At 40.9% G+C, this 144,179-nt stretch overlaps 2 protein-coding genes across 3 annotated transcripts; both read right to left on the minus strand.

Annotated features, from left to right (window-relative positions):
- Window positions 1-52,488: 52,488 nt before the first annotated feature.
- LOC310848559 (chloride channel protein C-like) lies at window positions 52,489-119,048 on the minus strand. The gene is made up of 16 exons (XM_083747751.1): window positions 118,123-119,048; window positions 115,099-115,228; window positions 110,170-110,250; window positions 108,928-109,103; window positions 108,448-108,540; window positions 105,750-105,993; window positions 97,905-98,099; window positions 95,833-95,930; window positions 92,364-92,467; window positions 91,451-91,622; window positions 89,662-89,833; window positions 82,587-82,753; window positions 77,485-77,664; window positions 56,829-56,925; window positions 55,219-55,314; window positions 52,489-53,251 (listed from the first exon to the last, which is right to left on the minus strand). The coding sequence occupies exons 1-16, from the start codon at window positions 118,365-118,367 to the stop codon at window positions 53,021-53,023; spliced, it is 2,481 nt and encodes an 826-aa protein (XP_083603877.1). The 5' UTR covers window positions 118,368-119,048; the 3' UTR covers window positions 52,489-53,020.
- A 5,416-nt stretch (window positions 119,049-124,464) lies between these two features.
- On the minus strand, window positions 124,465-139,809 carry UBE2V2 (ubiquitin conjugating enzyme E2 V2). Of its 2 annotated transcripts, none has more exons than XM_083748820.1 (4): window positions 139,682-139,809; window positions 132,799-132,944; window positions 127,502-127,627; window positions 124,465-125,341 (listed from the first exon to the last, which is right to left on the minus strand). In XM_083748820.1, the coding sequence occupies exons 1-4, from the start codon at window positions 139,695-139,697 to the stop codon at window positions 125,195-125,197; spliced, it is 435 nt and encodes a 144-aa protein (XP_083604946.1). In that variant the 5' UTR covers window positions 139,698-139,809; the 3' UTR covers window positions 124,465-125,194. The 2 variants fall into 2 exon arrangements, with proteins under 2 accessions (XP_083604946.1, XP_083604947.1); XM_083748821.1 differs by lacking the exon at window positions 139,682-139,809 and adding an exon at window positions 133,342-133,450.
- Window positions 139,810-144,179: the final 4,370 nt, after the last annotated feature.

Consider the following 144,179-nt stretch of genomic DNA (forward strand, 5'->3'; position numbering starts at 1 on the left):
TAGTATTGGTAGGTTGCCATTATGCATAAATAAGGTGGCAGAAGTGATTGCCAAGTGCTCCCTTTTCAGATTTGAGGGTCAAGTACCATGCATGTGTTTTAGTATTTTGGAGGTTGGTCCAATGTTAACGGAAGCAAATATCTGCAGCTTTTGAGTTGTTCAGAATCTAACTTGCAATACATAAATAGGAAGGGGAAAAGAAAGCAATGCCCAACCTAGTGTTAACATAAAATATGATGTAAGGAGGGAACTGCGGCCCAAGATAGGAAAAGAGGCTATAAGGGAACACTTAGCTACTTTAAACAAATTCCAATCTCCAGGGTTTGATCAACTGTGCCCAAGGGTACTAAAGGAGCTTGCAGATGTAATCTCAGAGTCTCTGACTATAATCTTATAAAATTCTTGGAGAACAGGTGAGGTTCCTAAAGATTGGAGGTGGGCAGTCTCCGCCCTCCCTTCCCTACAGGTGGATGGGGTTTGCGGCACTGAGCGGGGGTTCACCTGGACAGGTGCCTCCCACCTGCTTGGGTTGGCCTTTGACCCACCCTTGGCCAGGGAGGACAATGGATGGCCAGCTGAGGGTGGGGCTAAGGCCAAAGAAAAGAGGCTGACCCTTTCAACCAAGCCTCACTTGGTTTTCTTCCTTCCAGGATCATCTTCCAGGATGCTGGATGTGTTCCGTTGAGCAACCAGGTTGAGGTAAGTCTTTTGCGTTGTTTGTTTACAGGCTGCTTGCCAGCCTTCTTTGATTGTTTTTCAGCGGCTGTGGTGCTGGGGAGGGGGCATAAGGCCCCTCCGCTGCTTCCGCTTGCAGGGGGGGTGCCTCGCCAGGCCCGAGAGGGTGGCAGGCGCCCTGGCAGTAGGCTTCATGGTGCCTTTTTTATTTCGGCGGTGGCGCTGGGGAGGGGGTTCAAGGCTTGCAGATGTAATCTCAGAGTCTCTGACTATAATATTTGAGAATTCTTGGAAAACAGGTGAGGTTCCTAAAGATTGGAGGTGGGAAAATGTCCCTATCTTCAAAGGGGGGGGGGAGAAGACCAAGGTAACTACCAACTCATCTTAGAACAAATCATTAAGCAGTCAATCTCTGAGCACTTAGAAAAGGATGCTGTGATTACTAAGACCCAGCATGGGTTTCTCAAAAATAAGTCATGCTAGACAAATCAGGGGAGTGCTCTGGATTTGTAGCTGGTTGACTGACCGAACCCAGAGTTCTCATTGATGGTTCCTCCTCATCCTGGACAAAAGTTACAAGTGGGGTGCTGCAGGGTTCTGTCCTGGGCCTGTTGTTGTTCAACATCTTCATAAATGACTTGGATGAAGGAATTGAAGGGATGCTCATCAAATTTTCTCTTGACACTGAACTGAGATTCTTATAGTGGCTCCTAACCCATTTCCAAGCACAATTTCAACCTAGGGAGCATTAAACCAGGGGGCGGTGAACTTTTGGTCCTCAAGATTATGCTGAATCCCTGCTCCCATCATCTCTGACTATTGGACATGCTCATTAGGGCAGATGGGAGTTGGAATCCAACAAACCTGGGGAGCCACAGGTTAGCTACCCTTGCCCTAACACACTGTCTTTTCCCACAATAACTTGCCCAAATACCAACATCAACCCCTGGTGCCCTACCCTGAATCCCCCATCACCTGAAGCTAGGGGCATGGTAACACTTTTAGAATTATCTAAATAATTTAAATGAATGAATAAGTAATGAAATCACATATTTTCTTTTTATTATTTTTATCACCACCACCATCATGACATCACTATTCTTTCTTTCTGCTGGGAGTGCATAGAATTGTGATTACACTTTGCTGGTGTGGTTATGGCACAGCTGCTGCTGGTGGTGTAGTGGGAGCATATGATTGATCTGCCTGTCTTAATGAACTTGACTTGGATTGGGGCCACTGTCTAAGTGCTTTGCACAAGTCTCAGTACTCATTCTCCAAGGCATAACATCAAGCTAGCTTTACAATTAATGTAAAGTGGGTTTGGGGGGGGTGTTTTTTAAATAAAAATAACAAAGCATGTATCTCCCAAAGAAACTATAACATACATTACATTATTGGTTTGATATATCACTTGTGTTTTAAAGGATAAATCTATGTCTGAATACTTTACTTAAACTAATAAGCTAGAATAAAAGACAAAGTTTATGCTCCTTGGTTTAGATGTCTTTTTTTCAACCTGTTGTTCCATAAGCTGTGTCCAGCTGAATCAGCTTACACTAAGTTTCAACAGTAGTCAGCAACATGGTGGTGGGATGCCATATGGCACATAGTATAATTCTCTATACTACAAAGCTAGCATCTTATACAGGATAGTACTCAAATACCTGGAAATAATAATTAAAAAAAAAAACCCGCCCATCTGACTGGGTTTCTATGTACAGTGGGTGGGATTCTGTAACACTGGTTCATGCATTAATATCCACAGATTATTGGTTGTTGGTGTTTAATAATTGCCTTCTCAGTCACTAGCCACCTCACATACGCAAAGTGCTTAAGTAATTCACAATTGTCATATATTATCAGAGTTCATCTTTCAGCCATGGGGAGGGGAAGAAATAAAACAAGGAAAAGCTCGCATCAGTGAACTTAGCCTCATTAAGTCTGAGCACACATGACATGGCAATGCAAATGTCCTTGTATAATTCACAGACCCCTGAGTTCACAGGAATGGCAGCAGCAGAGGAAAATTATTCCACATCCTGCAGAGAGGAAATTAAAGGTATCAGAGAAAAAAGAATTTGCTGCATGGTGCAAAATGCAAGTTTTTTGCCTCCTGATGCTGAACATCTGCCACATTTGTGTGTTGACTCACTCAGTTGAGTGAGAGAGTATAAGCATCTTCAGGCTTACATGAAGCCTATTCCAGACGCAAGCTGTCTATGCTGGCAGCTGTGGGAAGACCCACAGGAAGCAGGGACCCTGGAAGAAAGAGTGTGGGAGTATATCCTGTGAAGACAGATAACAAGTCATAACAGTACTATGGGAACTTCTTCAGCACCCGTATGAGAATGAAATTTCACAAGTCAAGGCCCTGGTTATTTGTTCAAGGAGTGTGTGTGTGTGTGTGTGTGTGTGTGTGTGTGTGTTTAATAGTCTGTTTTACATTTGACTGAATTAATGAAAATGTATTCTTTTTATATTAAAAAATCCATTTTTTGCAGTTTTTCTTTTCCTTTATCAAGCAGAATTAAACTAGCCAACACCCTGGCTGAGATATTTGCCATGAAGCATAGAAAAAAGGCTCATCAACTTTAATATGTTACCTTCAAGACTGATAAATTCAGCAATGAGATTTCATTATTCTTCATAGGGCAGATGAAACTTTGCATGAATATTAGGGGTGTATACAGACCACAAAATTTGGTTTAGATCATGATCTAACACTTTGGGAAACAGCCCACCTTGATCTAAAGTGCTTTCATCATTTCTTCCAAGAGAATGAAGCTTGCCAAATTTTAAAAAGATAGCCACAGTGATTTTCCTGTAACAGCAGCTCATAAAATTTAGGGCCCACTTCATTTCCATACCCCTCACTCCATTTACTATTGGTAAATTTATAAAACAGCTATCATGTTTTCCCGCCTTTTTGACAGAAGTGGATGGAATTTGCAGGGGAGAGAACTAAAAAGGATTAACTTTCTAGGTAAAATTATTCCCTTGGATTACAGTGTTGACCTGCACGCCATAACAGATCTCTCCCTCCCCTGTCTGGTATTTGCAATAGTGGAGGGCACGGATGGGGTGGCACTGCTCACCTGACCTGCAGTCACTTCTGTCACTGCTGCTTACTGGGACATAGAGGGGGAGGGGCAAGGGCAAGGTGGGACTGAGGTCAGTGTAGATGCACCAGTGGGATCACCACTGGCTATCCCAGTGCATTTGCAGCATGCCAACCTCACAGCTGCCTTGCCCCTTCCACTCTACCTCCTAGTAAGCTACAGTGACACAGCTGACCAGAGGTCAGGTGAGTGGCAACACCCCACTACTGGATATTTGTTACCCCTTATCTCATCGCTTGACTTAGGTGTTTGTCCTTATATGGTAAGCTTAGAGCCATTTAATTTTTCTTTGCTAGTTGCCTCTCTTCAACATTTTCTTATGTCAGAATCACCAAGTAACCAGAAATAATTTGACTTATGCTGCCTTGTACAGATGCTCCTTTACTTCCAGCAAGCCCCAAGTCCTTATGAATCACCCTGCTTCAGCTCAAGATTCATCCATCACAAATTAACATCCCTGTGGTATATTAATTGGTGTCATTCTTTAGCATTTCACAGTATATTCTTTTATTCAGACTCCATCTTACATTATAGTTTTGTGGCTGGATCTCCCAGTGCACTTTTCTTCTCCAAAAACTAGTCACACATGTCCATCTGCATCATGGACCCAAGACAAATCACTCTTCCCTGAGCTGCGCTCAAGTGCAGAAGGAAAAACATGCAACCACAAAGTTGTGCTTGTATAGTTTCTCCTCTGTGAAATAGAGCAGATTAAAGGAACAATTTAAGTCACACACAATGATCCAAATCACACAAACACCACACACAACTTTTTAGAAGAAATTTCACGAGGCACTCCAATTGCAGAACTCCCCACCTAACATGTAGTGTGGCCTTTATTATCACTTCTTAATAAAACCTGATATATCACTCCTTCCTTGAACATCCTGAGCAGATGTGTTTTCCTTGGTGACAGCTTTTCCTTAGTGACAACTAAAAAATGTATCTGAAAGATTAATCAGTAGAACCTATTAAGACATCTACAAATAGCAGGTCAATAAAAGGATTCCTTTCATTATGAAGGACCATAGGTTTGTAATGTTTGGTCTACAGCAATCACATGCCTTAAGTAAACCAGCTTAAAAGAGCAAGCTCTCTTGCAAATTACAGTGAAGCATGAAGAATTGGTGAGCATCTTTCAAAGCATCTTTTGATTCCCCTAAAGCTGATGGGAAGTACTCTGGAGGCATAAATAGAACGCAGATGTTCAAAAATGCATTTTAGTGTTCTGCTGAACATATTACCCTACTGGGAGGCTGTTTCTCCTCTCTGGGGACATTCCAAAGAGAGCTCAGCTGATTGTCTCATATTGAAACAACATGTCCAAGATAAATTCCAAGAGGGAAAAAATAAAGCAGGACTACGCTTGGACCAAACATAAATCATGAAGCTAAAAGGCAGTTTATCTCTCTCTCTCTCTCTTTCTATCTTTCCTTCCCTTGTCCTGCGTCATCTCTTCCCCCTTTCCTCCAAATTCACTAAAGAGCTGCCCAAAGGGAACAGAGTGGTGGGTAAATGGCTGCCAAACTTGATGATTCAGGCACTCACCACTGTTCCCAAGTGCTGCACAGATGGCTGTTTGATGGGAAGTCTACAGCTTTCAGTGCTGGAGCCTTTTCTTGCAAAGAGGAAGTGAAAGAAATTTCCATGCAGCGTCACTTCAGATCTCCTGTACAGCTCTTACAACACTTATTTCTCCAAAAGCTTGGATCTTGACCCTATAAACAAAACTCCACAAACACATTTTTAATAATGAAGATGGGGGGGGGGGCAGGGGAGTCTAACACAGCTGGGGCTAAGGAGCAAAGCTCAAACATCATTATTGCATATGCAGTAATGAAAATGTACTAAAACATTAGAAGAACAAGGCATTATGTCACAGGATGGCCCAGCCCACCCCTATGTTCCAATGAGATATTCAAATCTACTGAGAATATGCTGCTAATTATTTTATGCATGTTGTGTCGGGAAGGTAAACGGTGTTTCCATGCGCTCTGGCACTTATCACGGTGTCCTGTTGCGCCAGAAGTGGTTTAGTCATACTGGCCACATGACCTGGAAAGATGTTTGTGGACAAATACCGGCTCCCTTGGCCTGAAGCGAGATGAGAGCCACCCCCATAGTCGCCTTTGACTGGACTTAACCATCCAGGGGTCCTTTACCTTACCATATAGAGCTGTTATTGGTGGCAGCCCCAAAATCAGGAGTCTCTTTCAGGAATGCAGACTTTATGTGTTTGCTATTATTTGTGTTATGCAAGAAGTTAAGAGCATCATATATACCCACCCATTCTACTTTGCCAGCATTTGTATGGGCTAAGCTTTAATTGACATGAGTTGTTAAAAATTGGCTAGGCAAATTATAATTTATTTGCACATTTCATTATATACTTCCCCATCCTTGAGAAGCTGCCTTATACCAAAATAGTCCATTAGTCCATCTAACACAGTCTTGTCTGCATTGACTGGCTGTGGCTCTCCAGAATTTTAGACAGAGATCTCTCCCAGTCCTAGCTGGAGATGCCAGGAATTGAACCCGGGACCTTCTGTATGCAAAGCAGATGCTCTGCCATTGAGCTATGGCCCTTACTGATGTATGGAGAGAAGGAAATGGATACATATTGACAGTGCTTTTTCTGGGGGGACGCAAGGGGATGCACACCCCTAAACATTTTTTGAATCTAGATTTGGCCTCACTGAGGGGCAGTATTTCAATATGAGTAGGAAAATGAGAGTACCCCTAAACATTTTTTTAGGGGGGAAAGCACTGCATATTGAGAGAAAGGAGGAAACTGGAACAATGAGAGCCTGAATGAAAATGGTAAACTAGATCCAAGCAAGACATTACAATAAACACACAACTGTTAAAAAGAAAAGGAAAAATGCCTGTCTTCCTCCAATATACAGTGGTACCTTGGTTCCTGAATGGCTTAGTTGTCGAACATATCAGCTCCCGAACGCCGCAAACCCAGAAGTAAGTGTTCCGGTTTTTCGGAAGCTGAACATCTGATGCAGCTTACGTGGCCTCCGATTGAGTGCAGGAAGCTCCTGCAGCCAATCAGAAACCGTGCCCTGGTTTTCGAATGGTTTTGGGAGTCGAACAGACTCCCGGAATGGATTATGTTTGAGAACCAAGGTACCACTGTACATAGTAAAGCTTATCCATGCCCTGATGTCATAATATTCTGTATTTCACTGCTTCCACTTGACACTGTCAGCTACTGCTGGCCTGAGGATCAGGATATGTGAGCTTTGCACTAGAGATTACAAAGAAGGAAGGAAATTAAACATGCAGCTGCTGCCTTTTTTGGTGGCAGCTACTATATGCCCTAATGCAGTTTCTAGTTTGGCTGTCAAACAGCTTAAGAAAACTAGAAGCCAGTGATGATGGCAGATTTCCTTCTTAGAATAAAGACATAACTATTTATTTATTTTTTACTTACTTACTTACTTTCTTACTTACTTACTTACTTACTTACTTACTTACTTATCTACTTACAACAACAGTAACAACAATAACGATTTATTTATATGCCACCCATCTGACTGGGTTGCTTGGGCACCTTCCAGCAAATTAAAACATCATTTGTATCCCACCTTTTTCTCCAAGGAGCACATGGTTCTCCCCCTCCTCATTTAATCCCCACAACAACCCTGTGAGGCGGGTTAGCCTGAGAGGCATTAAATGGCCCTAAGTCACCCCTTGAACTTCATGACTCAATGGAGATTTCAAACATGGCCTCCCTGGTCCTAGTCTGACATGCTAACCACTTCATCACACCATCTCTGCTTTTAAAACAATTAATAGAACATTCTTTTAAAGGACTTGCAGCCTTTACCTCCCAGACCCTTGTGCTGTTATTCCCTTTTTAGAGTGGTGGAGTGAAGGATGAAAGATAATTGCTTGCCCAGGGATACCAAGGGAGGCTGTGATCTGAAGCAAATTTCAAAACTGGGTCACAAGCTTCCATTCTATCTCCTGAACCACACTGACCTCCACCCCCACCTTCTCTCACACACACTTAAGTTGATGTTCATATTCCCAGAAGTGTGATAGTCCTTGGGATCCACATATTCATGTGAAGCAGCTTGGGTGGGAAGAGTGTAAGCTGTTTACTTCCCTAACACTCACTGTTTACACTTCACACTGGGAAAGTCTGTGGAAAAGGAACACAGATATTTCTCTCTCTCACACACACACCAGAACCTAGGCTTAGGAAAAGCTCTGTGGGGACCAATAGATCATACACTATAAATCAAGCCATTACAACTATAAACATATATATACCATGAGAAATGGGAACTGGCCATTGCTTACTAATACACAGACACAGGTCCAGCTGCGGGGGATAGAAGTGGTGGGATAAATCACCAGCTGAGAAGAGCCAGGGTCTCCCCAGCTCCACCCCGCTTGCCTTTTAGGAGCTATCAGCCATTTTGTGCAAAATGATTATAGCTCTGTGTGACAGCTATATTACTGCCAATTCATGGGACACAGTGACGCATGGTAACTGCATGCAAACATGACATGAAAGCATTGTCAAATGCCTCACAGTGATACAGCTTCCTTGTGACAGGAAGGCAGAACCCATCAGCGGAGGCAAGCTTTGAAAGTGATAGATTTACTGCTACTCAGCTAACGTTCATCGGCCCTAAATTCAGGGAGATGCAGAACTGCTTGTCCCTATTTCCACACTGACTTTAGACAAGGCACGTAATGATTCATTGAACTATAATTATCTGTTCTAAATATACACTTCACCTGGTGTGCCTTCCAAAATTATCTCCATAACTGCTAATATACTGACTTGCCTAAAGTGCCGGGATGGAAAACTTGTTCTCCAAATGTAATTGGACTCCAGCTTCCCATCAGCCCCAGCCAGCATGGCCAATGGTCATGGATTGTGGGAACTGTAGTCCAGTAATTTCTAGAAAGCTGCAGGTTCTCCATCGCTGCTGCATCTGTTCAAAGTGGCATGCATTGTTTTACCAGCATTTCATGGATTACAATAACAATAAATAACAATGCAGGTTAGTTGGTTGTTCAGCAGAAATGCACTTAAGTACATCAAACTAAAAGCAATGGTTTAAAAAACCACTAACCCTAACATCAGCTAAACATTTGAAACATTACTTCAAAAACCTTCATAAATAAGCATCTGCATTCTCTGTCCAAGGCAAGAAGGCTTGGACAAAAGAAAATTTCTGTAGTCAATATATTCCACAAGACGGGGCTGCCTAGTGCAGGATTGTCCCGTATTTCTATGTAAAATGCTGTGTCCTGTATTGATACAGTTTTGTCCTGTATTTCAGGTCGGTCTCTCTCTCTCTCTCTCTCTCTCTCTCTGCCAAGTTAGGGATCCTCTCCAAGTGCATGTGTTTGAAAGGGTGTGTGAAAGGTCATGTATTTAAGCTCTGGGTAGCCAAACACAGACAGATTTACAAATTTGTGTGTGTGTGTGTGTGTGTGTGTGCCTTACCATAGAAGGCAGCCAACAATGTATGTTTTTCTTCTTTGTATTGGAAAATTTCAATAAATACTACAGTATTTCTAAAGAAAACATACTTGGAATTTTAAAATTCTGAGCCCAGAAACTCTCAAAACTGTACTGAGCTTACAGTCCTTTGACACAAAAAGCCACCTCAGGTTAAACACATGCAATAATCACACACAGCTTTCTTTGCTGCAACAGTATCATTTTGGGTGTATTTTTTATTGTTGTTAAACAACTGAGAGTCAGAACATTTTGGTGATCTACTTCCATTACTGCCAGAAGATCCTGGTCTACCTTTTCTCCATCCCTTCCATAAGAGATTCGCCTGACACCAAATGGCAATTTTGCTGCAGTGACAAATTTAAGCTCTAGGCCTTCTGTACACTTGGCAACAAATCCACTTCTTAGATCCAAAGTGTTTCTCAATCAATGTGCAGGTGTATTAGACTACCCATGAATGCAAGAATGAGTTAAGGGGCCCAACAGAAAGATGTGTGTGCGCGCACGCATGTAATCTTTGCAAGCTTATATATCTATGTCTCTAAACTCTACAAGCTTTGAAGGAGGGAGTTTCCACTGTAGGCTGACAAGAACAATGCACTAGGCAGAACCAAGGTGGCACTGTGCTCGTATGTGGACCCTCCCATTTAGGCCTTTCCTTTCCTAATAAAGGATCTGAAGTCATGCTATTGTCACCGGAGTTTGGCATGCGCTCAGCCACCGATACCGTGGCAGCAAGTGTGCCTGGTGCCAGTCCTTATTGTCACAGCAGCTATTGCACTGTATGAAGAAGGGCCCTCCAGGATGCAGGACAATACTGGGAAGGAAAAGGAGGGAATCCTCGACCTTGAGGCAGGGCCTGGTGGCAGACTATTGAACCTGGTGTCTCGACAAGCTGCTAGGAGTGAAAAATAAAGTAAAATATTGGAAGCTGCAGAGGTTGCAGATGAAAACAAAGGATTCTATCAAGTAGGAAATAGAACAAAACACTACAAAATTTGCTTTGTTTTCAGAGATAAAATAAGCACAGAGCATTCCAGGAGGGTCAGGAGAGATCTGCTTCCTTCAGAGAAACTGATGAGCGCAGGGGAGAAGGGGGGAAAACACGCATGCATTTCTCAAATAAAGAAGGGGTTTATTTAAAAAAAAAATCCTTGCAAGCTCACTTTTCAAGAAGCACATAGTATGGAGGGAAAATAGCAAGGCATTTCATCCAGACTGAGAAGCGCTATAAATCATAGATGGGGAACCATCATTAATTTCTATATTGGCATCTGTACATATAAATCAGCATATGCAAATTCTATGCAGATCTTTCATGGTGGTATCTTCTTTCTTGTTGATGCATAAGTTGACCACCCTCATACCAAATTCAGACACAGAAGAACAAACAGGTGAGAAAAATTCAGAGATGATAAGCAGACCCTGGAGTATATTTGCCGTAGAAACTGCCAATGAGTTCTTTGAACAACTTTCGTTTCATTTCTCCACTAAGACATGCACTGTGGACACTTGATTGACCATACTTATATGGAGCTGTCAACCTTATTTTGGTTTAATCAGAGTTGTTGTGCAACCAGGTGATGTAACTGAGGTCAATGAAAGAGTGTTTGCTGCAGTTGCTTCATACCACAAATAATGCAACTCACTGCTGATGACCTTCCTAGATTTTTTGTCTGAGCAGCTTTGTAGATTTCGAAATACATGTGAAGCACCTTTAAATTATGTCATTCAAAAACAGCCATTGAACTCAGATATATAGTTGTAGCTGTAGTCCAAGCTGTCTACTTCCACCTTGACTACCTAGCTCAGACTAGAAGGGAATGTCAGTTGCTCCAAGACACCACTAAAACTTGTATTTCCTGCTTCAGGTGCAGTACCATTGATTAACTGCTGCAAGACAGACTTGCCCAAGGTCCTGGGTTTGCCATAACTACCATTTGTTACAGAACTCTGGGCCTGTTTATCTGGGCAGCACCCCATCATAGAGAAATACCTGCAATTTTATCTACCCTTAGTCCCATGTGTCCTCAACCAGTCACACCACTGGCCTTGTTTAGCCAACACAAAGCGAAGAACAAAATAGTGGCTACTCTATCCGAAATATGACTGCAAACTTTTACCCACTTTCCATGGAATAAGCCCCATTGAATTCAATGGTGCTTACTTCTTAGGAGACATTTATGTGGAGTGGTCACGTCAACCACTAATTCTATCATGGAAGGGCAGCCACTTGTTATTTAATGTATTACTATTGTATATCTTACTGCTAAGAGAGGCCCTTGTAGAATTTTATGCCTCAGGCACCAAAGTAACTTGACCAGTCATGAGTACTATGAATCTTCACTTGAGAGGTGAGAGATTCAGGGAATGGACACCACTTGATGCTTTGCCTAAAGCAGGAAGATGTCTTGGACTAGCCCTACTTTAAGCTGAATAAGAGTACAATGACATATACATGTGATCCACATTCAAACAACTTTTCCACTTTGTGTGTGTGTGGCCCAGATTCTTCTCTCCATGCCTTCGGCAGAAGTTCATTCGACACATACAAAATGGCCTCCTCCTTCCACGCTCTCACATCCTGTCCTGCCTAATGTATGGCAAACTCCATTCTTTTTTTACCTCCCTGGTACTGAAATAAGAACAACTTATTTTCTTGACTACTCATCACATCTTCTGTGAACTTATTCTAGTCATTTTTTAAAAAGGCAGTGAGGAGGGGGAATGGATGTGGCATTGGCTTTTCAACTGTGGTTTTCATTTCCATAAACCTTACAGCACAAGAATGCATGAGATATTTACACAAATCTTTCCACAATTCCTGTGGCCTTGAGGGGCATTGCATTTGCATGAGTTCACCACTGCGGCTCATTTGTGCTTTCTCAGCATCATTGCCTGAGACAAGGAACCACCAGACCCATTCCTAAGAGTTTTCTCCCTCCTTCCCTTTCTCACAAAGCAGATGGCACAAAATGCTTTAATGCTCCCAGAAGAAATTGTTCAAAAAAATTATTGGCCACCCTCAAAGAGTTAATTTGATATGTTTTGTTTGTTTATCAGATTTCTGTAGCATCTCCAAGGTACACAGCGTGGTACACATGGGGGTTATCCCATTTTATTCTCACAATCTTCATGTGAAGTAAGTGAGACTGAGGGACTGTGACTGGCTCAAGGTTACCCCATGAGTTCCAGGGCTCTGCAGGATTCTTAATCCTTGTAGTCATTCCTCCACTGATGTATATGTGGTGTTCTTAGTCCATCGCTGGAAGAAATTAAGAAAGAGTGACTTCCAGGTCAAAGGTCATGTCTACATCAAGCTCAAGATACTGGCGGGGTGTGTGCCTCTTCTTTAACACAACAGGATGAACATAATTCAGATAACATGCAAAGAATGTGTGTGATTCTCAAAGGTCCATTGCTCTGAAAAGCAAAACCTTCACCTTTTCAATTGTTCTCTCTTCTTCTATAAAATCTAATTGCTTTGCCCATTAAGAACCATTCACATTGGCCCAGTTTGCAATGTTGAGAATTTATCAATTTCCAGACTTGTTTAATCTTCAGACAGTGGTGAATTCTTTGTCAGATTTGAAAATCCTTTTCACACAAAGGATTAGTAACTGTTCTGCTGAGGAAAGTTTAGGTGCCTTTAAGAACTGAACATTCAGGAGTATCATTACTCTAGGTGTCATATACTATTATAATAATATATTAATCATGTCTATAAAGCTGGTAATGTATTATGTGCTGTACCAGCCATGAGGCAGGTGAGGCCGCTGCTTCAGGCGGCAGAAACCCCCATGGCAGCATGCCCAAAGGTGCCCTGCCATGTCCACCACCTGCCATTGGTGTTGATTTTGTGGCCATTTGGGGGGGTAATCTCACATGATTTGGGGCAAGATCACACCAAAATTGGTGTGATCTTGCCCAAAATTGGCACCGGTGCTGGTGGTGCTTCTCCACCAGCAGAGGATGGAGCAGGGCGCATGGTAGCAGCAGAGCAGATGGCGGGAGCAGGAGCAGATAGGTTGTGCCAGGAGCAGTGGTGGCAGCAGGGCAAAGTAGCACTCCCCATTTCACCTCAAGCAGTGAAACAGGACACACCATCCCGGCTATATAGAACACAGAAGTGAAACATCCTCTGTCCATAGGGCTAATAACGGACATATAACTGTATAATAGTGTGCTAAGAATAAAGTTTGCTCTTGTGCAATTCCCCTTCGTTTCCATTGGGGACTTGTGCAGGAGACATTTCTGGTCTGCCAGAACAATATTACATTTCTGAAAGCTTACCAAAATGAGCTGCTAAAATTATCCTGGAAAGTAGCATGGCTATGTCAAATCTGGCCTCAGCTAAATCAACAACTCAGCTCATTCTATAGATACTTTTGCTAACCTCCTGAAGAAGTGCATGAATGGTTTCCCGAAAGACTCTTTCACAGCCTTCCTCTTAAAGTGATTGTTGGTATGATCCTTGTGTGTGAGTCACAATTTGGAGACAACATAACAGAAGGGACTAAAACAGAAACTAACATCCAAGTGAAGGAATATTCCAAAGAGAGTGTTAGTTAACACAGCCCTTGAGCAAAAAAACCAAAAAACAACCCTTCAGCAATTACTTTTATCCGTGTCCCAAATTTTTTCACCAGGCTAAGGGCTCATTCACACTTCCTTTGTCACACTGCTTTTCCTCAGGAAAACTGCTCTTTAATTGGAGCATTCAGGTTTTCTCCAGATTGACATTTGCTCCAATTTAGCACTAAAAGGCAGATTTTCCCTGGGAAAGGAGTGAGACATGTGGAAAACAGTTGAGATCCGTGACTGGAAAGTGCAGGGCACAGGACAAACAGAAGTGTTAATAAGCCCTAAATTTTTATATGCCCGCAGTAAAGCGGTCATTGGAATCTTTCACCATGGATGTCAAAAAGGATTCAACAGACTTCCACTTCAGTGTTTGCAGTGAGATTGCAGTTTATACCACTGCACCTTTTGCAACAGGTGCAAAAGAAGCAAGGGGGAGTGGGATCAGCATTGACCAAAAAGAAATGGCTGGCTATCCACCTAAGACAGGGATAGCTACCACAGTGTCCTCCAGATGTTAGACTTAAACTCCCATCATGCCTGGCCATTGGCCAAGCTGAATGGGACTGCCAGGAGTTACAACATCTGGAGGGCACGAAGTGGCTACCCCTGATCTAGGACATGCCAACTACATTCCCATCTTAGGGTGCATTCTGCAAATTCCCTGCTATAAAACCTAGATTAAAGGGCTGGAATGCATTCAGCTCCCAAAATTCCTCAGAAATGAATAGCCTGAACCTTCTTACATTTCCCAGTCACATCCTATGCCAATACTGACTGCATGTTGGACCAAATTCTATGTGTGGTATTACAAATCCATTCTAAGTGCTGCACCAACAGGTAGATCCCAAAATCCATTCCATTCTGAATATTCCTTTCAACAATTTAGCCCACAAGGCAAGGAGGAGCCATGAAAAGAATAACATACTGCAGTTGGAAACATCAGCATACTATATGTGAAGTGAAGCAAATAAAAAACTATAGCTGCTATAGAAAATCAAAAACAATTCACACATATCTGACACCATATTCATTTGTCTTGTGACCAATTTAAGAAAGCTGTTCTTAAGGGGCCAATCCAGACTGGTCTTTTATTGCAGGCATATTCTGCAGCATATTATTTTAACAAAATAACTAAGTAATAGTGCATTACTGGTGGAGTTTTTCTGCTTTATTGGCTGTTCTGTAGTGATTCCCCAATGCTACCACATCATTGCTGTCCAGTAGGGCACAACAAAAAACACAGAACATTTGTGGTATGGAAAGTGACAGAATTTCAGCAGGAAGTTACACGTTACATACTTTTGGAAAGGATTACCCTGAAATTTTTGCAATATTGAAAGCGAAATCACATATGGGTGCCCCTATAGCATCATAAGCACAAATAATTATGAATGCACAATAAAAAGGCCATCTGGAGAGGCCCTGAGTCTGTTTTTTTAAAAAGAAAAAGACTAGCAACTTTGTCTAAACACATATTTGTTTTTTAACACTTAGTATTTTCTGTATGTGAATATGTTCAGCAAGGCGCAGTTCATTATAGTTCATCTTGAAAGACTCTAGTGACTGCAAGAAAATGTCAAAATTACAGGCTTATGAGGTACAAAGTGTTGAAATACCATCCTAATGCAACATTTGGTATGACTTGACCTTGCTATTTCAACACCTCTGAGGTCTTTCAAAAAGCACCAGGATTGATTGGAATGAAAGCCAGTACCCTAGTGTATAAGAAGAATGTGGTGGATGATGGATTTCACTGTTTGGCATCATACAGTTGTACTTGACTTTGTTGCTAATGTTAGATTAGTATTCTCAAAGGAAAGGTGAAAAAATGGGTTGGATGTCAGAAATGTAAAGAGTCCAGGGACAGGGCTTCCCCCTTAAATCTGTTCTTAGCATTGATCCCTTGTGATATGCACAGGGAGAACAACAGGTTGAAAGGTTAATAGTTTCAATTGACAATAGCCTGGAAAGAAGCTTAGATCTCCTATCTTAAAATGTAAGGTCCACCCTACAGCTCATGCATATTGAGGAAAAGGCTGCTGAAGGACAGAAGAACAGTCTGCAGGATCAAGTCAATGGCCCATCTAGTTCTGCATCTGTTCTCATTATGGCCAACCAGATGCCTGTGGGAAGCCCTGCAAGGTGGACATGAGTGCAACTCCTTCACTTGGAAGCAGCCACTGTCCTCGGCTCCTGACTTTTAAACAGCTTAAACTTCAACACTGCACATGCCTTTTTTAGCATAATATTTGTTTCTCTCCCCAGGAGGCATTGGAAAAACTCCCTCTTTCTCCTGGAAAAAATGGCTGCTATCCTAAAAGATCTGGGACAAAAGCAACAGTGCAGTAGAACAGTCATTGATAAATCTGTTTCTTAGTACATATGATTATATTATTTGGCTCTGGTTAGATCCAATTCATTCCTTTAAAAACAAAAGGCTTTCAGAAAGGAAGATTTTCAGTTGTGCTGTGGGGGGACTGATTTATGATTGTCTAGTTTCTGGTGATTGCTCCCCAGATGGCAGAGGGTGTGATCTTTATTGTAATCCCTTCTCCCTCCACTCTTGTTCAGACGTCAGAGATTTTTATTGCAAATCCCTGCTGGTATTGACCTTCATGTTCCAAGTCTTGTTTCCCACTAAATTTCCCTCCTACGGCTGGCCACAATTTTAGCATCTGACTCTCACCCTCTTCAGCAAGGACATGTGGTGTTACCCATGACTGACATTAATGCCATTGTGTGAGTCATGAGTGCATGTAGCCCCATAATTCCCAAAGAACCAAATTATATGCTTTGCAAACCAGTTAGAGGTATGCCATTAATCATTCTTGGGGAGGAATTAGTAATATTAGGGGAAGATCACTGGTTGAGACATAGGGAGTGTGAGGTTTATTGCTTAGCATCAACAGCAAGCCTTTGGTGGTTCTGCTGAAAGAATACCCCATATAACTTTCTTGCCATTTCCCCTCCAAAATTTCCCAACCAGCTTGTTAAGGTTATTTAGAAGCTTGTGCAATAGGTTCCTACCAAATATGGCAAAAGCACTGAAATACATTATTCTAAAATTTTCCACTAAAGTTGCATTCCTCCAATGAGACAAGGCAGATTTTGTAGTGCCTCACAAGTGTATCATTGGCATAGATTTCTTTGCTAGCAGTGAACATGTGAGGGATCAGTTCCACCACATGGCCAAATCACCGCCATTTTATTGTATTGCTTTCTGAACCAAAGCTCTCCAGTGGCCTGACACTATAATTTGATGTGCTGAGGTTCCTGAGGCTGGTATGAGGTGAGCAGTGCTGGTGCAATGGGACAATTTATACTTCCAAGAAATGTTGTAATATTGGTGCTGTTATCAATCCATCCTCAAGCATGGTAAACCTGTATTTAGTGATGGTATTTTGGGTGTATTATAGAGACGAGACAGGGATAGAGATATGCTGATGAAGTTCCCCTGTGTCAGAGAAGTGGTTAACACCTGTTGTTTTTTTAAGGTTGAGGGCCACAATAGTTATTGGCCACCCATCCAAATGCTGCATACTGGCAGAAGGCATCTCCAAAGTGCTTGTTGCCACCCCATACACTCTTAACATGTACACACAGGATGCACACACACACATACCTCTCACACACATACAGACCACATGTATATCTCTCTCACACTGTAGACAGGTCACATACAAACCATACAAATGGAGCACAGCAATGATGTTGGCAGGAATTTAAAGTGCTGCCCGAGCTTTCTGTTCTTTCTATTCAAAAAAGCAGAGCTAAAAGCACCACACACATATACATACTAACACTCCCATCAAATGCTGGCTGTGTTCTCCTCTAGGCTGATGTTATCCAGCTCCAAACACAATGACAGAGAGATACCATCTATCCCAACTGATGCCTAGAAGAGTCAAAGGAAAATGAAGGTTTCCTGAGTACTGCTGAAGCACTCATACGGCAGTTTATTCCGTTTCCCCCTAAGTATTAATTTCCACATTATATTTGAACTTTCACATGATGTAAAAGCTACTTTCAGAAATATAATGAAATATAGCACAAGCCTGGATAGCTCAGTTGGCTAGAGAGTGGTGCTGATAATACCAAGGTTGCAGATTTGATCCCCGTATGGGACAGCTGCATATTCCTTCATTGCAGGGGGTTGGGCTAGATGATCCTCAGGGTCCCTTCCAACTATGATTCTATGAGTCTAAGTTTAGTGTTCGTTTCTGTGTTATTTATTTCCATAAAAAAATCACACAGAAATGAATGCTATTCTGCTATATTTCTGGAAGTAGCTTTTATGTCATGTGAAATTTCAAATGTAATGCAGAAATTAAGTTAGGAAAACATGAGGAAACTATAACAAACTTCTTCTAGCTCAGTATTATCCACACTGACTGTCAACAGGTTTAAGATAGGGGACGTTCCCACTCCTACCCGGAGATACCGGAAGTTGAAACTGGGAAGTTATCCATGCAAAACAGATGCTCTACCACTGGGATATTACTCTTTCATACTGGGTGTTGAAGCGCAATTTTCATGGGGACCACAGCATGTGGGGAGGGGAGGTTTAACCCTTCCCTCTCCAGCCATGATCCCGATTAAAAAAAAACCCTCATACACCACTGAAATTAGCCTCAAGAAAAAGCTCCTATTGGCACTTTAAAAAAATAGATGTGAAAAGTTGACTGCATATACACTTATGGAATTGATTAGTGGGTTTCACATGCATGCATGAAGGTTAGATTTTAATAATATTTAAACAAACAAACAAAAATCCTCAACGTTCAAAGTTATTGGTGTCATTTCTTAGAGAAGGCCTCATTAAACCTGCCAAATGTTTCCCATTTAAAGCCCCTCCCTTCAGTTATTTTTAAGCTAGCCAAACATTAATTGTCAAGGCAGAATTCTCTGATGCTGGCTTACTAATTCCAAACACCTTCTTTATATGTTGTTCTGCCCCCATCCCAACAAAAAAGGATGCAGTGAATTTGCTGAAGCTGCTCCAGCTTTTCTGCAGGATGAGGTTCCTGGGGGTTGTGGGGGATTGATAGCTTGTTTAACCGCAGCCCAATTCTTAAAGAGTTCTAGCATTACTAACACTTCTGGTAGGGGCCTAAAATTTGGCAGGGACTGAAACTGGATTTAGAAGGATCCTTCTCTCTGCCCCGGGCTTAGCTTGGATCATAGTTACCACTTTGGCAGCAGTAGCTCCCTGGAAAAGAAATAAATAAGCAACACCTTTCTCACTTGTAGGGGAGAGATTCTTAGAGGCTTGCACATTCTACAGCACTGCCTTGATTGCCCAAACCAGGCCACAAGACTTTTTGATATGGTGTGCAGGACAGAGAAGGGGAAGCGGGAATAAACTGGAGTTGTGTTTTGTAAGTTTCTCAGAACAAAAGTAATAAAGCAGTTCTTCATTACCAGCTAGTACCACTTTAACAGTCAAAGAATCCAGAAAACTTTAGTTTGTTAAGGATGTTGGAAACTGTGAAGTTGCACCCTTGAGAAACTACAGTTTCCATGATTATTTGGGAAAGCCCTAACTGTTAATATGGTATAAGGGTGCATTAAATGTATGGTTTGGAGTGATGCAACTGTGTTGAGCTATCAAGAGGAAGATTTAGGTTAAACATTAAGAACTCTATGGATATAAGAACATGTTAGCAATCGAAGAAGCTGTTTGTGGAAACTGGGAGGTATCCTCATATTGGGGTGGTTAGGGTGGGAATGTGGACAGTCATGCTGAACCTGGAAGCTGAGTTCTCTTGTTCAGTGTACCTACAGTTAGTGCATAAAGCTAACAGATAAAACCTCATGTGCAGCAAGCAGCTGATACTGCTCTGTTGACAAGGCAAAAGAAGAAACCTGATATTGTGCTCTACCACTGAACTACAGTACCAAATTCTATGTGTGGTATTACAAATCCATTCTAAGTGCTGCACCAACAGGTAGATCCCAAAATCCATTCCATTCTGAATATTCCTTTCAACAATTTAGCCCACAAGGCAAGGAGGAGCCATGAAAAGAATAACATACTGCAGTTGGAAACATCAGCATACTATATGTGAAGTGAAGCAAATAAAAAACTATAGCTGCTATAGAAAATCAAAAACAATTCACACATATCTGACACCATATTCATTTGTCTTGTGACCAATTTAAGAAAGCTGTTCTTAAGGGGCCAATCCAGACTGGTCTTTTATTGCAGGCATATTCTGCAGCATATTATTTTAACAAAATAACTAAGTAATAGTGCATTACTGGTGGAGTTTTTCTGCTTTATTGGCTGTTCTGTAGTGATTCCCCAATGCTACCACATCATTGCTGTCCAGTAGGGCACAACAAAAAACACAGAACATTTGTGGTATGGAAAGTGACAGAATTTCAGCAGGAAGTTACACGTTACATACTTTTGGAAAGGATTACCCTGAAATTTTTGCAATATTGAAAGCGAAATCACATATGGGTGCCCCTATAGCATCATAAGCACAAATAATTATGAATGCACAATAAAAAGGCCATCTGGAGAGGCCCTGAGTCTGTTTTTTTAAAAAGAAAAAGACTAGCAACTTTGTCTAAACACATATTTGTTTTTTAACACTTAGTATTTTCTGTATGTGAATATGTTCAGCAAGGCGCAGTTCATTATAGTTCATCTTGAAAGACTCTAGTGACTGCAAGAAAATGTCAAAATTACAGGCTTATGAGGTACAAAGTGTTGAAATACCATCCTAATGCAACATTTGGTATGACTTGACCTTGCTATTTCAACACCTCTGAGGTCTTTCAAAAAGCACCAGGATTGATTGGAATGAAAGCCAGTACCCTAGTGTATAAGAAGAATGTGGTGGATGATGGATTTCACTGTTTGGCATCATACAGTTGTACTTGACTTTGTTGCTAATGTTAGATTAGTATTCTCAAAGGAAAGGTGAAAAAATGGGTTGGATGTCAGAAATGTAAAGAGTCCAGGGACAGGGCTTCCCCCTTAAATCTGTTCTTAGCATTGATCCCTTGTGATATGCACAGGGAGAACAACAGGTTGAAAGGTTAATAGTTTCAATTGACAATAGCCTGGAAAGAAGCTTAGATCTCCTATCTTAAAATGTAAGGTCCACCCTACAGCTCATGCATATTGAGGAAAAGGCTGCTGAAGGACAGAAGAACAGTCTGCAGGATCAAGTCAATGGCCCATCTAGTTCTGCATCTGTTCTCATTATGGCCAACCAGATGCCTGTGGGAAGCCCTGCAAGGTGGACATGAGTGCAACTCCTTCACTTGGAAGCAGCCACTGTCCTCGGCTCCTGACTTTTAAACAGCTTAAACTTCAACACTGCACATGCCTTTTTTAGCATAATATTTGTTTCTCTCCCCAGGAGGCATTGGAAAAACTCCCTCTTTCTCCTGGAAAAAATGGCTGCTATCCTAAAAGATCTGGGACAAAAGCAACAGTGCAGTAGAACAGTCATTGATAAATCTGTTTCTTAGTACATATGATTATATTATTTGGCTCTGGTTAGATCCAATTCATTCCTTTAAAAACAAAAGGCTTTCAGAAAGGAAGATTTTCAGTTGTGCTGTGGGGGGACTGATTTATGATTGTCTAGTTTCTGGTGATTGCTCCCCAGATGGCAGAGGGTGTGATCTTTATTGTAATCCCTTCTCCCTCCACTCTTGTTCAGACGTCAGAGATTTTTATTGCAAATCCCTGCTGGTATTGACCTTCATGTTCCAAGTCTTGTTTCCCACTAAATTTCCCTCCTACGGCTGGCCACAATTTTAGCATCTGACTCTCACCCTCTTCAGCAAGGACATGTGGTGTTACCCATGACTGACATTAATGCCATTGTGTGAGTCATGAGTGCATGTAGCCCCATAATTCCCAAAGAACCAAATTATATGCTTTGCAAACCAGTTAGAGGTATGCCATTAATCATTCTTGGGGAGGAATTAGTAATATTAGGGGAAGATCACTGGTTGAGACATAGGGAGTGTGAGGTTTATTGCTTAGCATCAACAGCAAGCCTTTGGTGGTTCTGCTGAAAGAATACCCCATATAACTTTCTTGCCATTTCCCCTCCAAAATTTCCCAACCAGCTTGTTAAGGTTATTTAGAAGCTTGTGCAATAGGTTCCTACCAAATATGGCAAAAGCACTGAAATACATTATTCTAAAATTTTCCACTAAAGTTGCATTCCTCCAATGAGACAAGGCAGATTTTGTAGTGCCTCACAAGTGTATCATTGGCATAGATTTCTTTGCTAGCAGTGAACATGTGAGGGATCAGTTCCACCACATGGCCAAATCACCGCCATTTTATTGTATTGCTTTCTGAACCAAAGCTCTCCAGTGGCCTGACACTATAATTTGATGTGCTGAGGTTCCTGAGGCTGGTATGAGGTGAGCAGTGCTGGTGCAATGGGACAATTTATACTTCCAAGAAATGTTGTAATATTGGTGCTGTTATCAATCCATCCTCAAGCATGGTAAACCTGTATTTAGTGATGGTATTTTGGGTGTATTATAGAGACGAGACAGGGATAGAGATATGCTGATGAAGTTCCCCTGTGTCAGAGAAGTGGTTAACACCTGTTGTTTTTTTAAGGTTGAGGGCCACAATAGTTATTGGCCACCCATCCAAATGCTGCATACTGGCAGAAGGCATCTCCAAAGTGCTTGTTGCCACCCCATACACTCTTAACATGTACACACAGGATGCACACACACACATACCTCTCACACACATACAGACCACATGTATATCTCTCTCACACTGTAGACAGGTCACATACAAACCATACAAATGGAGCACAGCAATGATGTTGGCAGGAATTTAAAGTGCTGCCCGAGCTTTCTGTTCTTTCTATTCAAAAAAGCAGAGCTAAAAGCACCACACACATATACATACTAACACTCCCATCAAATGCTGGCTGTGTTCTCCTCTAGGCTGATGTTATCCAGCTCCAAACACAATGACAGAGAGATACCATCTATCCCAACTGATGCCTAGAAGAGTCAAAGGAAAATGAAGGTTTCCTGAGTACTGCTGAAGCACTCATACGGCAGTTTATTCCGTTTCCCCCTAAGTATTAATTTCCACATTATATTTGAACTTTCACATGATGTAAAAGCTACTTTCAGAAATATAATGAAATATAGCACAAGCCTGGATAGCTCAGTTGGCTAGAGAGTGGTGCTGATAATACCAAGGTTGCAGATTTGATCCCCGTATGGGACAGCTGCATATTCCTTCATTGCAGGGGGTTGGGCTAGATGATCCTCAGGGTCCCTTCCAACTATGATTCTATGAGTCTAAGTTTAGTGTTCGTTTCTGTGTTATTTATTTCCATAAAAAAATCACACAGAAATGAATGCTATTCTGCTATATTTCTGGAAGTAGCTTTTATGTCATGTGAAATTTCAAATGTAATGCAGAAATTAAGTTAGGAAAACATGAGGAAACTATAACAAACTGCTGTGTGAATGCAGCCTGAGAAGGACAGCTGAGAATAAACAACAACATTTCTTCAAAAATCAACTGCTGCCATGAAATTTTGGGTGGATTTTGTGGGGTCCACATGAAACCATTTGAGGGGGATACAAATCATCTCTGTACCGTCCATTCACAGCAGGTGTGGAGAAGCCCTGGCTCTCCAGGTGTTGCTGAATCAGCAGTGGAGGAAACTGCTCAGGCATCTGGGGCGGCGTGCCCAGGGGCGGGGAAAGCCACCCATAGAGGTGGGGCGCACCACAGGGCCTCTGGAGTCTGCCTGCCTCCTCCCATTCAGCCACCCTACAGCTGGGGGGGAGGCAGTGGGTGGACCGTTTGGGGCAGCGCAGAGCCTGTGTGCGCCCAAGCCACCACATCACTCCCAGGAAAGATGCGTGGTTCGGATGCGCTGCAGGCCCTGCGGTGAGTGCCGCCTGGCATTTTGTCACACACCCCAGTGGTGACACCCAGGGTGGCCTGCACCCATCGCAACCCCCTTTACTCCGCCCTTGTGCTGAATTAAATTCCCATCACCCTCAGCTATTGACTATGCTTGCTGGGGCTGATAGGAGTTGTAATTCAGCAACATCTGGAGAGCCAAAGCATCCTCACCCCTTATTTACAGTATGGAACCAAAACTCACTCCATTGGATCAGGTTTCCCTACACAAGCTAAAAGTCACATAGAGCAATTTAGAAAAATCCAGTTTCTACCATTTTCTTCATTAAGATTTTTTTAAAGTAAAAGAAAAGAGAAAAGAAAAAGAAGGAACAATTCTAAAAACGGCAAATGCAGTTTAAAATCAGACTGGCTCACTATTCTGAACAATAGCAGGTTGAACTCACATTTCAATACTTCTTCATTTCAACATCTGGAAATAGAAATTGCACATAGCTTTTGAAGCTTGTTACGGTGTTTAAGCTGCTAACTTTCTCGTAACTCAGGGTCATGCCACTACTGATGCTGGATTTAGAATGTAAAGCTTTTTCTAAATTAAAAAAAGACAGACAAGATAAAAGGTTTCTTTTAACTTTATGGAAGTTTTTGGTTTGAAGTTTCTGGAACTTTATGAGGCTTACTCACAGACATTTGTTGAAGGGAACAGAATCTCTTAGGTGGCATAACAGCAATTTAATTTAATTTTTTAAAATTAAAAAAGTCTAAAGAGACAAAGAAGACATGCCTATTTTGTGTTTAGAATTATTAAGGTACTTTCAGATTTACTTGCAAAAACTCAACATTAGGTTAGGCTAACATGAAGAGGGATTTGCTTAGATCAAAAAACCAATGATTAAGAAATCCCTCTTTCTATCAGATTAGGCCAGTCTCTTATCATTTTTCTCACCCCTTGCCCTTGGAAGCCTTATAAAAAGCTGCTGTAGAAGAAGGAGGTGTTTCTAGCACAGGCACAGGCAAACTCGGCCCTCCAGATGTTTTGAGACTACAACTCCCATCATCCCTAGCTAACAGGACCAGTGGTCAGGGATGATGGGACTTGTAGTCCCGAAACATCTGGGAGGGCTGAGTTTGCCTATGCCTGTTCTAGCACCAGCTGCTCACTTTATTTCCAAATTGTCAGGACACATGACTGCACATAATGCCCAATAATACTTTGGCTTGGAAGGTTCAACGCAGAATAGCATCCCTAACAGAGCTGAGGGCAACTGACAGTCAAATTTGATGTTAAGAAATATCAAGACCACTGATTCTTCTAGCTCAGTATTATCCACACTGACTGTCAACAGGTTTAAGATAGGGGACGTTCCCACTCCTACCCGGAGATACCGGAAGTTGAAACTGGGAAGTTATCCATGCAAAACAGATGCTCTACCACTGGGATATTACTCTTTCATACTGGGTGTTGAAGCGCAATTTTCATGGGGACCACAGCATGTGGGGAGGGGAGGTTTAACCCTTCCCTCTCCAGCCATGATCCCGATTAAAAAAAAACCCTCATACACCACTGAAATTAGCCTCAAGAAAAAGCTCCTATTGGCACTTTAAAAAAATAGATGTGAAAAGTTGACTGCATATACACTTATGGAATTGATTAGTGGGTTTCACATGCATGCATGAAGGTTAGATTTTAATAATATTTAAACAAACAAACAAAAATCCTCAACGTTCAAAGTTATTGGTGTCATTTCTTAGAGAAGGCCTCATTAAACCTGCCAAATGTTTCCCATTTAAAGCCCCTCCCTTCAGTTATTTTTAAGCTAGCCAAACATTAATTGTCAAGGCAGAATTCTCTGATGCTGGCTTACTAATTCCAAACACCTTCTTTATATGTTGTTCTGCCCCCATCCCAACAAAAAAGGATGCAGTGAATTTGCTGAAGCTGCTCCAGCTTTTCTGCAGGATGAGGTTCCTGGGGGTTGTGGGGGATTGATAGCTTGTTTAACCGCAGCCCAATTCTTAAAGAGTTCTAGCATTACTAACACTTCTGGTAGGGGCCTAAAATTTGGCAGGGACTGAAACTGGATTTAGAAGGATCCTTCTCTCTGCCCCGGGCTTAGCTTGGATCATAGTTACCACTTTGGCAGCAGTAGCTCCCTGGAAAAGAAATAAATAAGCAACACCTTTCTCACTTGTAGGGGAGAGATTCTTAGAGGCTTGCACATTCTACAGCACTGCCTTGATTGCCCAAACCAGGCCACAAGACTTTTTGATATGGTGTGCAGGACAGAGAAGGGGAAGCGGGAATAAACTGGAGTTGTGTTTTGTAAGTTTCTCAGAACAAAAGTAATAAAGCAGTTCTTCATTACCAGCTAGTACCACTTTAACAGTCAAAGAATCCAGAAAACTTTAGTTTGTTAAGGATGTTGGAAACTGTGAAGTTGCACCCTTGAGAAACTACAGTTTCCATGATTATTTGGGAAAGCCCTAACTGTTAATATGGTATAAGGGTGCATTAAATGTATGGTTTGGAGTGATGCAACTGTGTTGAGCTATCAAGAGGAAGATTTAGGTTAAACATTAAGAACTCTATGGATATAAGAACATGTTAGCAATCGAAGAAGCTGTTTGTGGAAACTGGGAGGTATCCTCATATTGGGGTGGTTAGGGTGGGAATGTGGACAGTCATGCTGAACCTGGAAGCTGAGTTCTCTTGTTCAGTGTACCTACAGTTAGTGCATAAAGCTAACAGATAAAACCTCATGTGCAGCAAGCAGCTGATACTGCTCTGTTGACAAGGCAAAAGAAGAAACCTGATATTGTGCTCTACCACTGAACTACAGCCCTTCTCCTAGTAGACAGATTTTCTAGAACACCTACACAGTCCTGCATTGTGGAAGCCTCTGACAAGCTAAGCTGGTCTGGTGGTTCAAAGTGTTTGGTTGTTCAGGAAACAAAGCAGTATAAGTCACCTTCTGTGAGAGAGGGAAAGTTGTCAGTCCATGTGAGGTTAAAAACCTCATACAAGGGATGTTTGAGGACTGGGAAGAATTCTCAGGAGGTGGGGTGGGACAGAGAAAACTGCTGAAATGGCTGAAGAAAATGGTTCAGAGCAAGCAATGGGCAGAGCAACAGAAGCCATTTTGTGTCATAACGTTACGCCCATGTCTCAGTAGTACAGCCCTACCAACAATGCACCTGATGGCAAGGTGAAAATAAATCAGAACTCAACAACAGACAATAAAAGGAAATGAACAAGCGAATGAAGAAAACCCACTGCATTGCAAGCTGAGGTGAAACAGATAACCAGATATAATAGTTATTTCAAGCCCTCTTGAATTAACTGGACATTTTTGCTTATTTTGATGCAACTAGGTCATGTCAGGGCATATACAAAAAGAACATGAACAGACACAGAACAGTGGGTCTTGTTAACCGAAACAGAAGCCTTGGCAGTTGTAGGGATGTGAGCACTTTCCTTTGGATCTTTACAGAATAAGTCTTATTCCAATCAGTGACCTCAGACCACCAGATCCAGCAATCCAAATTCAAAAACACAAGCTATTAAGAAATGGAGACACTGTGTAACTCTATATCACCACCATGAAATACAAATCAAGCAAAGACGGTTCAGTTGACTACTTGTTCTGTGCTGTGTGGCTAGTGAGACAAACCCACCATTACAAACTAAACAAGTCAGAAGTTTGTGTCAATAGTCTTGTGACTGATGCTTCACCCAGATTTGTATCATTCGCTGAAGCATAAGGAGAAGAAGTGCACCAGAAGTAATCTTTCAGAAATAATTGAAGGTGGTAGACAATGGAAAATGAATTAGAATTGAGGGAACTATTTGCTAAGGAAGGAGAAAAAAAGATGCCCAACACCAACAATAGACAAAGAAAACCATACCATCAGCACAAATGACAACATCCATTTCCCAGGTTATGACATGGAAACTGCTTTGACTGCCTTGGTAGATGACTTACTTCAGGAGCTTGTTTGTTTTGCTGGACATCTCAGCAGCTTTCAATACCACTGACTCTGGTATCTTTCTGGGCCACCTCCCTGGAATGGGATTTGAAACCAATGTTCTTCTTGGACAGGAGAGCCCAGAAGGTGGTGCTAGGGGACTCCTGTTTGATTCCATGGCCATTGGCTTGTGACATCCCTCAGGGTTCTGTCCTGTGCCTCATGCTATTAAATATCTACATTAAAGCACTGTGAGAGGTTGCCCAGAATTTGGGGGTTCTCATCATTTAAATCTGAGGGAACTTTTTTGTTCTCTGGTGTCAGTGACGGACTGAATGAGGGAGAACAAATGAAGCTTGATCCAGATAAGACAAAGCTTATCCTGGTCAATTGAAAAGCAGATCAGCAAACAGCGATTCAACTTGTGCTGGGTGAGTTATAGTCCCCATGAAAACTCAGGTTCACAGTTTGAGTGTACTCCTAGATTCAACCCTGAGCTTAGATGCCATGGGGTTGGTAGTGACTGGGAGAGCATCTGCACATTCATTTAACAATGGTGTGCCAGTTGTGCCCATTCCAGGAGATCTGGTCATTAGTTACGTCCTGTTTGGATTACTGCAACATCATGCTCTATGCGGGGCTGTATTTGGGAAGTGCTTGAAAGTTCAGCAAGTCAAAGATGCTATGGGCAGATTGCTGACTTGTTACAACAGTTCCACTGGCTAATGGTTGATTGCCAGGCACAATTAAAAGTGCCCTATAAAACTTGGGTACAGGCAAATTGAAGGCCTGTATCGCCCTTTAAGAGCCTGCCCAGACCTTGAAATCTTCTGGAGAGGCCTTTCTCTCGGTCCTGCCACCTTGACAAGCACATTTGGTGAGGACAAAAGACAGGGCCTTCTCGGTGGCTTCTCCAAATTGTGCTTTCTTATCACTGGCATTGACCATTGTGGCAGGGTCTTCTGAAGGTGGGTGCTGTACATTCTCCCATTTGCTATGATTTTAAATGGTTTTAAGCATTTTCAATGCTATTTTTAATAGGGTTACTTAATTCATTCCGGAGGTCCGTTCTTAACCTGAAACTGTTCTTAACCTGAAGCACCACTTTAGCTAATGGGGCCTCCTGCTGCCGCCGTGTTGCCAGTGCACGATTTCTGTTCTCATCCTGAAGCAAAGTTCTTAACCTGAAGCACTATTTCTGGGTTAGCAGAGGCTGTAACCTGAAGCATATGTAACCTGAAGCGTATGTAACCTGAGGTACCACTGTTTGTTTTAATTCATGGTGGGAGCTTCCTTGGGTTCTGTACTGGGAGAAAAGCGGGATATAAATAAACAAACAAATTAGGAATCCTATCATCATCCAAACAGTTTACTATGACAATACAATTGTCCTGAGGGTGTGATTCCTCATTTCTGCGCTCAGATAATTCTGTTTCCCAAGGCTGAGCCATCTGAAAAAATCCAGGGTGGTGCTTGAGTGTTGTTAGTGCTTTTTTAAAATAGAAATAAAAATGTAGGAACACACCCTCCAGCTATGGCATATATTGTTTTTCGAATCCTATTTCTGTAAAGCATTTGTTCTTTTCAAAGGGAAGCTTTTGGGTTGATTAGCTCTTTTGCGACCTTTGATAACTCTTGGCTTTGTTTTTTGTTCAGCTGCTTGGCTGATGCCAATGCCAAATATGGACTGAGCATTCCAGCTTTTGACTTAAGCAACTTGTTGGGGGTGGGGGTGGAATTAAGTAAGTCAGTCAAAGGAGGAGAAGGGGGGGGGAGGAATAAAAACACACACCAAACACTCGCCGCACACAATAGCTGGAAAGTGGGAGTGGAGTGGCGTTTTCCTCTGTCAGTGGATCAATGTGTTCTCTAAGCACTTCCATCCTGTCAAGTCCCCTCGCACAGTCTCCACCTGCTAGCTGGCTGGCTCTGGAGGGAGCGTTGACCTGGCCACTCCCTCGTTCTGCTGGCGCCAGCGGCTTGATGGGCCTTGCACTTTGATTATTTGTGTTAACAGCTAATTTAGCACCGTGGACACGTGTGCCAGAGCTGCCTCCACTTCCTCCAGCCTTCCAACAAATGAGACTTTTATGAGATGCCTTTCACAGCTCTCCTGCCTCCTCTGGTTTGATTCCACTCCACCCCCACCCCCGCTCTGCCGCCACTGCCACCCCCACCCTCCCTTCAGTCGCGGCTGTAATCTTTTCTACATCTTGCAGGAAAAGAGCTATTTCTGGCAGCTCTCTCTCTTAACACTCACCCCGGTCAAACTGATTTAATGGAGATTTATAGATGCAGGGCTAACACAGCTCTGAGGCACTTTCCCAAAAGGTTGTGCCAACGTTATGTATGGAATGTATTTTTATGTTTGGTGTCGGAGTTACACCATTGGCTTATTAGTGCAGCATAGTATGGAGGTTTGTTTAGCTTTCTTTGTACAAGAATGCCAGCAAAGCCTTGTGACACAGGCCCATTCACAGTCTGCCTCATCCTTGCTGCTTGAGGCGAAAAACAAGATGGCACTCGCCCCACCCCTACCCTCACCCATTCACATACAGAAGGCGGCCAGATAGGCAGTTGGATTTTACCTCAGCACAGACAACAGGACAATATTCTCCAGGGCAGCTGAGGCCATGGGCAGGAAACATTAGGCAGGGCAAGCATTATGGCCCATACAGTTCTTCCCCCCTTCCAAAAAAACAACAACAGCCACCTCATGGCTACCCCTCATGCCCAGCAAGCTACCTGAGGCCACTGCCTCACTCTGTCTCATTGTTGGGTTGGCCCCGCATCCTAGCTGGCAGAATGGCAAAACTGATGCAGAAAAGCAGGCCTAGGTTCACAAAAACTAAGTCTGTTCAGTGCTCTGTGTTAAAACAACACTGGTCATCAGCAATGCAAGTTCTTTGCCTCAAATCTTCCCTTGGCTTGGGACTCCAGATGCAAACTCCACTCCAACAACTGGGGGCAACAGAGCAAAGCATCTCATACAGCTAAGCAACTACTGCAACTATCTTCCCTACCTCCATGTCACCCCATTCACTATACGTGGTATGTCTTATCTGAACTTGATTCCTCTAAAGCAGGCATAGGCAAACTCAGCCCTCCAGATGTTTTGGGACTACAACTCCCATCATCCCTAGCTAACAGGACAAGTGGTCAGGGATGATGGGAATTGTAGTCTCAAAACATCTGGAGGGCCGAGTTTGCCTATGCCTGCTCTAAAGCTCTTTCCCTTCCCACACCCCAACAGCGGAGATCATTGTGGAGGTATTTATCTTCACAAGCAAGTAAACCCACTGTTGGTAAAGGCCAGGAACTTGGTTCCAGTCTTTGCTTACCAAACATTCGTGAAAGTTGATTTTATTTTATTTTTGCTTTGCAGTATCACAGCCACTTTTGGGGTGAGGTTGAGGTGAAAGCAGTGGCTCTGCAACCTGGTGGCACCCCTCTGCCTTCTTCCCCACAAGCATCTATTGTGCAGCCAGGTTCAGCCACCTATTGTGTGCCAGCTGCTATCTATTGTTTGTTCTACTCTCCCCACGTACAGGATGCATCCCACATGCTTTTCCATGCAGCCTAGAGGAGGCGGCCCAAGCCATGACCAGCAGCAGTGACCAAGATGTTCCTGGCAGTTCCTTCATTAATTTATTATATTTAATATATTCCACCATTCCTCCAAGCAGCTCAAGGCAGCATATACAGTTCTCCCCCTCCCCATTTTATCCTCACAACAATCCTGTGAGGTAGGTTAGGCTGAGAGATTATGAGTGCCCCTAGGTAGGTCACCCAGTGAGCTTCATAGCTGAGGAGGGAATCGAACCCTGTTCTCCCAGGTCCAACACTTTATCTCCAACACCACACTGGCTGTTAATCTACTTGGTCCAGGCCATCTGCTGTACCCTTTCATGCTATGGCAGGCAGTTATTTTTTTAAGGTGTTCCTAGGATAGAGCTGGTGGAAGGCTGCTGCTCTGAGTGTGCGTCTGTGGTTGCATCTCCTCTTGGCTGCTCGTAAAAAGAGTATTTTCCTCTCTGGGTGGATCTTGAACCTTCTTGCTATGTACTATTGTCAGGGACTGGTTGGATGCAGAGGAATGCTGGGAGGAACCAGCTAGGGAACCAAGCAAAAAAGGCTCAGAACCCAGGGATGGGTGGTGGGGTGAAAATGAGTGGTCAGAGGGAGAAGACTGGGAGGAGGTGTTGGAAGCTAAAGAGGGTTTAGTGAGCAGAGAGAGTCTGTGGCAGAGAAGAAAGGAGGGAGGTCAAGAGGCAGAGAGGAGTCCACCTGGTAAAGAGACTTGGGTGTCTCCCCCTCCTGTTGTGATAAGGTCCCCTCCACCCAGGTCTCCCAGAACCAGAGGAAGCAGGAAGAAGTGGAAGGAGAAAAGACAAGCGTGCAGCTGCAATCTCAGATTGCTTGGGAGAAACCCTGAAGAGGAGGGGACAGCTATAGGGAAGCAGTGACCTTTATTCTCCACAGCTTCTTCATAGGGGCAAGACCTACCAAAGAAGACTTGCTAGGCTTATTAGGCCTGACACTCCAGTGCAAATCCTGTTGTTGTTGCTGTTGTTGTTGTTGTTGTTGTTGTTGTTGTTGTTTAATAAAGAGTTAACTCCACTTACGTGTGGTTTACTGCTGGCTTGCTCACTCCTGAAAACTGCCTAGAAGCAGGCTGAATCCAGAGAGCCAGAGCCATGCTTGACTTCTGCTGGAATCCAAGGCTGTGGCTGTGGGAGAAGCAAAACCTTCTTGGGGTGTTAATGCTGTGAGCACTTCCATTGTAGGCTCTGATGGATAAACCATATATCATAAAGACACCTCAGTCTCCACTGTCCCTCATTCTGAGGAAAACCGAACCCTGGGTAAGTACATGGAACCCGTGAAATTTCTCACTTCTCAGATTGTGGTGGTGTGCAACAGTATTTTCTGGTTGTGTGTTGTTCCTCACCCACCCACGACCATGTTCCTTGGCTGAGGAAGATACGACAGCTGTTCCACTCTGGGGTTGTAACATTCAGGATTTTTCTTTTTTGTGGTAATGCATTCAGATACACTGTTCTTTACCCTACAGCCTATGGCCTCAGCATGGATGTAACAATCAGCTGTCAGGCATCAGCTCAGTGTAAGGTCCCTGGCAAGGTTCCTGCGTAAGAAAACAGAATGAATAACCATCCATGTCCAGGAGGATCAGGAGGTGAGGAGAAGGAGTTGCCCCCCCCCTTACCGGACACCACAAGGCAAAATGTTAGGAATAAAGAAATCAGACTGAGTAAAGCAAGTAGCAGGCAGAAAAAACAGTGCCTAATGCTTAGCTTAGCCCCCTTCGAGTGACTGTTCTGTGATGTGGAAGAGCCTTTGGAAGAAATAAGACACATGGCTGTGGGTAAAATGGGGGAGGAGGAGGAGGAATTAGAAACTGTAATTCAATCTAATATTTGAGGCTTGGCAAGTGCACCTATGGGATTTCATGAAAAATCCTGAATCTTTTTCATTTTTGAGCAATTAACCAGATCCCCAGTATTGCTGGCTCCAGTGAGCCGCTTAGCTCTCGGTTTTATTACCCATTTCCTTTCCCCTTTTGCCAGCATGAGCTCCCATCCTCCAACTTGAAAAGGAAAAGGACAAATCCCAGGCTGCTAAGGTGCCACAAAGGGGCCACCACAGACAAGTGCCAGGCAAGTGCATTGCAGAGCTAATGCAGAGCACACGTCAATGAGGCTCACATTTGGATCCAAATGCTGTTGTGTGGAGCCATTTATGTGTGGCATAATTAAAAACATCCCACAGTAATTTAATAGATCCCACCAAGTACAGACATAAAGTCTAGCTTGCTTTCCCCCCTCCTGCTTTCCCCTTCTGCAGATTTAACTCTTAGGGAAAAAGAGCTGCAGAGAAAATAGAGGAAACTTGAGGTTCTCACTGGAGATACAGACAACTCTTTTGTTCATATTCTTTTTATTTCAGGAGAGAGAGAGAGAACAAATGGCTTTCGGAGAACGGGGTGTGTATAAATAGCGATCACATTTAAATTGCTCTTAAGCCCCCCAAGCAACAATGGTAGGAAATGATTCTTCGGGTTTGCACAGTGCATTGTTTGTGGTTACATGGAAAGATTAATGATCTGTGAAGATGCTGGGATTTTTTTTAAAGCATGTGCTTGCCTATTCTACAGAAAATCTGTGCAGTGTGTTTCCTTTTCTATGTCTTTCAGCATGCATGGATTGCTGTCCTTATTCATATTTTGAGAGAGCTGCTAGAGTTTACAAGTCAAAAGCATATGCTACACTATAACTTTCAAGCACATTCAAACCACATTTTCTCCCTCCCTGGGAAGTGTAGTTTGTTAAGGGATGCTGGGAATTGACACTCCATGAGGGGTAAACTACATTTCCCAGGATTCTTGGAGAGGCATCTTTAAATGCACTTTAAAGGTAAAGAGCAAATGCAGCCAAAGTCTCCAGTTCAAAGCCCAGTTCATTGGGTGAACTTAAGCATCTGCTCTCTAGTAGGCAATGTGAAGTAAAGAGACTCAGCCCGCCTTGCATGGTGGTTGTAAAGATTGCTGGCAACAGTCTTTTAACACTTATGGAACATCCATTAATAAACTTTATTTAACACTTCATCCTGTCACTGAAATAGCCCCCATTCATTTCAGAAAAGCTGCCCCAAGAACAAGAAATAGTCATTATTAATGCTATTATAATTCATTCATTCATTCATTCATTCATTCATTCATTCTAAGGTCCCATGGCAAGTCACAACATTAAAACACAATATGAAAAACAGTTTATAACAATTTGCATGGGAATCTTGCCCATTAATATGCTTCACTTCTAATGTTGTTGTTGTTGTTTAGTCGTTTAGTCGTGTCCGACTCTTCGTGACCCCATGGACCAGAGAACGCCAGGCACCTCTGTCCTCCACTGCCTCCCGCAGTTTGGTCAAACTCATGCTGGTAACCTCGAAAACACTATCCAACTATCTCGTCCTCTGCCGTCCCCTTCTCCTTGTGCCCTCCATCTTTCCCAACATCAGGGTCTTCTCCAGGGAGTCTTCTCTTCTCATGAGGTGGCCAAAGTACTGGAGCCTCAGCTTCACAATCTGTCCTTCCAGTGAGCACTCAGGGTTGATTTCCTTCAGTATGGAGAGGTTTGATCTTCTTGCAGTCCACGGGACTCTCAAGAGTCTCCTCCAGCACCATAATTCAAAAGCATCAATTCTTCAGCGATCAGCCTTCTTTATGGTCCAGCTCTCACTTCCATACATCACTACTGGGAAAACCATAGCTTTAACTATACGAACCTTTGTTGGCAAGGTGATGTCTCTACTTCTCAAGATGCTGTCTAGGCCTAATGTTACTACTTCTAATGTTACTACAGTCCTAACCATGTGATGTAAACCCCTGGTTTGTCTAACGACTGACCACAATATGAGTTTCCCTGACTGAAAAGTGCTGAGTCAAGTCAACAAGAGCAGAAGTGAGAGATATGCCTTTTTCAACAACAAAAATAAAACAATCAAATTTTGGACTGAATAAGAAATCCAGTCTTGGCCCCTTGAGCCTTGTCAGTTGCTTATATTCCATTGACTTTGGGCTCTGAGTCCAATACCCCCTCCTCTCTCACAGATCAGATTACCTGCCAGTTTAGGAAATTGCCTTACTGCCTGTTTTTTTTTTTTAAAGAGTAAATGGTACTCTCCCCCACCAAGATCATGAGCAACCCACAGAGGGAGAGAGCTAAGAAAATAATAGCTGGAGGTTTCCCCCCAATAAATTCACATTTCACTGGCATGGTTATGTTCCAGAACTGAATTTCATTATCTGCCTCTGTGAATGAAATGGAAAATGCTGCTGTGCAGGGATAGGGTCATAACCTCGGACATACAGTTCAGCCCCCTAGTGGTGTTGGCCACTTCCGGACAACCTGTATATTGAGTATTGTTTTGGATTTGTTCGCAGGGAGGATATACAGTGCTGCATCAAGCAAGTGTTATCTCCACACCTTCCAGAGCATTTCCCCATCTTTCTCCTTATCACAAAAGTCTCCTGTTATAAGAATTCTAAGGTCCCAAATATAAAATAAACGTTCATAAATGTACAAGGCACACACACACATAAGTATATAAACCACGTGTCTGAAATAGTACAGGAGAGCAATCCTGAAGTCATTTTGACTCTCCCAAACTGACCTCAAATATTTCACTGCAAGGAGGTGAGGGGGTGGAGTAGAGGATGGACATGATACTATTAATACTTATATCTCATGCATTTCACATCCACATACACATTTCAGTACCCATAGTTGTATTTAAAAAACAAGAAAAAATGAAAAACGGAGTCAAGAATTTGTAAGAACCTAGTAAAATCTGATATTGCAAGTTCACTTTATTTTAGATAGTTTGTAAGTTTTCATGGCACTCTCTAATTGTCTCTTTCTCACATATTTGATAAATGGTGTAAAATTATTTTTGAACAACGTGCTGTACGAGTCGCACTATCTTTATTAACGGCACAGGTTGCATTTTTTCTAGCACCCAAGTGAAGTTAGGCTTCTCTTAGTAGCTAGCTGGAATGTGTGTGCTATTTTAGAGTACCTAATAGTTCACCTTGTTGTGTTATCATATACAACCACAAAGGCAGCCACGTATCTGCCTCTGTATTTGGTAGGGTATGTAACTGCCTACAAATAATTACAAGGCATGTAGTCTGCAAACTGTGCTTCTGAAACTGTGCATCTGCATGCACTAAAGTGAGAGTATATCCCATAGATTTAACTTGGAGGCATTCCTTGATGCATGCATTAGAAATGGACCACACAGAGGACATGCTTATTTAATTAGATAGCTCCAACCCTGATTTTACCTTCCTGTGGATTCACGCAATCAGCATAGTTCATAAAGGGTGTTTAAACAAAGAACAGGGTGTTTCTTACTATGAAATTCCGCTTGCTGCTCTCCAGTACTGCAGCAACAGCAGCGATTATTTCATTTCAGTTATTACTTTATTGCTGCTTTTATTGTTTCTTGAACAGAATCTGGAGCGAGAGCACGAGCACGAGCACAAGCAGAAAAAAGCAAGGCCTCCCCCAACTAGTGAAATTGTGGTTTTCTTCCAACTGGAATCCTGATAAAGATCTCTTCCATGTATAAATAAAAGCAGAGCACTTTTTGTACTGCAGTATTTCTGCAATGCTACAGTTTCTCACCATGTCGTTTTGAAAGGGTGCTTGGCTGCAAACCTTCCCACAGATGAAAATAATCTGTCTCCCCCAATGAACATACAACACTATGCACCATATAACCCTTCAGAAGAGGCACAAAGGAGAGATGGCACAAAACTGAAGACTACAGAATCAGACAGACAGGTCCTAACAGCATCTTGCCCAATGTCTTCTGGAGTACAGGATTCTCTGTACATTCACACCACATACCAAACCTCCTGTTGATTAATCCACATAAGAAGGAATACAGTGCGCATTTCACATCCCACAGCTATGTTACATCAGTGAAGAAATTTGATACCAAGCCCAGCACATGAGATCTTCAGCTATGTTAAAACAAACATTTTGCTGGCGGTGAAAATCTGAGCCCCCTCTTTCACATACACGCTGAACCTATACCATTCCAGATACTTTAAATACTGTGTAGGAAGGTTCCTTATTTGCCCTGAAAGATATGGTTTGCTTTGAACTTACTGTTTCTTTCTCCATCTCTTCGAACAGATGGCACGGTTTTACTTGAGACAAGTTATGCCCATGTCAAGAGCACCTGCAATTTACCAAAGCAATATGATTAACAGATAGATTAACTACAGATAGGTAGCCGTGTTGGTCTGCCATAGTCAAAACAAAAAAAGAAAACAAAAATTCCTTCCAGTAGCACCTTAAAGACCAACTAAGTTAGTTCTTGGTATGAGCTTTCGTGTGCATGCACACTTCTTCAGAAGATTAACTGTAAGTGAGAATCAGTGCAATACAGGTTCAGCTTCTAAGGCAGAGGTGGAGAATGTGTGTTCTCCAGATGTTGTTGAACTCCCACCTACCATCAGTCCCAGCCAGTGTGGCCAATGGTCAAGGAGGAAGGGAGGATGGGAGCTGTAGTGCAGCAACATCTGGGTGGCCACAGGTTCCCCACCTCGGTGCTAGGATCTAGAAAGTCTCATGCAGCATGCAGCTCCCACCAAGCCAAACTGAGTTTTTGTCAGAATGAAGACTCCTTCAGACTTTGCTTTGGTGTAGAATGTTCAGTGTCTTGATGGAAATGAGGCTGAAATCAATGCATGAGAAAGAAACAAATCGGTAAAATATGGCAAGCAAACCTGAGTTTACTACATAACCATATTCATTTACTTAGTGAGTGTTTGGTATGAAAAAAAGGTTTTTTAAAGTCAACCATCTGTCTTCAGATCTGAGTCTATTATAATGAGCAATAATCAGGTTAAGCCTAAAAAAAATCAGTAAACTCAAGTTGTACTTCAGGAGCACTAATTATTGCTGTAAAGGGCAACTGATCTTGTTTTACTGCACCTATCAGCATTTGGTTATTATCTTTGCTGTTCAGTCACAGTGGTGCAGCACTGTGTGGTGGCTAATGCAAAATTGCCTCTCATTCACCACGGCAACCCTCGCACAGAAAGGACCCTGCAGCTGATTTTCCCTCAGGGCCTGGCCTGCAGTTTCTTTGTATCCTAAATCTGTCTCCATAGGTCTTGAGGAGTGCTGTGTATTTTTAGGATACACAGACACTTGTGTTGGCAAGCCCGGCAGGCCTAATGAGCCTATTATTCACACTTTCCCCCATCATCTTATCCCAGCAGAAATGAACTGAAATGCTGAGTCGTATACACTGTTCGTATTTCTTTATTTCAAAACTGCCTATTCATGGCTGTTTTATTTTGTATTGCAATATTAATGCATTTTTTTACGCTACCCCTGTGATCTCAAATGAAAGGCAGTATATAAATATTTTACATACATAATTTGTTCTTAAGGGTCATAGACTATGTGATGCCATTAAATAAATGGCAATTTGTTTTTTTATTTAAAAAAACACAATTACGGCATTTCTTACTCTACGTATTTGGAACTTTTCCAACCCCTAACCACTTTAAAAACCTTGCTATCAGGGCCTTTAAAATTCCAAAATGTGGGCAGGTAGGTTGCGGGAGAGGACACAATCATAGCCAAAGCAAGAATAATGTCAAATATGACATTTTCCAAAGTTGGGGGGGAGGGAGAGAGAGAAAGAAAAATCTGTGGTGGTACTCTGCAGTGAGGAGTCTATCAATCTGGCAAATATCATCTTCTTGATGTACACAGGAGGTCTACAAGTAGACAGGCTGGTTTGTATAAAGGAAATGGAGAAAAGGGGGCAGTCTATAGGAAGTTGGTTTAATGCTATCATGGAAATTGCTTTAATAATACCTGCAATGTTTCAGTGGGAAACATATTCATAATCTTCAGTGGGCTCACCAGGTGCCAATGCCAACACTGCAATAGTCTCTCTTTTTTCTTGATGAGTCAACAAATTCCACCAAAGTTCTTCTGTGGTGGTTGCTGGCAAAATATTAGCTTGAGACTGAGGGTCAAAATCAAAACCATATGGATGGCTGCTTTAATACTATTATTATGACCAATCATTTATGTGGTGCCCTTAAATGTATGGTGTATGTCTCCAGAAAAGTGTAAGGCACATTTCTTCTACTTCTGGATTGCTGCGTTAGACAAACGCCTGGCAAACAGATAGGCTGCCAAAGAAATAACAGAACAGAGTTCAGAACATCAAAAGAAAGGCATCTTGGGAGACTCAAACTGGGTCACATTACTGTGACCCAAACTGGGCCACCTGTTTCCATGTGCTATGCGTGATGTGCCTTGTTTTCAGTGTCATGATTTGCCCTGAGCCTAAAGGGATAAGGCAAAGTAAAATCTATAAAATCTGATTTACTAATGCACACTTACTAAGGACCTGTTAATAGCTATACCAGTATATCACCACTACCCCAAACATGCTGTTGCATCGACATCAGAGGGTCAGAAAGCCAGCGCAAATATTAGGATTGTGTGTAATCAGTAAAGTCTCTTTAGGGGGCAGGAAAAAAACAGAATGCTGAAAGAGGGAAGTGCAGAACAGAAGATAAGTAATGGCCTAGTTCACACATAACTCTTAACGATGACTAGATTTCATGAGGTCTATGGTGACAAGCAGGGAAGGGCAGTCCTGGCAGGCTCTGTCAGAAGAGGAGTAGGAATAGGAGGAGATGGGTGAAACTGTTGGCAGAGAGAGTTTGAGTAGTCCACTAGGAGACATCCATAACCAGCTGCTGCCAGCCATCCCAGCAGAGGAGGGAGAGTCATGTGAGCCAGCCATCACCCCACCTCCTGACAGCAAGGTTTCCCCAGAAACCAAGGCAGTGTGTGAATCAGACAATGAGCCAGCTGAGCAGACCCAGGTTCTTTTTCCAAGGATGCAGCATTGGATTTTACCAGTGGGGTCAGCCCCCCCCCCCCCCGACTACTCCCTTGCTTACCCAGTCACATTGCTTGGGACAAGAACCATGCAAATGACTGTGCCCTCCTGCTTCACTTCAAGGAGCGCAAAGGAAGTGTTTCGGGTGTTGAGGCAATGTATTAGCTTGTGCTTAAGCATGCATCTTAAAGCCCTGATTCTGAACTAATGACTATAAAACCTGTATCTTGATCTATGTTTACTGTGTCTGAGAGTAGGAGCCATTACAGTTAATAAATTATTATTATTATTTTATTTATTTATTTATTCATTCATTCATACATACATACATACATGCCCATCTGGCTGAGTTTCCCCAGCCACTCTGGGTGGCTTCCAATCAAGTGTTTAAAACAATACAGCATACAATACATATTAATGTTAATCATAACTAAAGATGAGGTATCTGCAAGACAATCACCTAAACCATAGGTTGTTTTTTTTTCTGCACAGAAGAGCTAAAAACACCAGCAAGAGCAGTTGAGCCTTGACAGCAGTTTGAATGTTTTTGGCCACTTTTCACTCACAAATCTGAAGCTTTTGAGTTCTGGTTACTCCTACCTTATCCATAGTTAAGGAGGTGGTTCAGGTTTCCACATATCACTAAGCTATGGTTAAAATTAACTACGGTTTATAAACCAGATATAAACCTTCATTAATGAGTAATCTCTAACCATAGCTATACTGCTGAACTAGATTCACATATAGCACTATGCCACAGTTCGGCATGATATGAAAACCAGGCCATTGTGTCAAGCACTGCAAGAAGGAAATGGGACATATTATACCACAAACTTATACTGGCTACCACTTGTGCAGCACAAACCAAGAAAATGTGTTTAGAAGTGCATCCTAAATTTCATTACTTCCTCCAAAGAATCAAAAGAATTGCCATTTGCTGAGAACACAAGAGACACACTCTAAAAGAATAAACTCATATCCATTTGTAATTGCAGAGACAAAACTAAATATTTGAAATCTATGGTCTAGTAGTTCTTTGCCTTATAGAAACTGAAGGTAAGTTCAGAAACAAAACAAATTTAACATGTATACTAAATGGTAAGTCCCATTGAATTCAACAGGACCTCTGAGTAAACACACTTAGAACTCCCTATTAATCTGTCTTTTCCATATAATCATAGCGTGCTAGGGCACAATAGAGAACTTTAATGATATGTTATTCTCATGATCTGAAATTTCTGGTCAGCTTTAAAACATTAAGCACTACAAAGGCTATAAGCGAACTCCAGCACTTCAATTTTAGCAATGATCTAGATAATTTTTAATGCACTTTAAAACAGAACTTGTAAAGGTTAAATTAATGTCCAGGTCCATTGAATTAAAACTCCAGAGTAGAAAATCTGCCTTTCATTAAAATGAGAAAGGTCACCTAGAAGTTTCTTTCTTTGCTCTCCAAATCCCTTACATTTTCTTAAAAGGAAAGCAAAGCAATAAGCTTTAAACAAAATGTGAAAGAACAGAGTTCTCAATACTATAGCTGCAAATGCATGTATGTCTTCAGTTCGTTCCAGGAGATCACTGCAGGAAGACTAGGAAGGAGTCTAACAGGGCAGTCTCATGTATGCCTGCCCAGAAGTAAGCACCATTGAACACAGTGGGACATACATCCAAGTAAACATGCTTGTCTCGGCTTTTAGAACAAGCAGTAATTGGCAGCTCTGGGACCTAAGCCCTTATCTCAGAAAAAAAAGTTAGTGGTATAAAGTTTTGACACATTTTTTCCATAAGCTATTTCCACACTATTTTTAAATGCTTAAGTTCATAGGATTTGTTTTAGTTTAATTGTTACCTCATTTACAATATTGACATTCCAGGGGAAATACCAGCAAAGACCCTGAAGGAAATAGTGCTCATGAAATCTTTTTAGAGTAGGACCACATCAAATAGCTTGCAAAATATGGCTGCTTATTAGAAGGACTATAGCACAAGCCTCTATAAATCTTGAATGGGTAATACGGTGGAGATGGCTAGGAGATGCTTTGGACTACAACTCCCATCTTTGTTCATGCTGGCTGGGGCTGATGAGAGCTATAGTCCAATAGCAAAGGGAAGGCACCTTGTTGGCTATCTCTAAGACATCTGGAGAGCACTAGGTTGAGGAAAGATGCTATATGCAGCCAAACCAAAAGTTGTCTAGAACCTGGAGTGTGAGCTAAGAGGTAAACTACATACAAATGCATGGAACAAAGCCCAGATGTTTGATTTGCAAACCAAAAGTAGCATCAAGAAGCTGTGACTACAGAAAAACCTATACTCCTCTGCACTACTGACTGAATTTCTGGGTGGCAATCCTGGTTGTTGTTTAGTCGTTTAGTCGTGTCCGACTCTTCGTGACCCCATGGACCAGAGAACGCCAGGCACCTCTGTCCTCCACTGCCTCCCGCAGTTTGGTCAAACTCATGCTGGTAACCTCGAAAACACTATCCAACCATCTCTTCCTCTGCCGTCCCCTTCTCCTTGTGCCCTCCATCTTTCCCAACATCAGGGTCTTCTCCAGGGAGTCTTCTCTTCTCATGAGGTGGCCAAAGTACTGGAGCCTCAGCTTCACAATCTGTCCTTCCAGTGAGCACTCAGGGTTGATTTCCTTCAGTATGGAGAGGTTTGATCTTCTTGCAGCCCATGGGACTCTCAAGAGTCTCCTCCAGCACCAGAATTCAAAAGCATCAATTCTTCGGCGATCAGCCTTCTTTATGGTCCAGCTCTCACTTCCATACATCACTACTGGGAAAACCATAGCTTTAACTATACAAACCTTTGTTGGCAAGGTGATGTCTCTACTTCTCAAGATGCTGTCTAGGCCTGTCATTGCCCTTCTCCCAAGAAGCAGGCGTCTTTTAATTTCGTGGCTGCTGTCACCATCTGCAGTGATCATTGAGCCCAAGAAAGTAAAATCTCTCACTACCTCCATTTCTTCCCCTTCTATTTGCCAGGAGGTGATGGGACCAGTGGCCATGATCTTCGTTTTTTTGATGTTGAGCTTCAGACCATATTTTGTGCTCTCCTCTTTCACCCTCATTAAAAGGTTCTTTAATTCCTCCTCACTTTCTGCCATGAAGGTTGTGTCATCTGCATATCTGAGGTTGTTGATATTTCTTCCGGCAATCTTAATTCCGGCTAGGGATTCATCCAGCCCAGCCTTTCGCATGATGAATTCTGCATATAAGTTAAATAAGCAGGGAGACAAAATACAGCCTTGTCGTACTCCTTTCCCAATTTTGAACCAATCAGTTGTTCCATATCCAGTTCTAACTGTAGCTTCTTGTCCCACATAGAGATTTCTCAGGAGACAGATGAGGTGATCTGGCACTCCCATTTCTTTAAGAACTTGCCATAGTTTGCCGTGGTCGACACAGTCAAAGGCTTTTGCATAGTCAATGAAGCAGAAGTAGATGTCTTTCTGGAACTCTCTAGCTTTCTCCATAATCCAGCGCATGTTTGCAATTTGGTCTCTGGTTCCTCTGCCTCTTCTAAATCCAGCTTGCACTTCTGGGAGTTCTCGGTCCACATACTGCTTGAGCCTTCCTTGTAGAATTTTAAGCATAACCTTGCTAGCGTGTGAAATGAGTGCAATTGTGCGGTAGTTGGAGCATTCTTTGGCACTGCCCTTCTTTGGGATTGGGATGTAGACTGATCTTCTCCAATCTTCTGGCCACTGCTGAGTTTTCCAAACTTGCTGGCATATTGAGTGTAGCACCTTAACAGCATCATCTTTTAAAATTTTAAATAGTTCAGCTGGAATATCATCACTTCCACTGGCCTTGTTATTTGCAGTGCTTTCTAAGGCCCATTTGACTTCACTTTCCAGGATGTCTGGCTCAAGGTCAGCAACCACACTACCTGGGGTATACGAGACATCCATTTCTTTCTGGTATAATTCCTCTGTGTATTCTTGCCACCTCTTCTTGATGTCTTCTGCTTCTGTTAGGTCCTTTCCACTTTTGTCCTTTATTATGGAAATCTTTGTACGAAATGTTCCTTTCATATCTCCAATTTTCTTGGCAATCCTGGACTTAATCTTAAATGGTGCCCAAGATCTCGTCCAGCACTTTGTTCTCACGGTGGCCAACCACATACCTATGAGGAGCCTTCAAGAAAAGATCAAGTACAACAGCAATCTCCCCACTTGTGATTCTCAGCAACTGATATTCAGAGGCAGACTGCCTCCCACAGTGCCTCTGATTTAAGTTAGCCATCTGCCTGGCGACAATTGCTTCTTGATTCCTCTTGCTTAAGCCTGGTTATATGCGCAAACAATGTTCACAGTATATCAGTGAGACACATAAATTAGTAACAGTCTTCTGGAGAATTATGCACTTAAGCAGGGGTTCTTGGTGCCAAATAATATAATGACCTTACCATTTATTTGTCACCTTTAACACACGGAAGAACAAACCATCAAATAAGCAAGTAACATGCATGCATTTTCTCTGTCTAAAATTGATATGTGCCAGCTATAGCATATGAGATAATGAAATACTTCATGTCTTGCTGGTAAAGTATACGAGCTGCTAAGAAAGGGGATCTCGTCATTTTACAACAAAACACTTGGCACAATTCAAATGCATTTCATGATTTTGGTGGAAGTTCATTTTTCCTCACTTAATCAATGTCTGTTGAGGGACATTGCTTTCATTTTCAAGAGATATTGGAAAAGGAATCTCTCTATATTCTTTCTATGCTCTTTTACATTTACCTTTAAGCATATGCCAACTTGCCAAATTTAAACTATTTTAAAGTGTGAGGTTGGGAAAGCTATTTCTTGCCATTAGTTTCAGTTTGGCTTGAATATTTCTGAATATCAGAAGTATAAATATTAGGCATATGTTGAAGGAAAATGAGAGAATATTACAATGACCTTATCTGTGCCAAGGAGTTTTCATTGCTGGAAGCAAGTCTTTATGTTATACAAAACACAGCAGCCATTATCTAGCCCAGAGTACTATAGACATCCTTATACTACAAATGCATAAGAAAGGTAAGCAAAGTCTACTGTTTCTCCCAGTTAGTTGTCATTCATTCTCAAGTCCCACCCATAAAATAAGGATAGGCAGAGCCTAAGATCTTGCCAATGACTTGACGCCATATTCCCCCTACCATAGGTAGGCTGTGCTTTTTCTCCTTCTCCCATTAGGGAAGGACAGGGAGAAACTTGTGAGGTGTTCATACTCTGATCTGCCTCAGAACTTTCTGCATGTGGCATAAGCAACATTGGTGATATAAAAACATTTACTATGGCCCCATAACTCCACAGTTTTAATCTGCGAACTGTTAATAGTGATTTTCAATGGGACAACTCAGGAGAAATTAGGAATGCAAAAGCAAATAGTTCTTCCTCCAGATGTAGCAAACTATGGCAGCTATGCAGTCAAACTAATTCCCATGACTTTCACAATCTAAACCAAGGCCATCTCTACCATTAGGCAAAGTGAGGCAGCAGAGCAGGGAGAAGATGTTAAGAATAGAGTTATGTGTGCCACGAAGCTTGTCATATACCCTCTTAGCTGGCCTGCTGGCCTCAAATATAGTGAAAGACATTTTCCCAGTGCCAGTATTGATGCAAGATGCAACTGCCAGTCCAGGCAGCTTCTGAACATGGAATAGGAGTGAGCACCTCAAGCAGCAAAAAGCTATGGGCCAACCTTGCATAGGGCTGTTTCCTTCATTATATTTTCCTAAACACATTAATAAACAATCTGCTCCAGCCGCAACGAAACATGTCTCTCCCGTATCAGTCCCTACAGCCACAGCAGGCACTGTAACTCTCCAATTATTTGATTTCACCCACAAACAATCACTCCTCAACTGTAGCCCAAGACAGATAGATGCCAACATCATTAACAAACATGGATAGAGAAGGAGTCATAAGATGGACGTTTGTGTAGCTACAGAGAATCAGGTGCCTATCACAAAATGCCTTTAAAAAACACATTCTAGGTCTGTACCACTTCACATAATGCATGTCAAAGTTGCATTTCTAAACACTTTACTATATCACAAACTCCATAAACATAAAAGGCCCGTCTAGATCCTTTCTAGATGTGGAGAATATTGAGACATGCACACTCCAGCTTCATTACAAAGTGATAACCGTGCACCACATGCTTTTTTAAATGTTTGAACCGATGTCAGACATTCATGAAATTTCCTGGAAGGTGGTTGGTTGCATGCATACATATGAGAAATGCTCATGACTCTTCACAATGACAGCATCTTCAGATGCTTCCTGATCCTGCCTCTTGCATTCTGGATCAGGTCCTTGAAAACAAGGGGTTGGGTTCACCTTGCAGAGATTTTTTTTTTACCACCAACCAGAGTAGAACTCTGCTTAGTTAGTAGCCACTTCCAGCCATGGGAGCAAAGACTGGATCCAATCCAAATTTTGCATTTATTTCAGAAACCATATAAAAATTCCTCACAGAAATTATTCACCACCTTCCTAGCTACTAGGAGCAAACCTGATATTTTGAGATGTCACCCAAAAAAAAAAATATTCTTGCTCAACCATGGATTTTTAGGGACTATTCCACACTCATTTTCAACTTCAGGATATAACAGCGTTTTGAAAATCTATTGTTTTGAGTTAGCTTCAGTGCATGGATATTTATAAAAGAGGTCACAGCATAATCTTATTCCGTCCACTCATTCAATTTAATATTCTTGCACATGTGGCAACATTCCTTTAGTTCATTGTTATGCTATTTATTTTTATTGGGTGCATGGGCTTGAATTGCTGGAGTTCTAAATATTGGCCATGATTCAAGCACTCTGAGGCGAGCGTAAAACAAAATGCTACTCTGTGAACACCAAAATAAACATCAAGAATGATAAACAGAAGTGTAATTTACAAAGTACATGAGGATCACATACTGAATCGAGACATTCAGATAACTGAGTGTTGACTAATGATAGTTGATTATATCCATGAAACCTCAAATCAACCACTTGATTTGCAATATTGCACTTGCTGGCCTTAGACCTGACATAGGTTGATGCAGAAGCAGCCGTGAACCAAATTGCAACAAATGCTCAGCAGATGTGCTACTGGCTTGCAGTTCCAGTTCATTCAGAAAGGTCCCGTCCCCCTGTCCCCCCCCCCCCCAGGAATGGAACAACCAGTTGCTCCTTCAGCCTCTGTCAATAATGTTCTCTTCAGAAAACAGTATTTCAAGGGTTAAGCAAGTGGAGGTTTTCAAAATCATACCCTGGGACGTTAGTTCTACTTGTATCGTCTTTTACCTTGGCACAAAACCACTGAAAATGATCCAAAAACGATAAACATCTACTGAGGTCATTTCTGCAGTACTGTGGCGCTACAGTTCTATTCAAACACGGTGGGCTGTGTGCCTGTGACTCATTCAGTTCATTAAGCAAATCCAGCCGAGATTTGTGAAGATGTTGGAAAGAGTGGCATCTAGTGGTTCCTTCTGGCAGGTGGGTTCCATATATCAAATCAAACATCTTAGTAATGAAAAGGCAACTGAGGGAAAATCCGAGAGCTAATAAAACAGGGACACAATAGGTTCCTTTAAAATGCACACTCCGAGTTTGGAAGAAACAAGGTGGAAGCAAGCAGGTCATTCTGCTTCCTTCTTTGAGGGGCATTCTTGGTTTGGAATTTAGTGCTGCATACCAGAATCCCTGTTTATTAATAATATAATCCAGCAGTGTTAATGACAAACAGCAACCTATTTCAATTTTCCCATCAGGTAACTGTCAATCCCATTTATCTTAGCTATAAACTGAGAAAATATTTTCAAAATGTTCCATGGCTGGCAGTTTCTGTGCTAACTTGCTTCCAAGTGACACATTTATTGAGCATTTATCCTGAGTTCTTCACAGAGAATTTGACAATGTTGTCTATTTATTATTTTTATGTAGGCCATTGATTCTAACTTGTTTGCAAGGAGGCTAGATGACATCGCGTAAAAGCAAGTGTAATCCCACACTTTTTCTGCACATTTCCCCATCACTTTCATTACTGCAGAAGTCCAATTTTGGGAGGAAGCAAATACATTGCACAAGACTTCCCAATCACCTATAATTGTGTAACCTGAATTTCCCAATATGTGACCGAATCCCACCCCCCAAATAGTCTATAATAAAGTGATAGGTTTCAAATTAATTATCTGTCTCTTGTTCTTTGGTAGCCTTCTTGCAACATAGTTGCTGGTACCACCTGACCACAGAAAGTTTATACATCATTTTCCATTGCCTTGCCATTTCCAGTCTTCTGGTCTTTAGTCTAAAGGTAAGCAGTTCTGCATGTCATAGGTTTTTATTTTCTGTCATAGTTGAGTAGCAAGGCTAGCATTAGGTCTACATGCAATAATTTAACCTGTAACTTCTGACATTTCCAATAATGCTTCCACCAAAAAAATTAGTTGCCTTTTTGCCATAACCATAACAAATAGTAGAAAGACCCTGTACTCCCACATCCTCTCCAACATAATGACCTTACCTCCTGATCAATGTGTCTTGAACCCCTGGCAACTGGTCCTGCTGGTGTATAAAGTCCCAAGGGCACATGCTATCAGGTAGTCCAGTAGTCCAATAGGTCAGGAAACACATGGTCAGGGAACCTGGAGTTGAGTCCCGAAAAGCACAGTCCCATGGAACTTCTAAGACACCCAAGCTGTGGCCTATCAATATGGAAAGTTAAGCAGACACAGCACCTCAGCTCTGCTTACCCTTTCACCCCTTGACTCTTAATTGCAGCATCTGGGCTTGACGAGGCATGTGACCCTCACCTGTTCCAAGCCTACTCCAGCTGAGGAATCACATAGCTCCTACCAGAGCTAACGAGCCCCGCCTGGCCAGCTAGGGAGCTGGGCTGTGGGCCCTTGCTTGCCTCAGCTCCCTCTGCTCCCTACACCTCAGAGCCCACCATGTTCATGGAGATGGGGGCCCCTCTGGCTCTGGTGATGGGTCCTTCTAGCTCTGGTTCTTGTGCACTGACCCCCCATCCCCTTGTCATCCTCTGTCACCCCATGAGTACTTTCTATGCCCCCAACTTCTCCTCCTCCACTCCCAGCTTTGCCCCGGTGTGAACCAGTAGCAGCTACATCCCTCACCAAGATCCTCTTCCTCCTCTCGGTCGTCCTGCCCATTCATGACATCATGATTCAGGATTAGTGGGGTGAAGTGCCATCGATGTACAACACTGAGGGAGATTTCTTGTACATGTGCCAACACTTATTTGAATGGCTTTTCTGACCATGTTGCATTCCATACTATAGGGTCTATTTTTCTTTCTATATCTTCCTCCCATACTGTTTTCAGATTATCCACAGTTCCCGTGGACTTGCCATCCAAGATCATGTATGCATGTATGCACTTAAGACTTAACATTCCAAATTATAATCAATGTGGTATGTTAAATTTACTAACTATATTCAGGCTCTGCTCACTTTATTCCTAATTATGGGTTGGTGCTAAGGTGTCAGTATGCCATTTTGTTTTGCATTTGCATGCACACCCTTTTTTGGCATCATCTCATATATTTGGATGCCAAAGGCAACAAACCTTACACTAAAGCAATTGAGTGAATTATTGTCACAAACCTACTTGCTGGCAGAGACTAACTTCGTAGGAATCAGATCAGATGTATCATGTCAGTAATCAATCATCAGATATTTTTTTAAAGTTCTGTTTGATATTTGAAGATTGTCTCCTTCCTTGTTCAATTGAACAATACTGATTGTGGAAATGTCTAACAAAAAGAAGCTGCAGGCATTTAACCAATACATTACTTTCTGCATATGTGCGCACACAAACATGTACAATTCACGGAGGAGCCTATGAAGGGTTGCAGACCAGACTGCCAAAAGCATTGAGGCATTTGCTTTTTAGCTCTAGAGCCTGTCTGCCTATTAGAGACAGCACAGCTGAGGATCCTCAGTGACATGTGGCGTCTCTGGCAAACATTTAAGAAAATAAGTTGGCAACCTTATGAAAGGAGCATGAATGAAAGGACAGCCACAATGCTGATCTGCTGCAAAGCTGGTTAATAAATCAATGATTCTGAGAAACTGGAAAAATAAACTGCCACCCATAAATGGAAAACAGGACCAAGTCTAGATATTTGGACTGTGTGTGCTCAAGGCCTGCTTCTGCACTTCTCCATAGGCTACTCTCCTTTTCCCCATTACTACCATTTTTCTCCAAGGATTTATTCAATGCTCCCCTGCCCAATATGAATTTGAGAATCAGGGTCCTGAAGAAACCATTTACCCCCATTTTGAAACTCAAGGGTTTTTGTTGTTGCTGTTGTGTTGTTTTAAAGTGTAACAAGCAATTTATTTTCTCAGACATTTCTTGAATTTTGCAACAAAATTCAGGAAAAGATCACAATGATGGAAGACTTCATCAAGTAATGCTAATTAAAAACCTCAATATTTACCTACTAGTAATTCTGTGTCTAGCATGAGATCACTGCCCCACTTGATACTCCTCCTATCTTTTGTCTGAATAATCTGTGCCCATCTACTTCCTGAGGAGTTTTTTCCCTTATTACTTTGCTTGCATAAAATCTAATAAAATTATTCATAGGATGAATCACATATTCCAGTAGTGTCATGGCAGAGAAGCTTTTAAATGATTTTCTGTGTTTGTACACTGGGATGTGATCAAACAGAACTTATTCAGGTTTTTATTTACTAGTAAAATGGAAAAGATTCTAGTCATAAATGTTGCACAACAATGTTACAGGCTGAACCCATTTACCTACGGAGATAATTCCACCAACATGAAGGCTGGTACCATCTCAACCCAGCTGGAAAAAAATAGAGAAGTCCAAAATCTGGTGTTGTAAAGGATTAAGTTAAAATAAAACTTAAGAAATTAAGTTAAAATTTATCTTTCTGTTTGCTATACCTTTTTATTTTGCATAATACATTTCACAGTGTGTTTTATGTAAATTTGATAGAACAAGTAACAAATAGATGTATTTGTGTAGAACTTGGAATCAAAATTGGCCCCACCATTTGAGTAAGTGGTCCACCCCAAAATAACTGAACTTCTTTTAATAATGTCTATATAACCGTTACAGTCAAACAGATGCTTAAGAGGGCAAATGACAAATTGTAAGACGGAAAACAGAAAAAAAAATATAAAGAAAAACAGCAGTAAGCAAAGAGACAGTTCTACCCAAAATAATGTGTTCAAAAGCAAGTAAATCTTTACTTGGTGTCCAAAAGAATAATAATGTGGGCCAATCTGTGAAAAGAGTTTCAGAGTTGTAGCACTAGCAGGAAAGTTTCTGTTCTATGAACAGAAATGTACTTGCAACCCAACCAGCAGAAGGACGGTCCACATTAGAACTATCCTATGAAGATCTCAGCAATCTGCTGATGTTAATATTTTAGCATAAAATGCCATACTCACCAACCTTGCTTATTTTTTAAAAATGCAATATTTTTATCATTGATACTAATGAAAAGCCTTTAATAAACTTACAGTAATGAATATACACATTTCTATCTTATTCTACTAGTGTCCATGTACCACTCAGGGTGATCACTCTTTATTTCTCATCTATGAGCAGCAACTTTATTCATTTATTGGTACAAATCACATAGTATAAAATATGAAAAGGAAGGGGAAATGAAAGAACCAGTGAACAGAGTTTTGGATGTACTACAGACTGTGCCTTTACAGACGTGGTACTTTTACCCATTGTGAAAGTTCATGATACACATTCATAGAATCTTGCTATCATATTCATAGACTCATTGAATATATGAGTCAAATCGTTGAATTCGAAGGGACCACAAGGGTCATCTAGTCCAACCCCCTGCAATGCAGGAGGCCAGTCCATGCCTGAGGACACTGGGGGTGGGGGTGGAGAGAGAGCAGGGCCGTCTTTAGCATATGCGCCGCTGGGGTTGAAAGATCCACCCAGTGCCCCCAAATTTAGTTTAGCCACCCCCAAATTTTTTAGAGGGTCAAACTCAAAGTTGTTGACCTTTTTTGGGGGAGGAAAATCGCTCACCTGTAACAACAACGCAGCAGTAATAACTGCTTTTGTTTCCTGACTCGTTGGGAATATTTGATGCTATGGAGTAACAGAGTGACGGAGGAAGGGGACGGGGACTTTTGAGAGGGACCGGTATACAGTAGGTATACATTTGATGCGCCCCCCCAATACATCTGGCACTCCCTAGAATTTGGCGCCGGGGTGCCCCGCAGCCCTTGCACCCCCGGGTAAAGACAGGGGGGAGAGGGGGGGAAGGAACCTGCACTTAAGAACAGGACTATAGTATGTGACTAAAGTTGCATATAGTTTGGCCCTTAGTACCATCTTGTAAGGAAGAAATAGCACACTTATTATGATTTTAGGTAGGAATACTTAATTATTAATGATGTGTTTATACCATTTAAGACACATCATCCCTATGTGATTTACACAAGATGTTAACATTGCAATATAAAAATTTCCACAAAATAAAGCAATAAAACATTCAATACATAAATCAATAAAAATGATTGCTGTTTGCACCTTATATGCTATTATTATATCCTATCTGAGATTGGAATGAGAAAGAACTGTGTGAGTTGGGAATGAGATCCCAACTGTATGAACTCAAAGCCTGGATAATCTATTTGTCCCTATTTTTTGATTTGGTAACTGGGAGAATTAGGCAAGGCATATCCATTTGTTATGCAGAGGATACACTGTAATACACACACATCCAGATTTAAAGATGAGCATACATACTTGTTCTTTATGAAATTAAACTGAGCATTCCCTGTTCAGATTGCTTCCTAGTCTAAAAGCTCATCATCAGAGTGAAGCTGATTCGATGACTGCTGGAGTCCCAGCTTCTCTTCCAACTGGAAAGATATCAGATCTTTTCTGGTGATTATCCCAACAACCTGGTTCTGCAAATCAACAACTGTCAGGTGCCGAAGGCCCAGAGACCGAAATATGATGTATGTGCGTTGCAGTGAGAAATGGGCTTGAACCGACACTGCAGATTTGTTTATGTAGGGCTCCTGCAATATAAAGTAAAGGACACATTAAGAGAAAACAGGTGTAACCTTATCATATCTTAACTCCCAAATGAAAGAAGAGCACAATGCAGTGGTCGTTGTTGTTTTATCTCATTTGTACATTCAAATTATTTCTTTTTTAAAAAACATGGTATAATAGTGGTTTCATTTTTCACTAGAATTTCACATTGATACAGGAATGTACACAGATCATACAGGGAAGGGCAGTTAAAGCTAAACTCCAGCGGTACGTTCAAGAGTTCTACGTAGCTTTGATAGGCATGTGGCAGTTTGTTAAACCAAATACGTTTTATAGTGAGGTTTTGTTACATTGCTCTTAATGACATCCTACAGCATTCCACAGCAGACACTTGCAGAAAGAAAGAACGAAAGAACAAAAAGGGGAAATAAAATTAATCTATTTCTAAGAAGGCAATTTTAAATACCACTCTGGCGCTCAGAATACAAGGTAGTTTGGCTGAAGAACCACTGCAGCTACCAGTTTTGCTACAAGCAAAGCAAAGAGTCACTGCACATAGGGCAGCCTTTCTCAACCTGTGGGTCCCCAGATGTTGTTGAACTACAACTCCCATCACCCCTAACTAGCAAGACCAGAGCTCAGGGATGTTGGGAGTTGTAGTCCAACAACATCTGGGGACCCACAGGCTGAGAACCACTGACATAGGGTCTTCTTCTTACATGGAGATGGGTTCCATAAAGCAGAGTCAGGGTTTCACACATAAAGCTACGGAGTTTATTTCTGTGTAGGAAAAGCTAGATGCACAGCACAAGTGTATTTTGCCACAACCATGCCTGTCAGGAAGCTGATGTGCAGAGGGGTGATCTCATGGTCAAGGAAACATCAGGTATGAAGTGGCCTTGAGGTTAAATCCATTGTTTCTACATTTACTGAATTGTTACAGCAGAAAGTTTAATGCAGATGGACAATTCCTAAAACTAAAAACAAACACCCCAAGTCAAGAAACATTCTCACTTGGTGACAATCACTCACATTTTTATAGTTCCAGGGCTAGATTGCTGCAAAACACTCTTGCTGGGGTTTCCCTGACAACTGTTCAGAAGCTTCAACTCATGTTGATGGTTGCCCCTGGTGAATTGCTCCACTGGAAATGTACACAGCACTGCTCAATGTGATCTGAATACTGATTCTGGATGGTCCTCAAGACACAAACTGGAAAGCCCTCTGCCAGAAAGCCCCCAACCACTTGGATCCAACATACCTACCATCTCCCACCTCTCTTATATCACAACCACAAGGTTAACCAAAATCACCTTAATGAGGTTGCTGTGTGTGTGCCATAGGTAGGAGACAATGCTTGTAGAAAGACATAAGGGAGTCCTTAGGTTGTCCTCCAGCTACTGATAAATAAAATATTGTCATTCACAGACAACACAGTGCTGCTGCTGCTGCTGCTGCCGCTATTCTTCTAGTCACTTTATGAGGGATCCAAACAAAGCTGCCTCTCACTTTAGCTTTCCAACACAGCAGTGAAATATGAAAATATATATGGGAATACAGAGACAGGAAAATAAGTTTTTTCCTTGTGCTGTTTGAGAGCAGGGAAAACTCAAGAGCTTTGCTATACATTGTGTCTTTGCAATTCCATAGGAGTCAAACACTGACATTTAAATGATTTGTTCCATTAACACTGGATCTTTTCGCCAATCTGGAACGTGTTTTAATCGCAAACCCCCTTGAAATGGTTGCCTTTGTTGTATTTTCTTGTTGGCTCATCGTATCAACATCTGTTATGTTTATATAATATGAATTAAAACTCAGGAATGCTGTTTGTACTCGGCTACTTTTGTTGAGAGTGTAGCGTCCCGGGATTGGCAGTGTTTATGTAAATCAGTGTAGCTGACAGAGCCGTCATAAACAGAAGAGAAAATATAACAAACACATTGTTCATGGAGGAAATGTTTGTTTTCAGAGCTGGCTCCGCTCTTACCAGATTGATGAAGCGTTGCTGATACTGAGGGTCCGTAGTGTAGCGACCCAACAACATGGTCATCCGTTGCTGATTAGGCAGTTTTTCAACTCTGATCTGCAATAGACAAGATGCATCACTATTATTTTGTGCAGTGCAGTGCAATGCAATGCAACCAGGTGTAATTTCTAGCATGGAAACCTATTAGCACAGAAAAATTCACTGAAGTTCTTTACCCTATGGGGCAAAGGTCCTGGGAGGGGGGGAGACATCTAAATCCAGCAGGTCAAGGTGATGGTTTCTGTACATGCTGTAGTGCAAGGTGAGAGCAGATAGAGCTTCCCTACCCTGGGAGGGTAGCCCATCTAGGAGAAGGAAAACTCTGATCTTAAACCTCTGCTGCCTTGTGGATCTTTGGAAGAAGAAAAGACTAAGGAGTAAACCCTACTCAAATATGGAGTGGATTCCTTAAGATGGAGGATGGCACCCTGCGTGCCTCCTTCCAGCAACTCCTGCAGCCAAACTAGTGCTAACTGTATTGCTCTGCTTTCCTTTGGACCACATCAGTGACACCAAGAGGGGGTGGGGTCTTGTTGTATAAGCAACCCAGGACCTCCATACACATTGGCCAGGCTTGCACCCTAGGGAAGTCATTTTGGGGCTGCTAATGCAGCAGTTTGACTTAAAGAAGCATACTCCATTGTCTCTTGAGACAGACAGATGCTATCAAAAACAGCAGATTGAGATCTGGGAGAAAGGCAACTCATGCCGGATTGATTTATATTCCACTTTTCTGCAATGCCCCAACTCAGCATGGATTCACAACAGATACATATACAAGAATATATTCCATTACAGGTTTATTACAAAACTAGAAATTATCAAAATCACCAAAATCACAGAATAAACTATTTCAATAATCAATAATAATCAGCCCTATAAACTTCTATGTAATCATCTCCCTTGTAGAACTGGATTTTCCTAGAAATGTTGCTTGGAGCACTACTATAGTGCTCCACTACTTTGAAATTGTTACATCTGAACACAGGAAAAAACAGTCACTCACATTCTTACCAGCCTTTTGCAGCAAAAAATTCCACTCTGGGAACAGAATAGCCAATAAAGCTAGGCTGCTATAAGCAGGAAGCAGGAGAAGGGGGGGTTGTGTAACATGTATGTAGTATTTACCAACCACTTCTTTCAAAATTAGCAGTATGATCTCCAGGAGGGCCAGCGTCAGGTTTTAGCAGACCCTTGGGCAAGATGCCCAGAGTGGGATCCCTCTCTGCGTGGACCCATGTCCTTCACATTCCTGTATCTACAGCCCTTTTACTTGCCCTTTTCCATTAGGCCTAATTCATAGAGCCACTCAGCATGAGAGGATAGGGGGATTGGAAAGTGCTGTTCCTTGCTCACTTACTTAAAAGGAACAAGTGAACAGACAGCAATAGGGAGGAGGAGAAACAGCAATATCTGGGGGGCTCCAGAGAAAATCAGTGGGTCCTTTGCTAGGGGGTAAGGCTCAGTAAATGCCCACCCTGGTCCTCAGATCCAGAAGTGTTCCCTGTTCCGTGTGTGTGTGTGTGTGTGTGTGTGTGTGTGTGTAAGATAAATAAAAGGGCATTTATTACCTTCTGATAGGAAAGAAGAGGTGCACAAGATTCAGAGTCTTCTGTAGTCTCCTTTTCAAAGACGGCTTCGTTTTCCAATAGCACACAGAGCTCAAGCCTAGTTTCATGAAGAATACATTCATCAGCAGACCAAATGACCACTCCAAAATAGCTATGAGACCAAGATTATTTTTTTATCCAGAATTTTTCATCTGCATTGTTCCTCTGGGCATTAGCCTTCATGATGGCTCAATTCTGTACTCCCAGTGAACATTCAAATAAACATCAGACAGGGGATGAGCTCATACAACTATTAGCAACTAACAGTAGTGTTACACCATAGTCTTCCATACTGCCGGGCCAAAATTCACAGGTAAGAACCAAAACCCTATTATTTTGTGTTCTCTAATTCCCTAAAAGGAGAGGAAGTTCAAAAGTTGCACTACCACTAGGTTTAGTTTCCTTCGGGGCACTAGAGACTTACAGTTTCTTTGGAACGTATGACTAACAAAGTCAGAGGCAGTTGGTTGGCCTACAGTGAATGTGATAGGCTGGATTAGGTGGACTTTCAGTCTGATCTAGCTAAATTCTTATGCTTACAGCATGTATGTATGGCAAACTGAACACCTCTATAGTTTTAAATGGGATGGTATATAACACAATAAATTCAGTTTGCCACACAAAAGCGATATCTTCATTAGAATTATTGTTGTTTTTTTAATGACAGCTGGTCATGCCACCTACTGCTCATATGACCTACTGACACCCTACATAACTTCCATTGGCTTGGGATTTGTTATTTGCTCTTCTTTTTCTATTGATTAAATGTGACCATTCAATTTTGTTGTAAGTTTATATGGCAAAAGAAATATTTATACTTGATAGAAGGAAGAAAAAGAAAGTTTGAGCAACCTTCTCTTAAAAATATTATCTGCATCTCTCACACAGCCTTCCTTTATCTATGGTATATAAATTATTATACATCCATCTTGCATCATGTTTTGTATTAAATCAAGATATTATGGTTTAAACAGCAGCTGTACTCGAAACCATATATATCTGCAACCTGATTCAATTTTCAAATAGCTGTTATTATGGGTCTGTTTGAAAGAAATTGCCTCACAGAGAAACAGAATTGGTTTAACAGATATATCAAATGATACCTTGCAGAAGACTTGACATGCAATCTAAACACAAGCTGAGCAAGGTTGTATTCAGTTACTCTCTAGTTCATTCAAGTGGAGGTTTAATAGGTAATAGGCATTTTGTTAATGTAAACAGCAGGAGCCAATGCGAAATTATTATCTGGTTGTAAATGTGCAAAGAGCATTATGATATCTATCCTCGTACAAATCCCGCGAGATAGCCCATTACAATGCCAGTTTTACATTTGGAATCTTAGCCATTGGCCTCTTCCCATATGGCCATCTGAAATCTCATTTATATCTACCATTCAATTCTGTTATGAGTTGACTTTTTCTAGACACTGTTAAATTTCATTAAAATTATGAGCCTGAAAAGAGTGGCAGCTGTTTCATGTTCACACATTAGACAACTTTTTCAGTACAGACATACATGAGCCATTTACAGACATTAGATCCAAGTAGAATGAACATATTCATGTTGGATGAATGGGTGTTACATTGCCAACCCCTGACCTATGCATCTTTGTTTGACATGAACAGAGCCTGAAAACAGCCTACACGCCCACCCTTACACATATATGAGCTCACTACTGATATTCAGAAAAATGTGTATCAGTTGTGGATGGGACTGGCTATTGCAATATTGCTCCCCTCACATTTGAGCAGTCTTTAAACCCAGATCAGGTGTCACTAAAAGGCTCCCATGAGGCTGACTGCTCTAACTTATCCCGGACACAAGTCAATAATTCTACCTAACTTGACTTTGTTCCTACACCAGTTGAGGTTCATGTAAAGAGCCAGTAGAGTACAGCTTGCTATGCTATCAAAGCCACTGTAAAAGGGATCATGTAAGTGGGGGTCAGTGTGGGACACCATTCAGGCTAGATGCAAAGGAAGCTTCAGAGTTAGGGTGTTTCAAAGGCAGTTAATGGAAATATGGCGTGTGTTCAATATATCTATCAATTCCAACAGAAAGTCTTTGTGGCACTGTGCAAACTAACAAATCTATTATGGCATAAGCATTCACTGACTCATATCCAGGAAAGCTTATGCCACAATAAATGTCTTAGTCTTTAAGATGCCATGAAGACTTCATTATTTTTGCTGCCGCAGACTCACACAGTTACCCTTCTGGAAACTATCCATGTCACTTTGTTTTCCTCTTCAGGCAATAAAGGGTTTAGGAATTCCCCAAGCATGAACATGCTTTATCTGGTATTCTTAAATAATAGCTCTGAACTGAACTGTGCTCCATACTCTGGTTCAGAACATAAGAACAGCTTGTTGAATCAGGCCAATGGGCCATTTAGTCCAGCCTCCTGTTCTCATGGTGGCTACCCAATGCCGGTTAGATGACAGCAAACATGACCTGAGCACAGCAACACTGCCCACCTATGATTCTCAGCAACTGGTATTCAAAGGTCTATTGCCTCTGTTAGCAGAGGAAGAACATAGCAATAGCTGTGATGTAACAAGCCATTGTAGTTACATATTGTATGTGTGCCCTAACAAAAGCTGCCCTACTTCAAACATTTTCACACCTGAAGCAAAAACTCCAAACAGGGCCCCTTTGACCACTGTACATGCTCAGAGAGATGGAGTCTGCATGCAAGAAAATGACACCTTCTCTGGAATTTGCTGCCTGAAATGTTAGTAAGGATGGCTGCTGGAAGCTTATAAAAAGCTGTGCTGTCAGGTGGATTACATACATATGGTGCCAATTTCTGTGCATCTGCTGTTCCAAAGAGAATTATTTCACCTACTTTATTGAAAGGCAATTGAAGATTAGATATCTGATCACCATAAAAAGCTATAAGAAACAAAAACAGCAATAATGGTGTTTTGCCAAAAATGAAAATCACCCTGTTTTAGTTCTGACCTGGAGTTTGTTATTTTCCTAAAACAAGTCCATACTAGCTGTGTTTCTTAGGAGTAAAACAAATGTCCCATTTAGTACAATGCAAAAGAAAAGGAACATTTGTTTGCCACCCGAGTCTAGCTGGTAAGTTTGATCATATTCCAAATTATTCAGCTTTGGCCTGAAATAAACCAGCAGGGAATCACATAGGAGCTAGGCTTTGAGAAATGAAAGAAAAATCTGGATAATGAAAAAGGCACATGGACACGCAATACGTATATGCTGCAAGTACGATGAAGGAAAGTTTTGGAACACCACTAATGAAAAACAATCCAAGGCTATTAAACTTGCCACATTCAAGAGAAAAATGAGCACCCATTATTTCACTTGGACTTGCAGAAGTCATGCTTCAGAAGTATAACAAGATCATTCTTTGATGTTGCACATATCCTTCCTATCACATCATCAAGTCTCTAAAACAGCAGCCCAAGCATGTTTCTTGCACTATATTTTGGGCTTAACAGGAAGTTCTAGAGATCAGACGGTGAACTGGCAATTGTTACTCTGCTCTTTATTTATTTAGAAAGGAAGAAACCCCTTTAGGAAAGAACCTCTTTTCAAAGGTAGCCTGGCAAGGCCTTAGAGCATTTTTAATTTATGATATTAGCTATGAAACAGGCATCCTAAAGACACACATTTAAGATTGCCCATTTGTACCCAAAGCTCCCACATTAGATACTATTCATTCCTGAGCACTATGCTAAAGCTATCAGAATGGGAAAGGTCTTGTATCCCACCCTTGCGCAAAAATTTCTTTCTCTGTGGATATAGAAAATTCTACACATTGGGGAACTGGCAGACATATTATAATTATTATTATAATTATTATTATTATTATTATCCCTGACAAAATAGTTACAAAATGCACTCAATGTAGATTAAGCAATTGTTGTGGGGGTACATTCTAATAGAAGAAGAAGAAGAAGAAGAAGAAGAAGAAGAAGAAGAAGAAGAAGAAGAAGAAGAAGAAGTCCAAGCAATTATACTATGGGTGAGATAATCAAGACATCACATTTCATCCTGCATTTTACTGTCTACATTTGACTTTATAGAAATGTGTCTAAGAATATGGGGTATACAGTGGCACCTCTGGTTACGAATTTAATTCGGACCAGAGGTCTGTTCTTAAGCTGAAACCATTCTTATCCTGAGGCACGCTTTCGCTAATGGGGCCTCCAGTGCGTGATTTCCGTTCGCATCCTGGGGCAAAGTTCGCAACCAGGAGCAGCTACTTCCAGGTTAGTGGAGCTCATAACCAGAAGAGTGCATAACCAGAGGTACCACTGTGCATCCAATGGAGAACGAAATTGAAGAGTCAGGCAGATCTTCTTGTGCAGAAGGTTCCACAAGCAGAAAAGTGTTATTTGTATGGACATACAGGCTGTTGCACAATTATTTCACAAGTCGACCTGTTGTGATAGATTCTTCTGTTGCCCAACATTTATAAATGGACCTCTGTTAGCACAAGAGACATTGCACCCATAGACTGAAAGCACCGAATACAATCCTGTGAGTGGCAAAATTATACAACTTGATTATAAATATCTTTCCAAGAACAGTAACTGACTCCATGCAGCTACAACTTATTCAACCAGAATATGCTGCAAAGCCAACTGATGTGATTAGTCTAATTCAGGGGTGGCCAACTCCCATGAGACTGTGATCTGTACTCACAGAGTTAAAAACTGGCAGTGACTACCCCCTTTTGTGGGGTTCAGGTCAAAGTTGTTGAGCTTCTTTTAGGGAGGAGGAAAGCTGCGTTTTGGGGGGGGGTGCAGGAAAAAAATGCTTAGCTTTTTTTAGGGGAGCCAAACTTGTTGAACTTCTTTGGGTGGCGCAGTGGTTTGAACCACTGAGCTTCTTGGGCTTGCCAATCAGAAGGCTGGCAGTTCAAATCCCCATGACGGGGTGAGCTCCCGTTGCTCCATCCCAGCTCCTACCAACCTAGCAGTTCGAAAGCACACCAAAAATGTAAGTAGATAAATAGGTACCGCTCTGGTGGGAAGGTAAACGGTGTTTTCATGCGCTGCTCTGGTTTCGCCAGAAGCAACTTACTCATGCTGGCTACATGACCTGAAAAAACTGTCTGCGGACAAACGCCAGCTCCCTCAACCTGTAAAACAAGATGAGCGCCACAATCCCAGAGTTGTCTGCGACTGGACTTAACTTTCAGGGGTCCTTTACCTTTTTTAGTGATCTACCAGTGATCTACCACAGATGTCCAGTGATCTACCGGTAGATCACGATCTACCTGTTGGAAGTGCCTGGTCTTATTCAATGAGGTTTACATTTGACAGAGTCGAGAAAGACAATGAGGCAGCCTTCAAACTGAGTTCTCAGACAATGCAATGGCTGCATTAAGTTTTTCCTACTCCCGAGCATCATCCTCCACAACTCTCAAGACCCCAGACCCTCTAATAAGGGATAGAATTTTCAGCCAAAGATACTCCCTTTTCTTCAATACTCTATAGCTGCTGCTGGAGCTACATTATTTAGCACTGCACCCAAGGAAGAATAGAAACATGTAGAACTATTATATGGGGGGTGGGGAGCAAAGTTATCTTTATTTTTATTCATCTGATGTCATTCTACTCCAGCCTTCCTCCTTTTTGGAGCACAGGGTGAAGTCACATAATAAATCATTCCATTGGGCACAAAACAAAAACACAAAATTACCCTGTTATAAAGAAAATGCAGCATTCTTGCATTCATTTATATTTTTTTTCAAAAAGCACATCAACAGTGATCCTTCCTCTGGGTGGAGTACAAATTAGAAAGGGTGCAAACAAGTCCAAGATTATGACAATGTGGTTAAATGGTAGTCAACAAAAACCATAAAAGGCAGAAAGAAATATTTTTACAACTAAGCAACTGGTGTAAACTGGAGTGAAGGAGAACATACATTCTGACAAAGCCAGTGTAAATTGATAGTAAAACAAGTGAAGAAGGAATCCAAACAACCAATAACTGAAGAAATGAAATAAAATATAAAAATGCATTTAAATACATCCAAAGCAAAACCTAGCCACGAGGTATCAGTGAAATTGCTAGATGATAAAGGTAGTTAGTTTTGTCAAATACACAAATTATTTTGCTCTTTCAAAGTACACTTTCAACCTTTCCATGTCACTTTTGTTCTTGCTGGGTGATCAGAAATAGAAATGTTTAAGAGGATTTTAATTGCTGTGCCTGGTTATGAGACTGAACAAAATTCCCTGAAGAGGTTCTTGCATCTCTTTTTCCAATATGTGGTATTGTAAAAAATAATAATAATGTTTATAATGAACCTAGCTAACTTTCAATTGCAGATGACTCCATCACATACTTGCACTATAGGACAAATATATGATCAGTCTTTCCATACATATTAACATTCCCATCATGACCATATTTGAATCTAGCTGTTAACATCATATACTCACCTCAAAGCCACCCACAGGCTGCAGCTTGGCTACATATGTTTTTCATTTGCCTTTCAGAATTATAATTCACACACTACATCACTCTAGTTCATTCTGAAAGAGCTTTGTACACCTGCACAGCTATCTGTGCAACAAAGCAAACCCTTTACTTTTTAAACAATGTGAAATGATGGCATTCTTCGGCACAGACATTTTACACTATGCTCCAGACAGCTGCCTTACAGTGATCTAGAAAAAACTGCACAAAGAAAAAAGAACTACCGGTATATAGAAATTATTCATGTATAGACTAAGAGATTCTTTGCATTTAGATACAGTGGTACCTTGGGTTACATACGCTTCAGGTTACAGATGCTTCAGGTTACAGAGTCCGCTAACCAAGAAATAGTACCTAGGGTTAAGAACTTTGCTTCAGGATGAGAACAGAAATCGTGCTCCAGCGGCGTGGCAGCAGCAGGAGGCCCCATTAGCTAAAGTGGTGCTTCAGGTTAAGAACAAACCTCCAGAGCGAATTAAGTATGTAACCAGAGGTACCCTTGTACTGCTATTTAAATTATAATCTTATAACTTCCCAACATTATCATCTTTGTAGACTGCATATGTTCATGTTTAGCAAGGTCAGATTACAATATAGGGTTGGAGGCTACACATCGTGTATCATGTCAGACATTTTTCCATTCCCATTTGCTCTGTTTCAAATTCCCTATTGTGCCTTACTACATTTTTAGCAGCAGCGATTTATGGAAGAATGTCAGCGCTACTGTGTTCAGTTATTTACTGCAGTTTTAACAGCACTATGATAAAGGGCAGCATGTGACTTAGTGATACTCAGAGTATACCCACTGAAATTAATGGGTTTAAGTTAGTCATTATTTTAATGGGTCTTCTCTGACTATGACATAATCAGATGCCACCCTCAATAAATCATATATACACTCTGCTTTCAGGCAGTAGTTCGTACTTGCCTCATCATCTCATAGGCTCAGGAGGGAGCAAAGTTCCAAAGGCAAACTGAGATAAAATGTTCAACATTTTGGTATTGCACCAATCTTGGTGTTTGGCCTTGATTTTCTGGACAGTTTGTAACAATCCAGAGTTCTTATTTAGGAAATACAGAGTGTCTCATGTTGTTTATTCCAGTCTCACAAAATTTATCCCATGGCTCTCATTCATTTGGTTTAATCCTGGACATTTCAGGAGAGGTGATACTTCTGAGGACTGGCTTTCTCAAAGAAGGAGCTAGGAGATGGTGGGAAACAACCAGACAACAACAACAACAAAGCAAGAAATGATTGTCAGCTAAAAATGTTGTGCTGTCCTTGGTGCTAAAAGTCCAAGGTCTAAAAGACAGACAGAAGCCTATTCATATATCTGGTAGACATGGATGCCAAACAAGAACACACAGGTTAGACCCATTCCCTGTATACCAACAAACACACCGACCACATTCCTGATGCTGCAGGTTCAGTGACATTCTATGGAGATGAGAATCCTGGACAGTCAGTATTCCCACCCTTATGGAATAGCCCTACATACATACATCTGTACCCATACTGGCTCTCTACCAAATATGCAGCAGAAGTGAGTCATGGCTAGAACATGGCCTCCAAGGGTAAGGACTATCCTACATGTTCTGACCTACACACACACACTTCATGCGTTTATTCAGGCACCAAACACCTAAGTATGGGAAGATAAACTTAAATATGCTCTGAATAAATCACAAATGGAACAAAATATTCAGTTAAAAAGGTACCCCACTTACTGTATTAAGCACTCTTCCTAGAAAACAACTCTTTTTTATTATGCTAATCTTGGGAAAATGTAGCCTCTTACAAAGTTTATTTCTCAGAGTTTTCTTTCAAAGCCGCAAAGAAGAAAGATTTGAAAACTGCACTGGACATTTTCTTTTGAGCAGGATGGTCATCTATTTGTTTGTTTTTTATCTGAATATTTTTATTTTTATTTGTACTTTGATCAGATTTTCAGTAGGGAACCTTTTGCATACAAGCACTAAGGCCATTTCACCATATTTAGTTTATCAGATTGAGTTTTCATTAATCACTTAAATTTGCATATGAATGGGAAAAATTAGTTCTTTTTTTATAATATTTTTAATTAGTTTTATATAATACAGAAAAAAGAATAAAGAACGTATTATAAAAGTAAAAAAGAAAGGTTACAAATTTTTCTTACTCCTTTTTCCAAATCTGTTGGACTTCCCCACGTCCTCCCAACCCTGCATTCTCTGTGATGCATAACGTCTGCAATTTGTTAACTTGTTTAATACTTATTATATCTTCCTTTTTATCATGTTACCCAATTTCAAATGTATTATAACCCAAATCATGTACATTTTCATTTTAACACAATAAAGTTGTTTCATTATTCTATCTCTGACTCCTTGTACCTTAATTTCCATTTCTTTAATTTAACATTACTGAAGCTAGAATTTCCTAGAGGGTGCGTTTTTTAACATTCATACAACTTATAATGTTTTTCCAAATAGTCTTTAAATTTTCTCCAATCCTCCTCGAATGTTTCTTCTCCCAAGTCTCGGATTCTGCCAGTCATTTCGGCCAGTTCCATATAGTCCATCAACTGCGTGTGCCATTCCTCCAGTGTGGGTAAATCTTGTGTCTTCCAATATGGGAAAAATTAGTTCTGAAGGTGGAGGAGGAATTGGATAGTGACCCTCAACTGGCCTATAGAAGATACTGTTCCTTTGACTATTGCTTATACACCTGACGGGTAAATCTGCATTCCTGTCACTTAAGTGGCTTTCTACATGATCAATAAAAGTAAGCCCTTAGTCTTTGCATGATAAACCCTTTCAATGAGAACAGCATAATATCCTGTCAGTATGTGTAAAGGATAGGAACAGCCTTCTTGGGAAAAGAAAGAATTATTTTATTTTAAACATAGATTAAATAGTGCTCCTTGCTCCTCTAAAAACAGTAATAGATATATGCTCTAGCATAGTGGAAGGTAAATGTTTGAAAAATGTGTGTGTGTACACACACATGCACTCAACAAAACCATGAGCTATATGCCAGAGAAACAGAGGAGGCAAATCCTGATTGTGATTTGTTTCAAAAATCTACATACCGTAGTTAAAAGAGTACTCCCACACTAGAATTGTGCTGCAGGGGACGGCATACTTTCCAAAGTATTACAATAGCTATAAAGTATTCTAGATGCCTGTGACATTCAAGTAATTAAATTATACACAGAAATGACAATAGCAATTAATGTTTTAACTGAGCATATTGTGCTTTTGCTACTCAGAAGCTGAAATAGTCCAGTGGAGAAGCTGAGGGAGAATATGAAATCTGATTAGAACAAATGAGAAACTAATGCACATTTTTTTGTGCAATACACTTATAGTGAAGGAAGGCCTTGAAAGCAATTATGACATTGGGTTGTATCTAATGCTAGTCCTACACAGAGTAGGCCCACTGTAGTTCATGAGCATGACTAGCTTAGGTTCATGGATTTGAATGGATGTACTCCAAAGAACTGGATAAAACCCACTGAAATTTCCCCCTGTTGAATCGCCAAAATAGGTCAATGTATCATCTCATTGTATTCTCTTTCTTACGCAGCACGTACTCAAAACATATGGTTACACTGATGAAACACACATGTCCCCAAGCAAATGTTGGCTTAGCAAGTTTTTGATTTCGTTTGCCAACCAGAGGAAAAAGTATACCTAATAAACATATAATAACACAGACGTAGTCTTTTGGATCAATTATTTATCTCTAAAAGGATATTACTGCATAATGCAGCTTTAAGTTTTCAACTTTGTCATATTTTCTAAACTATGATCTCTTCGATTTACTTTCAGTTATGTGACACTGCACTTTACTGGAGTGAAAGCATGCATTAGCTAAACAATGCAGTTTGGAGTTAGTGTTCCCATGCATCATCATGAAAGTGTTTGTCTCGTCAGTGGTGTCATTATTCTTACTGAGTACATCTGCTCTGCCATTGCTTTCTAACACAAGAGCCATTTCTTACCAGAGAAACTAATTCAAGACTATGGATGTTTTCGAACAGTCTTCCAGATTATAGATTTGAGGAATTTTAACAAGTAACTGGCTCAAGGGCTCCCCCTTCCTCACCACTCCTCTCACACACAGGACTTAATTGATGAGTTCCTGTTATGAGCAAACCATAGTCTGCTATCACAGCGAAACTAAGGAAGGATTATAGCTCAGTAGCAGAAGCATCTGCATTGCAAGTAGGTCTCAAGATAGTGTCACCATATATCAAAAAGTGAAACAAAAGTTAGTGAGCTTTTTTGGCAAAGTTGTTGAGCTTTTTGGGCAAAATAGAGAGAGACAGAGACAGAGAGAGAGAGGATGTTTTGGAGCTTTTAAAAAAGTAAAATCACACCCCAAACGGCACTGCTGACATGGGTTGCCATATGTCCAGATTTTCCTGACATTTTCCCAATTTCCGCCCAGACACTTCTTCCAGCAACAGTATTCAGGGTATGTCCAGAAAATTCCAGATGTATGGCAACCCAATCTCAGATGCAATCCCTGGTAGAAATGTCCCCTGCCTGGAATCCTGGAGAGCAACTGTCAGTCAGTGTAGACAATACTGCGCTAGATGGACCAAAGTTCTGATTCAGTATAAGGTGGCATTCTTATGTTCCTAACCAACTAGCTATGGGTTTGAGCAATCTCACTATGCAAATTAATATTAAATGTACTTACTATTCTTTTTGAAAACAGTGTCAAGAAAACTAAGAGGGTACATTGACTTTTCCTTACAGAGATGTTTTGCTACTACCTGTGTGGGTACTACCAGCACTTCACACTTTCACTTCTAAGTATGCAGTATGAGAATTCATAGGAGTTCTGAGATAGCTGCTAGAGAACCATTCACACATTAGTATAATTCTAATGTGGAGTGTGGCAACATTTTGAAGTCATCTAATTACAATGCCTTATTTCCTGGGGCACCAGAAACAAGCCTCAGTTTGCAAAAATAGCTGAGCTTCAAATAACTCTGTTGTCAGAATGAATCCTGAGAAATTGAATCCACCAGTTTGGAAAGGCAGGAATGAATGGATGAATAAATGAATGAATGAATGAATGAATGAATGAATGAATAAACTCACAGACTGCTAGCTAGTGACAATTCATTGCCTAAGGTCATATTTTTTAGCAGTAGAGGAAATGCTTAGGATGAACTCCTTCAATTTAAAAAAAAAATGCATGAACAACCAATACAGGGCACAAACTATGCTGGCTTATTAATGTCAGACTATCAAAAAATGAGCAAAAAATATCTGCCGCCCAAGTGAACTGGCAGAGTTTCCCTCCCCACTTTTACGTTGACGATTAACCAGATGCCTGTGGGAAGCATGTAAGCAGAGGGCACAAGCGCTTGTGCTCCCACAGTATGCTGAAGATAGTACACAGCCATTGTGGCAAGTAGCCATTGATAGCCTTACCTCCATTAATTTGCCTAAAGCCTTTTTAAAGTCATCCAAGATGGTAGCCATCACACAAGGATGGGGGAGAAATTCAATTCTGTTGGCATTTTAATGAGAAACTACCCAATTTGTGCTTGTCAAACCAACATACAAACTGAAACACAGTTCCCCTTTGAAATTTGTTTTTCTCCAAATTTTGCAATGCAGTTCTCCAGTCAAACCACATGTACAAAATGCATACATTAGGGGAAAGTTTGCATCGCATCAAAAGTCAAACATTAATTAAAGTAACCCAAAAATGTGCTGCATTAGAGGAAATTGCTTGCAAAAATGTGAATATTTGTCAAAACTGCACAGAAGCATATTAATTAGAAGAAATTCACACTAAGATACTGACAAATTTTCGTAAGAGAATTTTATTCATGCACCCATACCATCACTACAGCTTGCAGTAGTGAATCCTGTGATTTAACTACGTGCTGTGTGAAGAAATACCTCCTTTTTTCTGTCCTGAACCTCCCACTGTTCAGTTGATATGGAAACAGGATGAAGTGAACTGAAGAACAAGAAACTGAGAGAAACCAAAAATTGACAGATTTGTCCATATTTCTGCCTGGTGAATAACAGGTTCCTGTCTACATTACAAAGACTAAACAACAACTAAACGCAAAGAAAACAGAATAGTTCCTTGGTAATTACTGTTTATACTTTTCACAAATTGATACAAAAGCTTAACAAATGTGCTTATTATAGCAGGAGTCTTTGAATAGCAAAATTCAATGATCCAAAGACTGAGCCACAATAAAAAAATACAATATGTGTTGTGAGGGAGCCAAACAAGATGTGATGAGTGATGCAGGGGCAGTATGTCTACGGGGAAAATTTGTTCTTATTTGTACTGGAAAACAGTTTCTGTGCTTAAGAAGAGGGATCTCTCAGCCCTTTCCTTTCCTGTTGTTTGTCCCCTCAAAATTACTTTCTTCTCCCTCTTCACAACCAAAGAGGGAAAGAGAGACAAGCTGGTTGGGGAGCATAGTTTTGATCAGACCAATGGCAATCCCTGCCATTCAGCCATTTGAACTTGGACCCTCCAGTGCCCATATAACAACAATTCTCTCTCTTTATTTATAAGACACCTACCACAAAAGTCCCTAAGAGACTTACAAAAAAAGGTTAAAAGCCAAAAGGCATAACATATAAAGCAATACATTTTAATAAAACCATTCCAATAACCCATACACAAATCCAGCAAGGGAAAAAAAAGCTCCTGCAGCAAGGACATTTCATTCAATAGCCCATCAACCAGCTTGTCATAATCCATCAAATGCCTGGGAGAAGAGATAGCTTTTAACCTGGCACTGAAATGATGTTCATCATGGTGCTAGTGGAGCTCACTGGGGAGAGTGTTTCATAGATGGGAAACCATAGATAAAAAGGCCTTTTCCCTTGTTACCATCTTCCAAACCTACCTCAGACGGGGGACCTGAAAAAGGCTTCAGAAGAAGACTGAAGGGTTTGGTTCATACAGCAAGAGTTACTGCAAAAGATATTGCAAAAGATATTGGGGTCCTAAGCTATACAGTGGTACCTCGGGTTAAGTACTTAATTCGTTCCGGAGGTCTGTACTTAACCTGAAACTGTTCTTAACCTGAAGCACCACTTTAGCTAATGAGGCCTCCCGCTCCCGCTGCCGCTGCGTCGCCTGAGCACGATTTCTGTTCTCAACCTGAAGCAAAGTTCTTAACCTGAAGCACTATTTCTGGGTTAGTGGAGTCTGTAACCTGAAGCGTATGTAACCTGAAGCGTATGTAACCCGAGGTACCACTGTATAGGGCTTTAAAGGCAAAAGCCAGCACTTTGAATTGGGCCTAGAAACTTGCAGGCATCCTGCACAGCTGTATCAAGATTAGTGTTATATGATCTGCTCATCTTGAGCCTGTCAACAATTAGGTGTGCAGCAGCCAGGAATATTGTATAGGCAGAACGGAACTTCACAAAATCTAAAGTGCTTGTTTTCTCAAGATCTTGGAAGCCTCATAGGTGGAAGATCAGTGGAAACCCGACGGAACAGGTTAAAAACTTTAAATACCTAGGCATCCAATATAACGCTTCCTGGAAATACCATTGTAAGCTTGCACTTAATGGAGAGGATACTCTAGCTCTGGCTATCACCCATTTCTTCTCTAACAGCTCCCAGCTTCCCTAAAGGTCTTTAACACCAAAGTAGCCCCCCAACTCCTGTATGGTGTTCCATTATGGATTGGTGCAGTTAACCAATCATTGGAATGCATCCAATCCAAATTTCTGTGCAAAATCCTGGGGCTGCCAAATGGTGTGCCCTATGGCTGGATACCATATGGCATATGGTTCTGAATACCAAAGCATGACATTGTGGAGAATGTGGCAAGATTTTTGAGTGAAACTATGAAATTACATCACCATAGGTCATAAGAGCCATCTTCGTACCTTATGATGTCTGGACAGTTTTATCCTAATGTAGATCCTGCCATGTTTTGTCAACTGTGTTGTGTTCTGATCCATGTATACGATGCCAACAAAGGAGATTGATTGAATTAGGTGGCCACATACCGCACTAGCTACAGTTTCCAAACTATCTTCAAAGGTGGTACGCTAATACTTTTTAAAAAGGTCTGTCTTATAATATCTAGTTTGGCACTCAGTCTCAGAAGCTGCTTTTGACACTCATTTGGAAAAGTGGTATCAAAATCCCTGCATTCCAGGAGGTTGGACTAGATGACCCCAACTCTACAATTCTATGGTTCTATGAAAATAAGGTGGGTGAGAGACACTGGCTCCACAGAGAGAAAAGAATTATGTCCTAACTACATTATCTTTAGGCCTGGCTAAGATGTAACAGGCCTGGCTTAAGATGATTCTTAAGGAAATCAGCCCTGAGTGCTCACTGGAAGGACAGATCATGAAGCTGAGGCTCCAGTACTTTGGCCACTTCATGAGAAGAGAAGACTCCCTGGAAAAGACCCTGATGTTGGGAAAGATTGAGGGCACAAGAAGAAGGGGACGACAGAGGATGAGATGGTTGGATAGTGTTATTGAAGGTGCCAGCATGAGTTTGACCAAACTGCGGGAGGCAGTGGAAGACAGGAGTGCTTGGCGTGCTCTGGTCCATGGGGTCACGAAGAGTCGGACACGACTAAACGACTAAACAACAACAACAACAAAGATGTAACAACCTCAGTTCAAAAACAGATCCATCTTAGCCAGGCCTAAAAACAGATCCTGGTTTCTTATCTTGATTGCTAAGCAGCATGTTACCAGAGAGCACAAGATTGTCTCCATTTTGTCCCCATAAGAACACCTTGGCTCATAATCCCCTCTTGCCTGTTAACAGCTAGCTGGCAAAAGCTGACATGCCAGGACAAATTGTGTTTGCAGCGCTAGTCACCATGAACAATAGAGCTTCCAGTTCCTCTGTGCCTCAGGCTAAGGAGTTCTTGGATGCACAAAAGGCAAAAGTTCCCCAGATCGTGACACAATCAGGAAAACCCCTTACTACTTACCAAGTGACTATTCACAGCCCAGAGTTCTTCCAAATAGTACTGAAATGCACTCACCTAGCCTGAAGCATGAGTCTATTCAGTAAAGCACAGGCCATCAACCTCCCTTTTTCATCTGGAAATCTTTATTTCTGTTGCCACCTGAGCTGCTGCCAGTGTCTGTCTTTTTAAGGCTATAACTGGTTTTGGCCCCCTGAACTCAGCTTGATTTAAAGAGAGCACTCTTGCAGGCACACATGCAGTGTGATGGATTCATGGAACTCCCAGCTTTGGGGGCCCATCTCTCACTCCATTGTCCTGCAATCCTTGTTGGTAAAGCCTTGCCATGCCACACCTGCTCTTCACCCCAATGTTGAGGACCCTCATTCACCCACCCTTTGAAGTGTTTTCAGTCAGATCTATTGCAATAAGTCACGTCCTCCCTTCCTTTGATTTCCCCCTCTTTCTAGCTTCCCAGATTCCACAGCATCCCCCTTTCTTCTCCCCTGCTCCCTAAACTGAAGCATCACACCATGCAGCCACTCCCAGTTCACTTTTGCCTAATCTTTCACTCCCCCACTTCTGGAACAAGCCTTCTGTAAGTTAGCTTGCCATTCACCTTTTTCTGGAAAAAATCTCTGGCCTTGCCTTCTCAGGTGTCTTGTGAACCACAAATGGTGATAATAAACGAATAATAATAATTGAGAGGAATAATAGTTGTGAGGATACCCTAACCCAAACCCAGAACAATACCCCTAAAATTACACACACTGTGCTACTATATATTGTGGTTAAAAAAGAAATAAAGCTAGTTTTTGGATCAGCTCTATCAGACCTGAGAGAAGCCTGTCAGAATACAGCCAAGCCTACAGGGGAAAGATTCTCCTAGCACTAAAGTATTCACTCTAAGTTATTTGTGGTCCTGAAGGGCTAGTTCCCAGGTAATGGAAACGTAGATGCCAGGCATATATAGAATGCACGTCCCATGCAAACATAGTTATGACCACAGTGTTCCGGTTCAGTCATCATGGAAAACTCCTTTAAAACGACATAATATCAAGCAAGGCATACAGAGAGACAGGAGTACCTGGGCACATGGTTCATTCTTGGGTCAAGAAACCATAGTTTATCATTATATCTGAACTGTAAAATTGTCACAGTTTTCTGATAAGAACTCCAAAAACTGCAGTGTGGTACAGGTTTGCAGAACTGTTAAAATGTAGAAATGATAGGGATGTTTTCAGCTAAATTATACTCAGAGTAGATTCATTTCAATTAATGGACCTGTTTGGGGGGTCTGCTGTGCATAGGAATAACATTGAACACAGTCCTTAGGCTTCCTACTTCTCAAACAAACAGATAACACATTTTTCACAGTGCCTAGTACTGTTGCGTTCTCATCCCTTACTGATTCACGTGAAGATGTGGCAGACACCTTCATTTTTTATTCCCATTGTTTTGTGATTTAGTGCGGTATTTTACAACTATCAGACACTCTCACAATTGGCAAGTGATGGGAAGTTCAAAACGGTATGGGCAAGTTAACAAGGGAAAGAATGAGACAAGCATTTTGGCTCGATCATTTATTAGCATCAGTTCTGGTTTTATTGCAGTGGACAGCTGGGAAATAAATGAGTGGGTTATGTTTATTTAATGTAACATATTCAACCTGGCGGACACCATAGTTTGCGAGCCATGAGCAGTGTAGTTCTGTGGTTTCTCGTATGCTTTTTAATATCATTTAACGGAAGCAGCAGGACAATGACAGAAAAACATTATAAGAATATATGTTGGTCTCTTCACACTTTGGGTTGGATCCAGACATTCATTGAATTTAGGATCCATTGAAGTTAATGGGTCATGACTTAAGTCCCAGTGGCCTGGTTCGCATGACACAGTAAGCCAAACCATGGCTTATCATGGCCACACAAATGCACACACGCAACTGATTTGCTCCTCGCTGGTGCTTTTTGCTCCTTCATCACACACTGCACTAAGCCAAACCAGGGCTTGTGGTTAAACCTTCTCCCTTTGCTAATCATACCATTGTTACAGGTCATAGTTAGCAGGGACAGAGCTTAACCATACATCCAAGTTCAGACAACATGCTAAGCCAAACCTTGCCTTAGCTCAGCATGGTGTGTGAGCAAAAAGGACCAAGCAGGAGCAAAGTGATTGCAAGCTTCTCTCCAGGAGCCCACGTATTCATGCAGTCACAGTAAGCCATATTTTAGTAACTTGTTCTAAACAATTTTAAATATTGTATTTAGGGATGGGGCCACAGGTCACTTGACAGATTATCTGCTTTGCATGCAGAAAGTATCAGATTCAATCCCTGAAATCCCCAGGAAGGGCTGGGAGGGACTCTTGTGTGGAAACATGCAGTCAATATAGGCAATATTGAGCTAGATGGACTAATGATTTGACATGGTATAAGGCAGGTTCTTATGTTGCTACATTGCTGCAACCCACCTTGGGATCTTATGGTGCAGGCGAGTAAGAAACAACAACAACAACTTGTTAACTGAAACTGGATCCATCCTATTTTGTTTGTAGGCATACAGTACAAATGTGACATTTTAAAGTATGAATGTTACAAATATTCATATAGGTACTAGTGCATCATATAGATACACTTATCAAGAAGTCTTGATTGGCTGACTCAATAGGAGAATCTCGTTTGCCCTTCACAATATGTGAAACAGCTGTGTGACAAGGAACATTGGGGGAAATTATCACTAGGGTTTAAAATTTGATGCAACTGAAATGAAATGCACATTACTTCACCCAAATATGCACATCATGGATTACACTCTGATAACTTGTATAGATTTCAAATCAAGTGACTCATCTTAAGGAACTGTTTTCTATTCTTCTGAAATGCCCAAATGATGTGATCAAGTGGATACTCATAGTCCATCATCTCCAGGTTTTCAGGTTTAACTGAAACTATTTATATTTTTTTTCTTGGGAAAAATGCATTAATGGTTGGGGGTAAGCAAGGAAACAGTTGTCTAGACGGCAAAAAAGGTAGGGTGTACTGTTCTAAATGTGTCCAATTTCTTATATATGTTATACACCCACCCACATAAGCACACATCTTCTTGTTCTTTGCTCATCAAAACTAAGCCAAAAGTTATAATGTTGGGATATTCCCCCAAGAACAGTTTGTTGTTGCTGCTTTCTTTTTTGATTGAAATACCATGATGGGATAGAGGCTATTTGTATGGTTTGCTTGTTTGTGAAATAATCTATTACAGATATCAGTAAGGGATGAGCAGAACAGCAATGATTTGCACTGGACCAAACAACAGGAAACAAGGACTACATAATTAACAATAGTTGAGTCAAACATGTGAATCTGACCATTTGCTTAATAACATGGCTTCCATGTTTTATTCTTCTTAAAATTATGTAATAAAAAAGCTCATTAAAGCTTATGGACAGAGCAGTACAACAGGAAAATGAAGTGTCTTTGACTAGAAAGTTTTTCAAAGGAAGCTTGCTTCCGCTTACCAACATTTGTATCCTCAGTATTTACCAATAGTTTCCAAACTGGCTTCCACCCAAACAGCAAGAGCGGGACAACAAATGTTATGGTGGGGATCAGCAATTCCCAATTAGTTTGCAAGCTGCCAAATTGCTAGTTGCTGCAAAGTTACCTCAAAACCACTATCACAGAGGACATGCCACCCTAGCAGTTATATTTAGATGCCATCATTCTCCGGAAATTGTTAGCATATGAGTAGCTATAATAAGTAGTCATTGGTCTCCCTATAGAGCTGAGTGATGCCCATGACCATTAACACTTGGCCTTTCCCATATCTACTGCTTTCTCATCCTTACTTTCTTTTCTCAACTGTGACTCCCTCCACTTACTCTAAAGAGCTAGATTGCATGCACCAGATACCCAAGGTCAATATCAACAACTGAGTTCTCTGTTCAATGAGAATTTTAAAAGCAGTAGCATTGCTACTCCATTGTCTTTTTCTTGATATTGTACAAATTTGAGTTGTAAATGTGCTCTGTTCTTTAAAAAATAGAGAACAGCAGGAGGAATGTGTAGTTATGTAATCTCTCTGAGATATTTTTAAAAACGTGAAAAGAAAACAGAAACTGGAAATTATTGCCAAGCATTCCTAGGAAGAGCCCAGCTGTGCCAAAACAACCACAACTGTGTACAAACACAGGATGCAATCCTCCATTATAGAGGGCATTTAAGGCGGGTTTCCCAACTTCCTCTCTCTTGTTTCTTGGTCTCTTTTCTGATGAAGCTCATCTGGCCTCCATAACATCCAGAATTTCCCTCTAAACAGGTAACTGTTGCACTTAAAAAGGCAGTAGCTTTCATCATAAAACATAGCCTATCTTTAGATTATTTGTGCTCTTGTATGACTACTAAACATTTCATATGTCCATATTTTTTATTTAAATAATTCATATGCTGCTTTACAGAGTGGCTTGAGTAACTTTTTTTAATAAATGAAAAACCTAGGTTTTATAGAAAAAAACTGCTATTTATAAAGATTCCTGCTTAACTGTAGTTGTGGACAAAGGTAGGGTTGTTGTTTTTAACATTAAATTCACAAATGGCTCTTTCTGTCTACAGACTGACAACTCACTAAGAACAAATGTCAGCTTTGATACAAGTTATTGAAGGATTGGAGACAATTGTGTACCATGGCATTACAAACCAAGTTATTGTGAGGCCAGAAAACAAAGCCATGTATATTCTGTTCTCTTGGAGTGGAAGTGCTTGCTGGCTTTATTTCCTGTTTACTGAAGCAAGCCATCACAAGCATTAGAGACTTTGCTGTTTCATCCGAATTCTGACATGTTTTATCTTGAAAGAGGTGAACTTGAGTAAGAGTAAACAAAGGGAAGTTTGCCAATGATATTTTAAATAAATAAAAATTGTGATCAATTTGATAACACACATCCTTCTGATTCATTGTTCTCATAAGCCTCCAAGTGCCTTGAGGTGTGTGCCTGTTTCTAAAGGAATATTGCACAGTTAACACAGAGGAACACACAGAGTGGTTTATGCAAACACACACTGGCAAAAGTTGTTCCAAACTTTAAAGAGAAAACTGTTGCAGATCACAAGCCCTCTACTTCATGACATGTTTTCTCATTAATACGGTATACTAAGGCCTTCATTCTTTGTTCTAAATATTGGCCTTAGGGGCCACTTATCTTCTGGGAAGAATGTAGTGGCTTCTTACCTCGTAATTGTTCCCAGGAACACCTCTGCCTGATCTGGCTTAGATTTGTAAACCACTGGGAATCCGCTATGGCTGGTGTTGGCAAGGAGTTGAGCCAAGAAAGCAATGTTTTCTCTTACATGGAGAACCCTGACATGAAGCTTCATGACATCTCTGGCAGCAAACAATTCCAGGTTTAACCTGAAAGACATAAAGCAGACAGCCAACAATTTATTTAGTAAACAAGGAACAAGGCACACCGTACCACATGAGTGTTTGATGACTTTATAATGTGCTGGTGAATTACTTCAAGCTGCAAATAAATTGGTTTTATTTTGTGAATATGTTGTTTAAAATGTAATTAGCCAATAAAGTCATTATCAAGCATGACCTTCCTGCTTATGAGTAAGATGCTTAATAAAGCCAACCAGATGTAAGCATTAGTTTTCTAAGAGAAGATAAGAGCCATTAATCAGTTTCCATGAGTTTCTGCTTTTTAAAAATGTTCTAATTCAAAATGAAATCCCCAGAAAACTATGTTCAGATTACAAAAAGTTCTTGGAACTAGGAGGAAAATGTAAAGAAGAAATAAAACTTTCATAACAACATAACAACAGTTAAAATGGTTCTCACCAATTGTTCACCAAGCTCAATAAGCTGCTGTGATCACTGATGACCTCTTGGCGATATATGAAACATTAACAACTACTCTGGTCATGTTGTACAGATATCAGAGAACATCTGTACCACATTTGTTCTATTTATATTATTTTAGGTGTTGTTTATAAAGCTTGGTTGGCCACCATGAACATTCTGTAGAGGCATGTTGGCACAGTACAAATTTTAAGAGAAAATCTTGTGTCTCTAGAGGATTTCAACACTCTTGCTCCAAGGAGCTCAGGACATTGGACATGCTTCTCCCCTTTAACAACACTGTGTGTGTGCTACAGTAGGCAAAGAGATAGTGACTGACCCAATGTCACTCAGTGAGCTTCATGCAGAGTAGGAATTTGGGCCTTGATGAAAGGCAGTGTTTTATTTCTTGGGACTACAAAAATTTTGAATACAGATGGGATTACTATAGCAAGTAGTAGCCTCTAGTCTTAGTTTACTTCTAACAAGTGACAATTGTGGTGATTAGCCTTTATCTGGTCGCACCTCTTCAAACTGCAGGTGGCAAATCCCATGATTTAATAGTCCTCCATACAAAAAAGAAAAATCTGTACACATAGAAAACTAAGTACCTGGAAAACGTTATACTCTTCTTTCTGATATGCCATTTTTCTACATGCAGTGAATTTCTGTATGAAGGACCATTCAGCCATCTATCACCTTGAATGGTACCCTCTAAAAACAAAGTTACCACTTTGTGTGCAACACACATGGCACTTTTCTCTCTCTCTCTCTCTCTCTCTCTCTCTCTCTCACACACACACACACACACACACACACACACACCCCTTACAATGCTGGGCTGAGAGGGGAGGTTGAAACTCAGCACTGTGATAAGGGCAATCACACACACATTAATGGCAAGAGCTCTTTCTCCATAAACTTGCAGGGGGCAGGAGTTACAGCCTCAAAAATGGCTGGTAGGGAGAGAAACTCAATGACCCTTGAGGTAACAGGATCCTTGAGGGGTGAGATAGATTCTCTCCCCCAACAACCATTTCAGGGAGTGTACTCTTTCTCCCCAACCGCACCCAAGGCAAGTTAATGGCAAAAGCAATCTCTCCATTAACTTGCACAAGAGAAGAAAGGCTCTCCTCCCAACCTAGGACTGTCGTGGGGAATAATGGTTTTGTGGGCCTGGTCCAGCCTGCAACCTACAGGTTCACTACCCCTGGATTAGAGTGATACCTTAGGTTGAAACTTATTTAAACCCATGACAATATTCTTCCTGAAGAACATTTTACAGTTATAAGCAGACATGCTTGTGGAAATCAGCATGAGAAAACAGGCAGCTCTACTCATTCACATCTTTCCTACTGGATGGTTGCCTTTATCTAAGTAAACCTCACTCAGATCATTCGCATCACTTGGTGGGAATGTTTATCTATTGACTAAATGAAGGGGTTTTTTTTCAAAACAACAATGGATTTTAGCTGGGCTTCTTGTAAACCATTGTTTTATTATGATAAGTAACTATTGGCCCTTATATAAATACATTTCAAGAGCTTGCTTTTTGGATAGTTTTATTTTCATGGTAGTTGTCAGTAACATGTGCAGCCACATTAAGTTTTTAACTCTGAATCGTACAGAAAATTCACTAGGTGGCAATCATGGAAGTAGTTTGCCTGTTGATATTAATTACCCTTCCTTCATAGGGGAGGCACTCTGGTACAGATGAGGCCTATGCAAAGGGTGGAGAACTATTTCATAAGTCCTTTCCAGGTTCTCACTGGGAATGTTCTAAATGTCTCCAGGAATGAAAGTGAAAGCTGCTTATAGAAATCAATCAAGATATCCAAGAGTTTAATGTAGCTCAGACTAGGCACCAGTGTGCCTAGGAGCCCAATGAGGACTGAGCATGCTCAGTGGGCACATACTGTTGATTAACTATTGGGCAAGAGAAACAAAACTGTGAGGAGGAGAATGGAATAGAGTGGCTAGAATCCTGAACTGAAGCACTCCACACTGATTTGTTTGGTTGCAGACTCCACTTGCTTATTTAAAATTTGTTTATACCCAGGAACGTGGCTGCAACTGTGTCACGTGGAAGATTTTAAAAGAAAAAGCAACTATTATTTCATTTTATAGATTTATACCCTCGTCCTTCATAAAACTCCCAGGCTTATAATTCATCACATTGGGGAATTAAGCAGAGAAATCTGATCCTCTAGTGTAAGGATTGTTGTGCTAAGCTTCAAATCATAACAATAATAACTTAGCTAGTATGTTAAAGGTGTTTCACATCATTATCTCAGTAATGTTTACAAGACCCAGTAAGATGGGTCAGTGTTAGAACTAATAAATAAATTGTGACTAGCAATCCTATTGTTCTGCCAAAGCTGTGCATACAAGACGGGGTTCCCCTGCTTTGCCAGCTGGCTTATTATTCTTTAATAATTCAGAAATGAGTGTCTACTTTTGAGGAAATAGAATACACTTAAGACTGAAGGAAACAAAGGTTATCATGTAAGTTAAATAGTAAGATATAAGTCATTAAAAAGTATTTAGCCAAAAATGTTTTCCAAAAATACTGAAGGGCCAAGGGAGACTAAGGAAAAGATGGGTCATGATTAGTACCTTTAAAAAAAGGATTCCAAATAGCACAGAAAGTCATGCCACAACATCACACCACAATATGGAGAGGTATGCACCAGTATCATGACAGCCATTGCAACACCTTCTTTTCCCTGAAACTTGTGTCTGGTCACACTGATTTTCTTATTGGTCTGGTTTGCACATCACACTACACCATAGTTAAAATAAACTATGGTTTAATATGAACAAGGAGCATGCTGGTGCACACTGCTGAAATTGTGGTCACTTTGCTCCTCCCCAACTCCTGCTACTGCTGTACTACCAGGAGACAAACCATGGTCTGTCTTGTTGGGTAATCCCAACCCAGGTTCATGGTTTGTTGCTTTCCCAACAAAGCTTGTCCAGAAGCCAGAGTTTGTTCTTGGCTTGTGACTTGTAGTTTGTTTAGTTTGTTTGGGGACAAGAAACCATGAGCCTGGGATCAGACAACACAAGCCAGACCATGGCTTTCTCCAGCAGCACAACAGCAGCCGGAATGGGGGAGGAGCAACATGCCCAGGAAAACCAGCATGCGGCTTGCTTATATTAAAGCACAGCTTATTTTAACTATTGTTAATGTGATTGTGAGCCGGGCCTCTCTCTCTTTGTCACCCACATACACACAAAACCAACCCATTTATTTTCAAGGTGACAGTTTCGACATGCAAATTTTCAGAGTGATTTCTCTATAAATTCATTTCACTCCAGTTAAAAATGTACAAACTCCCACTTCAGAAAATCCAAGTCAGCAGTATCAAAAGCTCAACTATGCAATACAATCAACTATTTAATGTAATGCCACTTTCCAACATGCTTTTATTTAAAACAATGTACAATTACTTTATCATAGTCTGAATTCTTGGCTCCTCAAATCAGTTTTATGTGGCATATCATGCAGAAACACAGAGAATTTTGACAAGGCTAACGTTAAGCTAGAACAGAACAAGCACCAGATTCACTTAGCACTTAACTTGTCCCATTAAAAAGTAGGCTGTAAGATATTTTCTTTCTGAAGTGTATAGTGGCTTATAAAAGCAGGAAGAGTTGCCAAGTTATAGAAGTGTTTGAGTACTCTTGCCCTCATTAAAAAGCACTCCCTGGCAACCAGCAGCTCAGAGTGTTCCAGTTAGCTAGCTTTTATAACAGGGAGGGGACAATTTATGGTGGTATGCAGCATAACTAGAAGTCATAGTGCATCCCTCTGTTAGACACAGCTTAATCATCCAGTATCTAGAACATAACACACTGTATGATCTGACATAACTTTTTACAAGCAAAAGTGAATATCTATGATGTGCTAAAAGAAAAGAAAAATAGAAAGCTTTGTTGCCATTGTTCATTGGTTTATTAATGGGAAGCCTACTCAACATTTGGGGATTATGCCCAGCCTTGGCTGAAAAAGGCCACAATGAATATATTACCTCTTTCCCATCACTATATATCAGAAGTTTGTATCAGAAAAGAGACACACACTTAAAATGTCTCTTCTCCAGAAATTAGATTAGTGGGCCAGAAGTATAGCTCTTCTTTCCTTGCCAAAATGCTGCAATGCCAACACTCACTATCATTTAAGCAGTTTCTTGTGATAGTAGAACAAAACTCATTTTGCTTCTTGTGTTAGGAGGCAATTGCAGATAGGTCTTCATCTGATATATACATGGAGGTAGCTTTGCTATGCATTTTATGTTTTCAAGGGACATGATTCTGCATTTACTATATTTTCCTGTCTTGTTTGGTTTTTTCCTGATGCAGCCAGAAGTTGAACTACCAGTAAGTTTCTTCCAGGTTTAAATCTCTAAATCAGCAAATTAAAGACATCCAGTCGTTTTACACTAACTCATAGAACAGCCACAATAGGAAAATAAGAAAACACTCACCATTTTTTCCTATGGCAAACAAATGGCTCAGCATCTAAGTAGGGAATGGATTTCAGCTTCAGTAAAGAACTGTATAGAGACATGTTAAACCAGTCACCAACCATTTTGGCTAGCATGACTGCCAGCATGATGAGTAGCAAGGACTGGACATCATTTGTGATCTCTACCTAAAGTAGCAGGAAAAGGGGAACATGCATTACTAGAAAAGAAGTGTGTTGTTGATAATTAGAGGTCATCTGTTTAAAGAAACCGGTTAGATGTTTTATTTACAATTACATGGTACAAAAATTCTGTTGAACAAAATACTGTAGGCTTTATGTTCCAAACTAAGAAATAATAGCAACATGATGTTACAATTAACAGCCACTTTCAGCACTTTTTGAATAGCATTGTTTGAGAGTTGAGAGTATTGTGGGCCAAATTTTATGGAACTCCCTTTCAGTTAAGGTCATGCCTGCACTCCATTGCAGCCATCCTGAGACTGATGCCTACAGCACTTTCTAAGCATGCCTGATGTGCTCACAGGCTCAAAAGAAGAAGAAGAAAACCAGTGTCCACTAAAATATGGAGGACCCACTAAAGTATGGATTCTCAAAGTAAGGAAGCATTCTGATAAGAAGCTGCCAGAAGAAACAAAAGACTTTTCCTAACCAGCTCAAACAGAAACACTATGCATTTCTCAGATGCGTTTTAGAGCTTTTTTGCTCTCCAGTAATCCCTATTTTGGGGTCACAGCTAGGAATGGACAATTCAGTCAATTCCTGGTCCATGTAAGTTTCACTTTTATTCTTTCTCCATCCATTCCCTCCCTTTACCCTTTGTGTTGAAGATCACTAAAATGCATAGTAAAATACTTAAAAGTTTTTTACAAGGTAGTCAAAGGGCTGACTTTGATGTTTTAAAGTCTCTCCCCTACCCCTGAACGGGTAAGAGCATATTGGAGTGGCTGGAAAGTCTGGGTAGCAAAGCAGCATAAAAATTGGGTTGCAGATGTCCCTGGGAGTGATCAAAGACAGGCTGACATGACAGGTAGGGCTAGTGCCACAATGAGTTAGTGCATCTGGATGTTAACCAGATGGTTGGTGGTTCAAGCCCACCCAGAGATGGCTGTGGGCAGGATTCTTGCATTGCAGGAGGTTGGACTAGAAAACCTTTGGAGTCACATTCAACTCTAAAATTCTATTATTCTATGCAGTCCCACCCATGGACATTGTAAAGAAAAATAATGACTGCCCTATCTGTATTTAACCTTGGTCAGAACGTCTTGCATGTCTTCTTTCAAAGGTAATTCTACAACATCCAGCCCATTTATATAGATCGGTGGTTGCCTCACTACTCTTGCAATAACCTTGATGTGTGGCAACTGACATAGCCTTGCTGCCCTTATTTAGTAATAGGTGAATTATGTGTGCTCCAGTGCATGAGATGTGTGAAAGAGAGAGCACTGAACCTGCAAAGAGGAGACTCACACAGGTGATAAGACTGTTACAAAGCAAGTGTAAAGAATCCACTTGAATGTTTCACCTCAGCAGACACTGAAGATGAAGTCTTACATTATTAGCTACTGCATGTGAAACTGTCAAGACATATTTCTTCACAGTTTGCCATGAGATTAGTCAGCTTCAGCAGCTGTGTGGTTCCCCTGAGTACAAGGCACAATATAGGATGCAACAGAGGGGTGGAATTGTGCTACCCATCATCATGGATGTCACTCTCACAACAGCTACTCTCAGGTAGATGTTCATGGACCAATCTAGACATGGTAAGGGAGAGCCATGTACAAAATCACCTGTGTTTCAACACTTAAATGTAGCTGCAATGGAATGGGCAATTTGGAACAGTACAAAAGCACCATGAAAGAGGCTTAAGCCTTCCCTCTATGCCATTTTCCTGATTGAAATTATTCTCACCAAAGCTATTATTTGTCCCATCAGAAGAAACATGCAAGTACCCATGATAAATCTGTACATTTCTCCCTGTGGGTCAAGCAGCAACTTGCAACGAGGGGCAATTTTAATCAGAAAAATAGCAAGGAGTGAAAGAGTGAACCACCACCCCAACATCTAAGCTTCTCCCAAATCAGAATGGTGCACAGTTGCTTTTTTATGTTTTTTAATATGGGAGCTCCTATCTGGATCCTATTCTTCACATGTAATTTAACTATGTAACACACATGTTAATTTCATTCCTTATAACTACACTTATGTATAAATATAATTTTAACTATTTTAGATTGTAGTCTCCTCAGGACAGTGATCTTTCTCTTGGCTGTTAGTAAGTCAAGTATAGTGCGCAATGGTGACACCACAAAATAATGGTACTGAAACAATATAATTCTGAACAGTTCTCTAGATCATAACAGCCGCACTAACTGGGAAAAGACTCAAATTCTCCAATAAGGTTTGGCTTCTGGGGAAACGCTGTATCCTCAAATAGAACTAGATCTCAAGCAAAAAAAAAAAGGACAAGGACACACCTGCTGCTCTATAAATTGATAATCTGAAAAGACCCCACCTCAATAAAACTTGCTACTTGATTTGGGCTGCTCATAATAGGTAAACCTTCCCCATGCCCTATACCTTGTAGAAATAGAACTTACACTGAAGGGACAGATATAAGAAGTAGACAAATTGGTGCTAATATTTAAAAAAAAAAATGGAAGAAAATGAAGAGAAAGAAAAACAGGAAAAACAGCTTAACAGCCAGTAAATTTTATCTTTTAATCATGTGCAATGTAAAGTGCACTTAGGGGGCAGATCACAAGGAAAGATTTACTAGCTATGCTTGATTTTGCTATCTTATGTAATTTAGGTCTTATATAGGTAACAAGCCATGCTAAAGACGGCTTGCCTTTAGGGTTTCTGCTCCTATACAGCCAGCACTGCTAATGGATTAAGGAAAAATACCATTAATAGGCAGATTTATAATTCATGAATCAGCAAATTAGTTTCACTTTGCTTACCTCATACATAATTGCACGCTTAGTGGAATGCTTCAGAGGCTTTTAGAAAAAACTAACCTTATTTTAGTCACTGATGGAATTTTTCTGTAAGCCCTACAGTGATGTATGCCCCACATCATTATAACCAGTTGGCCCCCTGTCTATTATTATAGTTTTATTACATAACACATACTTATGCATTTCATTAAGAGCATCAACAGGGCATGGCACATCAAAGAGAGGAGGGCAGCTGCCCAGGAAATTCAAAAGACACATTTTACATAAAACTACTGATAAAAGCCCTGGCCCTCATTCTTAGTCACACCATGGTTAACTTGTTTCTCGGTTTGGCTTTTGGTTTTGAAAATGTAGTCAAAATGGAACCTCATTAGAATTGGGCCTGCTGATCCAGCAGACTTTTACTGACCATCTTTTTTACTCAAATTCATTGGAGGGGAGAATCTAGTTAAAAATGAAGTCATTAGGTGCAAAAAAAAAATGTAAAGGCAAAGAGGGCACCCTTTTTATTTACATTCATAAAAAGGCAAGTGGCTTGTGGTAAATGTGAACTTTCCTTAAAACCTAACAGCTGCCTTCCTCACCAAGTTCCCTTTCTCTTCTTGAAAAAGATACCGCATAATCCAGCTCAGAACTGTCTAACACACTTTACAAAAGCGATTTACACCAAGTATGCACAACTCTAATAATTCTGAGGTTTTTATATTTTTACTAACTCCAGAGGGCTGCATCACTATGCTAGCATCCTGTTATCACTGGAGTTTTGGAGATTTTAAAATACATTGTATTGGTTTTCATTTATAACAAACAACAGTACAGCATACACTTGAAGCCTGGAAGACAGACGAGCCCAGATAGTTTTGCAGTCCTAAGAACAGAGAAGGTTGGTTTTTTAAATCAATTTTCTGTCAATCTTCTCTCTCTCTCTCTCTCTCTCTCTCTCTCACACACACACACACACACACCACACACACACACACACACACACACACACATATCCCTTGCTCTATTAATCTCCTCCTTTTCACTTCCAACTCCAGATTGCTCTACAGACTATGGGATACTGCTTAGTTCATACTTTCACTATGATTCCAATGTAGACAAAGTGATGAGGCATTTCTTCCAACTTCACCTTTAACAGGCCTACATTAGATGTTCCTACATCAAAGGGATACATAAAATTGATGCTTGCAATTCTCAAGTGCCAGGGTGGAGGGGTTATAAGGAAGTGTTAGAGCTTGGGACCATATAGAATTCATGTTCATGTTTCACTCTACTCAAGGTATGCTTGGAATCTAAGGGCAGACTCAATTAGCTAACACGGTTCTAGCAATGTTACTCAAATCACAGCATAAAGGTTGGTACAACCATCAGAAGTCTCTGATGTTTCAGAAAAAGGTAGGTGCACTTGCCCATTTTCGCTTGCTCAACAGAACACTTCCACTCTGAAATTGCTACCGCTAGTGTATGTCAAGCACAGCCAGAAAAGCTCTTAATGACGCTGACAGATGTTTTGGTGGGTTTTGTAACAGATGGAAACCTTTTAGAAATTTATTTTCCTTTCCCAAGAGGAAATGTCAGCAAGGTTGTGATCCAGTGTCGTGATACAAAGAAACTGAAGTCATGCTTTAACCATGAGCAACTACTGAGACAGTTCATCCTAGAGCATGAGCAATAGCTGTAGCTGCATACATTGACTGAAGGTATTTGGAGCACCAGCTGCACTTCCGGTTGTACACAGAACTATCATTGTGATTCTGCTTCTGTCTATCCTAGTCACTGCTCTAAGACTGTTGCCATCTAGCAAAAAAAACCATTGCCCTCCCAATCCTCACTACTGGCTTGTCACTCCCTTCACAAATAAGGCCAGCTGTTACTTTTGGCTGCAACTGTATTTGGCTCTTGAGACGTACAATTATATCTTTCTCCAATTCAGATTTCGTTCCATTTTATCATCCAAAGCCAGTTCTTACCATCTGCATGAGGAGATTACTACTAGTTTCCGGCTGGATGTGCACCTACAGCTGTAAGGTTTGCACTTGAGCCAGCAATGTTTAAGTTATTGCTGCCTAAAGAACCAACAGCATTCTACTTTTATTCCATTTGGGCTTCCCAAAAGAGACAATGTGAATGGTTCATACCAAGATTTAATCAGAAGTGGTCTTTGAGCACTTTATTAGCTATAGTACAATTTAAGAGACTGAGTAGAGGATTTCCAACCACTCCTGTTTCTGGGCCATATAAGGGTCATTGCAATAATTTTTGTCATCCAATATCCTCTGCCTGAGGAGATATTTCAGTGGACAGTAGAGACAGCCTGGCCAATGGACTCTTGGGGCACTTCCAGATGACCTATTTACTGGGCATTCATCCCAATTTGCTTGCAGGGAGATTAGAGAACATTGGCTATTTTATTAACATTCATTCTGATTTGTTGGTGGGCAGGTCAAAAGATGTTAAGTCAATGCAAGTGTTATCCTGCACTTTCCAGTACATTTTTCCATCGCTTTTGGGAAGTAGATTTGCTGTGCAAGAACTCCTAATCAACTATAATTGTGCATACTGAATTTGCCAGTATGTGTATGAATCCCACCCCAAAATAGTGATAGCCTGGAAGTGCCCCGATCTCATTCATTTTATTTCCTGCCACACTGCATATTGCATGCCGTTTGCAATAGCTGAATAATCTGTTTGTAAAGCATGTCTCCATATAGTTGCATCTGCAGATACAAATGTATTTAACTGAAGCTTGTCCCTCAACATAAAATATTTTAACCTGTCTGTATTGGCATTCTGCTGGTTCTTGAAGTCACAGCTGCTTAAACAAGCATTCCCCTGATTTCCTGGCTTGAACCTCCTGTTTAATTGTTTTAATTGCTTTTTTTAATTTTTATGCTGTTTTAATGAGCTTGTTTTGTTATGCATTTTAATTATGGGTGCTTATTTTAATATTTTGATAGAAGTGTTTTATTGTGTACTTTAATTATGTATGGCTATATTTTTTTACATTGATTTTATAAAGTGTAAACCACTGAGAAACCCTTTTGGCCATCAAGCAATAGCTAATTTAATTAATTAGGATAATATAGAATACTTAAACAAACAGTCTTAAGCCTCATATAGAGTTGCATGGGCTTAAGCACAGTTATTTAACTTGGATGAAGTGGACTTTTCTCCATACTGGAATAGGAGCATGTGGAAATGTTACCATCAGACCTAGTACTTTCAGCAAAAAGGAAAGGCAGAGAGCTGAGTATCAACATGGAAAAGGGAAGCAGCCAAGAACGAAGAAGTGGGCAAAAGCCTGTGGGGTCTGGTATTTCTTTTTAAAAAGCATTTTACTAACCTGTTCATCACCACCATATAACTCTTTCCAAATGGAAGACTGCATAGACAGCCAAAGCAAACATTCCAAAATTATTTTGGAACCTATCAAACGGTATCGGAAAAATGTATGCACTTTACAATTCAAGGTCACCACCTTTTAACTATGTTTTTGCATTGTCACGTCCAAGTCCTTTTTTCATCTCAAAAAGGAATATTGAAGAGTAGCCAACATTACTGCAGACCCTTCAGCTTTTTTAATTTTCTTAATGGTGCCATGATTTCTGTGTTCTCTGAGTTACAGCTTTTCCGTGGTAGCTGTACTGTTTCTGACCTTTTTATTATTAAAAGTCAATAATGCTGGACACAGCTTTCAACACAGAGACTAGAAAACGTTCAGACAGGGATTTGTTGGTTTTGTTTTGCTTTTCAGATATCACATTTTACTAACACAATCAGGGCTCCACATCACCAGCCCAAGGGAGGGGGGTCCTACATGCTTGCCTGTAAAGATGTACAGAGCAACCTCCTCATTCTTCACCTTACTCAGTTGCTGACCATGTGAAAAGGACAACGAACCTCTGCCCATGTGCTCCAAGGATTCTGGCAGGGCTCCAGTTTTTCTACCACAGAGCTTTCTGAAGCAGGGCAAACTGCTGCTGATTTCGACTGTGCTCCTCCACACTGCCAGTCTACTACTCAGAGATCAAAATACCAAATATGCTTTTGAGGCATTTGGTAACATCATGGCGGCCAATGGCGAAACAGCATACAAGTTAGTTTATTGCATACCATTATAACTGTTAGGGAGATGGTTAGCCTTGAAACACCGCTGAAGAAAGAAGCAGCTCCAACTGCGGCAAACAACCCTGGATCAATCCATGCACTGTGTTCATCAGTCTGAACCCCCAAAATGGAAACCAGTATCAAGCCAACTATCCTGCCATATAATGCACCTGTGTACCTGCAAAGGAAAAGAAGACAGTAAAGACACTTGTCTGGGCAGATAAATGGTTTTCATTTTCTCTTGGTAACTGTGCTAGCAGAGATCTGGCACTATAGCATGACAACCTGTCTCTGAATTATAGAAGGGGGTTGTCTTGCTGAAAGGGTGGGCCAGCTATGCTCTGAGAAATTGGCTGGCTTGCTTGCTTGCTTGCCAATGATGTTAGATAAAATCACAGGCAAGTAGCACAGAAGAGGGAAGCATGAAGCCTTCAATGAACTAAATAAAAAAAGAACCCCTGCTTCAGTGGGAGGTGATAGACTGGTGTTTTCCACATTTCCTGTTAAAAGACAATATGTGCCCTCCAACACTGATGTGGAACAGCAGAGCAGCATTCAACACTCTTAGACATCAAATCAATTATTTTAATTGAACTTTAAAGGTGGCATCCAATGCACTCATTCCATGAGTGCAAAAATTTACCCTGGTGAGATGAAACTCTTCTCTGAGAAGGAGAGGTTGGAGGAATCTCCAGAGCAGATTTAGGGAGTGCCCAGGGAGAGAAGAATGGTGGAAATTTCACTTTGCAATGATAATTCCTTGCACTTGCTGAACAAGTGACTTCATGCTACATTGGATACAAGTTATCATAAAAGTTCTCATAATGGTTTGGTAGGAGCTGTGTGTTGCTAATCTCTAGTGATGTCCCAAGCATTAGTCAACAGATGCCTCTGACATATACACAGCATTTGAAATTGAAATGTTTGTGATTTTTTCCCCATAAACAGGAGCAGCATCTTGAGGAAAGGTCTCTGATTACTGCATGACATATAAGTAGAAGCTGCATATTGATTTTTTAAAAAATCACCTGAAAAGAAAAGCTAAGTTTTGGCAATAGAGTGTCAGATATATCTCAAACGAGCTCAAAATAATATCTCCATGCATCCTTTTTATTGCACAGGCACAGTGATTTGTGGTCATGCTGCTATCATTCCCACTTTCAATACTATTTACACCTGCCAAAGTTTTGGGGTGGTCACACTGCTTCATTTCCAATCAGTGCACATCCTGTAACTTGCCATTGCTTTACATACTACAGATGTTCTGAGGGGTGGAGGTGTCCTGCTTTTGTTGTACCATAGTCCCACTAGACAACCATAATGTGATAACATTGGGGAAGCATTGCAGAAATAATAAAGCAGAATAAATTCACCACTAATGTGCTATTACTGTGCTAATAATACATTTCACAACACACCTGCAAGAAAGTACCAGCCTAGAGGTGCCCAACCAACCTGAGATGCAAAGACAGAAAGGCTCTGATAAATCATTAGATCTGCCTGCTCTTTTCAGCCACTTGTTAAGCATCTTTCTGAAGGCAGCTGACCCACTTTTCTTATATGAGACATAAATGCAAGTCTATTTTGTCCAGAATAAGAGGTGGATGGTATACATGACTATTTTTACCCACCACCATATGTAGTAAATAACTAACCTCTTTGGTTTACATGTAGGCAGTTGCAATGTTGAAAATGTGTGGTGTAAGTGGAATGTACTGAGTGACTTTCACCATATTGTGGATTTCCATAGAGATACCTGCATCCTATAGTAGCATAAAATGAATGCAATACTTACAGCATAGGTATAACCAAACCACTTGCAATGGCAGAGCCTGCTGTCAAACAGGAAAGCAAGAAGTAGAATACAAGTGCCGTAAAAAGAGAAGCATATCCAAATTCCTCGTGAGTTCCACGTCTGAATAAGTACGTGATTCCTCTCATCCCATTCTCAGCCAAGAGAGCAGCAGCTTTAAATGAGATTGGAAAGGTGGGAGGTGAGAGAAAGAACAAACAGAAGGGCTCTAATGTCCAGATAGTTTATCAAACAGGCTTCTGTGTAGAGTTGCATCTGCACAGGTCTCAATATTACTTTTTTCACAAAACCAATGGCTTAACTGTTCAGTCTCAATTGGTAATTGTAAACCACAATTAAGGACATGTAAGTTGTTCAGATCCATCCCTTGCTACCTTCCCTTCCCCTCTCTACTTCCATGCCACCTTCTGTTTTTTCCATTGTCTATTATAGATTAGAAGGATGATGTCTAGTTTTGCTTTTGCTTGTTAAACTCTACAGAGCACCAAGGACACTGATGCTTGATGGATCATTGTGACTGTGGTTGCTGTTTGTTATGCCACATCTTCCAACTCAAGATTCATTGGGCAGATAGGCAAGGCAAGTCCTTTTAGTATTGCTGCCTATCCACCTAAGCTATCATGTCCTGTGACCAAAGTCCTAAATAGGGCTGAGCTACCAAAGTCTCTAGAAAAGTGTAGAAGAGCATAAAACGGTTAAGAAGCATCTGATCTCCTTGAATGCCTCAGAAACTGTTTCTAGTTTGTTATTCAACCCCAAGTAACAGTAACAGTGAAATCAAAGACTTTGGTCAAATTGTGTTCTGGAGAGAAACAGCATAGTTGGAGAAATGCAGTTACATGAATGCTGGTCATTCCTATTCCTAGTTCTACTCCCCACCCACCCTCCTGCATACCTTCATTAAAGGATTGGTTGGAATAGTTCGCTCCATCTGGTCCAGTCTGGATTGTTCCCAGGGGACAGTTATATTCTGAAATGTGCCACGTAGGCTGGCTTATACTTGAAAAAAAAAAGAAACAACATTGTATTCATGAGTAGAATACATACTGCAAAAGGGGGTTCAGACATACTACATGTATTGAATAACATGTGAGGCAGAGCAAGCAGACTGAACCAGTCATCACCGTCCTCAATAGACATATCTATGTAAGTGCATAGAACACTATATGTACCCAATCTGTATTTTCCCTTTCATAATCCTCACCCAATCTGTATTCTCCCTTTCATAAAGGGAAAGTACACATGTAGAGCCCCATAACAAACCAACTAAATCTAAGAAAGGTGTATTTAAGTCCTTGAAAGATCTAATTTCAAAGTTCACCATCCAGCAAAGACCAGTTAGGGGTGGGACTAGCCCATGTGGACCCACAACTCCCCCTCACATGTTCTTTCAACACATGTGTGAGTATCTGAAGTCCTCAATATCTCTCCAAAATATTTATTATCCATAGAATAACTCTAGGATTGGTGCTTGTTTGGTTCTTTTTAAAGTATTCAATGATTTGGTAAACTGTTTCACTTCTATATCTTTAAATTTGGAACTAAACTTAGTTTAGGAAGAGGAGTTAGCTTTGTGTTTATATGATTGACATCGTGCATATGTTCTGTACTTAAGCAGTTAGCCTCCATCTCTCTATTCTATAGCTCAACGTCGAGCCTACCAAGTGGCAATAGCGACGGCGAAGAAGACTTTCTTCACCGCCTCTATTGCATCTGCAGAAAATAGTAGCAGGAGACTCTTTCAGGTGGTCCGCAATTTAACGGAACCACCTTTACCACCGGGGCCTTGTAAAGACCCCAAGATCTCCTGCAACGATTTTGCAAAGTTTTTTGCAGATAAAATCGCTCATATTCGGAAGGAGCTAGACACCACTGTGGGAGCAGGGCTGGGGCGGGAGAGTGCTAGAGCCCTGTCTGGTCAAGTTGCATGGAATCAATTTCAATCCGTTACCCCCGAGGATGTGGACAGGCTGCTTGGACGCGTGAAACCAACCACCTGTCTCCTTGATCCTTGCCCATCCTGGCTAATAAAAGCAAGCCAGGAAGGGCTGGGCGATGGGCTCTGCGGGGTGGTGAATGCTTCCCTCTGTGAGGGAACATTCCCAGATCCGCTGAAAGAGACGGTCGTTAAACCGCTTCTTAAAAAAACATCTTTAGACCCGGCCAGTATGGCCAACTATCGCCCAGTCTCAAATCTTCCATTCTTGGGCAACGTGATTGAGCGTGTGGTTGCTGAACAACTCCAGGCACGCCTGGAGGATGCGGACCATTTGGATCCCTTCCAATCGGGGTTCAGGCCTCATCATGGGACTGAAACTGCCTTGGTCGCACTGGTTGATGATCTCCGGCGAGCTAGGGACAAAGGTGAGAGTTGTTTCCTAGTTCTGCTGGATCTCTCAGCGGCCTTTGATACAATCGACCATAACATCCTTCTGGACCGTCTAGAGGGGTTGGGAGCTGGGGGCACTGTTATACAGTGGTTTCGCTCCTTCCTCCTGGGCCGTGTTCAGAAAGTGGGGGGGGATGAGTGTTCAGACCCTTGGGCCCTCACTTGTGGGGTACCTCAGGGTTCCGTCCTCTCCCCCATGCTTTTTAACATCTATATGAAGCCGCTGGGAGAAATCATCAGGGGGTTTGGACTGGGTGTCCATCAATATGCAGATGATACCCAGCTCTACCTCTCTTTCAAATCAGAACCAGTGAAGGCGGTGAAGGTCCTGTGTGAGTGCCTGGAGGCGGTTGGAGGATGGATGGCGGCTAATGGATTGAAGCTGAATCCTGACAAGACAGAAGTACTGTTTTTGGGGGACAGGGAGTGGGCTGGTGTGGAGGACTCCCTGGTCCTGAATAGGGTAACTGTGCCCCTGAAGGACCAGGTGCGTAGCCTGGGAGTCATTTTGGACTCACAGCTGTCCATGGAGGCGTAGGTCAATTCTGTATCCAGGGCAGCTGTCTACCAACTCCACCTGGTACGCAGGCTGAGACCCTACCTGCCCGTGGACTGTCTCGCCAGAGTGGTGCAGGCTCTAGTTATCTCCCGCTTGGACTACTGCAATGCGCTCTACGTGGGGCTACCTTTGAAGGTGACTCGGAAACTACAGCTAATCCAGAATGCGGCAGCTAGACTGGTGACTGGGGGCGGCCGCCGAGACCACATAACACCGGTCTTGAAAGACCTACATTGGCTCCCAGTACGTTTCCGAGCACAATTCAAAGTGTTGGTGTTGACCTTTAAAGCCCTAAACGGCCTCGGCCCAGTATACCTGAAGGAGCGTCTCCACCCCCATCGTTCTGCCCAGACGCTGAGGTCCAGCGCCGAGGGCCTTCTGGCGGTTCCCTCATTGCGAGAAGCAAAGCTACAGGGAACCAGGCAGAGGGCCTTTTCGGTAGTGGCGCCCGCCCTGTGGAACGCCCTCCCATCAGATGTCAAAACGATAAACAACTACCTGACATTCAGAAGACATCTTAAGGCAGCCCTGTTCAGGGAAGTTTTTAATGTATGATATTTTAGTGTTTTCTGGTTTCTATGGAAGCCGCCCAGAGTGGCTGGGGAAACCCAGCCAGATGGGCGGGGTACAAATAATAAATTATTATTATTATTATTATTATTATTATTATTATTAAGAAGACAGCTCTCCTTTTTAAGCCCTTGTGTTGCAATGTGTATAATGGGGAGCAATCCGGTCACAAAAGAGCCTATAGCCCACTGATAACTCTAGATGCGAGGTCACTTATCTTTTGGGGCCAGGGGGCACATATGGTATTTTAATAAAGTGCTGTGCTAACCAGTGGGGGTCGCACAATGGCTGCTGTAGGGGTGTGGCATAACACAAAATGGCTGCTATAGGAGAGGTGTAGGAGAGGCTAAGATAGTGCAAACAGGAATTGAGGAGGAAGAGCTAACAATATCTCATGCACTGATTTGTGAGGAAGCATTTACTGAAACCTTTCATGCATGCCATATAAAGAGGGGTGGACACACTAGTACCCACAGGTACTGTGTTATTGAAATTTACTTTAGATGCATCATTTGAGAATTACCCAAGTGGATTATTTCTGTGATTTCCTTACAACCAACTGTTTCTATGATTCCATGACATCATTCTGAAAGGTTTCTTAAATAGAAACATCAGAATAGGATGGATAGGAAGGTTGGGATGGATGGGTGGGTGGGTGGATGGATGGATGGATGAAATGGATGGATGGAAACGTTTCATTTCCTGGGCTCCCATATTCAAGCAAATTGTTGGTCTGGCACCAACAACTTATGAAGTTGCACTTAAGCTTCATGAAGGGACCAATTCTGAAAATGAAGAAGCCAGTGGCACTTACAAAGATGCCTGCATTCTTTTTTCACTACTTACTTCTCTGGCTTAGCAGATGGTTCAAATTCTGGCAGGTTCTTGACTGGAGTACAGTGAAAGAAATATGGCAAGTAGACCGTTGCAGTAATTGTCAAAACCTATACATGTTTTTAAAAATACGTAAGAGAGAAATGTTGAATATAAAATAAACAAATTTACCCTTATACACACCCACTCAAGTTCACATCCATATAAGAAAGGGGTATTTAAGCTCTTGAAAGGTCTAATATCAAAGTTCACAATCCAGCAATCCATGACTAGAATTCTGACTTCTTTTGTACTGGTTTTAGGATTGGAATTGTCTTCCGTTAGTTACTGGAACATTCCTTCAAGATATCCAGCATTCCAACTTGTTTACCGCTGAATCAGAAAAAAAAAAGTCAGTTTGTCTGCAGATAGATGTTGGTTCTAATTCAGTAGTAAACAGAAGGTTTTCCCAGGGTAAGCAATGGAACAGATGAAAAGCTACTTGTACTTAAAAAGCACAGGACAAGCAGATAACCTCTCAGACCTTTGCTTTCTAGGTATAAGACAAGCGGAAGTGTGGGCGAGCCCTAATGCTGTGCAGAATGCTCGATCGAGCTAGCCATGATTGTTGTGGTCCTGCCTTCTATTCATTAAGGCAGCAAGGGCTGAACTCACCACATCCTGGAGGTGGAGAGAAGTCAGTGAAGGACAGGGGAGCATGCTATTACTGCTTTTCTTCTGTTGCTAAAGCAGGCAGGGACTGAAGCCACATTACTCCAAAGCAAGAGGCAGTTCACTGGACCCACTGCCCACTCTCCCACCTTCCTACAGTAGGCAATAGGTACCTGTAATAAGTGTTCTATGTTTTAAGTATATCGCACAGGAGAATTAACAGGTGCATGATGTCTGTCCACCTTCTCCTGCTGCTTGGCTAGGGAAGGAACTATGAGGAAGTTAAGGAGGGTAGGTGAGTATGGTGGGTTTGATCTGTGTGCAAGAACTCTACCCAAATGCTTTTTTTGTGCCTTGACCCATATTTTTCAAGTGCATCCAAACAATAGACAATGTTGCTCATTATGCAAGGACTTGCATATTCTATAAACACTCATTTTGCCAGTAATATTTACCATGTGTGACCTACTGAGTTTTCACATGGTGGTGAGAGCAGTCAGTCAGAGGAGAAATGTGTGAGTGTATTGAAGAACAATAAGGGGAAATTCCTTAATTACAAAAGAAATTATTAAAGTCAGGCCAAGAAGCATAGATGCTGACGTGGAATCCCATGAACCTATGCTTCAAAGATCCCTGCACTCAGAATCCTTATTCATGCATCAACTGCATTTGCCAATCTCCATTCTTAAGCAAAATTCTAATGCAAGCTTTGTTGTTTTGTTTTAAACTTTTTGAAGTAATCTTTGCATGCTATTGTTTTTTCTTTGTTGTTATGGTGTGTATTGTTGCATTTTTATATTGTAAACCGGCCTGTGATCTTTAAATGAAGGACAGTATAGAAATTAAATAAATGCTACTACTACTAATAATAATAATAATAATAATGTTCCAATAGTTAATTAAGCTAGTTGTTATAAAAAATACAGTGAAGAAATAATCTTTTATTTATTGCATGGAAGGACCTCTCATTTCATAGCCTAGAGATCAGCAGCTTCTTAGCAGGAAGGTACTCAGAGTTACCTTGTTTCTTATCTGTTTTATTTTCATATATGTGGGTCCCTAACCCCAAAGTCTCTGTTTAAATTTGTATGCATGTGATAAGATCAAAATATGTCTGAACAGCTGAACATAAATTTATGAATTATGGATATATTCCCAAACAATGTATTATGTAGCAATATCAACAATAACTGTTGTAAATTACAATCCTAACCTGATTGTTAATGACTAGACTTCTGCATAATTCAGAAAGACTGGAAAATATTGGTAGGAGATAGATTCAGGGCCTCTGAGTATCTGCTGTTATTCTGCCAGTTCTATGTGGCAACTTAGCACCTTCCATTGTTCTAGTAACCTTTATGTTTTCATGTCTTAATTCTAGCTAGCACAGTTGTAACTTTGGAACACTTGGCAAAACACCATTAAGTACTTACAAGAATCAGCACAGATTCTAAGAGCTTAGCTGTTTTTCTGAGGGATGTTTTCGGAATTGTGTTGAAGAACCACATGCGTAATCTATTAATTCTTATATTCAGAAAAACAAAAAGAGCTCCTAAAAGTCCTCCAAGTATTCCAAGGAAAATGGCTGGAACGAAGGCCAACACACTCATGTCCAGTAAGTTCTTAACCTGCATTGAAGAGGAAAGAAACAATATGTTCTGTTAATTTTGCCATTTTAGTTGACATACAGCAGCCACTCTGTTAAAAGAGGTGTGATACAACAACTCGAAGAAGCAGAAATTAGATGTAGAAAATGCAGGTTGTACTTGCAATAGCTTATGGATCATAGCCAAGGACCTCATGCCAGATTCTTTATTTTATCTGATGCTGTCTTCTACCTTTAGTTTTGCATAGAACCAGAATAAGCTTGGAATAGGATACTGGATAGGCTGGCCTGCTTTGTTGGATGTGCCAGTTATTATTTAAGAATCAACAGCATGTTTTCCCTTGAAATTCTAAGTTTTTCCAGTGCCTCCCAAAGAACTTGTCATGCTGTATATATCCTTGAGGTTTCTCTATCAAGGAAATCTTTTCAGACATTGAGTTGTTTTAATCAATTTTATTCCTGTTGTAGTTCTTTAATTTCATAGAATCATAGAATTGTAGAGTTGGACAGGATCCCAAGGATCATCCCCTGCAATGCAGGAATCTCAACTAAAATATTCATGACAGATGGCCATCTAACCTCTGCTTAAAAACCTTCAAACAAGGAGAGTCCACAACCTCTTGAGAGAGAATATTCTGCTGTCAAACAATTCTTACTGTCAGAATTTTCTCCATATGTTTAGTCAGAATCTCCTTTATTATAACTTGAAGCCAATTGGTTCGAGTCCTACCCTACAACGCTTGTTCCCTCTTCCATGTGACAGCCTTTGAGATAATTGAAGATGGCTATCATATATCTTCTCAGCTTCCTCTTTTCTAGGCTAAACATACCCAGCTCTTTTAACTGTTCCTCATAAAGCTTGGTTTCCAGACCCTTGATCAACTTGGTTGCCCACCTCTGCACACATTCCAGTTTGTCAACATCCCTCTTAAACTGTGGTGCCCAAAATTGGACAGTATTCCAGGTATGGTCTGGCCAAGGCATAATAGAGCGGTACTATTACTTCCCTTGATCTGGACACTATACTTCTGTTCATACAGCCTAGAAAAGCATTAGCATTTTTTGCTACTGTATCACACTCTAGAACTCTTCTTTAATTCCATGGCAAGCTCATTGCTTCCTGATTCCTTTTACTTCCTATATGTCCCTAAGAAGCAGGGGATCCTGAGGGGCATATTTTTAAATCTCAGAAACTGTTGTGGGCACCACAAAATACCCATTTCATAGAATGACAATACTCCCCTAAAACAGGCAAAACACAAACCCCAAATAAGTACAGGAACAGCTAAAACTACCAAGTCTCCAAAAAGGGGAAACATTTAAAAAATGGAAGAAAGGGAGACTTGGTGGGTGCCAAGGGCAACATGGTGTTCCTATGTACCATGTTGGGGACTGTAGCCTTACAGAGACTGCTGGGTACTTTAGTACAGAAGACTACATTGTTGCCCTTCTGAACGTCCTAACAGCAGATGTACATCTTCTACACGTCTGTAAAACCAGCAGAGCCTTACTACACATTTGCACTGCTCTCCATCAAACACATGCATACCAACAGAAATATTTTTTTTAAAGATGCAAGTAATCCCATACAATCCTATTTCCCTAAAACAGAAGCACTTGCTCAATTGCTTATAACTTGTATTTGCCTGCTCAGGATTGGGTTTGGGGGCCACCATATGCCAGAAACAATTTCATATGGCTTCCAGTGGCTCCAGGAACAGATGTACTGATGGAGTGCTCAGCCAGCATATCTAGAGAGTTGTACCAGTGAATAAGCAACAGAAGTGGCATATTGGGTGTTGCACCAGATATAGGGAGCTTCCACCATATCCTATAGCAGGGGTGTGGAACCTCTTTCAGCCTGTGGGCTGCATTCCTTCTGGGCAAACTTATGTGGTTCATATGTCAACGCTGTGTGGGGCCAAAGGTAGAAAGTGGGTGGAGCGGTAATGAACATTTTAACTTTGTTCCCCCGCACTGCCCTATAGCTACTTGGCTGGCATACCTCCAGCAAAGAGTCGCCCCTTGATTCTGCTACATATAGCTTCTCCAAAAGAAAAAAAGAACCTGCATGATATAACTGAAGCTGAACCATAAGCTATTACAAGTGAAATATGCATTATATATAATTTATTTTTGTCTTCTAACATGTTTCTTCTAACACAGTGTGCATTGCATTTGCAGCATGAGTTCATAAGATTTATCTTGGTTCATAGTTCCTACTTGAGTACATTTCACATTTTTCCTGCTCTTTAAAACTTAAATCCAACCAAGATGAACTACACTTTGTTCTGAGTAGTAGCAAGTTGTGCTGCTTGGTCCTATGCACGCTTATTCCCAGGTTAAGTGTGCATAGTACTGCAGAATTTATAAATAATAAATTCAGACTTCCATAAAATCCTACCCTTGGAAAATCAAGGGTCTTAAGACTTCTTCACACTGCTATGTTCAGCATAAACTGAAGAAAATAAATGTTGGTTTTTTTCTTGACATAACCCACAAGCTCTCTGCTCAGAGTTTGGCTATAAAACATGAAAGCAGCCAGATTTCCCTGGAGCCCCACACTAAATGAAATGAAAGCATTTGATTATCTAGCCTAGCTGACAAGCAAAAAAAACCAAACAGTGAAGCTGTGGTAGAAACCACATTGGCAACAGTTCCTCCAGGAGAGAGGGAGTCAAAATCAATTGCTCTTTTGTGAAATATCCTAAATAACTTATAAAGGACTATAAACTGTAACTCAAGGCGGAAATCATTATAATCCACTGTATTGTTCTGTATGGCAATTGTGGCAAAGTGGCTTTTCTTCATGTTGAGTAAAAACTTCCTCAAAGGAAGATGTTCCATAAACCCAACCAGGTGCCACTACCAACAAGTACCTGTTTCTGATCATAGATGCACAAGTGGTATATGCACAATGTAAGCCACAATCCTGTATCTATTCTGTTGTTTCCTATAAAATGCTGCATTTTGACGTGTTTTCACCCAAACCAGTTTTAATCCAAACTGAGGAGGGGGAGGCCTAGTTGAGTTTTAAACTGGTAATGTGTACACAGCCCCAAAATGAGCTAACTAGGGTTTTAAATACCCTTGAAAATGTGTTTTCTTGCAAGACCCTTTCCAGAGAGAGCAAGTTCTCTCCCCCACCATATACCACCTGTCTCTTCAGCTAAACAAGGCAAGTACAAAAAGAATGTTGCTTTCTCTGCAAAGAGTTGCACAGGGGAAATACCCTTGGAAAGAATAAGCTGCACATCTTGAAATGTGTCAAACAACTTTCTAAAAATAAAGCGAGTTTTGACTTCTACAGCACCTTTGGCCATCTTTCATTCGTTTTTGCCATTTATTCTTGACCCTTCTGAAATCACCCAAAATCCCAAGGTCTGAGTTTGAGTGGAATTAAACAAAAACCTGTCACATCATTTCTTCCTCTATAACAGTGGCTAATAGCTCTGGTAACCAGGGCCCTGGTGGAGGGTGACATAATAGCTTCTTTTGGAAATGTCTCCCAAGCATCTAGTTAAGTCTAAGCTAAGCTGTTGGTCTGATCGGACACAGTAGAACTGCTTGTGTTTATGTCTGGCAAATCCATGAGTGATCTCTTTTGCTATCAATATTAAGTTAATAGATATTATAAAGTACCAAAGGTATGCTGGCCTACATTCTTTTATCGAACTATCCACAAAGGAACAGCAGTTCTTTGTAAATGCTATCTGATAAAAATGAATTGTTCACAAATGTGGTATTATTAGGCTAACTTCCTGACGGCAGGTGTTGTAATACAATCCAAAGTTTCAACTCTATTTTCATTATATCTGCCAAGGTCCGTGTCCCTTTGTTACAGTAAAGTGGCTTAGCACAAATCCAGAAGACAGGAGTTTGTGCCAGTTTTATCCTGTCTAGCCAAGAGAATTATCTTCTCAGATTAACAGCACTTAAAAGTTACTTCAGTGGGCAAAACAATGTGTCAAGTATCATTATCCTACATATATATATATATATATATGAAAACTGAAGATGCCAAGGACCACAGCTTATTGGTCAATTGCTTACCCCCTGCCTGTCCTTGGCCCTAGAATGTAACATTTAAATTACTCGTTTTGAACATACTTTTGTTATTTGTTATGCCTGCAGAAACTTTGTTTGCTCCAGTATGGAAACCATGCCATTGATGTGCCAAAATACATATGCAAGTTACTAAAACTAACTTGTTTTTTTATTTATTTATTTATTTATTTAATTTCTATACAGCCCTTCATATGAGGGTCACAGATCAGTTCATGGGTGTAGCCAGGATTTTTGTTGGGGGGGGGGCAAGACTTTGTTGGGGGGCAGGACTTTTGTTAAGGGACAGAACTGACATGATTGGTCAGTTAGTTAAGTATTCCTATTGTTTCACTTGATCTGGGGTGGGGGCAGCTGCCCCTCCTTGGCTACGCCCATCGGGCAGTAGCTCCAAAACTGAGCCTAAACCTCAATTGAAATGTAACTAGAAAATCAGTTTCCTCCAAGAGTGCCTAGATCTGGTCTGCGACCACCTGCTCAAGAACCTTCCCCAAGGAGGGAAGATTGGCAACTGGTCAATAATTATTTTGATTGTGAGGGTTTCTTAAGGAATGGTTTTACTACTGCCTCCTTCAAGCAGGCAGGGACCATTCACTCTCACAAGGAGGCATAAATCACCTCCCTGGCCCAGCTAGTTTTTATCAGCCAAGAGGGGCAAGGGTCCAGAGCACAAAGTGGTCACCCTAACCAGTTCAAGCACCTTGCCCACATTCTTGAGCCTTAAGAATTGAAACTTATCTAACAACATTGGACTAGGCAGTGCTCTGGACACATAATGATGATGTCATTGTAATACTTTTTGCAAAAAATAAATAAATGAGTAGCTAGTCCCTAAATTGCTCAGGAGGACCTTCTTGGACAGGTAAGTGTGTTTCCATGAGCCTATTTCTTAAGAGTTTTCTCTCCCTCCTATCCACTTTTCCATTACATCCACATTCAATTATATTTGCTAAATTCCCTTATCATACATCTGGTTGAGGATCAGATGAGAAAGAACATGAGTCCACAAAGGAATACTAAAGAAGAGCCTGCAAGAAATCATATGAGATAAAGAATTCAAACATGAAATGGAAAACTATATTGGTACTTCTAGCCAGTTTTTAGGATTGTTTAAAGCACTGCTATAAAACAAGATTGTTCTGCAAAAGGTTTCTCTCACTCAGTTCTCTCCGTAAGTCTCCAACCTTGCCAAGAACACAGATATTATGAAGGTATTTGTTGTTGTTGTTTAGTCGTTTAGTCGTGGCTGACTCTTCGTGACCCCATGGACCAGAGCACGCCAGGCACTCCTGTCTTCCACTGCCTCCCGCAGTTTGGTCAGACTCATGTTTGTAGCTTCAAGAACACTGTCCAACCATCTCATCCTCTGTCGTCCCCTTCTTCTTGTGCCCTCAATCTTTCCCAACATCAGGGTCTTTTCCAGGGAGTCTTCTCTTCTCATGAGGTGGCCAAAGTATTGGAGCCTCAGCTTCATGATCTGTCCTTCCGGTGAGCACTAAGGGCTGATTTCCTTAAGAATGCATACGTTTGATCTTCTTGAAGTCCATGGGACTCTCAAGAGTCTCCTCCAGCACCATAATTCAAAAGCATCAATTTTTCGGCAATCAGCCTTCTTTATGGTCCAGCTCTCACTTCCATACATCACTACTGGGAAAGCCATGGCTTTTACTATATGGACCTTTGTTGGCAAGGTGATGTGTCTGCTTTTTACTATGAAGGTATTACTTGTCCCCAACTATGTTTCACCTCAATCTTTGTTTGGATTACTCTCCAGTTTATAAAACAGTCTCCTGTGTTTTATGGCATATTCACACAAGAAGTATGAGGTGGCATATGCCTTAAATCAGTCGAAACTGTGGTCTTTCCCATATTAAGATCCACATATGGAGCAAGCAAGTTAAGAGAGGGTTAAAGGCACATTGTAGGAACATCCTTATTTCAAATAAATCAGTTTCAAAGTGGGGAAATATGGAAGGGAGAAGCAGCCTGGGTTCCCCACACATGATTCCCACCCGCCAAATTGCCTCGAAGCTGTTTCCTGCTCTGCAGGGTTCCAAAGATGCATCTGCATCTGCCCAGAGTATTCACTAAAACCAGGATGAATGTTACCCATGATCTTCTGATATTGTCCTGGTGATAATGGGGAGGCAGGAGCCATCTGCTAACAATTCAAGACACTGAGTTATAGCCAACTAAGTATTACTCAGGGTAGACCCATTGAAACTGATGGCCCTAAGTTAGTTGTGTTCATTCATTTGAATGGGTCTGCTCTGAGTACAGTTAGCATTGGATACCACTCACTGTTCTTAATCTTTAAAGCTCTTTATGGCCTTAGACATGCACACCTAACAGAATGATTTATCAGTGTTCCATCATTGTTGGAGGTCAAGTCAACCTCAGCAAAGATTTGAGCTTATGGGGGTGGATTGTTCAGGGTTGTGGAATGGCCTTCCAGAGATAGTTAACCAAAGCACACTTGTGATCATTTTCAGAAGAATGTTTTTATGTTGCAAACTACCCTATGATCTTCAGATGAAGTGTTGCATATAAATTTAATTTTTAAAAAATGTTAAGGAGTCTGCAAGGCTTTTTTTATTCAGGATGGTGTTTGGGAGCTGAAGTCAGTTGAGCTGGGTGTTTATTACTGCTGTTTTAGATGTTCAACTTGTTTGTAATTCTGTTTTTATGGAATTTTAATTATGATTCTTAAAAAAAATATAAGCAGAACCTGCTGGATCAGGCCAATGGCCCATCTAGTCCAGCATCCTGTTCTCACAGTGGCCAACCAGATGCCAATGGGAAGCCTGCAAGTAGGACCTAAGCACAAGAGCCCACTCCCCTCCTGTGGTTACCAGCAACTGGTATTTAAAAGCATTGCTGCCTCAGACTGTAGAGCCAGAGCACAGTCATCATGGCTAGTTGCTATTGATAGCCTTATCCTCCATGAATTTGTCTAATCTACTTTCAGAGCCATCCAAGTTGGGGATTGCTGCTGCCTCTTATGGGAGCAAATTCTTCTGTTTAACTATGTCAGGGGTCAGCAATCTTTTTCAGCCATGGGCTGGTCCACCAACTCTCAGACCATGTGGTGGGCCGGACTATATTTTGAAGAAAAAAATGAACAAATTCCTATGCCCCACAAATAACCCAGAGATGCAGGTTAAATAAAACCACACGTTCTACTCATGTAAAAACACACTGATTCCCGAACCGTCCGCAGGCTGGATTGAGAAGGCAATTGGGCCGCATCCGGTCCATGGGTCTTAGGTTGCCTACCCTTGAACTATGTGCTGCATGGAGAAGTACTTTCTTTTGCCTGCATGAATCCTCCAATATTCAACTTCATTGGATGACTATGAGTTCTAGCGTTACGAGAAGGGAAGCTTTTCTTCCATCCACTTTTTCCAGGTCACGCATAAATTTATACACATCTATCAGGCCACCTCTTACTCACCTTTCCTCTAAACTATAAAAAGCCCCAATGTGGCAGCTTTTCCTCATAGCATAAGCAACCTTGAACATAGTGGAATATGAATATTTAAAATAAACAGGCACAGCAAAATACACATGTGGCCTTGACTTAATTTAGTGTGGATGTAGTACATACCCAAAATAAAATCCTCATCTCTGCTTTGAAAAATCCAAATTGGCCCCTGTAGACAAACCCACAGAGAGAAGAGGAGATGAGATCTGTAGTGAAGGCAGCCGTCATGCAGCAGAAGAACGTTTGCCAGGCCAGCTTGATATCCCAGAAAGAGGCCACCTCCTCCAGTGTGAATAGAAGTCCACCCACTGGAGCATGGAACACAGAGGCAATCCCTGCTCCAGCACCAGCCGTAACAAAATTCCTCCTGTAACAAAGAGGAGTATGGGGTGGGAGGAGAGGAGAGAACAGAGTTTCAGGATAATCCCATTACTTTAGATAAGTAAAATATACTCTTCATCTTTATTTACAGGTAGGTAGCCGTGTTGGTCTGCCGTAGTCGAAACAAAATATAAAAAATTGTTCCAGTAGCACCTTAGACACCAACTAAGTTTGTTATTGGTATGAGCTTTCATGTGCATGCACACTTTTTCAGATTCAGCTCATAACAATAACAAACGTAGTTGGTCTCTAAGGTGCTACTGGAAGGATTTTTTAAATTTTGTTTCTTCATCTTTAGTTCACAAAACAGCATGCATAATTAATTACTTTGTTGTGAGCTTGAAATAAGTGCCAATTTTACATATTTTCTTGGATCAAAATAAAGTCAAAATGATACCTGCTTTGGAATAGTGCATATGGCACTTCCAGACTGTTGCTATTTTCAGGTGGGATTCAATCCCGCAACAACAAATTCAAGTCTCACAACTATTTTTGATTAGGAGGGCTTGTGAAACAAATCCACTTCTCCAAAAGTTCAGACTTTTTGCGATGAGGAAAGTGATTGGGAAAGGTACCGGAAAGTGTAGGCTAATACTTGCAATGTCAACTGACCTTCCTGCAAGCAAATCAGACTGAATACCAGTAGCAGCTGGTAAGGCACTAGCGGGGGGGGGGGGCCTCTGTTGCTCTCCTGACTTCCCAACCCACTGGGTTGATGCTGTGTATAGAGACAGGAAGGGCCCCAATTCAGGGAGCTCAGTGTGGTGCATACAGGCAGGAGTGTTGGGTTGGCTCTGCCACCACGCACTGCACCATGCCAAGCTCCTCATACCTGCCCCTCTGCTTCTCAGAAACCTGCTGTGTTGGGTACCCTACACCTACTGCCTCACCAGCCACTACTGGTGAATGCTCTCTGAGCAGCCAACATTGTCCTATCTCCCTGCAAATGAATCAGGTCATCTGGAAGTGCCCATAGCAAGCTATGCAACAGCAATCTAGCCAACTCTTGTCAAACTGAGTTAACCCAAGTCCTCTATTACTAGATAGACCTCAAGGGCCAATGTATTTGGTTGTGACCCGTATCAGGTGGATTCAAACTGCCATGGGGATTTTAATGAACATGCAAAAATACTCCAGAAATCTGTGCCATTGGTCACGGGGCAAATTTCTTCCATAAGTAACAGCTTAACAAACACATCTCTAAGTTATTTCACTAATTGTTGAGGCAAGTTAAAAAGCAAAATGTATCATGTTTATTTGGGCTGTCTGGTTATCCTTGAGCCACAGATAGTTTGTAATGGCTTTTTGTTTGGAGATACAACAAACAGTATGGTCAAAGGCACATGTTTTATTTACATATTTTTATAATCCACTGTTTTAAGGCTATGGAACTTGATCATTCAAAGCTTTCCAAATGCAGGCTTGACATGAACAATAACACTGGTATAATAGATCTTGTTTAAAGTAAGATCTTACAGGGCACCCCATGGATTTGCAAATGCCAGCATTTCACAAATAGAAGATAAAGTGTTTGTGATCCTTGTCCATACTGCAAGATCTGGTGATTTATCGCATCCAAGTATCTTGAAAATATGTTATTTTATACAAAAGTAGCATTCTCCATGTCACATTGCATGAAGTCATTTCATGTGAGCAACATCCATTTAAAAATCCCCTGACCATTTTGACCTGAAAGTTCTGTTTTGTTCATGCTCTATAACTGAGTAAGCCACTATTGAAACATATGTGAGAAGGCAATTAAAAATCAGATGAGCAGCCTTAAACCTCATTTATTCTATGCATTCAACATAGCAGCTTTACCATATTCTATTTGGCAGCTGTATGCTTCATAATGATGGTGCTCAAAAGTGCAACATAACCAGGTTTCACTAATCAAGCTTCACCAGTCAAGACAAACACATGTGGATGTGGATTCTGCTCCACACTCACACCACACAGCATTAAGCCACAATGACCACCTTTTGTCTTACTTCCAGGTAAACACATATACATTGCACTGCGAACTGCTGTTTGAAATGCTGTATTTGCTGCTGTGGAGGCTAATTTAGGAGGAAAGCTGTCTGGATTTTTGCATCCAAAACGGACCCTTGTTTCTCCTAAAGAAAGCGTCTATACAATTCTTCAGCAGTATAACCCTTATGAGCTGAATCCAACATTGCACAAGCAAACTTCTACTTCTATTCTTTCCTCTTGCAGCTCTCAGGCTCTCCCCAAATATGTGGAGACTGCCAAATGGCAGAGAAGGATGTAAAGTCCCATTGCACTGTTTGATAGCACTGGATACACAACTCTATGTTTCCACTGAAGACACCATTACAGTTAAATGCTTCTATTGTTACTTTTACATGTTACCTAAGTTAAGGCAGCCAGTAACCCTTTTTAGTTAACTATTGCATACTTATTTGATAAGGTCTCTTACTTGTCAGCTGAGTTCCAAAATCTGGTGAAGGATGGGAGATTCATTCCAAGGATCTTTGGCCTGGACTGGCTCAATCCATATCCTATTATTGCACTGGGGAAAGTATTGTGAAAAATTAATGGTATATTTAATTTGCTGATTTACAAAGTTTCAGATTAAAGAAATCAAATAACCAGATGGCAGAAGGCATGCAAAACTAGTTGGTTACAAGCTGCTTTGACTTGCTCAGTGAGAAAAAGTGACCAATAATTTTCATATAATAGCAATGATAAATTTAATTCATTCTTTATATTATGGATTATACTCATAAGATTTTATGTGTTTTATATATATGAATGGGCATGCAACAAAATATTGCAGTAGGAAGTGTGTTTATTCAGTGTGCCAGTCATCTAATGCCTTTTCCCAATATCCTCCATTCCATTCTCCCTATCCATATTTTCTTTAAAATCTCTAACTTTTAAAATATTGATTTCTCACCCCAAGTGAATCATGGGACCTTCTGGTCCACAGAAAAGACCAGATGCCACAGCCAGAACACAAGAGACAAAAGTTCCCACAAAAGTTCTGATATTAAAAATGTGCTGAATAGAAGCTCCGTTCAGAAAACCTATGACTTCCGGTAATCCACTTGGTGCACCTGTTGGACAAAAGAACTGTGAAAAGGAAAAGGCAATATTATTGTAGCAGCCACAAAAGCTCACATAGCACAGCTCGAATCAAATGTTATCCAATATCCAGTCATGATTCATCGACAGGATTATCAGGTAAAAAGGTAAAGGGACCCCTGACAGTTAAGTCCAGTCGCGGACGACTCTGGGGTTGCGGTGCTCATCTCGATTTATTGGCCGAGGGAGCCGGCATACAGCTTCCGGGTCATGTGGCCAACATGACTAAGCCGCTTCTGACGAACCAGAGCAGCGCACGGAAACGCCGTTTACCTTCCCGCTGGAGCGGTACCTATTTATCTACTTGCACTTTGACGTGCTTTCAAACTGCTAGGTGGGCAGGAGCTGGGACCGAGCAATGGGAGCTCACCCCGTCACGGGGATTCGAACCACCAACCTTCTGATTGGCAAGCCCTAGGCTCTGTGGTTTAGACCACAGCACCACCCGTGTCCTGGATTATCAGGTAAACATGCCTAAATCAGGAGTGTAAGAACTTTTTCAGCCTGAGGCAACCTTCCAGCACTGAGGGCTTTCTGGCAGTTCCCTCATTGCGAGAAGCAAAGCTACAGGGAACCAGGCAGAGGGCCTTCTCGGTAGTGGCGCCCGCCCTGTGGAACACCCTACCCATCAGATGTCAAAGCGATAAACAACTACCTGACAATCAGAAGACATCTTAAGGCAGCCCTGTTCAGGGAAGTTTTTAATGTGTGATATTTTAGTGTATTTTTTATCTCTGTGGAAGCCACTCAGAGTGGCTGGGGAAACCCAGCCAGATGGGCGGGGTACAAATAATAAATTATTATTATTATTATTCCAGGGGCCACATGCTAGGGATAGGTGGGACTAGGGGCAAAATTGGACAGAAAAGTTAATATAAATTTTACCTTCTACAGTAAGCTAGTTTCTACACACACAAAACACAAATACACACACCTTTTCTATCTTCCACATAAGCAAGCAACAAGCATTATTATGGGACACATTCCACCCAGACAAACATATCATATCCTGATATTTTAAAAACTGAGCAAGAAGCAGGTGCTCAGTACTTACCACAACCAGTCCTGAGGATACAATGATCATAGCCAGCCCAATTCCAAGTATGTATAACCAGGTCATATGAAAGTTGCCTTTCTGCCAGTTTTACAAAATAAATAGTTATTGGTAGAAAAACTGCATAATATGGTAGGATATTCATTTGCCAGACAAATACATTGTCAATCCACATATTAGAAGAATGTAAGAACCTTAAGGAACAGACCGATTGCCCATCTTGTCCAGCATCCTGTTTGCACAGTGATGAGTATGGCACCATCTGCCCCCATCAACTTCTCCCATTGCTAAAATATATGGACAGGACCCCCCCCCCCCCAACACACACATACAATTGTCATATAGCAGATGCCAGCAGTTTCAGCTACCAAACCACCTCACCAGCCATTACAGCTCTTGGTAAAAATGGCATTCAAGCAACCAATCCAAGGATGGTATTCAACTACGTTTTATGTAGAGCAGACCTATTGAAAAGAATGAGCATAACTAAGCTAGGTCCATTAATTTCAATGGGTCTGTTCTGAGTACACTTAGCTGAATACGTGTCTTTAAAGAACACATGTTCATAGAAGGAAGTCATCATGTGGATTTATGCTCTCTGTTTTACAATATTTGAAATTGATCACTTGAATGAAATAGCCATTAAACAGGGAATATTGTCTGAGCTGAAAATAGCAAGATCCCATGTCACATATATTAGGGCTGCCATACGTCCAGGATTTCCTGGACATTACTGGGATTTCAAAGGCGGAAGTGACATCCGGGGGGAATATCCAGGCAGCGGTTTGTCCTGGATCTTCAGTTTTCCACAACAACTTTGAGGGTGTCCAGATCTTTACTTCTTGAAATATGGCAACCGTAACATATATTGCATATTAATTAACTATATTCACATTTATTTTAAAGGATTAAAGACAAAAAGGCACTTTTAGTGTCACTTGACATAAATACAACTTACTTTATTTTCAAGAAATCCCTTTACTTCATGCCTAGCTGAGGTTACAATTCTAATTGTTTGCCTAGGAGAAATTCTGATTCAAATCAACAGAACTTTATTTTAATATTGCTTAAAATGTAATTTGACTATTAATTATTTTAAGATTTTGCACCCTCATCTTTCTCAAGGCAAATGCTCTTCCTGAATAATACCATAGCTACCCATATATCCCAGTATCCAATTAACAAAGGCTGTGCCGTTTTCTTAGTGAATACTTTATAAAATTATTATAGAAGGTTATAAAATATGCCTTCCATTCCACCAATTTTGTCTGACTGTCATCCCATTCCATTTTGAACTGTTTGTGTTTGGGTTAGCCAGAATCATGTTGTCTCCACTGCCCTTTGCAAGTAAATTGACTCCCACAAATTTGCAAGAAAAAAAGTCATTTTGTTGAGATTGGATTCTCTTGTGCCTGTAAGTCAAAGATGCTGTTTTTGTTTCCCAAATATAAATGGCTCAGCAAGCTACCACAGATTTCCTGTCTTGGCCTCAGGTCAGATCTTTGACGGTAAATTGCAAACATGTGCTTACTCTGCAGTCATCCAGGAAGACCAGATACATGCAATTTGGGTCAAACTCTTTGCAAACTAAAGGGATAGACATAATTTATATTGGAATCTTCTCCTCTTCTTACCTGAAGTTTGCTTACATGTGACTTGTAATGTCAAGATTTTGTCAAAGGCCTCTTCCCAATTTTGTTGCCTACCTTCTATTCTTCGGTTGTTCTGAGCCTGAAATCTCAGACAACGACAAGTGAGTGTATCAAAGACAGTTGACAACTGGCTATTATGCCCCAGCTGCAACAAAACATGTCTCTCCTACATCAGTCTCTACAGCTACAGCAGGAGCTGCAACCTTACAACAACTTGACCTCAACCTCAAAGCACACTCCTCCATTGTCTCCCAAGGCAGATGGATGCCAACAAGAGCATGTGTAACAAAGAGGTGAAGGCACGGGTGTAGTTGGGGGGGGCAAGGGGAGCAGCTGCCCCCCTAAATCAATACAAATCAATACAAATCTGAGGTTCTGCCCCCCCAACAAAAGCCTCCCCCCCCAGCAAAAATCTTGGCTACGCCCATGGAAGAAGATGTTGCAACTGGTGCTATAAAGAGATGCCCTCTATGGTTATTCCTTCTTAGATCCTTCCATGCTGTGCTAGATGCAGTCTTAAGTATAATGGTTAGTCTCCATTTGTTTTCACCTTGATGGTGATGCTGTTAACCTCTGCCACATTAAAATAAGACCAGATGGACTGACTGAACCATGATGTCCTCTCTGTTGACAACTGCGTTCTTGTTGTCAACAGACTCAACAAGATGCGCATTCTGTACAGACTGCTCAAGCAGCCAGCATACCAATTTATTATGGGCCTCAATCTAAAGAAAATAGAAACTAAGCTGTGTGTGTACCACAGGCCCAGTATTGGGCCTGTCACATCAGCTATAAATACTGAGGGAACCATTATTAAATCCACTGACAATTTCTGTTATTTCAGTTGCCTATCTAAGAAAGTAGCAGTTCTCTTGGAGTCTCTCTTGGAGAACTCAAAATTGGTGTAGTGTAGTGTTTTAAAACTGACTTGGGGTCTTTGCTCCAACCATGGGACTATAGTTAATATATACTGCACCCCTGTGTGGTGCATTCATGGTAGTTGTTATTCCCATTTTTACAACAAATAAAAATGTAAATCTACTTTGTGGCTTCATTCTTTAACATGTTATTATTTGTTATATCTACACCATAACAATAATGGCTGCCACCTAAGAACCCTGGGAACTGTAGTTTTGCAAGGTTGCTGGGAATTGTAGCTCATTGAGGGGGTCACCTAACAACCTGTAGCATCCTTAAACTTCAATTCCTGGGATCCTTTGTGAGAAGCACAAATTGATATAAAGTGATATAAGAGTTTAATATGTATGATGTAGATGTGGCATGTGTGACAGGCAGCAGAGCCAGACCTGAGACTGGTGATGCAGTCCCTCAGAATCCTAACAGAGTGCTGGAATGTCTCTCCAAATGGCTACCAAGACAGCTAACCAAATAGGAGGTGCGGAGCAGCACTTTGGGAGGAATAGTTTCTGAGGCATTTGGTGTTTTTGTGTGTGTTTTTTTGTTTGTTTGTTTTAGATAGGGCTTAATTTGAGATGTTGGATAGGCAGTGATTAGGATAGGGTTTGTCTGAGAGAGTTGGTTCAAATTTGCATTTAACATCTGCTCTGAGGAAAATATCTACAGCTAGAATAAGGTGCCTTCATAGCTTAGAAAGTAAGACCATGTTAAGTGTCTTGGGACAGAATACAGTTAACTGGAGTTAAGTGGAGGACTGTGTCTGAGCCAGGGAAGGTAGCAGCTGTGAGAATACAGACTACCTGGGCCTCAGTATAGCCAGGAGGGGATAGGACTTCTAGGTACAGAAGACTTCCAAGCCAGTAACAAGGGGTGAGGTGATCCCCTGGGTCTGTTATACTAATTAGAACGCCTCAGGTGTCGGATTGCTCAAAGAGTGGGTAACTGACTAAAAGTGCCCCTCACACATGAACCAAAATATTAATCTGTGAAGGAAGCTATGCTGTGTCAAAAGTATTTAACTGTAACACCTGTCATAGCTAAGTAAAGGAAGAGAAACTGAGTTAAGCATTTTACCATCTATTCAAGAAACCTGAACATCTACCTGAAGTCTAACAACTGATTTTTAGCAACTGAAGTTTAAGAAAAGCTGGGCATAGACTTCTGTGTTTAAGCCTGTGACATTTTTATATTTCGTTTAACTAATAAGTTAACTTCTACCCGAAAGAACGCATCACCTGACCCAACCTCTTTTTGTAAATAAAACTTTTCTTATTTGATGAACTCCTGCTTGAGACTCTAAATCACTAAGTTTTCCCTCACACAAGATAGCCTGTGATAAATTGTAGAAATTTGTTTAATTGGCATATTGTGCGGTCAGTCCGCTATATTTAATTGAGGGCAATTCTAGACTCCAACATTCTTCAAGCCTCCCTTTCACAATGCTTTATTTAATTATTACAGTTATGTCTGAGCATGAATAAAAGGTGATTTTGGAGTAGACCAAAGGTCTATCACATCTAGCAGCCTGTTTCCCACAACCAGATGACTCTGGGAAACCTAAAAGTAACACTTGTGGGTAGCCAGGGTTGTAGTTCACTGTGGCTTACAAAGGGCTCCCATGCTATGACCAAGTTCAGGTTAGCTTAGCTTTAACAAAAACTGTTCTTCCTAAGTGGGGATGTATGAATCTGTCAATTTCAATTACCTTAGTTCCTTATGTTTCCAATCTTAAATTCCACATTTTTGCAGCAATTCATAGGGTTTTTAAAAAAACCCTACAAATATACAGTGGTACCTCAGGTTACATATGCTTCAGGTTACATACGCTTCAGGTTACAGACTCCGTTAACCCAGAAATAGTGCTTCAGGTTAAGAACTTAACCTGAACTTTGCTTCAGGATGAGAACAGAAATGGTGCGGCGGCAGCGGGAGGCCCCATAAGCTAAAGTGGTACCTCAGGTTAAGAACAGTTTCAGGTTAAGAACGGACCTCCGGAATGAATTAAGTACTTAACCCGAGGTACCACTGTATATATAATAAATGCATATAATATAAATATTCTAATATATATAATTCATCAGCATTTTAGTGCAAATTTCTCTTAATATACACAATTTGCATTCAACCTTCACTTATATAATTTTTATTGCAAAGCAGTCTCCCTTAATGAAGATCATTTGTATGTTATTTTCAGAAATCTGTGCATTGTTATGCACACTTTACCAGAGTATGTCATTCAGTGTCTGTAGAAAGAGAGGTCATCAGGGACAGAGGTGGCAGGTAACAAAATCTTACTTGGACTTTATTACTTCCCCCAAAGCAATTTGAACAGAGAGATTATTATTTTCTGCTGTGTTACCTGAATGTAGTTCTTCACTAGCTCCCATTTCAGTTTGATGAGGTAATCAATTATTTGATGGATCAGGAAACCCACTGTTCCTACTATTATTCCAATGATGCCCATCACTAACCATCGATCCCAGTCCATTCTAAAAAATAAAAATAAAAGCAGAATTGGTATAAGTTGCAGTAACCTCAGAATGTTAATAAGTAGCCTTTTGCTAATGCATCTAAAATGCTAAACAGTTATCATGGAATCTCAGTTTTTGAGAAGAAAAGCAGTCAGTTTTTTCTGAGAATCTCTCAGAAGAATTGTGATTGAAAGGTGTTCATGTCTTTCAGTCATGATTTTCTTTAAGTAATCACTCAGAAGCGAAGGACTGAAACTTCTTTGTTCCACCCATATGCCTTGTTCTTTCTTCCCCAAAGCTTCAAGTCCATATCCCTAGGCAAGTATTGCCTACATCTCTAATTTAGCCCTTTGAATTGTCCCTGATCCAAATCTTAGGTTCTGCAAAACAAATTGCAACAAGAGCAAATTGACTTAATTTTCATAATTTAATCCAGACACAACAGTTGAGAATTACAATCATAAACTTTCAAGATATCGTTTACTGGTAACAAATATGCTCCATTTAGCTCTTCTGATTATCCGCTACAGCTGCCTTAACAGCTAAAATAAGCAGGTGTGATGTCTCTTATGACTGCTCTGATGCAAGAATGTAACAATAGATCCAAGGATCCACTTCCCACTGGAAATTGGGTCTATTTAACATTTCCAAGAATCCCAGACCTAGTTATTCTCTGAAGAAACAGAGTCTGCAGCAAGAGCAAGAAACTCAGTCTGTAATCAATCCAATGTAGACTGCAACCTTTCCTGGTCACAGTGGACTTTCTTTCTTATAACAATTATAGATATGTAACCTGCACTTTTGCAGCAATACTGTGTATTACCAAGTTTTATGTTTTTATAAACTGCTCCTAAGGAGACATGCTTAGGATGTTCCTGGTACCTTTTCCCTCCCTGCCGTATTTTGTGGCATTCAGATTGGTACAAATGAAGGTCTTGCCCTACTGTGGATTTGAAAATTGCTCTAACCTGCCAGCAGAGTTTCCTGTGTTTTGCATCTCTTCAGAATGTGGCAGTTCCTCATTGGTCCCTAACAAAGCATTTCCCCCCAAACATCTGAGTGCACTCTTCACTGTTCCCAATAGGTGGCACCAAAACACTTTGGTTTAAGTTACAGATAGGTAGCCGTGTTTGCCATAGTCAAAACAAAAAAAAATTCCTTCCAGTAGCACCTTAAAGACCAACTAAGTCAGTTCTTGGTATGAGCTTTCGTGTGCATGCACACTTCTTCACACTTCTTCACTTCTTGGTATCTGAAGAAGTGTGCATGCACACGAAAGCTCATACCAAGAACTGACTTAGTTGGTCTTTAAGGTGCTACTGGAAGGAATTTTTTTTGTTTTGACTTTGGTTTAAGTTTATTATTCGATGTAATAATATTTTACAGTCATATGCGCAAAGAGGAAATAAAGGAAAATATGTTTGACCTGTGAAAGCTTTTTTGGGGGGTGAGGGATCCTCCATGTGCAAGTGGAGTGAGCCAAGTGAAGACAGTACTATTTCATAGCCTGCAACTCACTTCAATTATCTTTCTAGGAACGGGTGTTCCTAGGTGTTCTTGATGTGCTTTTAATACTTAAGCTACAAAATGATATTTTTCACCATGTCCATTTGAAATATATTTGACCCATTATTTCGTCTCTGCTGGTCATCATGTTGGGGACTAAGAAAAATGCAGGTTTAAATTATCTGACTCTTACATAAATTATTGTACAAGCTGAGGAAAATTAGGGCATGTTCCCCACCACCACCCATATTTTGGTACATCTGCATGCCATTGATTTGAACAAGAGAGGTAAGCGTGTGGTCAGATTTTAAAAATACTTTGCTTTGAGTGAACAGCACACTTAATTATAGAAAAAGTTTTCTTAATCAGTGCTATAAAGGAGTTGAGAGAAGTTAAGCAACATGAAACCAGACCAACAAACTTTAGTTTGATCGGTTTGGATATCTTTGCCCAAAGAAACCGCAATAGCTAAAGCTGATCACTACAAAGTTTGTTGCATCAAGCTTGAAGCTAATGAGAAATATTTATTCCAAAGCCATTTCTATTATGGAACTCTTTGCTGGTGCTCGATATCACTGACTCTCATAAAGTTTAAATCAAAGCAAGAACAAACATGTGTTTTGTCAGGAAATCCTAATGTAGATAATTGAGCATTAATTATATAACTCACTCTAAGACAGAAGCAGCTGACCCCATGCTAACTGGTATTTAGCAGCAAAACCATGACCCAAAGGTATCATTTCTATATACCCATGGACTTTTTAATAAAGAAAAAAAATCACAGGCTGCACACATGTACTGCCTTCCTGCTGCACTGTAACTCTGGTGGTATCAATTGTGCAATTGGAACAGGTCTTTGGAGCAGACGTCCAGGGCTGAACAGAGGTAGCCACATTTGTGGAAGGTCTCACCACATTTTAAAGCAATACAGCTTACCATTTAACACAAAATAACGCTAAAACCAATAACTAATTATCTGCCTAACTACACTGGATGGCATGTCAGCAGAACACACCTCCAAGCCCTCTGTAAACTGGGTTCCTGTTATTTCCATTTGCTTCCCTTTCAACCTCCTGGGAAGAAAAGGGGGGTGAGGGGGTGCACAGGTGCTGGCACACATCCCTGAACTCCAATATTCCAACTCCTGCTGGATAAAACAGGGGTCCCAGCATAGTGGGCATGCCCTCTTCATGCCTGTTCTGCAAAGGCCTATTGAAGTAGGCAGATCCCTTATGCTGGAGTGAGGGAAAATTGCATAAATTGTAAGGTGCATCCCTGACTCCAAACTCCCTTACAACTCCCATTGCTTATTTTCCCTTTCATGTGAATTTCAAATGGGGTTCCAATTCGGTGTTACTAACTCAGTGCTAATATCCAGTGTGTACAACAAGCAGGTTGTTTATTACCTGTAGTTTTGTCGCTGCAGCCAATTCTTGTAAACACTGCTGTGGGAAGGCAAATAATCCAGACTCTCGTGGACAGATAGGCGTTCCCTTTCTTTCTCTTGGAGGAAGTTCACCCTTCCTGAGCAGCTGCTGCTGCTGTTGCATCTGGGATCAAGAGACTCAATCAAATCTGGCCGATCTTCGGCTAGCAGCATCTCCTCTTCACCATCATTTGTGCATCTCTTGCAAGAAAGGAGGGTTGGCATTTTGAAGAATCACAAGTGGCAGCAGAAGACCTCAGACCTCTGTCTGCAAATCAGTGGTTGACAAATGCACCTGAAGAGGACTTACTGACTGCTGTGCAACAAGGGCTCACTGACTTATGTTGTGGGTTGGGTTGCTTCAGTAGCAGCACCACACAGATCCTGCGTGTTTGTGTCACCCAGAACCTGTCAGAACCAGATTTTTGTTTCATAGGTGACTTTCCCACCAGAAGGGTTGGGCAGGCAGCCAACTGAACACAGTGTCTTTCCTGAACAACACAGAGAATGTGAAGTCTTAGGGTTTAAAATCAAGTGGTGATTGCGGAGGGTTTGGTCATCATACTTCCCAGCCACTTAATGTAAAAAAATATATCAGGCGCTAAGCGTTCTGAACACATTGCAACAATGCTGTATCAGTTGAACTGGTAACTAGTGTGTTCCCAGGTCCATTTCAAAGCATAGGTCTTAAGCGTTAAAAGCCCTAAATGGCTTACGGCCAGGCTATCTGTAACTGCTTATGTCCCAAGTTCAGAATCGAAGGCTCTGGTCAAGGAATCTGTCTTTAAGATTGATTAGACGGGCAGGCACTAGGACATGGCCTTTTTCAGGAGTGGCACCCCTACTCTGCTGAACTCCCAACAGAGGTATAGTTAACCCTTCTGCTTAGGATTTAAAATGGCTAAAAACTCCACTCCCAAATGCCTTTTATGTGCTTTTATTGTGACTGTTTAAAAAAAATGTTTATGTTGGACCAACTGCATTTAAAAGCAAGGCTAGTCAGTGGGGTATCCTCAATGTTTTTGAACTACAACTCCCATCATCCTTATCATTAGCCTTACTGGCTGGGCTGATGGGTGCTGTAGTTCAACATCAGGAGGGAACCACATTGCTTAGCCTACGTTGCTGCTTAAACCTTTGTGTGTTTTTAAATTTCTAACATTTTTCATATAATGCAATATTGTAATGTTATGTTTACATAATGGCTGGCCACAGTGGCAAACCTCGGGGTCTCAAATTTCAGCAGTGCCCTTTGCAATGTCAAAATTCAAGCAACAAGCAAAGACAAAGGCTGCAAAAGGCACTAATAACAATGATTAGCACCAAGGCAGGCATTACAGAGCTGGCATCGTCTGGCATCTAATGATACCCATAGCCTGGGCCCACTGCCAATATCTGGAGTTTCCGGGTCTTGCTGTTGCCTGTTTACCCACTCCCCCTAAACAAGTGATTGAGTAAGTGAACAGAGCAAAAAGAAGGCATAGTAACAAATTCATGGTTTCCAACTTGTCTTCTCTCTGGGATGCGCTGTGGATTGGTCTCAAGAGAAGGAGGCAAACAAATAGGCAGTGGGAAAAGGTTATAAGGTGGTGTGTGCTCTCAGGTGGGGAGTGGCACAGGCTATTTTATCTAAAGGTTCCCCCAAATCAGTGTCTGAAGCAGGAAGCTGACAAAAGAAAACAGCCCGCCTACCTAACCTTGACGCTTCAAAGCAATGTCATTATTACTTTGGTTTAATTACAGGACATTAATGCTTCATTTTAAGAGACAGGGAACAATGCATGGATAGGTAGTGCTACATATATGCTTTTGGATACGGATAATGGGTGGCATTCAATGTATTCACATTTTTAAATAATCATTTACTATTTTTAATTATTATTATTATTATTTAGGGGGAAATATAAACTGCTTCCTAAAAACAAAAGTCCAAGCAGTGTGCAGATTCTGTTATATATAAAGGATGATTAAAATGAAGAAACCAATAAAAACAAACATGAAGAAAGCTATCATTAAAAACAAAGCACAATAAAAAAATGAAACAAATGTAAACTAAAGCATGTGTCTGGATAGGCTTACTAGAACAGAAAGGTTTTCAACAGCTGTCTAAAACAATACAGTAAAGGCACCTGCCTAAAGTCAAGACACAGGGAGTTCCACAGCACAAGTGCTGCCATGCTAATATACACTTGGGGTAATAGAGAGGAGACAAATCATAGTTGGGGAAACACCTCTGAATCTACTCAATAGATATTTTATCTACGTATTCTCTGAGGGCAGGAATACTGAATATCCCCTGCACCGTATCGCAGCTCAGTTTACTGTAAACTGAAAAACAGTAACAATACTGCATGTTTACATACAGGGCCTTAGATTCGAGTTCCACAGCTTTCCAGCAGCCTGGCTGTTTATACAATAGGAAAACAATAGAGGAATGATGCAACGGTTAAACCGTTCAGAGTGAACAACACAACAGAGATCCACAGTCTCTGTGTTCATCTTGCAGTTACCTTTCAGGCAGCCCTTGAATTATGGGGGAAATGGAAGCGTGTGGCCTTTAACAGCCACTCCTAACCCCTTGACCTTTCTTAAGAGACAAAAGTTTTGTAATTTATACAAAACTTTCAGAATACCTGTGTGATGCTGTGCAAAACAGTTTTTCCTTTAGGCATGCTGCCGTGGGAATATGGCCTTCTCAGCCATGTTAGGAGGGAGGGGGAGAAAGAGATAGAAGCTCTATCTTAATTTCTACTTCAGAATAAATATGGCAAACCTGAGGATACTTGGGGACACAAACACTGAATCTCCCATCATAACCAGCACACAAATAAGTGTTTGACAGCTTTAGCTTTAAAATCATTTACCAATAAGTACTGGGGTGATATTTAATATGATTAGCTCACAATGAAGAGGTTGCAGAAACATGGAAGCTGGTAGTGGCACATTACCAAGAATATCACTTCAACTGGAACTCTGCATATGCCCTGAAACTAAGCATTTATTTTGGCTTTGTTCTATGTAAAAGAGTGCAGTACGATTGCAAACAAACAGAGACATTGGTATAAGGTCAGTCCCGTGAGGGGAAGCTGTAGCAGCTTAATTCAAATCTCAAACAGCCTTTGCACAAGTCATAAAATTAATGGCAAAAAGGTTAATTATATATCCTGAACTTCTATATCTAATGCAAACAGACTCTTATTTCTTCCTAAGAACCTAGAAAGATGCATTCTGCACCAGACATCTTCCCCTGTAACTGGATTAAGTCTGTAAATATGCATTTCCCTGAAACATTTCTAATCACCTGCCTGTGACATGTGATTCGCTTGTTGACAATTCGCTACTTGAATCTTTTAAAAGTCCCTTCAGTCCTGCCCTGGTCTTTGAATTGGAGCTAATTTGTTTACTTTATTTACATATAAATAACTGGCATTATTTAATGCCAGTTACGAAACTTAATTCCTATAATTAGGCGCCTCTCAGTTCCCACATTGTTCAGTATCCTACCCAGGACACTCATCTACATTTTGGGGATCCTCCAGAAGGCTTTTCTGCACCACTCTTTTTCAAACTTGCTCTCACTCCATAGATACTTGCAGAAGCAATACTTCTTCAGCCTAGCTAGGCCCCTTACACCCCTGCTGCTTCCCCGCTACATTCCATTGCTTCTCAGCAGTTAGTTTTCTCTTCAGGTCTGTCAGAACTATTTCAAAGAGCACAAATTACCATTATTGCCCCAAAACACTTTTTAATAATTTTGAACTTTTTGGAGGGTCCCAAAGAACCCAGAGTTGAGCAGATTTAGCTCAAGGATGACCTACAAATGCTACCTTATCTTCAACCACCTTATCATAGCTTGAGCCTAGAAAACTGTATGCATCAGACATCCAGGAAGTTTAGGCCTCCACTGCTTAGCCTTTGCCAATAACTCTCAACCTAGTCATGACAGTGCATGTATAAGTCACAGTGAAATTCAGACTTCTCTCCGCCCTTCATCCCACAGGACAGGTAATTGTAGGATCTTGCTTCTTCTCTCTGCCTTTCTCTTTTTCCTGATCTCTACATACACAAAATCTGTTATTTCCATTTGAGCTTCTCCCCCTGGTGGCTTTAGACCTCCACTGCATACAGTCTGGCTCCTTAGTGCCCACCTGCTTTTGAATTATGGTGCTGGATGAGACTCTTGAGAGTTCCATGGACGGCAAGATCAAACTTATCAATTCTTAAGGAAATCAGCCCTGAGTGCTCACTGGAAGGACAGATCCTGAAGCTGAGGCTCCAATACTTTGGCCACCTCATGAGAAGAGAAGACTCCCTGGAAAAGACCCTGATGTTGGGAAAGATTGAGGGCACAAGAAGGGGACGACAGAGGACGAGATGGTTGGATAGTGTTCTCGAAGCTACCAGCATGAGTTTGACCAAACTGCAGGAGGCAGTGGAAGACAGGAGTGCCTGAAGTGCTCTGGTTCATGGGGTCACGAAGTCGGACACGACTATACGACTAAACAACAATATAATCCATGTAAGGAAAGCTCTCGTAGGAACACAAGAGTCCAGCTGGATCTAGCCTATGGGTGCCTATGAAAATCCCATAAGCAGGACTTAAGAGCAACCCATTTGAGTTTCCCTAATTTTCAGAGGTGACTTACTAGCTGCAATAGCATTCTGTGATAGGAACTGTTTCAGCTTATGGTCCATGGGGTAGCCTGTGTAACTTTCAACCATCTTGCTTTTTCTTTACTAATGGTTCAAGCCACAGTAGATGTAGATCACCTCCAGTAAAGATCCCCCAACTGAACATGCCTGTAAGATGCAGGTTCACCTGTGCATATGTATAGGCACAGGAGCAGGTAACAGGTGATACCAGAGGATGGGTCCCAGACCATTTCGTTGTGTTGTTAAAAACACCAAATAAAAAACTCTAAAGCGAATCTATGTGAGAATGAGCAAGTTTCTCCCTGTTCCATAGTACTAGAAACTAAGGGCTGCCGAATCGCAATTACTGGCAGAGAAGAGGAAGTATTTCTTCATTCAACGAAATTAAGTTGCATTAAATTCATCAACACATGGTATGATGATGGCCATTAGCATGGTGAGCTTCAAAACAGGATTACAGCAATTCATTGGCAAGAACTGGGGTGCTCTCAAAAGGCTGAGGTGTGATGATAGGGAAGTGAAAGGGGGAGCAATTTTTTCCAACAACACCCAAGTTGTTTCAATTGAAACTGCTAACATGGAAATGTCCAGCTTGGTGCTATCACAGCTGTGTTCCCCTCACCCACAAGCTCACAATGATGGGAACATATCTTGCTCCAGCAAATGAATAATCAGCTCACTTTAAGCTTGATTATCCCTTTGCAGTAATGTCAGTTACATGAGGAGAGGAGACCTAGAGGGCAAAGTTTGCCCATGAGTCAAAGGTCTCCCACACCTATTCTAATGGCTCAAGGAAGGAAAAAGATTGCACTCACAATGCAGAGACTGGTCAATACAGTGACCACAGCATGCCCAGCAAGTGTATATATGCAAGCTCCATGTAACTTTTCATTCTAAAAGGGTCTTCTCTTGCAAATTAGCCACACTGCAGCCTTCCACTGGTATGTTCTTTTTGCTGAAGAGAGGTCATCTGTGCACTGGATCTATTTTTTAAATGATTATTTTAGGGCAGCCAATCCAAGAACTGCAATCCTGCTCCGCTAAACCTCCCGAACCTTCTAACAGCAACACCAAAGTACTTTAAGATAGCACTGAAATGCTTACCAACAGTTTTCTTTTCCCCTATTATCACAGGGTTGTATTCAATAACTGAGTATAAGGCTTCAGTCATTGGAATAAGGAGAGAAGCAATTTTCAGTGATTTCCCCCTGAAGCTTCATGTGTTCCCCCTACATCTGATCTGGAGGGTCCCTACCAAGCCCAAAATAGCTCCCCTAACCATTCAACTAACAGAAGTTGTAGTGTCAACCTGAGTGACACTGTGGAATATAACCCATCATTTTTAATAGCAAACCTGCTTTTTAAAAAAGCAATAAAGCATCGCAATAATATGCGACACATGGGCATGAGCAGTTATGAAAGCAGTAAAGTTACAACTAGGTTTCCACTCGGTCGTCAATATTTTGTGTTTTGTCTTAAAAAGTATTACACATGTAGAACCTAACTTGTGCCTAGACTAAGGATCTGGCTTGGCTGAAATCACTTCAACAGCCCAAGATATAAAATAAGTGAGTGGAACACTGCCATAGATTGGGAGCAACATCTGACCTCTTAGTGCTGCAAGGTACTACTGGCACAACTTAAACAGAGAGATAAGCACAGCCTCAAATACTTTCCACATTTTATTTACATTTGAAGACTAATTTTATTCTCAATCACATATCCATACACCTATTTTCCTTTTTTGTTTTGCTTCACTAAAACTTAAATGCATGGTTTATTAGAACAAAGACTGTAAACAAATATTTGCAATGTCCATTACATGTAACACACAGGAGCCGCTTAAAAGAAAATCATTTCCCCATTTTATAAATACAAGTATCAAAACAATCCTGACCGTATTCTGTGACACTACTAGCAGTCAGCACCCACACCTTTGCAAAAATTAAACAAGTTGAGCAATGGTATTTGCAGTACCTGCTACTGAAACAATTTTATCTGCAGCTCTTTTACTAAAGCAAGATGGATAAAGCATGCCATTTGTATTTTTTCTTCTTGAGAAAAAGTTTTCTGAAACATTATTCCACAGCAACCTGACACTTCCTGTCATGCTTTCGTCTTGAAACACCGGAGCTCCAATTTTAGGCTACTTCAGGTTTATGCTTAAAATTATAGTGCCTTGGTAAAGAGGAAAAATAATTGTGCTGCCTTTTTTTTTCTCTGATTGTGCCTGAAAACATATGGGGCATACATATACATATATATATATTCTTTCAAATGTCCAGATCACGTACACCAGCAGAAACTCTTAATGTGTGGGTGGTTTGCATTGTGAGATTGAATCAAGACATTAAACATAAGTAGAAGTTGTTTAAGACAAGTTTGGGATTCAGCTAAAATTAATTGTTATAAGTTTGTCCTTCTGGAGGTTGTGGAAGCTTCATATTTTCTTTGGACATCATTAGACGCCTTAGCTCTTGAAGTACAACTTTAATGCTATAAGAATTTTGCCATTTTGCTAACACTGGTATGCTTCGCGCATCCACCTGTAAGGAAAGAAAGTGTACATTTAAGTAAGGCACATAAAATAACCAATTCCATAACTGTAGTAGCATGCTTGCATTGAGTTTTCAGACAACCTAAACACCAGCCACCTGTTCCTATGGTCTTGTGCTAACACTAGCTGCACTAGTACAGAAGTGGTAGGAATGAGGCCTTAATTATCACTGTGACTCATCATAAACCACTATGGATACAAATGTCAAGGATGAGAATTTGTGGCTCCTTTTGAAGATTTTTTAGTTTTTATAGCTATTCAGGGAAAGTTTTCAAAACATATGGCATCTCCTGTTAAACAGTTCAAGAGGAGGAAGGCAGGTGAAAATAATGTTTTGTCATATCTCATGGATAGGTTAGTAAAAACTGACCATTTTAACTTAGCAACATAGTCAACAGAAACATGTAAATGTCAGCATGCATCAACTAATTAATTATTGGATAGTGCGGCAGCGATTTAACCTCTCTATTAATTCATCCTTTAAAAAACAGGCCAACTATTCTGTCTCTTATGAATAATTTGAGTTTGGATACAATTCAAGGAACTTAGAATATACACTTGCAGCTGCTGGAATATAAAACAGAAACTATTGTGATGAATCAGCAAGGTAATAAAGAATACTATTTCTTTAATAAGTAAAGAATGTATGAAATCCCTAAAGGCCATGGGGGAAAAAAGCAACCTGAGAAAATGTGTTTATAGGTCTGGGATATACAATAGTCAAGATCTCACAGAACTTCCACAATGAATTTTTATACTATAGGGCATTCCATAGAGGGTCTGTATTGAGGGTGGCTAGCCACTGGCCACCAAGTAAATTTCTGTCGCTGTCCCCCACACAGCCAAGTCCCTAATTAAAAATAAAAATAAATGTGACAAAGGGCTGCAGAGGATGGATAAACCTCTCTGCCCACCCCAGCAGTCTCACAGTAGTCTCAATCATCTGATGAGCAGGGAAGGGGCAAGAGAGCCCTTTCTCAATCAGATGGCACGAATCAGACCCACAGGAACAGTGGGCCCTGTACATTTGTGCATGCATGTGTGAGTGTGAGCAGCCACACCACCTGCTGACATTCAGCCTCCAGAGTGTTGGCCAAGCGCAAATGTAAACCTTGGATGAAACACACACCCCAAAAAATGTTAGCCACCCCTGATCTATACAGAATATTTTAGAGCTAGGTCACAGTTCTTCCTAACAAAATTCCAATATAACTTTAAGTTTGTTTGGGATTCATCAGTTTTTACCTGACTGTTCACTCACAAATCAGCAACCTACTTGCAAGTCTACAGCTCCCATTTAATGGATTTTCAGTCCATTACACTGAAATCAATGGCCTACTCAACTGGGGGGGGAACCAACACAACTGATACGGAGCAAGCAGAGACCACAGATGTGCTGTTGCTTTAAATTTATTCCTGTACTTGACTGAGAGAGACTCAGAGTCATTTTCACTGGGCAACTTCTGCAGCTTTGGACTGATCATAATAGAAAAACGGGAGCTAAAAGGACTAAGTTTGTAAAATTTAATTATTTAACATGACAGTAAAGGCAAACTATAATTGATGAATAGATTTCCTTTAATTTTCAGTACTCCAAATTACGGCTCCAATTGTAAAATTATAATATATGGACCCAAGGGCATGCCAAACATTACACATTTCCTAGATGAATCTCCTACACAAAGAGATTTGTGGCTTTGGCACGTTCCTATACACAAAATGTTTACTAATGTAAGAAGTTGATAATGTTGGCAGTCACAATTTTTAAAAATTGCTTTCCATTCCTTTAACTATTTCACACCACATAAAATTGATTAAGGCTCTTGTTTTTACTGTGACTTTATAACTTTGGTATGGATCCAGACTTGGTCAGAATAAACCCCACTGAAATCAATGGGGCAAACTAATCATGACAAACTTAAGTTTCACTAATTTCATTTTAGTCTAAAAATGACTAAATGTGGATGCAACCCCTTCTCCATAGGTACCACCAACACATATGACAGCACAATTTACAAATTAATGTGTTATTTGAGGGCATATAAGAGCAGATGAACATACAACCTTGGGAGATTAAAAAAGAAACAGAATCCTTAACAGCTTTTCTGCAAAAAATAAACTGGCTTGATCATCTTGCATTCCATCTTACCATTCCATTGGAATTATTTATTCCATTCATATTAATTTTAGTTACGAATCTAACTGTTGGAGGTGCTTCTGGATATTTAGGCCCACACTCTACTTTCAAGCTGTATATTCTGTTTTCATAATTTGTCTAGTAAACAGAGGAGGGAAAAAAAGAATTAATCATACTGAAAGCTAAAAGCATTCCAAATAACAATATTAAAACAAAGTCAGTCATCCCCATCTCAAGGATCGTGTGCAGAGCTGTTTCAAAATTGGTAAGACTCTGCTGACCAGCTGTTTGGCAGGAAAGAGGGGTAGCAGGTGAATTCAGCTTCCTGCTTTCTCCTAACAGGTGACTGGTGAAATTTTAATATTTTTTGAAGGGCTCCATGCATGCAGACTAGCTGAAGAACATGGCTTGTATATACCCCCAGTTCTCCAGCCATCTAGAGATACGTACGTAACACTAGCAGAATTGGGACAAATAAGTATCTTATAATTATAAAGCAACAAAGGAGTTTCAGCTTAACTAAGGCTTAGAAAGAAGAAACTGGTGCTATCATTTCATGACAGATTTTTCCCCTTCACTTGGTAACTATTATTTCAGGTTTCTTGCTCAAAGATTTTTATAAAATGAAAAACCTAGATGTATCTTCCCCTTAATACTCACAAAACAGCCAACCTCAATGCCACCATCATTCAAAGGATCCATTTTTAATAGAGAAACTGTGAGAAATATATACATGTAAACACAGAAGAAAGGTGGCAGAAGGCAACCAATAACCTCAAACAGAACTTTGCAACAAACCAAAATTGAGAAGAAGGAAGTGACAGAACTTAGGATAGGCTTCTGCATCTAGTAGTTGCTGAGATAAAGAGGAAGGTAATCACGCTTGCTTTCCGAACTGAACTGTGCTTGAGTAAAGAAGTCCAATACCCATAATAGTGGAAAGACCTTCCAAAAAACATCACCCGTGCAATTAAAAAGCTTCTTCCCTTACACATATGAGAAACTATCTCCTCCTACTTTCCACGTGTTGCAGTAGCCTTGTGGATCCTGGGCCTGTACATACATACCTAGTTCACAACGACCCCACTCAAGGCATCTCCCTGATCTGAAATACAATGTTGGTTCCTTCACAACACCTGTCAGCCCTAAAAACAATATTTAACTCTTTTATTATTTCACTGAGTAAAGTGGCTTATCATTAAAATTAAAATTACGTTCTAGTTTATTAGTTACTGAAGAATCTGAATTGTGTACTATATGGTATTGTCAAAACTACCTTATGACTCATTCGGATCTCAGTGTGAATGAAGCACTCAAATTACTGAACACTCCGAACAAATATGCATATCAAATTAATCTGGGAAAATTGTGACCAGGGGTCACTCTAGTAATCAGACAGTGCAATTTCATCTTGATTGCTTAAAAACTGAAACAAGCAGCAGCAGCAGCAGCAGCAGCAGCAGCGAAATGGAAGTGTGAGAGGCTGCAGGAGGAATGGAAGAATGAGGAAGTCCTGCTGGGCAAGCATTCCACACATAGGCAGGCACAACTGGGTATAATTCATAAATGGTAATTTTGTTGTGGGTTCTATTATGGTTGCATTTGAATTTTTATAGGTCACCTTGAAGGCTTCGCAGAAGGAAGGTGACACAGAACTATTTTAAATGAAACCGCATATAGTGTTTTTTGGCGGGGAGGGTGGAGTGATTATATAGATTTGAGAATTCCCTTCATGAATGTTCTACATTGGGGTGGAGAACCTCTCTCTCCATGAAGGCCACATTCTCTCATGGGCAACCTTGGGAGGCAGGCAACATGTCAGTGGTGCATGCAGCCAGATCCAAAACTGAGTGGGAACGTAGGCAAAAGTCAGCAGAGCAGTGGCTGTGACTCATTACCCCTTTCAGTAGATTACATTTCAGCCATGCAAAAGTCAGCTTTCTACACACCCAAACACCAACCTCTATCCAGGCAAGCAAGAGCCATTATCAGAATTCAAACATACATCCCCCCCCCTCAGGCAACAGCATTTCAGAAGCACACAAGAAGTGTTGGTGAGGGATGTGGACGAGGGAGGGTTCCAAGGTCCAGAGAGTCTTGGAGGGCCCGAGATTCACTATCGCTGTTCAAAAACCTACTGGGCTCAGTGCTCAGTGACCATCCAAACTAACTAAATTAAAACCTTTCCCTATCCCATAGATGCCGTATCCCTTCATCTTCAGAGAAGACAGAAGCTGCCCACAGAATTTTAGTATATAATTTCTCATCACTTACTCAGACTGCTTCTTACCATTTAGCTAGATTTAGACTGAGTTCCAGGAATATTTACTATTCCTTCCACTACACTGACCAGAACACCCTCAAATCCTATCATTGCTGGGATCCCCTTTTCTCAGAAAAGACAGATTTGCCTAAGCTTTGACTACTGTGTCAAAGATGTTTAAGTAAGCACATTGACAGGTCAGTTTTGGGGAAACAGAACTAGAATTGCCTTGCCCTAGCTGCTCTCAGTCTCTACATATAATTTATGCAACTACAGTAAAATGGGATCAAAACAAATTCAAATTGATACTAACTTTAAGACATTCAGTATGTGTGATGCTGAAGCAGAAACAGTGATTGATGCTCCACAACAATGCTGCTAATTTTATGAATGATATTCAAAACTAAAATAAAAGGAAACCAGTCCTAATATTAGTACCAAATCCTCTCTATCTTTGGTCAGAATTTTACTCTTGGCTTATAGCAGCTTCCTCCAAATTTGCAGTTCACCATGACCTCTTCCTACCAATGTTCCCATGATTTCTTGTATTTTATTCCTTGGGTATTCCCCCCCCCCCCCCGTGCTACCTAGAAACACACATATGCACTGAAAACTATATGAGGGTGAAGGGAGAAAAGTTCACTCCAATTCCCCAGGAACTGAAGAAAATGAAGTCCAAGTGCCAGAAGATAAGAACATCCTAAGGAAAAACACAAGTGAAGAAGCCCTCTGTTTGCAAAACTGGCAGATTAATAAAAAATAAAAAGACACACATTTGGCCAAAGTATAATGCAGGTTGAATCTACAAGAGAAAGCTTGGCATCTAGCTATGTCTGAAAATCGTGGCAGATCATACAATTTTATGTGTAACTGTGCGAAGTCTGGAGATTAAGTTTTTCTAACCCTATTCTTTGCTATCCAGAAAACTTGGTATATACTCTATGCTAGAATCACGGAAGCCAGTAAAACAAGTTACTGCAGGCATAACCCTATTTTCAAGGCTACCATTCATACCAAATGGCTGAACCAGTCAGGTAATCTAACCCATTTTCTTACTAAAGGTGCCTGGGTGGGCTACCCAAAGCCAACTTCCGCCTTACCACCAGTGGTAGGTCCAAAAAACCACCGTCTGCACCATGGCTCACTAACCGAAAACCCCATCAAGTGAAGTATCTAGCTGAGCTGGCTTAGCAACAGGCATTGTGTTTATTTTAATGAACTGAATAGAATGCAATACTATGAGTCATAGGGGTGTGGAGAGTCTGTGTATGAACTTAACAGTGCTTAAGTTCAGAAGGTAGACCAGGCTAATTTATAAATTATAAATGACATATTGATTTGTTAATCATATGACTTTTGCTGGTAATTGTGATGTTTACCTTATTTTTTAGTTGCTGCTTTGTTAATAGTGTTTTATAGACTGTAATGGTAGATTGGTTAATTATTTTATATGATTTATGATGTACTTCTGTTGTTCTATTATGCTCTATTATGTTATTGATATTTATTGTTTGTAAGCCACTTCATTTGTTTGTAAGCGATTCATTTGAATGTAAAGCGGCAAAGAAATACAATCAATGTTAACTTTGCCTATGGGCAGAAAGCAATTACATTTCTGTCCAATTCCTGGATGCCCAGAATACTCCTATTATATTATATTATATTATATTATATTATATTATTAATTATATTATATTATATTTTAGCAATATGTCAGCCATACAATATGCAGATACCTGATTTTCAACGACTAATTTTGTCTGGGGTAATGCAAGGGTAGGGGCTGCCTTTGGAGTGCATGGCAAGAGCAGCCAAGCCAAAAAGCCACAGTATCCTGAAGTGATCCAGATGTTGCTGCTACTCCAACCTTCTCAAGCCAAGGTTCAAAGGGAAAGCCAGAGCAGATTGTTGGCTTATGGAAGGGGTGGAGAGAAGGTAGACCAGGCTAATTTGCAATAGATAGGAAAAGGCTTCTGCCTCCTAACAGCATAAAATAAAAATACTTTTCCCACCTACAGTAGGCTGCTGAAATCTAATCAGGCACGGACTTGTGTTAAAAACTGAGCTCAGTTCAGTTCCAGTACTGAAAACAAATTTGAAAGGTTCAGAATGTCATTAGGGCATACTTGGTTCTTTATTAATGGCTGAATCTCTTTCACACTAAGCTGTTGGGAGTAGATCCTGGGGTTAGAATACAAAACAAATGAGATGTGACTAGCATGATACCAGGCTCTGCTGCCAACATGCAGGTCTTAAAGGGAAAGGAGGGGGAGGCCACAGAACTCTGTGTACACTGGATAGCCATGTCAATTGTCACCATCCACATCAAGTTACTTTGTTTGTTATGCCTGCACACACAAGCACACATAAAACTAAAGGAAGGGAGAATATTTGGTGCCATAAGCTCAGTGTGACTAACAGGCACACACTGAAGTGGTATATTATAAGTTAAAAACCAAAATAGAACATCTCATGTTTCTAAAGGTCCAAACTGTTTCTTGGCAGAGCTGAAATTGTTGTTTAATGAGGGATAGCTAATATCATCAATGTGTTGTTTGAATGCACACAACAGAAATATGCATCTGTGCTGGGCCACAATTGCATACTACTGAATATGCATTTGGAACACTTCAACTTGAGCAGAAGTCACCATGAGACACTGTCATCTAAATACAGATTTGATAGTATTCAATAAAATGTAAAAAAATTACCATTATCCTTAATGTTACAATTATGTGGCCCCCATATTGACCTGGGCCTATAAGAAACTATTCCACACCTTTCTACGATTGTTACCAATTGTGAAAAAGCAAGGCTAGCTATAGGGCTAACTTCTGTTATAGCTTATAAGATTCCTAATTGAATTCTGATATTCATCAATCTTTGGGCTGAATCCAATTAAGTTACTCAGAATAATCCACTGAAATTGATGAGTCTACTCTTTGACTTAGTTGATTCACCCCATAGCATAACCCATAGCTAACAACCATGCATTGCAAATGTCTGAAAAGTTCCACTAAATGAAGATTTAACTTATAGTACTGACCCTTGGTGGTCCAATAATCATGCCCGTCCACCTTGTAAGTGTCATGTCTTCGTCATCTTCGAGGCCCCAGCTTACTGTACCATCTCCTACTCCTTTCTGACCTTCTTCAAGTTCTTCCAACAAGCGAAAATTACGAGGGACTTTAACTATTTGAAAAAAGTAAAGCAATGTAAATAGCAATGTTCAAAATCACAGCTGATCTCTTGTCACGTCTTAGCATGAAAGCCTGGTTGAGCCAACTAAAAAATCCACACCTGAGAATTTATGCGTATAACACATTTTACTGGTATACATATTAAATTGCAATCAATGTGAAAAACAAACTTATTTCCACTTATGATGTATCATACAACTTGGAATCTTAAATTCCTCAGCAACATCATATTTGCAGATTTGATTTTCTTATGGGTCTTTTTTTTAAAAGTGACAGTCTAAATTAAATTATCAAATTTCATATCTGGAAGTCATATACAGCCATAATTTTCACCATTTAGTTCATCCATTTTCTGCTTCAGAAAGTAAGTTTTAATATATGACAGTTACCTCAGCGTTACAACAGTAAGGACTACTCAGTCATTACTTCTCTGTGGAATACTGGTTACATTCAGACAATCTTTTATCAGTTTAAGATGAAATAAGCGGCTCTTATTTTTAGCTGTAAGTCATCTTGAGTACCATTAGAGGAAAAGGTGGGATATAAATAAATATATAATAATTATTATAGTAGTAATAAATATGAGTCTTTGCCCAAACACTCAGCTTATTTGCTCCTCCCTCTGCAGCATAAGCAAACCCAAAAAATTATGGTCACCACATTTGAAACAAGCTAGAATATTAAACCATACTTTAAGTGGGTTAACTGTCTTAGCTTGTTCCAAAGCTCGTAAGCCTAGTTTCCGAGGGCACTATGGTTCATTAGGTGCTTCCTGGTTTGATTGCTTACATTGCAAAGGGATGAACAAAGGGGCTCAGTGCATGGGGTATGGACTTGTTTGTTTAGCACTTAATCCTGCTTTTCACTATATGTCTCACAACAATTTACAGAAAATCAATGATATTGTTCGTTATCTTTTATTATAAAGCCAATATCATCATTTGAACTGGTCCTAGTCACACATACTGCATATTAAATAAGAATATTGTGCACACAAATTCTAATTGAGATGAACTTCAGAACTAGAAGGCATTTAAGAAATATTGCTCTTTGCAATTGTCTAACTAAACAACAGTTCAGAGTAAAAATCAGTTACTTCCCATTTCATAACAAAAATAAGAATACAGGAAAGCATTCATTTCTCACGGAGGACTGGTTGTATGAAAAGGATTAGAGAAGCAAATTCACAATACACCATTTTCCTACAAATAAAAGGATGCATTTCAAAATATGATCCAAATCCACAAACTGTACTGGCAGCTCAAACGACTGTATCAGGTTACTAAAGCAGGTTTGTACATATCTGATCCCTTGCATAGGTCAAACAATTATGCAAGCATGCAATGCCTGCCCTAAGTTGCTTTGACCACAAGCATGCTCAGGTGGCTATTTTGGGAGAGAAAAGTGCTAAGGGATTTTAACAGATAATATCTTCAAGACTTCTAAATACCAAAGATGCTGGAGATCTAAATGTGTATTCATTATGCTGAAATACAGCAATGGGAGATAATGAGTTGACCTATGCCATACTGTGATATCACACAACCGGTAAAGGAATACACTGTAGATTCCAATAAAGTGGTTGCCTTTTATAATTACAAAAAAAACAGAGCAAGAAATCCTAACCATGGGAAGGTTATCACCATTACTGGCCATTTTTCATTCTTAAGAGTAAAAGCTTCCCCACCGCACTCTGCTTCAAGCAGGACTACAAATATATTTGGCTTTAAAAGAAATAGGGAAGTTAAATAAACCAGGATTTGCCCCACTATAAGCAAAGCAGTAATTCCCTATGCACTCACTCCAGGACATATGACTAAAATCAGCTTGAGCATACAAACAACCAAAAACATGCTTTACACTAGCCAATAAGCAGTTTCCCCTTACACACCAAAATATCTCCTTTCCATAAGTGCCCTGCTATAGTTTCCAACTAAGGTTAAGAATGCCCAATGGTTGCCATGGAAAACAGTTTTTGAATTAGAACCCCTCACAATACAGCAATGTATTGCAGATTAAATTTTAAAATTGCTCACATGGTGTAGCTTTGTCACTACCATTACCAAACGGTGAACATTTGGATAATACACAAAACATTTGTATGTATTGCTGTGCAGCCTCAGACTCACATTCTGTACGGTGTTATTGTACAAAGAAGAACAGATATTTCTAAACATGCAAAACTACATTTAGCATCTGAGAAAGGCCAGAAGCATTTCTTTCTGCATGATTAGCTACATGCTCAGTTGACTACAAAAATACCCCCCTTTTGGACCAATAATTACCTCCCCTAACTGCAGCATTAAATATTATATCCATGTGCATAATGAAAACATAGAATTATAGAGTGGAAGGTACCCCAAGGGTAATCCAGTCCAATACCCTGCAATGCAGGAATCTCAACTAAAGCATCCATGACAGGTGGCCATACAACTTTTGCTCAAAAACTTCCAAGGAAGGGGAGTATACCACCTTTCAAGGTAGTCTGTTGTACTGTCAAAAAGCTCTTACTGTCAGAAAGTTCTTCTTGGTGTTTTGTCAGAATCCCTCTTCTTGTAACTTGAAGCCATTGGTTCAGGTCCTACCCTCCAGAGCAGGAGAAAACAAGTTTGCCCCCATCTTCCATGTGGTATCCCTTTCAATATGTGAAGATGCCCATCATCTCTCCTCTCAGTCTCCTCTTTTCCAGGCTAAACATGCCCAACTCCCTCAACCATTCCTCATATGGCTTAGTTTCCAGACCTGTGGTAATCTTGGTTGCCCTACTTTGTCCACCTACCAGTTTGTCAATATCCTTCTTAAATCTGGCACCCAGAACTGGCCATGGTATTCTAGGTGTGGTCTGACCAAAGCAAAATAGTGTGATATTGTGATTTCCCTTGATCTGGCCACTATACTTCTTTTGCTGCTGCATCACACTGTGGATTCCTATTAAGTTTGTCATCTATTTCACATGCACTACTGGCAAGCCAGGACTCCCGTATCTTATATTTGTGCAGCTGGTTCTTGCTGCCTAATTGTAGAACATAGCATTTTTCCCTGTTGAAGTTCATTTTGTTAGTTTTGGCCCAGTTCTCTAATCTGTTAAGATTATCTTGAGTCCTGATTCTGTCTTCTGCAGCTACCCATCCCAGTTTGGTGTCGTCTACAAATTTGATGAGCATCCCCTCAATTCCTTCATCCAAGTCATTTATAAAGACACTGAATAATGCTGCTGCATCCCACTTTTCACTTTTTCCCCAAGATGAGGAACTATTTGGGTTCACTCAGTCAACCAGCTACAAATCCACCTAACAGTCACCCAATCCAGTCCACAATCCACCAACTTCCCTGCAAGAATATTATGGGGCACTATGTCAAAAGCCTACTGAAAACAAGATACACTATGCCCCCATCATTCTCATGATCAACCACACTTTTAACTCTGTCTGGCATGACTTGTTTATAGAAACCCATGCAAAGTCTTTGTAATCAAAACACTATTTCTTAAATTCTCACAGACCAACCCTTTACTGCTATGTATATACCAGGTCTTCTTTTCTCACATTTTTGAAGATGGGGAGAATCTGCAGAGACCTCACCTGTTCTACAAATTTCTCAATTATTATAGGCAGAGACTTGGAGATCACATCTGCAAGCTCTTTTAGTACCCTTGAGTGCAGCCCATCAAGCACTGGAGATTTGAATTCATTTAGTAACTAAGTGTTCCCTTGCCACTCTTTTCCTATCTTGAGCTGCAGCTCCCTCCTTGCATTGTTTATTCTGTTATCACCGGCTTGGTCATTGCTTTCCTTTTGGGTGAAGACAGAGGCAAAGCAGGTGTTAAGCAATTCTGCCTTCTCTCTGTGACCCTATAGCATTTCTCCATCTTCTCCATGCAGAGGACCTATATTGCTTGTTCTTCCTTTTGCTTCAAAAATGTGCCAATAAAGATTTAGTAAATTAAAATAATAACCCCAAATTAGTGGATTTTCTGTGCTGAGTGTTATCTTTGAAAGGAGCTTTTCCTCGCCCAGAGGCAGATTCATAATGAGAGTATGAAATGAACTCTCATTAGCTGTTTACATTTGCTGCAGAAGCTTACGGTTCCCTTAAGAGAACACAGCTTGGAAACTGTTTTTGTATGAAGTTTGATGGGAGCTATGCAAGGCAGTTTATGATTCATGGATAAATTAAGAAAGGCATGTCAGTGATGCCCAGAGACTATCCTACAACACCCTAGTTTTCATGGAAAGACATGCTGCTAAAAACAAAATTCTGGCCTGAATTGCAGCAAACTCTGGCAAAATTCTGAATAGTTTTGTTATAAATAAGTTGTAAATGTTTAATGGAAAAAATAAATTATGTATGTATCAGTTTATGTTTTGTATTTCATCAGTAAAAAATAACTGAAATGAGCTGCTATTTAAAATACTGTGGATGTATTGTTGACTGCATTTATTAAACGAGTAAAAACAGCCAAGCAGTCATATGTCTGGACATAGAAATACTGTACTGCTTATTTTGTTTTTTCTGCGTTGGCACAAATACAGGTAACTGGAGATCATCATGGGACCCAATACGACATCCTATATTTTGATTGTCACTCAAGAACTTCAATGCAAAACAGCAATTATGTTCATGCTAACAATACTTTTAAATCCAGATTTCATGATTATTGGGAAAGCACAACATATAAAGTTGAAAAAGTGAGTTGTAATATTAACCAGATCTGTGCATAGCAACCTGCTCCACAGAGAGCCATATGTATGTACAATGTATTTCCCAGTAGAACTGGTTTTGATCTTTAAACCACTAAATGGTTTGGGACCGACTGTCTTAGCAGCTTGTATTCTGTGTCCCATCACAGAATATTAAGATCAATCAAGCAAGTGTTCCCCCACTATGTTTGAAACCCCACCCATCCCCCATCAAGCCTGACTTATGAAGGTATTTTGTGACAAATGTTAAAACAGGGCTATGGGTGGGTTTGATATTATTAAGAAGTTTTAATTTTTATTAATGTATGGCTTTATTTGGCTAATTCCTATGTGGCTGTAACACAATTAAAAATAATTAGACTAATAGATATACATGTTGTGAATCTGAAAGAAAATGCCTTTTCAAGATAATTGAACAATATGCACAGCTTCCAGGTTAAAATTATTTACAGTTTATTCAGCACAAGGTACCAACCACAGTTAGAAAAACAATCACCTATTAACGGTGTTTAAATAAAAGGCTGGAATACAGGAACACAAAGTCAAAATTATTTAAATACCCTTTCAAATTCAGTACCTATCAGTGCTGTGAAAGATCCAGGTGCGAAACATATTGCCAATGATGAAAAGGAAGATAATTACAGTTCAAGCAAGTAGACCCAGGTTATTAAAGAGTTATTAAAGGTTATTATTTTCAAGTAAAATTCTTTGGTAACACCATCTATGATTAACAACAGACTTCAAGGACAACATGCCATAATAATTTGACATGTTTAAATCTCAAATGAACTTTGTAACATAATCCATAGTATAAGTTATGGATTTTACTTCACATTAATTTTGAATAACTGCCAACCCTCATTCATAAGCACTACCCAGCTGCAATATTTCCACTTCACCAATAACCGCATGAACTGGAAGACTGATAAACATTTGCATTTCTACCATTTTATGAGAAGTGGGGAGAATTGAGACATAGTATTGAAAAGCTGTGGTAGGAACTAGAATAAACTGAAAGTGGGAAGAAGGGTGCGGGGAATTAGGAAAGTGGGGATGCTGAAAAGTGGGCAGTATACAAAAAAGGCAAGAAATGGGATTGGGATGAAAGGGGATGTAGGGAGGAAAAGAAAGAGAAAGTCAGGAAAACGGGAACTGTAAAGTCAAAGTATTAAAGGTTTTGGTTTCCCTTAGCCTACTGCCTCAGCAATACGATTAAAATAAACAGAAAGTAAATTCAATACAAAGCCTCAAAGCTCATCGCTAACTGGTGACCAGCAAAACCAAATTTCCTTCTGGAGTTTTGCAGGAAATACTTCGACAAGATGGGAAAGGAAGGAAGCGTGCCAGTAACAAAAATTCATACTCAAGATTGACAACGGACCTCATCAGCAAAAAGACCAAGACAGAACTTAATTACACGCCCCCATACACACTTTGTGTGTGTTTTTGTTGAACGTATCTGTCCTACCCTCAGCAACCAGCAATGCCTGCACTTAGAAATCGGCGATATTAAAAGCCACCTAAATGCCACTGGGGTCGGCTTCGTTTTCGAAGAGAGGGGGAATATTTATCAGTATTACGTTGCGGGGGGAGGGCGGAAGAGAGACTCAAGAAACGCCACATTTCCTCTCATCCAAACCCGAACCGAGCGTGAGAAGGAGGTCCGAAGACCCCGAATTCCACCTTCCCCTGAACAAAAACCGACCCCAGGAGCGGAAAGCTGCCTCGGCCTCCCCACCTCCCGGCTGCACCGCCTGCCTCTGCCAGCCCCGCAGGCGTCTCCTCCCCGCATCCCTTGCAGCACCAAGAGGAAGACTCCGGCCCCAGCGCCAACCCCCGCGGCCTCCCCGCCCTCCTCTCCCGCCGGCGCCGGAACCTTGGCCCGGCTGCGCTGGCGCCGACCGCTCTCCAAGGAATGAGCCGCGCCGGAGACCCGCCACCGGGGTCTCTAGGGAGAGAACCTCCCTCCGCGGCGAAAGCCCCCCGCCAGCCCTTCCAAGGCGCCCCCCGCCTTCCTCTCAACACAGACCTGTGGATCCGGCCATCTTGTCCAAACCCCTCCCCCACCAGCCAGGAAACACACGGGCGCCGAGCACGTGACTTCTGCCTTGCGCCCTACGTCACTTCCTGGAAACTAGCCCCGCCTCGCGCTGGCGTTTGCTGCTTCTGCGCGTCGAGAGGGTGGCGGCTAAGGCGGCTGCAGATAAGGGAAGGGAAAATACCGACTGACCGGGGTGGATGGAGAGGGAGGGATGTAGGGAGGCGGCTACGCGAAGCAACTGACAGGAGAAGAGAGCCCTCCAGGGCACTTGTCGTTCTGGTGTCGGGAAGTGAGGCTGCGAAAGGGTTAATTACGGAGTTTGCGGAGGTAGCCAATGGGGTGGCCTCCAGGTGGTGAAGGACTCCAACTCCCATCAGCCCCAGCCAGTATGTCCAATAGACAGGGATGATGGAGCTGTAGTCGAATAAAACTTTAACCTACAGTGGCTGGTTTGGTGTATTAAATGTGGGAAACTGATATGAAATGCACACGCAGTGATAGTTGCTCACAGTACCAGTCACCACACAGAAGCAGCTTAAGATTCAAATACTTTACTACAGTAGTACCTCAGGTTACATACGCTTCAGGTTACAGACTCTGCTAACCCAGAAATAGTGCTTCAGGTTAAGAACTTTGCTTCAGGATGAAAACAGAAATTGTGCTCCGGCGGCATGGCAGCAGCAGGAGGCCCCATTAGCTAAAGTGGTGCTTCAGGTTAAGAACAGTTTCAGGTTAAGTACGGACCTCTGGAACAAATTAAGTACTTAACCCGAGGTACCACTGTATGGCAGAAGATAAGGCTCAGTAAAACGGTTCTAGATGTAGAGTTATACAGCTTGTAGGCTTTTGCAGATGCAGATATATACAGATACATACAAGTAAAAAGTATCTCTGTTGCTCCAAATACTGTAAACTCCAACATTTCAACATGTAACACTGGACTAGTAACACCAATGAACTGATGACTCACAGACTAACTGAGCTGACATATATTAATCACATATATAGTTGGAGCACTAGGCTGTTACCATAGTAACTGGCTCGGCACACCTTGCACCTGCTATTAGTTCATCCATGGAGTGATTTATGCTCCATTACCCCTTTTAATTTCCAGTTGCTCCAACATTAAATACTACTGTATTTAATACAATACTATTGTGTTTCATGCAAGGGAATTTATTTCCTGCTCAAAACAGAAAGACAAGGCTATAGGTTGAATTCATACCATAACTCATGTTACCCTCCTTCCTGACTGTAGAGAACATATGTGGAGTCTATGGCTCTTCAGATGTTGCTGGACATTACAACACCTATCAGTCCCAGCCAGCAAGACTCATGGTCAGGGATGATGGGAGTTGTTGGATGAATTCCAACAACATCCGGAAGGCCATATATTCCTCATCCTTCCTTCCCTGTAAAGTGTTAGAGAAATAATCTCTGTGTTTGTGTTAGCTTTTGCTGCTTTGATTTATTTATAATTGAAGGTTTTTATAATTTACATTTTGTATTGTATATTATATTTTTAATTGTAAACTGCTAATGGAACTCAGTTATATGGATGGAAGAGAAATGTAATTAAAAAATTGTTGTCTGAGGGTGCTTAGTCCAGTGCTGTCATTAGAGCCTTAAACAGTTTTTATCAGCTTCAGTTGATACACTAGCTGCAACCGTACCTTGGATGGACCATGCTCTGGTGCACACACACATTTAGACTACTGCAATGCATTATACATGGATCTTTATTTAAAAACAGTCAGTAGATCTAAAATAGTTGATGCAAAATAGGACTACAATATTGTTTTACTGGGACTGGATGTTTTGATCATATTAAACCTGTCAGTGCTTGGCCAGCTGAACTGGCTCTCATTTTGTTTCTGGCCCAATTTAAAGAGCTGATTTTAACCTCTTAATTCCTAACAGTTTAGGACCAGGATACTTGATAGATTATTTTGCTCTCATATATACATGTTTGAACATTAAGATCCTAACCAGAGGCTCTATTTGATGTGCACCGGAAATCTCTTCTGGGAGTTCCTCCAAGCCTCTTGAGCAGATCTGGGGGAGGGGGCACACAGGGAGAGAAGAGAAGGAAATTCCATTATGCAGGTGGAAGTTTTTGCACAAATGGAACAACTTTGTTGCATACTACTACTCCCACATTCCATTTTAAGATTGTAATCAGATGCAGACTCCATGGCTTCGCCATCATCCATTTTTTTCTCCCTTTCTTTCGCAACCATTTGTTTTCTGACATTTTGGAAAGCCAGATAAAGGATTTGCCCTAATAAGGATTTTGGAATTCTCCTTGATGCAAGGTACTTAAACATAAGTTTTGACCTGTTTCTAACATTTCTTCTTGAGCAAGATTGCTGCACATGTGTTGGAGATCAGTTGCAGGCATTCTTGGAATCTGACCACCCACGGTTCAAATATAGGACACTAGACATAAAAATATAATAAGATGAGCCTGCTGGATCAAGCCAGCATCATCTTATCACAGAGACCAGACAGATTCCTGTGGGACCCAAGAACAAGAGCTGGCTCCCCTCCACTGATTTCCATAAAACTGTCCAGTGAGTTCTAGTTGCATGTCCATGAATTCTATTTTTTATTTTTTTTGAGAAGAAAAACATCCACTTTCTATATGCCACCCATAATTTTATACACTTCTATCATATCACCTTTTCTCTAAATTAAAAGGTCCCAAATGCTGCAACCTGTTCTCATAGGGGAGTTGCTCCATTTCCTTGATATTTTTGATTGCCCTTTCTGAACTTTTTCCAACTCTACAATATTATTTTTGAGATGAGGTGACCAGACTGAAACTCCCCCCAACTTTTAACAGTATTAAAACACACCACAGAATTTTAACCAAACTTACTTTTGAATATTCTATTAAAATACACAAAAGACAAGCATAAATTGGAGAATGCGGGCATCGATCCCACTACCTCTCACATGCTAAGCGAGCGCTCTACCATTTGAGCTAATTCCCCTCACAAGATGAACGGTTTAACCTTTGGTGACTCATCTCTCCTTGGTGATTCATCTCCTTAGCTGGCAGATTGGGAGAAGTTCCACTGAAATTTGAGCTGCACTGTTCCAGCCTGCAGACATAGGGCTGCAGTTTAGACTACAGGATTACCAGTACAAACCAAGGCACGTCTACTCAGAAGTATGGTAGATCCCTACTGAGTCCAATTAGACTTACTCCCCAGCAGCCTAAGTATTCTGGCGTAGTAGTGTCCAGCTTAATCAAACCTGCCTTTAACTCCAAACTAGTGTATGGAGATCAGTTTTATTCTGAATTTATTTTTGACCTCATATGCTCGTTTTGCTCCTTTTTTCCTCTTGGGGCGATCCAGATGCAAAGCAGGGCAGGGCTCCTTTATTTTAAATTGTTGTATAGAAGAGGGCATTTTGACAGGTGCCCTTAGACAAGCCAAGGTGAAAAAAGCTAGACCTACCGAAGTATCTTCTGCACACAACTATGAAAGGGACCGTTGCAGAGGCACCTTCTCCTGTCTCTTGTTTCCTTCCTTCCATCTAAAAAGAAAGCCAAACAAACAAACAAATAGTGGTGGTGGTGTCCCTTAGATTGGGCTGTGACACAAGTATCCTAGGGAATCCTCATTTTAGTTTGTGCCCCCCTTCATGCAATCAATACAGAATACTGATGATGATTAAACTGCCTTTCTTTTACATAGCCTGCGACAATAAACTTCCTTTGGATATCTCTGTAACAGTTCTGTCTCTGCCTTCTTTCTCTGCCCCGGTTTGTCTCTCTTGCCAAGGTGGGGAGGGGGTTAATGCCTTGTGAGGGCAGCACCCCCCCCGCCCCCCGCCGATGTCCTCTCTTTAAAATAGTGCTCTCCAGATTTGGGCTGGGTTTTCAGCACACCCCTTTCTCATCTTTCCCCTTTCTCTGCCCCATCTCTCCTTCTTTAATTGGCCTGGCTGGGGTTTCGTTGGCTGCTCTTGCACGTGGCTCTTCCAGAGATTCGATCCGTGCCTGTAACAGTATTGAAATGCTTTGAAACCTGATGTTGCTAATTCACTGCAGAAGAATAAATTATCTGCCTTCTGTCCAAGTCCAGAGAGTTAAACTCCCGGAAGGAGAGGATTAAAAGCACAGATGTTCAGCACCGCGTTGTTTCGCTGCTGGCTTGCGCGAACTGCCGGCCAGGGAACAACTGCATAGATGTTTGCTAGCTAGACAACTCATTTCCTGCGATGACGCACTGAAGGGTGAGCGCTGATGGAGCCGAAGCGAAGGGGAATTAGCTCAAATGGTAGAGCGCTCGCTTAGCATGTGAGAGGTAGCGGGATCGATGCCCGCATTCTCCAATTTATGCTTGTCTTTTGTGTATTTTAATAGAATATTCAAAAGTAAGTTTGGAAAGCAGGAAACAGAGGAGTAAGAAAATAAGTTGACTATCCAATACGTAAGACAAATAAAAATATATTCAAAATTGCAGTATTGTGT

Source organism: Podarcis gaigeae (genome assembly GCF_964106915.1).
Source record: "Podarcis gaigeae genome assembly, chromosome: 7".
NCBI lineage: Eukaryota > Metazoa > Chordata > Lepidosauria > Squamata > Lacertidae > Podarcis > Podarcis gaigeae.

Excerpts from the sequence above, each read along its gene's own strand:
- LOC310848559 (XM_083747751.1), bottom strand. The coding sequence starts at position 118,367 with ATGCCAACCCTCCTTTCTTGCAAGAGATGCACAAATGATGGTGAAGAG. Across the intron at positions 109,104-110,169 it reads TATCCTCAGGACTGGTTGTG|TTCTTTTGTCCAACAGGTGC; the intron begins GTAAGTACTGAG and ends TCCTTTTCACAG. Across the intron at positions 77,665-82,586 it reads GTTTGCCATAGGAAAAAATG|GTTAAACCTGGAATTGTTTG; the intron begins GTGAGTGTTTTC and ends TATGTCTTTCAG.
- UBE2V2 (XM_083748820.1), bottom strand. Across the intron at positions 127,628-132,798 it reads TGATTATTGGACCACCAAGG|ACAAATTATGAAAACAGAAT; the intron begins GTCAGTACTATA and ends TCTGTTTACTAG. Across the intron at positions 125,342-127,501 it reads TAAATAATTCCAATGGAATG|GTGGATGCGCGAAGCATACC; the intron begins GTAAGATGGAAT and ends CTTTCCTTACAG.